The sequence below is a fragment of the Zingiber officinale genome, chromosome 9B (genome assembly GCF_018446385.1).
Source record: "Zingiber officinale cultivar Zhangliang chromosome 9B, Zo_v1.1, whole genome shotgun sequence".
NCBI classification, from domain to species: domain Eukaryota; kingdom Viridiplantae; phylum Streptophyta; class Magnoliopsida; order Zingiberales; family Zingiberaceae; genus Zingiber; species Zingiber officinale.
In genome coordinates this window covers 87599189-87743367 of record NC_056003.1, presented here as the reverse complement: position 1 = coordinate 87743367, position 144179 = coordinate 87599189, and the positions used below count along the sequence as shown (strand labels likewise).

The 144179-nt window shown below is 39.4% G+C and overlaps 5 protein-coding genes and 1 long non-coding RNA gene across 14 annotated transcripts; 2 read left to right on the top strand and 4 right to left on the bottom strand.

The window, feature by feature from the left end:
• Positions 1 to 31021: 31021 nt before the first annotated feature.
• On the bottom strand, positions 31022 to 35644 carry LOC122024665 (adenylate kinase 4-like). The gene is made up of 6 exons (XM_042583333.1): positions 35413 to 35644; positions 34322 to 34467; positions 34113 to 34232; positions 33833 to 34000; positions 32309 to 32398; positions 31022 to 31423 (listed from the first exon to the last, which is right to left on the bottom strand). Exons 1-6 carry the CDS (start codon positions 35525 to 35527, stop codon positions 31325 to 31327), a joined length of 738 nt encoding a protein of 245 aa, XP_042439267.1. The 5' UTR covers positions 35528 to 35644; the 3' UTR covers positions 31022 to 31324.
• Positions 35645 to 61688: 26044 nt separating this feature from the next.
• Positions 61689 to 65320, bottom strand: LOC122023735 (ankyrin-3-like). Of its 2 annotated transcripts, none has more exons than XM_042582030.1 (3): positions 64807 to 65320; positions 63689 to 63964; positions 61689 to 63618 (listed from the first exon to the last, which is right to left on the bottom strand). In XM_042582030.1, the coding sequence occupies exons 1-3, from the start codon at positions 65170 to 65172 to the stop codon at positions 61903 to 61905; spliced, it is 2358 nt and encodes a 785-aa protein (XP_042437964.1). In that variant the 5' UTR covers positions 65173 to 65320; the 3' UTR covers positions 61689 to 61902. The 2 variants fall into 2 exon arrangements, with proteins under 2 accessions (XP_042437964.1, XP_042437965.1); XM_042582031.1 differs by lacking the exon at positions 64807 to 65320 and adding an exon at positions 64100 to 64122.
• A 3495-nt stretch (positions 65321 to 68815) lies between these two features.
• LOC122024025 (protoporphyrinogen oxidase 2-like) lies at positions 68816 to 78453 on the bottom strand. Of its 3 annotated transcripts, none has more exons than XM_042582523.1 (18): positions 78319 to 78453; positions 76956 to 77022; positions 76599 to 76734; positions 76303 to 76368; positions 74804 to 74854; positions 74642 to 74698; positions 74386 to 74480; positions 73868 to 73904; positions 73640 to 73705; positions 73453 to 73493; positions 72726 to 72846; positions 71467 to 71652; positions 71227 to 71301; positions 70634 to 70757; positions 70393 to 70501; positions 70166 to 70240; positions 69865 to 69971; positions 68816 to 69061 (listed from the first exon to the last, which is right to left on the bottom strand). In XM_042582523.1, the coding sequence occupies exons 2-18, from the start codon at positions 76985 to 76987 to the stop codon at positions 68955 to 68957; spliced, it is 1485 nt and encodes a 494-aa protein (XP_042438457.1). In that variant the 5' UTR covers positions 76988 to 77022; positions 78319 to 78453; the 3' UTR covers positions 68816 to 68954. The 3 variants fall into 3 exon arrangements, with proteins under 3 accessions (XP_042438457.1, XP_042438455.1, XP_042438456.1); XM_042582521.1 differs by having other exon boundaries at positions 76956 to 77007; positions 78319 to 78448; XM_042582522.1 differs by having other exon boundaries at positions 76956 to 76995; positions 78319 to 78448.
• Positions 78454 to 106069: 27616 nt separating this feature from the next.
• On the top strand, positions 106070 to 111539 carry LOC122023864 (adenylylsulfatase HINT3-like). 6 transcript variants are annotated; one of them, XM_042582265.1, is made up of 7 exons: positions 106070 to 106403; positions 106956 to 107011; positions 108044 to 108101; positions 109679 to 109745; positions 110785 to 110828; positions 110922 to 110975; positions 111402 to 111539. In XM_042582265.1, exons 1-7 carry the CDS (start codon positions 106194 to 106196, stop codon positions 111429 to 111431), a joined length of 519 nt encoding a protein of 172 aa, XP_042438199.1. In that variant the 5' UTR covers positions 106070 to 106193; the 3' UTR covers positions 111432 to 111539. The 6 variants fall into 6 exon arrangements, with proteins under 6 accessions (XP_042438199.1, XP_042438201.1, XP_042438197.1 ...); XM_042582267.1 differs by having other exon boundaries at positions 110906 to 110975; XM_042582263.1 differs by having other exon boundaries at positions 110785 to 110840.
• An 81-nt stretch (positions 111540 to 111620) lies between these two features.
• On the bottom strand, positions 111621 to 112348 carry LOC122023865. Its single transcript, XM_042582268.1, has 2 exons — positions 112163 to 112348; positions 111621 to 112050 (listed from the first exon to the last, which is right to left on the bottom strand). Exons 1-2 carry the CDS (start codon positions 112346 to 112348, stop codon positions 111718 to 111720), a joined length of 519 nt encoding a protein of 172 aa, XP_042438202.1. The 3' UTR covers positions 111621 to 111717.
• On the top strand, positions 111891 to 114315 carry LOC122023866. The gene is made up of 3 exons (XR_006123243.1): positions 111891 to 112032; positions 112193 to 112367; positions 113501 to 114315. It is a non-coding gene; the product is annotated as an uncharacterized LOC122023866 (long non-coding RNA).
• Positions 114316 to 144179: the final 29864 nt, after the last annotated feature.

The following is a 144179-nucleotide window of genomic DNA, read 5'->3' as shown; positions in this document are numbered from 1 at the left end:
TATCTGAAGACTAAAGGCCACCTACCAGCCGAGCTGTCCCTCCCCCCCCCGAAGATCTGGCGGTCATGATGGGCTCTATCCCCGACTCCCTTTTTAATTTTGATGATTGTGAATGAGGGGTTTGTAAAACTTCTTTTAAGTATCTGCTGTTTTTTGTATGCCCGCCGTTCGGGGCGAAAACTGTTGTTATCACTTTTGTCTGTTCACCGTTTGGCGTAAATGAGTTGCTTTTTTGTTATTTGTTTGTTCGACCAGCGTCCAATCTTTAACTTTTGTTTCGATCCAAATTTTCTCGCGCTAAGTACACTTTGTGAAGGAGCCGCTCGGCCGCACTATGTCTTTATTCTTGCCTTAACGGCAGGCCCGATCATGGGTCAGCCCCTACAACTGAGTGGGACCATGCAAAAAGCTATCCGTCCGACGGCCTTATAGACTTCGATTGCTCGCTTTTTAACGTCGATTTTTGACGTCGGAGCGCGACGGTCTTCCGCTCGGAGGATTTATAAACGCCGGCTCGTCTCTCGATTTTTAACGTCGGAGCTCGACGGTCTTCCGCTCGGAGGGTTTATAGACGCCGGCTCGTCTCTCGATTTTTAACGTCGGAGCTCGACGGCCGTTAAGGCTAACTTTAACACTGCCGTTCGGCGAAGTCATTTGCCATCCTTTAATACGGCCGTTCGGCAAATCTATTGGCCATCCTTTAATCATTTTTGCTTCCTGCATTACAAGCACATAGGCGACCCCAGTATATGTAAAATTACATTATCGCACCTCTTATCCGGCTCGATACGGCTGGAGATGCTTTGCGCTCCATGGTCGGTCCAGCTGCCACCCGTCTTCATCCTCCAAATAATAAGCACCTGAACGAAGCTTTTCGATGATTTTGAAGGGACCCGCCCATGGAGCTTCCAACTTGCCGACGTCGCCGACCGGCTTTACTTTCTTCTAGACAAGGTCGCCGACCTGGAATGATCTGGGGATTACGCGCCGGTTGTAGTTTTGCTTCATCCATTGCCGGTACGCCATCAGCCGGACGGATGCCTTGGCTCGCTCCTCGTCGACCAAATCAAGCTCCATGTTCCTCCGCTCAGCGTTATCATCATCATAATTCTGGATTCGGACGGACTCGACGCCGACTTCGACAGGAATGACCGCTTCGCCGCCATACACCAGATGGAACGGCGTGACGCCCGTTCCTTCCTTCGGGGTCGTTCGGATGGCCCATAGGACGCCCGACACTTCATCCACCCAGCTTCGTCCCAAATGGTCGAGCCGAGCGCGCAGAATGCGAAGAATTTCCCGATTGGCTACTTCGGCTTGACCATTGCTTTGGGGGTACGCCACGGACGTGAAGTGTTGCTCGATGCCATAGCTTTTGCACCAATCTTCGAGCAACTTTCCCGTGAGCTGCCGCCCATTATCGGAAACAAGTCGACGGGGGATGCCGAACCGGCAGATAATATGTTGCCAAATAAACTTCTTGACCATCTGCTCGGTGATCTTGGCTAGCGGCTCGGCCTCCACCCACTTGGAAAAATAATCGACCGCCACTAGTAGAAATTTCCGCTGCCCGGTCGCCATAGGAAACGGACCCACAATATCCATTCCCCATTGGTCGAACGGACAGGACACGGTAGCTGCTTTCATTTCCTTCGCCGGTCGGTGAGAGAAGTTATGATACTTTTAGCAAGACAGGCATGTCGCGACTGTCCGAGCGGCGTCTGCTTGCAGGGTTGGCCAAAAGTATCCAGCCAGCAGGATCTTCTTAGCCAGCGATCGTCCGCCCGGATGCCCTCCGCACGATCCTTGATGCACTTCTTGGAGGATGTACGCTGCGTCTTCCGAGCTCATGCATTTCAAAAGCGGGCGGGAGAAAGTCTTCTTGTAAAGTTGATCTCCGATGAGTGTGAACTGGCCGGCTCTCCTCCTTAGCAGCTGGACTTCATCCCGACCGGACGGTGTAGCGCCCGAGCGAAGAAACTCCATGATGGGTGTCCTCCAGTCGCTCGGAAACGTGAGGCCCTCCATCCGGTCGACGTGCGCCACCAAAGATACTTGCTCAATTGGCTGCTGGATGGAGACCGGCGTTATTGAACTTGCGAGTTTGGCTAACTCATCAGCCGCTTGGTTTTCCGCCCGGGGTATCTTCTGGACAATGACTTCTCTGAAATTGGCTTTAAGCTTCTCAAAAGCTTCTGCATAGAGTTTGAGCCGAGCGTTGTTAATCTCAAAAGTACCGGAGAGCTGCTGAGCGGCCAACTGAGAATCTGAATGCAGTGTCACCCGTCCGGCTCCCACATGTCGGGCGACTTGTAAGCTGGCTATAAGGGCCTCATACTCTGCTTCGTTATTTGTAGCTCTATAATCCAGCCGGACGGATAATTGCATCTTTTCTTCTTATGGAGAAAGCAATAGCACGCCAATCCCGCTACCGAGCCGGGTGGATGATCCGTATCTTCCACATGGCTTCGGGCTCTGGCCTTTGCACTTCGGTGATAAAATCTGCCAAGGATTGAGCCTTTATAGCCGAACGGGGTTGGTACTGGATGTCAAATTCACTCAACTCCGTTGTCCATTTGATGAGCCGTCCAGACGCTTCTGGGTTCAATAGCACTCTTCCCAATGGACTATTCGTCCGGACGATGATGGTATGAGCCAAGAAATAGGGGCGGAGGCGTCGAGCGGCGAGGACCAAAGCGAAAGTCAGCTTCTCGAGCCCGGTGTAGCGAGATTCAGCATCTTTTAAAATATGGCTCAGAAAATATACAGGCTCTTCTCCGCTCGCCCTCACTAGTGTCGAGCCGACTGCTTGCTCAGTTGAAGATAAATAAATACAAAGTGGCTCACCCGTAGTTGGCTTGGCTAGCACAGGCAGAGAGTTCAAGTATGCCTTCAGATCTTCGAACGCCCGATCGCATTCTTCGTCCCAGTGAAACTTAGTGGCTTTGCGCAAGATTTTGAAAAAAGGCAGGCTCCGGTCGGCGGTCTTGGAGATGAACCTAGACAGAGCAGTTATCCGACCGGTCAAACGCTGCACTTCCCTCAGATTTCTTGGGGGCGGCATATCTTGTAATGCTTTCACTTTGCTGGGATTTGCCTCGATGCCCCGCTCAGTCACTATGTATCCCAAGAAACGCCCTCCTTTTGCTCCGAACAGACACTTCTGGGGATTTAGTTTAACTCCATATCTCCTCAGCGTTTGGAAAGTCTCCTCCATATCTTTAAAGAGATCGGCCGCTCGGACGGACTTGATGAGAATGTCGTCCACGTATACTTCCAGATTTCGCCCGATCTGCTCTTTGAACACTTTGTTCATCAAGCGCTGATAAGTGGCTCCCGCGTTCTTCAATCCGAACGGCATCACATTATAGCAATAGGTGCCGTCGGCTGTAACGAAGCTGACTTTTTCTTAATCCTTGATAAGCGTCGAGCATGCATATCAACTCGCAGCCGGCCATGTAGTCCACCAGTTGATCGATCCGGGGCAGGGGATAAAAATCCTTTGGGCATGCCTAGTTAAGGTCTCAGAAATCGATGCACACTCTCCACTTGTTGCCCGGCTTGGAGACTAGCACCACGTTCACCAACCAGCTCGGGAACTGGACCTTGCGTATGTGGCCGGCCTCCAGGAGTTTCTCGACCTCCGCTCGGATGATGGCATTTTGTTCGGCGCTGAAGTCCCTCTTTCTCTGCTTCACCGGCCGAGCGTCCGGTCGGACATGGAGCTCATGCTGCGCTATACTCGGTGAAATTCAGGGCAACTCATGCGTCGACCAGACGAAGACATCATGGTTTCTCTGGAGGCATTGGATCACTTCCTCTTTCTGGCTCGCCTCCAGATCGGACGCAACGAATGTCGTGGCCTCCGATCGGGTCGGGTGAATATGCACTTACTCTTTTTCTTCATAAATCAAAGAGGGTGGCTTTTCAGTGATAGTGTTCACCTCGATCCGGGGTATTTTCCGAGCGGCATTGGCTTCTGCTCGGACCATCTCGACGTAGCATCGCCGAGCTGCAAGTTGATCTCCTCGTACTTCTCCCACTTTGTCTTCGACAGGGAACTTGATCTTCTGGTGGAAAGTGGAGACGGCCGCTCGGAATTCGCTGAGAGCTGGTCGCCCCAATATGACGATGTATGCCGACGGAGAATCCACCACCACGAAGTTTGCTGTCCGTGTCCTCCTGAGCGGCTTCTCTCCCAGCGAGATAGCCAGTCGGATTTGTCCGACCGGCTGAACTTCATTGCCCGTAAACCCGTAGAGGGGGGTTGTCATGGGCAGCAGCTCGGCTCGCTCAATTTGTAGTTGATCGAAGGCCTTTTTGAATATGATATTTACCGAGCTTCCTGTGTCAATAAAAACACGGTGAATAGTGTAGTTGGCTATTACCGCTTTGATGAGGAGAGCATCGTCATGCGGCACTTCGACTCCCTCCAAGTTCTTGGACCCGAAGCTGACTTCGGGTCCGCTCGCCCGTTCCTGGCTGCAGCCGACAGCATGGATCTGGAGCTGCCAGACGCTCTCCTTTCTTGCTCGGTTAGAATCGCCTCCGGTCGGCCCGCCTGCTATAATGTTGATTTCGCCTCGGGAAGTGTTACTTCTATTTTCTTCTTCCCGAGCGGACGGTCGGGGCCGTTCCCTAGACATCCGAGGATTCTCACGCCTCGGAGTGTGATGTCGCTCGGGAGTCTGTTGTTGTCGCCTGTCGGCTACTATCCGATCGGCTTCTTGAGGCCTCTGTCACCTGTCGGATGATGGCGATCGACGGCCGCCACTTTGGGGAACAGGATGAGCGATCAAGGGAAGACTCCGGCAATCTCTTGTGTTGTGCGTGTCCGTCCGGTGGAATGAGCAGAACATTGGGGTCCATACCTTCCTTTTTGGTCTGGGCCGCTCGGCGAATACTTCTTGGATGACATGGGATCTTGCTTGTTGTGGTGGACGAGCTGCTTCAGCTCACGGTCCTCTGGGCGGCTGATGAGCAGTATGAGGCTTCCGTTCGGCAGGGGGAGCCCGCTCAGTTGGAGTTTCCTTTCTTCGGGCCGCTTGGGCTTCCTCCACGTTGATGTACTCGTTGGCTCGGTGTAGCATATGGTCGTAGTCTCGGGGGCGGCTTCCGAATGAGCGAGCGGAAGAAATCCCCGTCCACGAGGCCTTGTGTGAAGGCATTCATCATAGTCTCCGAGGTGGCCGTAGGGATATCCATGGCCACTTTGTTGAATCGCTAGATATAGGCTCGGAGCGATTCGTAGGCTTCTTGTTTGATGGCAAACTGACTAACACTAGTCTTCTGATAGCGCCGACTGCTAGCAAAGTGGTGAAGGAAGGTCGTTCGGAAGTCCTTGAAACTTGAGATAGATCCGTCCGGCAACCTCCGAAACCACCGTTGAGTCGATCCCGAGAGGGTGGTAAGAAAAACTAGACACTTCACCTCGTCTGTGTATTGATGAAGGGTAGCGGTATTGTCGAACTTACCCAAATGATCATCCAGGTCGGTAGTTCCATTGTATTCGCCGATCGTCGGGGGCACATAGTGCTTCGGCAGAGGATCTTGTAGAATAGCCTCTGAGAATTGACGGTTGATCCGTTCGGGCGAGGAATCCGCTCGGAGGGCTTTGCCTTTTCTGCTATCTCGTCTTGGTACTTCATCCGAAGAAGATCCTCGATCACGATTAACTGCTACAGCTTCAGGAGTGTGGAATAGAGCCCGATGGAATGGAACTGTGGCCTGCGGTGCTTCCGCTCGGCCACCTGATGCTAATGTTGCTTGGTGTTCAATCCGCTCGGCTTGCGACTTTTGTCTTTGTTCCACCAGCTTAGCGGCTCTCGTCTCGATCAAAGCGTCGAGCTCCTCTGTGGAGAGCATCACCGAGTGCGGTCGTCCAGCCTCGTCCATTGCTTCCGATCGGATGCAGGAGCGTTCCCACAGACGGCGCCAAATTGATCCTATCCGAAAGCTGAATCAACGGACACTGGGCACACGACACTCTCTGAGTCGCTGACGTAGATCTTCGACTGGTCGCACGAACCTCCGGTGAACCTGCACAGAAGTCGGGCCGGGAAGGGGTTCCCGGCGACGACCCTCCGACGCTCAAGTCAGGTAAGCGGACAACGAAGAAGTGGCTCCAAGTATCTAAGAACGCATACCTCCGGTGAAGCGCAAGGCCCCTTATATAGAGCTAGGAAGGAGCTCATGCACACATGCCGAGGCAAATACGTGTCCCCAGCCCATACCTCGGTAAGGGCTTGTCAGAAGGCTTACCTGACATCATACTGCCACAGTCCAAGCATGTCTTCGATGGGACAGCAGAACCCCTTGTCGCCAGATTTGGAGTATGGCCTAGTCATAGGGCATGACAGCTGTCAGAAGATGTTCCTTGTCCTTCTCTCCTTACTCCATGCCGGGGCGTCCGGCCGGCCGGCACTCACCTCATGTCCGGCCGGCCGGCACTCACATCACGTCCGGCCATCCATATGTACTGGTATGCTTAGGAGATCCTCAGTAATGTGCTCTGTGGAGACTGTTCGCAGTATGCTACCTTATGTTTTCGACCGAGCGTGCCATCCACTCGGCCCTATGACCCTGTTCAGCGAGCGTCGGAACCCCGACTCCTGCCGGGGCACCTTTTGCCATCAGTTGGACACCGGTCGGGGGGGGGGGGGGGGGCGGCCCACCATTCTTCGGTCGGTTCCCGTATCCCACCTTTTCAAGGTTGTCCGGTCGGTCCATCCTTGTCCGGTCGGCCACCTAGCCCTTTGACTTCCACGTGGCATCGACTTTACCCTCATGAGGGTCCCCCGGCCTTACCACCGGATCACCTAGATTATCCAAAAAAAATTGAATATATAGATCAAGTCAAATAGATACACAATATATAGCAGTGCACTAAATACAATCAGGTCTGCTCATCATCAGTAGGTGGAGGTGGGGGTTGCTCAGGCACTCATAAAACTTGAAGGATCGACTGCATCTGTATGTCTAGTTGCCAAAATCTGATAGTCATCTTTCCCCAGGAGAGGTGAAACCCTCTGAGACTGATTGTCGGATTTGCACAGAAGACTCCTCAAGTCAAGCAAGTCAATCCTCAATAGATAGCGAAGTCGAGAGTTGGGTTGAGGTCGAGGGTTGGGTCAAAAGAGGTCCAAAGAGCTCCTCAACCGTATATGATGGCAACTCCTCTCCCTCGACCGGAATGATAGGTGGAAAATCCTCCTCGGCCTCGCTTGGAGCGTCTGGCTGCGATCCCACTTTCCAAGCCAGTCCCCCCTGAACAGTGACATCTATATGCACTAATACATGTTGACGCTGACCAATCTCATCATACGCACTAAGGAAAGTGGGTGTACCCTAGGTCATATCTACCCCTATGTTCAAAAATATGTATGTCAAAATGTGACAATAGGGCATATGAACCTGTTGATGGGACCTTTGTTGGTGCAATATCCCTCAGGTCAAGGGTGACCTGGTTAACCAAGCTGAGTCTTGGTTAGGGTTTAGATGTTTGACAATAAGATATTGATCGAAGAAGAGTCAAGTAGGTCAAGGTTGACCGGATACTTGACTGGGAAGTCCTAACTGGCATGTTAGGCAGAAGGAAGTCCTAGTGAGTGAAGCTAGGCAGAAGGAAATCCTGGTGAGTGAAGCCAGGTGAAAGTCCTGGTGAGTGAAGCTAGGCAGAAGGAAATCCTGAGCTAGGCAGAAGGAAATCCTGGTGAGTGAAGCCAGGTGAAAGTCCTAGTGAGTGAAGCTAGGCAGAAGGAAATCCTGGTGAGTGAAGCCAGGTGAAAGTCCTAGTGAGTGAAGCTAGGCAGAAGGAAATCCTGGTGAGTGAAGCCAGGTGAAAGTCCTAGTGAGTGAAGCTAGGCAGAATGAAAACCCTAGTGAGTGAAGCTAGGTGAAAGTCCTAGTGAGTGAAGCCAGGCAAGGAAGGAAATCCAGATGGATCAAGGATGATCGGACATCTGGTGTTGGGAAGTCCAAGTAGGTCAAAGGGATTGACTGGATACTTGGCAAGGAAGGAAGTCCAGATGGGTCAAGGTTGACCAGACATCTGGTGGAAGTCCAAGTAGGTCAATGGAGTGACCGGATACTTGGCACGACGAGTAAAAGTCCAAGTAGGTCAAAGGGATTGACTGGATACTTGGCAAGGAAGGAAGTCCAGATGGGTCAAGGTTGACCAGACATCTGGTGGAAGTCCAAGTAGGTCAATGGAGTGACCGGATACTTGGCACGACGAGTAAAAGTCCAAGTAGGTCAATGGAGTGACCGGATACTTGGCACGACGAGTAAAAGTCCAAGTGGGTCAAAGGGATTGACCGGACACTTGGTGGGGAGTCCTGGCAGGTCAAGGGAGTGACCAGATGCGAGGCATGATGTACCAACAGTCAAGGTTGACCGGATGTTGGTTAGGAGGTTTGGGACTTGGTTTTGGGCAAAATTGGCCGGATCGATCCGTGGATCGATCCAGCCGTCGATCGAGAGGATCGATCCGCTTTTTGGAAAAGCTTGGATCGATCCGTGGATCGATCGAGGTCCGATCGATCGACCGATCGATCGGGCGATCTTTTCGCGCGATAGCGCCGGATCGATCCGTGGATCGATCCAGCGCTTCTCGAGCGACTGGTCGGATCGATCCGTGGATCGATCCAGCCTCCCGATCGATTCGAACATTCGAATCGATCGGGATCCGACCGTCGGGTTTAAAGCCACAGGCGAGCGTGGTCTTCGGCATCTCTTTACGAGCTCTTCTCGATTCATTCCAGCTCCTCCACAGCTCTCTACAAGCACGTGATCGCCAGCTCTTGAAGGTTCTTGGAGGCTTTCCAAGTCAAGAGGCGGATCTATTGCAAGAGGAAGAAGTTAGGGTTAGGGTTTTTATTGCACATCTTGTAAGCTTTTGCTTAACTTGTATTTCCTTTCTTCTTCTTGTATTGAGAGTGTTGTAGGGCTTCTCCGCCTTTGGTAGTTACCATAAAGGAGTGTTATTCATAGTGGAGGGTGTGTGCGTTGGTGTGGATCCTTGGATTAGTCACCTCTTGTGAGGTGGATACCAAGTAAAATCCTAGTGTTAGCGTGCTTGTGTTTGTTTCTGTATTTTCCGCTGCACATCCAAGAAGAAACAAGCAACGCCAAGCAACGAAGCGCACCGAGCGAACGCGACGAGCTATTCACCCCCTCTAGCTACTTTTGGTCCTAACAAGTGGTATCAGAGCAAGGCCGCTCTTCACCGGAATCATCGCTGGAAGGGTCAAGCATATCAAGAAAAGCTAGAGGGTGAAGAAGTTGGAGCAAATTCTTCAAGTTCAAGATTTTATCAAGCTCAACTTCAAGATGCAATTCCAAGATGGACTTGGATTTGACACAAGGGTGGCTCCACCATACACTTCCACAAGTTTTGATTCTTGGAGATCAAGAATCGAAAACTTTCTTATGATGGAGATAGAGCAATGGTTTTCTCTAATGGAAGGCTTCAAAGCTCCAACGAACCCCAAGGGCAAGCTTCTAAAGAAAAGCAGATGGAGCTCGGAGCAAATTCAAAGGGGCGAGGCAAATGACAAAGTGACCAAGCTTTTGGTCAACTTATTGCCTAGCCACATCTTGGCTCAAGTTGGAGAATTCGAAGATGCCAAGGAGCTTTGGAGCAAATTGGCCAAGCTTCATGAAGAGATCCCCTCCACTGTACGAGATCAAGAAGAATCCAGAGAGGGAGACTCTGTGGAGAAAGACCAAGAGGAGGATTCCGAGGTTGAGAGATGCTCAACCTCCGAAGAAGAGGAAATCCAAGAAGCTTCATCCTCAAGGGAATGCAACGAAGGGAACAAGGAGGGAGCATACTCCTTGTTTCATATTCAAGATGATGAAGCCTCCACCTCTAGGATTGAGGGGGAGCAATCCTTGGTGACACCGGATCAAGAAGAAGAAGAAGCTTCTACATCCGGGTCAAGAGAAGAAGAGGAGGAAGAAGCTTCTACCTCCACAAGTCAAGAAAAATCAAATGGAGGAGAATCAAGGTCCGATCAAGAGGAAGCTTCTACCTCCGGATCCAAAGAAAGATGCCACCCTACAAGCAAAGGTATAAATATTTCAATTAATAATAAAAATCATATTATATGCTTTGAATGTAGGGAACATGGGCACTACAAGAGCAAGTGCTCTAAATTAGCCAAGAAGAAGGGCCAAGTGGCACAAAAGGGCAAGGTGAAGCCCAAGGAGGCCATCCCCAACACAAAGAAGAGCAAGGAGCATATTATATGCTTCTCTTGCAATCAAAAGGGGCATTATCGTAGTCAATGCCCCAAGGGGAAGAAGAAGGTCAAGGCTCAAGGAGGCACTAGTCAAGGGGGAGCCTCCAAGGTAAAAAGGAAGGTAACTTTCATTGAGCCTATTCCTTTGCAAAATGGTAAAAAGCATGATAGTTCTAATTTTTATCATTTTAATGCAATTTACCATGAGAATAGAAAGCATGAGGGCTTTAAGGAAAAGCATGTGGCCCTACATGCTAAGACTATCACTCCTAGGGTTAGGAATGTAGGTAAAAGTCTAGGCAATAACTCTAAGGATTTTAGATACAAGTCTAAAAACCAACATGCTCATGGACTTAATGAAAAACCAAATTCTAAGGATTTAATGATAGAAAATCAAGTCTTGAGATCAAGACTTGATAAAATAGAGAAGACCCTAAAAAGGATGGAAAATATCCTAAAAGGGCAAAATGAGCAAAACCTAGGGCTAGGAAAGTCAAAGCCATCAAATAGCCATAGAGGTTTGGGATACAAACCAAAGGCTAAGAAGGATGTGCCCAGTTATCATAGGGTTCCATATAGTTATGGAACAAACCCTAGGTTTAGTGGTCAAGTCAAGAATACTAGGGAAGTCATCCCTAAGAGTATTTTTACAACAAATGTGACTAAGACTTCTAAGAAGTCAAAGAAGGTCACAAAGAAGGTCACAAGGGAAGAAATCCCTAGGGTTGACCTAGAAAATGTGACCAAGGCTTCTAAGAAGCCCAACAAGGTCACTAGGAAGGTATCTAGGGAAGTTATCCCTAGTGAGTACCTAGAGCATCCAAGGAGCACAAATAGGTGTTGGGTTCCTAGGAGCATCTTCTCTATCCCATAAATGGGTTAGAGAGTGTCAACTCCAATTAGAAGGGTAGTTAACCCAACTTTGAGGAAATTGACACTCAAGGAGCATTTTCAAGGTTTTTGCTAACCTTTGAAAATGAAATGGAACTATTAATTACTCCTTGAAAGAGTAAAATGTGCCTAGTGGTGAAAATTTGATTTTAATCTTAAAAGGCACATATTGGGAAATTCATAAGAGCTACCAAGTTGGGATTTTGGTATGTTCTTAGGAAATTTAAGGCAATCCGGGCCTTAACTTTAAAGTGCTACTCTTGTGGAAAAATGAAATATGCCAACATTTGAGGAATATGCTTAATTTCAATTGGCATAAATTAATCAAGGGAATTAGAAATGCCAATTTAGGTTTTGGCGTTTTCTTGACGCACTTAAGGGCAATCTAGGTTTAAGTTGTAAGTTTAGCTAAGGTTTTAAGGATACTTAGATAGCTAATCTAGGTATATTTTATTTATGCTAAATCTTGCCATGATTGTTTGCCCATCATATGCCATGACATCATGTCTACTTTTGCATTCATGACTTATCATGAAAAATACAAAAATACCATGTCATGACATTCATACATCATGTAGTTATAGGATATTTTCTTTTGAAAATTATTTCCTTTTGATGTATGTCATAACTATCATGCATTTAGTTTAATTCCTTGTAATTAAGGACAAAAGGCATTTAACAACAATTATTAACAAGTGACATCCTTGGTGGATGTCTAGTATATATCTAAAATGCCTAGATAGTATGCATGATCCCTAGATTAGGGCAAAACCAATCTCTACATCTCACAAAGACCTATAAGATGACTTGTATGTGTTTTAGTGCACATTAGATACAAGTGAGATGTTAGGATGATGAACAAAACTCAAGATGTTGATTTAGTGCATTCTTTTGAGTTTTAGTTTCATCAAAACACATAGATATGTGTTTTCCCATCATTGGGAAAGCTAATGTACAAGTCATGTGCATTATGCCCAAGGAACATGATGGGATATTGGTTTTGAAAATGTTTTAAAAATGTTTTTGGAAAGCCTTGGTGAAGGCTATCTTTTGATAGTAATCACCATTGAATAGTTAGACACAAACTTGAAGAAAACACTAAAGTTTTTGCAAGTTTTCAAGTTTGTGTCGATCTTTGAAAAGATGATGTATTTTCATAGAAAACTATTTTTCCTTGATAATATATGCCCTAAACAATGTCTACACGAAATTTCATAATTTTGGATTTTGTAGAATTTTCTAGGGTTTCTGGACTGAAATGCAATTTCAGCAACTATCGATCTCCGATCGATCCATGGATCGATTGAGTGCCGAATCGATCCATGGATCGATCGAAGCATTTCCAGAAGCTCGCTGGATCGATCAGCCGATCGATCAGGTGTCCGAATCGATCGGTGGATCGATTCGAGGAGTTCAATCGATTGGAACCCAACTCCAATCGATCCAAGTTGCTGATTTTGGCTGGGAAAGCCTGATTTCAGCACTTTGAACCTATTTTAGTCTAGGTAACCATTCCAAACCCTTTAAAATACATTTGTATACATAAAAAAGGGTGTTTTCGTGTTGAAAACAAAGATGGAATGGTAAAGGAAGACTTCATTGAAGTTTAGGTTGAGGTTTGTTTCAAATTTTGAACATTTGAACCTCAAAACTTCTAAATCTGGGTTTCCTAAAGGTTTAGGGATTCCAAGTCATTGTTGGTGCAATGACAGAAGTTACCACCATGTCTTTAGGGGGAGGGACTCTTTAAAGACATGAAAATTATTTTTCATGAACCTTGGAAGGTGGTTAACCTTCTGTTGTGAACTTGCTCAAGGTTGAGCATTTAAACTTGAAATGGGGATAAATGGGGAGTGGATATCCTCATCATTTCAAGTGGCAACTCAAGTGGTTGAAAATGCTCAAGGTTGGGTATTTGTCAACACTGAGGGAGAAGTTAAGGATAATGAAGGGTATGAGACCTTCAATATTGAGTTGATCACAATGAGTAAAATTGTGATCACGATGAGCAACTCTTCAGGGGGAGAGTCTTCAACAAATGGAGTTGTTGAAGTGTGCCCAAAATTGGAGCATAGGTTGATGTGTGTCCAAAGACGGGTTGATGTTTTTTGTAGGGGGTTGATGTGTGCCAATAGGGGGAGAATGAAAGGAAGTAAGTTAGGTTTTCATTACCTAGAGGGAGTTTGCCCTCTTAGGGGGAGAATGGAAAGCTTAATTTATGGGTTCATTACCTAGTGGCATGAAGAAGGAGGCTATAGGATTAGCCTAACTTACATGTGTGATTGTAAGTGTTATTGTGGTATTGTCAAACATCAAAAAGGGGAGATTGTTGGTGCAATATCCTCAGTCAAGGTGACCTGGTTAACCAAGCTGAGTCTTGGTTAGGTTTAGATGTTTGACAATAAGATATTGAAAGAAGAGTCAAGTAGGTCAAGGTTGACCGGATACTGATGGGAAGTCCTAACGGCATGTTAGGCGGAGGAAGTCCTAGTGAGTGAAGCTAGGCAGAAGGAAATCCTGGTGAGTGAAGCCAGGTGAAAGTCCTGGTGAGTGAAGCTAGGCAGAAGGAAATCCTGGTGAGTGAAGCCAGGTGAAAGTCCTAGTGAGTGAAGCTAGGCAGAATGAAAACCCTGGTGAGTGAAGCCAGGTGAAAGTCCTGGTGAGTGAAGCTAGGCAGAAAGAAAGTCCTGGTGAGTGAAGCTAGGCAGAAGGAAATCCTGGTGAGTGAAGCCAGGTGAAAGTCCTAGTGAGTGAAGCTAGGCAGAATGAAAACCCTAGTGAGTGAAGCTAGGTGAAAGTCCTAGTGAGTGAAGCCAGGCAAGGAAGGAAATCCAGATGGATCAAGGATGATCGGACATCTGGTGTTGGGAAGTCCAAGTAGGTCAAAGGGATTGACTGGATACTTGGCAAGGAAGGAAGTCCAGATGGGTCAAGGTTGACCAGACATCTGGTGGAAGTCCAAGTAGGTCAATGGAGTGACCGGATACTTGGCACGACGAGTAAAAGTCCAAGTAGGTCAAAGGGATTGACTGGATACTTGGCAAGGAAGGAAGTCCAGATGGGTCAAGGTTGACCAGACATCTGGTGGAAGTCCAAGTAGGTCAATGGAGTGACCGGATACTTGGCACGACGAGTAAAAGTCCAAGTAGGTCAATGGAGTGACCGGATACTTGGCACGACGAGTAAAAGTCCAAGTGGGTCAAAGGGATTGACCGGACACTTGGTGGGGAGTCCTGGCAGGTCAAGGGAGTGACCAGATGCGAGGCATGATGTACCAACAGGTCAAGGTTGACCGGATGTTGGTTAGGGAGGTTTGGGACTTGGTTTTGGGCAAAAACCAAGTGCTGGATCGATCCGTGGATCGATCAGCAGCTAGATGGGAAGTCGATCGAGTTCCTCTCAGACGGAGGAGCTCGGATCGATCCGTGATCGATCCAGAGGTCCCGATCGATCGAGACGATGCCCGCGCGATAGCGCCGGATCGATCCGTGGATCGATCCAGCGCTTCTCGAAGCAGAGGCGCTCTGGATCGATCCGTGGATCGATCCAGCCTCCCGATCGATTCGGAACATTCGAATCGATCGGGATCCGACCGTTGGGTTTAAAGCCGCAGGCGAGCGTGGTCTTCGGCATCTCTTTACGAGCTCTTCTCAGATTCATTCCAGCTCCTCCACAGCTCTCTACAAGCACGTGATCGCCAGTTCTTGAAGGTTCTTGGAGTCTTTCCAAGTCAAGAGGCGGATCTATTGCAAGAGGAAGAAGTTAGGGTTAGGGTTTTTACTGCACATCTTGTAAGCTTTTGCTTAACTTGTATTTCCCTTTCTTCTTCTTGTATTGAGAGTGTTGTAGGGCTTCTCCGCCTTTGGTAGTTACCATAAAGGAGTGTTATTCATAGTGGAGGGTGTGTGCGTTGGTGTGGATCCTTGGATTAGTCACCTCTTGTGAGGTGGATACCAAGTAAAATCCTAGTGTTAGCGTGCTTGTGTTTGTTTCTGTATTTTCCGCTGCACATCCAAGAAGAAACAAGCAACGCCAAGCAACGAAGCGCACCGAGCGAACGCGACGAGCTATTCACCCCCCCCCCCCCCCTCTAGCTACTTTTGGTCCTAACAACCTTGACGTCCGCTAGAGGGGGGGTGAATAGCGACTCACCCAACGTTTGCTTCCTACAATGGTTAGTATGCACAGCGGAATACAAAAACAAATACTAACAAGAGAAAACAAACCTAACACGTTGATTTAACGTGGTTCGGAGATAAAGCTCCTACTCCACGGCTGTCCGTAAGGTGGGCAATCCTGATCCATCGGTGGATGACTCTCCGGAAAACCTCCGGCTAGCTCGAGTAGCTCCTTGTGGTGGAGAAACTTCGCCACAAACTCGCACAAGCTCTTGATCACTTAAGAAGACCTTGGAGACTCTAATAGGGGTTAACCATCTCTATTTTCGCCAACCTTGGCCAAGCACTCCGAGCTCTATTAAATAGAGCTCGGGAATAAACACCTAGTTGTGTTTCTCACCACAATCGACTGGTACAACCACCAGTCGATTGGTCATAAGTGAAATTCGATCGTTACAAGCCAACGGTCGGCTATCAGTCGACTGATGAAAACACCAGTCGAGTACTACAGTAACGCTATAGTACTACTACGGTAGCGCTGCAGTACTACTATAGTACACAATGAAATTTTACCCTGAGTACAATCTCTCACACACTCGTCCTTGCCCGCACAACCTGACATAGCCTTCTAGCCTCCTCCATCAGCCTTGCGCCCCTCGGATGCCTCCCCATCCTTCATGCCTTACCTTCTGGAGCTTCTATTAGCCTTGTCATCATTGTCGGGTCTTCACTGCCAAGAGCCACGCTCCGGGACTTCATCCTTTGTCAAGTCATACTTGGACTTACATTGCCAAGACTACATACTTGGACTTATACCGCTAAGACTCACCCTTGGACTTTCCTTTGCCAAGATCACTCTTGAACTTTCCTTGTTGTACCTGTACCCTGCACCCTGCACACTCACAATGCATATCAAATACAACAATAAACCTAACTTAAACCTTTGCCCACATATCAAAACCTAGGGTACGTACCCAGATTGCTCTAACACTTGTCACCTAGTGATGAGACTGGATGCATGAATGACATTCTAAAATATGTGTAATGCAATGTCGATATCTAGGCGCTGCCATAGTGCATACAGGAAGAAAGAGTTGAAGAGTCACATTATCGCAATATCACGAGATGTGATCGGCAAAATACAGGTGGTCAGGACTCGATACAGGACATAGTTCTGAACCCTAAGAGAGAAAGACCTGAAGTCAATCATAGTACGTAGTCTCTCTTCCCCAAAAAAATATATAGGATAATATCCAATGCAATATGGGAGTGGAGTTTGCCAAATGGTAAATCCCTACTAGAGTAACACAAAAAACGACAGACTGGCCTCTTAAGTTCTAAGCTATCATACAATAGAGTGAGGAAGAACCTAAAGTTCTTCCCACCAAGTCTCGTGGAATATGTCAAGTCATCAATCTTAACCAGATTGTTATAAAACTGGGCACATAAGTCTTAGCGTACTAGGTGACTACAGTAGACTAGTCTATCTAACTGATAATAGTCTAGGACCTCTATAATAGGGGCATAGTATTGAGTGAAGAATGACCTAGTCAAAAACCTAGATTTTAGAATGTTGTAGGAAATCTAGCCTAAGTTGCTCAATGGGAAATCTATCATCGGCAGAGGGGATACTTCTCGAACTAGGCTAGGACAGAATAATATTTCGTCGTTTCCTAAAGTAGTTGTATACATGCAAACATTCAAGGAAAAAGCATACAAATAAACAAAATAACTGTATAGATCTAGTTAGAGGGTACCTAGGAGGCATTGTTGGTGTTTGGAAGAAGAAAAATGGAGAAAGAGGTGGAAATCGCAGCTTGAAGGTGTCTTACAGGGAAAATTTTCGCGAACAGAGAAAGCCTTTGTTCACTATAAAATTCAGGATTGAATGCGTCTTCAGCCCAATGGAAGGCATTTTTCATGTGTTATGGAGGGCGCTTTCAACAGACTAAAGACGCCTTCAGTCGATTGGAGTAGGAATTTTCTCACCCTTCCGAGTGCGCCTCCGATTGTATCGGAGGCGCCTTTGGTTGTGGTTCCTTTTTTTAAGTTTAATTTTAAATGTGATTTTAAATTTTAATTTCAAGTTAGGTTTAGATTTTATTTTATTTTAATTAATTTTAATTTAATTAATTTTAATTTAATGAATTTAATGTTAATTTAATTTGAATTTAATTAATTTGAATTTGAATTTGAATTTAATTAATTTAATTTGAATTTAATTTAATACTTATTAATCTTACCCGATTTGTATTTTCAATCAGGGAATCTTATAATTTTATTAAATAAGTTAAGTTGAATTTCAGGGTTTGGTTTAACTTGTGTTAAATTCAAGTTTATTTTTGGGTTCAACAAATAATCATTTTTTGGATAAACTTCTAAGCTGTGGTAAGTCACTTGGACATCATTAGAGTAACACATCTTCGAAAATAACTTAATACAAAACTTTGGTCTAACTAGTCAGGATTATAAGGAGCAGCTTTAGTTAGTTCCACTAAATTAAATGTATCAGATCGAAGTCATATCTTCCTAGACATGTATAGATAGAGCTTCCCAAACCTACTATCATTCAAAACTTCTCCAGTACAGTTTATCAAGTTAAACTTTTATCCCTACTTAAACTTAATCCTAATTACCCAGTCGGGAAAATTATTATTTTTAGAGGTGCCAACTAATTTGGAGTATCTCCCTGAATTATTGAACTTTGAGTTTAGGTTTTAGGTTTGTGTCGATTTGTTTTATAGTTATAATTTACTTGGTTATAATTTGAGTTTAAATTAATTTTATTTTTATTTAATTTAGGTTTGGTTTTTATTTATTTTATTTAATTTTATTCTTTAGATTTGAATTTAGCTTTGAAGATTTAATTTTCAAAATTAAGAGTGAATTATTTGATTTGTTTTTATTTAGGTAGTGTATTTTATTTTTTAGTGCATAGTATTGATTGAGTGCTACTTGCGTGGTTAGATATGCTTTCGGAACTTAAGCTTTAGTTAGCTTTTTATTTTGAGTTAGAGTTAGGAATGATTTAAAGGTTGAGTTAGACTTGTATCCAAGTTTGGATTTATTGTACACAGCTCTTTGGGATCCAAGAATCATATTTAAATACTTAGATCCTGAGATAAACTTTTTCAACTGTTCTTTTAACTCTTTAACTTGACTTTTCAAGACAGAATTTTCTTCCTCAAGATTTTCATCTTGAATTAAATTTCTATTTTAAACTTGGTCAGTTAAGGAGGTCAAGCTCAGTTGTTCCTTAAGAATGTTATTTTCCTTAAGGAGGAGTTTAGCGTGCTCCTCAGTTTTTGTTAATTCCTTATTTAATAAAAAAATAATTTTTAAAAAAATTATAGTGTAATTAAATGTTACTCCAGTTGGTTCGTCTAAACCAGATGTGGATCCGTTGCTTAACTCGTATTCTGATCCTTCTGCTTGATTTGATTCACCTCCGATTGCCATCAGTGTGAGATAACTCGCTTGCTTTGGTTCGTCTGCTCCTGATCCGTCCAAGGAAGACTCGTCCCAAGTCACCTTTAGTGCTTTCTTTTGCTTTGACTCCTTGATCTTGTCTTCATTCGAGCATTCATGTTTAAAGTGTCCCTTCTTGTTGCAACTGTAGCATGCGATGTTCCCCTTCGAGTTGGTGATTGCAGACTTGGACATCTTCTTCATGTCGCGTTTGGTGAAGTTTTTCTTGCGTCTAGTGAACATCTTCCTTACCATGTTCACTAACTTCTCTTCTTCATCTGATTTTGATTCAGACTCAGTTTTCGCTTCGAGTTTAGCTCCCTTAGAAGTACCTACAAGAAATACAATTCTTTTCTCGACTTTTGTGGTGTTAGTTTATTCGTGCAACTCTAATTCACAAAATAATTCATCTAATTTTAATTTTGGAAGGTTCCTTGAAACCTTATAGGCATTTACAATCAATGCCCATAGTGAGGTTCGAGGGAACGAGTCAGAGCATACCTGATAACGTCAGGGTTCTCGAGTTAATATCCGATTATGTGCAGGCCATTGAGAATATTCTTGATTCTTACATGCAGCTGGCTTGCAGTTTCTCTGTTCTGTATTTTAATGTTAAATAAAGAATTTAGAAGTAGGCCTCGTTTGGTTACCTTGGCATCATTAGTTCCTTCGTGTAATTTAGTGAGCTTATCCCATAGCTCCTTTGTGTTCTCGTGCGGGCCGACTCGGTTGAGTTCTTCTTTCATGAGTCTACACTGGATCGTGTTCAAGGCTTTTGAGTCGATCTGGGCTTTCTTCTTCTCTTCTGGACTCCATCTTTCTAGATCGAGTGGTACTTTTGTTGCTTCGTCTACAAGCACGCGGTACCCTCATCGGATGGTGAACCACTACTCGATGTCCCTCTTCAAATATACCTCCATTCTCTTCTTCCAATACAGAAAATCATTTCTATTGAAAATAGGAGGATGAGCGATACTGTATTCCTCAAGTTGGGTCATTTAAGAATATCTTGCAAAAAATGAAAATAAAATATCCCAAGACTAGGTATTGGATTAGCAGAGTTTAAGGAAAAAATAAAAATCGAGGACTTAAGTGGTATTGCACCAACTTCGAGTTAAAAACGAATGAAAAAGATTTATTTGAAAAGGTAAATGTTACCGATTCAAATACAATACGAAAAACTGAAATCCAAAATAATTCCCTTGGCTTGATTGGTGGTTGGACCAAATTCAGAGCTAATAAGGCTCTGATACCACTTATTGAATTGAGACACATGTGAGAGAAGGGGGGAGGGAGTAACTCACGTGGTTTTGAAAAACTTTTCTTTTATTCTTTTAAAAATAAAATATGCGCGGCGGAAAAGAAAAGAAATAGGAAAGCAAACAGAAAACACAAGTACGTGATCGGTTTTATTTGGTCCAAGACTCAGGTCCCGCGGACCTATCGATTGGTAATTCACTAAATACCTCTTTCAAAACTCCCGGAAGAGGGGATTGAGTATAAAGAAAAGTTAGGACAAGTGTAACACGTTACACTTTACTTTTATGTAGAATTTAAGTACAGTATGGAATGTTCGTTACCTAACACCTTTGAAGATGATCAGATTGCTCGGTGTTGGATGCCTCCTCAACAGTAGTAGGGTGCAACAACGTCATAGCAGAGTAGCGGCAGGAAGCCGGAGCAGTCCGAATATCAATTGGATGCGTAGAAGCTTGTATTAGAGATGATATCAAACCTTTAGGCAAGCACTTCTTTGATAGAGTATGGAAGGAGCCTTCCATAGCCCTAAAGGCACTTTCCATAGGCAAAACTCTATCCCGAAGTCGTTGCTCTTTATCACTGACAAAGTCAAATTTTATCTATTGGAAGGCGCCTTCCATAGCACCCAAGATGCCTTCGATGAACAGTGTTGAAGGCGTTTTTCATCGCATGGAAGACGTCTCAGGTATTGTTCATCAAAGGTAATTTTTGCTCCTTTTACCCTGCAAAACGTGTTAGTCCAACACAACAAATAATAACATGTAAAACAAAGTTAGCACAATAATAATATGATTAATTTATGACTTAGTCCCTTCCCTCCAGACTAGGATTTAATCAGGGTCTCAATTTCAATTTTTGAAATAGACCTAAATTGGACCGACGCCTACTATCCCCTCAACCAGGACGCGTCCTCCCTTAGTCACTCTCCTCGAGTGACTTACCTTTACTTACCAAGTGTCGAGTTACCGTCTCTATATCCAATCTTACCCACCAGGTCTTCTTGTCGGAATCGCACATCCAAACTTTCTCCCGTAGGGAATCGAACACCCCAACCTCCTGCCAGAATCCCACATCTGGACTTCGCCAATCGGGAATCGCACATCCTGACTGGACTTCCTGCCTAGTGGCAGGTCCTCTTGACCCGTCAGATTAGTCAACTTTGCACACTCAGTAAATATATTAAATCACAATAATACCTAACTTAATTTATTTTTCATTCATCAAAATATAAATTAGACCATTAGTGCAAATATATATATATATATATATAATCTTGATCTCCTGCGCGTCGCGCAGGAGATCAAGCTTTGTTTTTTTAATTTTTTTATTTTTTAATATTTTAAACTAAAAAAAAATCAATTAAAAAAATTAACATTTCCTTATATAAATTTCTAATACATTAATATATCCCCTTAACATATTACAATACTTAATAAATACTTAAATTAATTTTATTTTAATTTTTTTTAAAACCAAACACTATAATCTAATTGGAAAATCTGAACCCCAGAGGTAAAATCTAAAAAACAAAATTGCTTTGATACTATAACCCAAAGCCTGAACCCTAGAGGTAAAATCTAAAAAAAATGACTTTGATATTATTACCCAAAGCCTGAACCCTAAATAGCTTTGATACTATAACCCAAAGCCTGAACCCTAGAGGTAAAATAAAAAAAAAATAACTTCGATACTATAACCCTATAACCCAAAGTCTGAACCCTAAAAATTAAATTTTTAAAAAATATTTTAATTATTTTTTTAATTCAAAAATTAAAAAAAATTAAACCACAATTACATCAATGTCATAATATATATATATATATATATACAGTTTTGTTCCGCTGCGGAACAAAACTTGCGGAACTGTGCGGACCGCCCTCGTGGCAAAGTCCGCGTCACGAGCTGAGAAAACGCAAAAACGCTGCCACTATTCCACTTAAGCCCTAACGCGCATTCCTCCTCGACTTTCTTCTCTTCCCGCTGCCGCCGTGCTCAATTCCTCTCCCTCTGCGTCGTTGGTTTTGCCCTCGCCTTTCTTCTCGTCGTGGCCTTTGCCGCCACATGCCGCCGCTCGACGCGGCGTCGCTGCTGCAGGCTCGGGAGTTCCTCCGCCGCATCGAGGCTCTCTCCCGCCGCCTCGCCGCCGCCCTCGATCTCCTCGCCGCCGCCGGCCTCGACCTCTCCGCCCCACTTGCCGCAGCCATCCTCGTCCAGCAGCTGTCGGCCTATCTAGGGTTTTCGTCTCTCAACGCAACCAATTTCTTTGCAGGTACAACCAGCAGCTGTCTCAAATCACAGATTCTGCAATTATGTTATCGTTTCTCATTTAAATTATTGTAGCAGTGTCCGCACCAGATTGATACTCCACTTTAATTGAACTTGAAGTTTTGTTCCTCTAAGCTGAATCTGTGATTTGTTATGTTATATTTTGCAATATACAGTTTTTCTGTTGAATTTAACAGGCATAGGAATTATCAAATGGGAAGAATTTATAAGATCAATTAACAATATCAGTGTGCATGATCAATGTTTTTATAAGTTTTGATGGTTTCTGTTTTGATGTAACATTTCTGTTCTTAGTCACATTGGTCAAATAACTCAACAGGCATAGGAATTATAACTAGGCATTCTCCTATAATGTCTACTAAATTAGTTAGCTTCACACTACCCTTATGCGTGATATTATAAAGAAGTCTGCACCTAATTGTTTATTTATGGTTTCTGTAGTGCTTTAAGTTGCAATCAAAACTTTAGAATGCTCCGTATATTGTCACTTGAATACCATATATATTTTCCATTACTTATGTAAATAATAATGAGGTTTTAATTATGGTTTTTATCTAATTATATTTTGTCAATTATAATGTGATGGCGCCTAGAAATGGAAGAAATTAGAGTTGATGATCAGGAATACATTCCCCAAGTTTCAGAAGATCGAAAGCCACAAATTGGAATGGAATTCTCATCACTAGAGGATGCATATTCATTCTACAACCAATACGCAAGAGAAGCCGGATTTAGTTCAAGGATGCACACGAGCAAGAAAAATAAAATAACAAATGAAGTAACATGGAAACAAATTGTATGCTTTAAAGAAGGGCATACAGATCTAATGCGGTGGAATAAACATGCAAAAGTTGATCAACTGACAAGGGAAAGAGCACGTGGGTCAGTTAGAACGGGATGTAAGTCAAATATTGCATTTGTCAAGAAACAAACTGGACCTAATTGGGTTGTCAGTAATTTTGTAGAAACCCATAATCATCCACTTGCAACTCCATCAAAGGTGCATTTGCTACGCTCACATCGTAATGTTTCTGCTGCAAAGAAAGCTTTAACTCAACAATTTTCAGAGGCAAATGTGCCAACTTGTCAACAAATGAGATTATTAGAGATAGAGTATGGAGGACCTGAGGGTGTAGGTTGCACAGAAAGAGATATTAGAAACTTTGAAAGAAATCTAAGGGATGAACAAAAGGGTATTGATGCTGAAACACTCATCGAGTTTTTTACATCTGAGCAAGAGAAGAATTCGGCTTTTTTCTTTGATTACGAGACTGATTCAGATAACAGATTTAGTAGGTGCTTTTGGGCTGATCATGTATCAAGAAGAGCATACAGTGTATTTGGTGATGTAGTGGTATTTGATACAACATATAACACCAACAGATATGGCTTGATTTTGGCACCATTTGTAGGAGTTAATCATCATCATCAAACAATTCTTTTTGGCTGTGGGTTTCTTAGTGATGAGAAAACTGATTCATTTGCTTGGTTGCTTACAAAGTTCTTAGAAGCTATGCCAAAGGGTGCACCAAACATTATCATCACTGATCAGGATCCTGCTATGACAAAAGCTATTGCACAGATTTTTCCCTCAAACAGTACATTGATATTGTTTGTGGCATATATTGAATAAATTCCCAGATAAATTGGACCCTTTGACTTTCCGAAACCACTATCAAAACATAAAGAATGTCATTGCAAATTCTACAACACCTGATGATTTTGAAAAGTCATGGGAAGAAGCTATCAAGTGTGCTAACTTAGGGAATAATGATTGGTTGTCTTTGATGTATGAACTGCGACACAGATGGGTGCCAATATATTTTAGCCATATATTTTGTGCTGGAATGTCAAGTAGTCAAAGATCCGAAGGCTCACATGCATTTTTCAAGAGATATGTCTCAAATAAGAACTCATTGATGGATTTTATCACCCGTTTTAATAGAGCACTAAGACACCAAAGACATAATGAGTTGGTTGCAGACCATATTGATATGAATGAGCATCCTAAGATTAATACAAACTGGCCAATGGAAACTCAAATGGTTAAGGTGTACACAAAAAAGAAATGGCTTGAATTTCAAAGTGAGATGACCGAGAGTCATGGTTATTACGTGCAACATGCATTTACAGGTGTTGATTCAGTGGTTTACCATGTGATGAAATTTCAAAGTTTTTCTTCCTCCAAATCAAGGGTGCTCACGCATGATAAACAAAGAGATTACATATCGTGTAGTTGCACAAAATTCGAGTTCGAGGGCATTCCATGCAGGCATATGTTAGCTTTTTTTCGTATCAACCAAGTGTTTCATTTGCCCGATACATATATACTTAAGCGATGGACAAGAGATGCAAAAGTTGGAGCAGTATATGGTTTGGGTGAGCAAAATGTCATCGATGATCCAGATCCAGAAAGGTTTTTGATGTCGAGACATTCAAGGTTATCCTATAAAGCTTCAGTATTAATTGATGATGCATCTTTGACTAACGAGGGGACAACCTTTTTGGATGAACAATTTGATTGTATCTATAATAAAATTCAAGAGTTGAACATTAGTAGAGCATGTAGTGATAGAAGTCAAAGGAATAAATCCATGGATGAGGGTATTGGTATTATTGATCCTTCTTTAGTTAGAACAAAGGGATGTGGGAAGAGATTGAAATCAGCGAAGGAGAAATCAACCTCAAATTACAGGCTATGTCATGGATGTGGGCATCGAGGAGTGTCACATGACAAGCGTAATTGTCCAAATTTACAGCAAGGGTAAGTGTCGATTAATTCTGCAATTATATTATAATTTTACTTGCAAGAACAGATTAATTTTATTATATTTTATAAATATGACAATGTGTTAATTATCAGGTCAACTCAAGATAATTGTCACAACAGCGTTGACGATATATATGAACCAGATTTGGCATCTATATCTGGTATGACAAAAAATTTTCTGTTGAATTATAGTGTTTTATTGAGAAAATGGAATTAATAATTACTTTTATTGTTACAGGTTCTAATAACATGCATTAGGATGCTAACTATGGTTGGTATTCATCTATTTGCTTTGTTGGTATGTTTGATTGGTTTATTGTGTTTATTATATGTTTAGTGTTATGATATTAGTATACATTGCTCTGCACTTTATTGAAACGTAGTGTGTATAACTTTTGTTAATCCTTCACCTCTTAAATAAGATTGCATTCATGCACATTATTCCTATTTATTAGTAATTTTCATTTACTTGACATTTTTCTTAGCCACTGGATTTACATGCGAAGTCTGGTGATAGAATATAAAGTTGCTTGGACACCTTGATGTGCTGGAAACCGACTTTGATATTGGTATAGACTGCTCTGCATTTTATTGAAAAGTACTCTGTGTAGAGAATGTTTATCATCCTTTGAGAATTAAAGAAAATACAAATAGGTATTTTAGTGTGGGTTTAAAATTTTGAGATTTGATACTTGCTAGTTTTTTACTTGTTGTGCGCATAAACCAGATTTCATAGCTTTGAGTGATTATGTGATTGTAGCATAGTGCACAAAATGTACACAAACAATTAGAAGAGTAGTGAATGATATATTTTGTTATATTTTACAATCCTAAACATCATATTATTGCATAAAATAACCTCACAAAGATCAACTTCTTAATTTTATAGATCAAACAAATTTAGCTACATGAATGTCATATTATTTATTTCTTATATTGTTAATCTGATTCACATACTGCTTTAATTTTTATTTTATGTCGTGGTATCATATTTTTTATCATTCATATACTGTTTATATTGTTTATCCAATTAGGCTGATATTTTGCTGCGTGGATATCTTGGTTGGAAACTATTCGCTTACTCTTTTCAGCGTGGTGTTCAAGTGCTTGAAAAAGTTTGTAAGAGGCACAGAAGATGACAGTTTGGTAATTGAGTAGGAACTGTATTCCTAATGGATGTATTATCTGACATCAAAAACTATGTACTTTGGTAATTGAGTAGGAGTTGTATTCCTAATTTATGTATTATCTGACATCCAAAACTATTTACTTGTGGATGCTGGATGCAGTTCATGGAAATGAAAATCCTGACAACTCTTATGGCATTGTGTTTGATGTGTCTTTGATGCTACATATTTTTTCTTTAATTCTGCCTATATCTCTCATTGATTTCTTGTATGTGCCTTGCACATAAGATGACACTGAGATATATCTGTACACTATTAGTCATTTCTATTCTTTTTTTTTTAGATGTAGCACAGGCTGAAACTAGTAATAGTTTCATCAATAAGCTTCAATCTAGCAGAGAGGGCTCGGTAGCTACTCATGTATTTATGCTACTCAGTTTTATATTTGCTTGCTCTTTATTATGCTTCATTTTCTATCGGCTATTAATATGCTGTTCACTTGCATGTCTTGTTTGTCCTTTATTTCTTTATTACTGTCTTATAATACACTTAGAGGGCATTCTAAGTGCTTTACGGAACAGACAGTAAGGGTTGAGGGGGAGCTCTTTAAGTTATCTTACGTTATTCGCACCTTATCGGTGTTTGACAAAGGGGGAGACGATAACTAAGTTTAGATGAATGCAAATTTGATTTTGACGATCCTGACATAGTGTTGTATCCGTCTTCGGGGGAGGATCTTGATTCCCCTAAAATTATGAAAATATGAGCAGTCTGATCGAAACTTAATCGTGTGTCAAACAACGAAAGGGATCAGGAGATGATGTCGCGAGAAGGAAAAATGCAGGGGATCGGTCTGTGGACCGATCCATATGCACTCTGATCGGTCTGTAGGACCGATCAGGCCATATCCTGATCGGTCTTGGGACCGATCAGGTGGGAGTGCGAGGAACCGCACTCATTAAGCCCTGATCGGTCTGCAGACCGATCAGGCCATACCCTGATCGGTCTTCACGACCGATCAGACATCAATTATATAATTTATCATGTTTTGAGAAATAAAAACAACTCATTAAGCCCTGATCGGTCTGCAGACCGATCAAGCCATACCCTGATCGGTCTTCACGACCGATCAGACATCAATTATATAATTTATCATGTTTTGAGAAATAAAAACAACTCATTAAGCCCTGATCGGTCTGCACACCGATCAGGCCATACCCTGATCGGTCTGCACACCGATCAGGCCATACCCTGATCGGTCTTCACGACTGATCAGACATCAATTATATAATTTATAGAAATAAAAACAACTGCGAATCAGAAGCAGAAGTATTTCCCATCCATGTAAAAGGAAAAGACCAAAAGTTTAGATAATTGCTGCAACCAGCTGCAGCATAATGTTCTGCTCATTTTAAGAACAGAGACCAATCCAAATCGACAACCCATTTAGAGCTAAAATTGTATAGAGCAATTCATAACTAAATATGTAGCATCAAAGACAGAATACAACAATTCAAAAAAGTTAAGATAATTGCTGCAACCAACTGCAGCATATGTTCTGCTCATTTTAAGAACAGAGACCAGACAACCCATTTAGAGCTAAAATTGTATAGAGCAATTCATAACTAAATATATAGCATCAAAGACAGAATACAACAATTCAAAAAAGTTTAGATAATTGCTACAACCAACTGCAGCATAATGTTCTACTCATTTTAAGAACAGAGACCAATCCAATTTGGCAACCCATTTAGAGCTAAAATTATATAGAGCAATTCATAACTAAATATGTAGCATCAAAGACGGAGTACAACAATTCAAAAAAGTAAATATGTATAGAACTACTCAAAACAATTGATTCATTACAACTTACAAAATCCATCCAAAAATTAAAAAAAAAATATTCAAATGTCATCATCCATCATTACATTTCTTTATCACATTACAACACTAGCACTACTTAACTAGACCAACCAACAAACAAAACAAGTATATAGCCAAAAGAAATAAATTGACTATGACTAATATCCAAACCATAAGTGGTACATTCCAATTTCTCATATTATGTCCAGGATAAACAATGTGTTCACTTCCAAATCTTGACTCCGCTCTTGGCAACATCTTATAATGTATATCATTGGTGTCTACATTTAGTCCAGTATCGGACCTCACCCACTTTAACCATCCATGCTGCCTACATCCATAATATAGTCTTCCTGGGTTCTTGATCGATCTAGAGACTAGCACAAATGCTATTAATCCGCAATCCCTGCAACGTACAGTTTCATATTGCGTTTGGTTGATGGTACTGTTACTTGATGATGTCATTCAATAACAACCTAAAATTAAAATTTCACAAAATTAAGTTAAACAATAGCAGTTTGCATAAGTAATGAAAAATATAGATGGTATTCAAGTGACAATATCTGGAGCATTCCAAAGAATTGATTGCAACTTAAAGCGCTACAAGAATATAACTATAGAAAGACTTGTATTGTATCTCAAAGATTAGTGAAAACTCTGTCAGCTAAACAACTTGTCAACTGATGTCGAACTTAAACAAATTGAGACTGTATATATATACACCTCTGCTCTCTTGTAGAAACAAAGAGTAAATTAAATTCAAATAAAATATAAAGATATTCAATCCACTTGAAATAGAGAGGCAACCATTTAAGTTGACCTTCAGTGCTTGAAATGACATGATCATTAGTAATGCTACTGCTACTTATCGTACTTCCTCAGCTTCTCAGGCAGCAATCAATCAATCTATCGTGATGTGTAGTAGGCCATAGAAAATAAATCACTTTGCTAGCTAGCGCTGATTGCATGAGCCTCTGAATGATTGAAGAAATCTAAGGTTCGAGTTGGACGATGATGAGCATCTGTCGATGGATTATTGTGTTCAACTTAAATTTGCTTTAACTCAACTTTACAAAGCATGAAGACTTGGCCACAGTTCAACAGAAAAACTGTATATTGCAAAATATAACATAACAAATCACAGATTCAGCTTAGAGGAACAAAACTTCAAGTTCAATTAAAGTGGAGTATCAATCTGGTGCGGACACTGCTACAATAATTTAAATGAGAAACGATAACATAATTGCAGAATTTGTGATTTGAGACAGCTGCTGGTTGTACCTGCAAAGAAATTGGTTGCGTTGAGAGACGGAAACCCTAGATAGGCCGACAGCTGCTGGACGAGGATGGCTGCGGCAAGTGGGGCGTCGAAGTCTTCTCGACGCAAGGCCGAGAGCAGCAGCCGCGAGGGAGGATCAGTAGAGGGCGGCGGCCGAGAGCAGCACCCGCGAGGGAGGATCAGTAGAGGGCGGCGGCTCGACGAGAAGGAAACCTCACAGAACTTGGCGCGTTAGGGCAAAACCCGCGACGCGAGGGAGAGAAGCTGAGGGCGGCGGCGAGAAGAAAGGCCACGACGAGAAGAAAGGCGAGGGCAAAACCAACGACGCAGAGGGAGAGGAATTGAGCGCGGCGGCAGCGGGAAGAGAAGAAAGTCGAGGAGGAATGCGCGTTAGGGCTTAAGTGGAATAGTGGCAGCGTTTTCGCGTTTTCTCAGCTCGTGACGCGGACTTTGCCACGAGGGCGGTCCGCACAGTTCCGCAAGTTTTGTTCCGCAACGGAACAAAACTGTATATATATATATATATATATATATATATATATATATATATATATATATATATATATATATATATATATACTAGTTTAATAAATTTTAAAATCATTTATAAAATATATTTTTTAAATTAAAATTCATTGTATGTGAAAAATAGTTTTCTTTTATTTTTTGAATTTTTATATTTTTCAGTCTCAGTTTTTAATCCAGTTTTTGCATGTTTAAAGTACTTATTAAAATGAAAAGTTTCGTTGGACTCGACTAGCTTTTTCTCACTTTATTATATATTATTTAAAAATTAATGAAAAATCATAACTTCGACTAACTAAATTTCATTTATATTTTGTTCAAAAAAAGTTGGGGTTGTAATTTTGACTGAGCTCCCCCGTTGACTAGTAACTTCCAACACTACTAGATCGGCTCAAAGTCAAAATTCCACTCAGATTTTTAAAACCTTACGACACGACCTAGTCAAACTCATCAACATTAGCTTTGACTTTGAGTAGCAAATATTTTTGCTAGACAAAAAAAAATACAAGAACAAAAGGATCAAGGCCTTCTATGATATTCTTATAAACATTTCTAATGTGTTTAACTATGGACAACCCTAGCAAGCCCTTGCTTCGAGTGAATAGAGTTACAAATGATTAAAGTGGTATCATTCACTCTAAACGATTTAATATCATCATTTTATAATAAAATATAGATAAATAAATTATAAAAAATATTTTATCTTAATATAATAACTCTTTATATATAAGAGATCAAACATCCAACCTAACTATGTTATCCGGTGAAAATGAATAGAATGATAAACTAATGTCGATTATTTTACCTAAATCCAAATTAATTATGTACTTGTAAATATTAGATAGTATAAAATGTTTCAAAAAAACATCTCAACAAATGACGTATTTTATAAAAATACCTTGGTGAATAGTTAGTTTTATAGATCAAATAAATCATAATTTTTTTTTATTCATGTAGCTAGCTAATCCTTCAATCTGATTAATTCCAAAAGTGATGCACCTGACTCACAAAGATTTTTCACCAATTATCAAGATATCCAAAAATTCTAACTGACAGTCTAACATCACAAGTGGTTCAAACACTGTGAACGAGGTGCCCTACATGAGCTTCAAACCCTCGTTATATGAAAATCCACCCTACTTACCATGGTGCCGTGCCCCAGGGGCTAAAACAAATAACAACTTATGAACTTCAGAAAGCTGGCAAGTTGCAGAATTTGAAGTTTATTCCCTCAAAAAACTGAGGTTAACTCTACAGTTCACTGTTTCCTGTGAATCATACAACCACAAAACTCTTTGTTTCATCAGAAAATACCGATTAATTATTTCAAATCAAAAGCTGATGCAATTGTAAAAGTTTCCCTGAGCATGGAAAAGCATTCAGGCAGCTTGAACGAAGCTCTCTGATTTCATGCATGAAAGGGAAAATTTTTGTATAACTTAAAGAGACGTCAAAATGTAATGCCGAACCGCGGGAGGTTTCGTTTCTCCTCTTCACGAAAGAGCTTTCTGCACCTGAATGATGACATCGTTGGGGGGCTTCTCCGCATGAAGTTGAGCGACAACACCCTTTTTGGCATAATAGTCGATAACCTGGGACGCATAACAAAATCACAAATGCACAGATAATGTGCTAGAGGAAACCAAAAAGCAAACGAGAGACAATCACATTGTAATTCATGAATATGAGAAAAGGTTGCCGACCCAATGAGTTGCATAACTGATCGACTCAAATACAACTTGTTAAGACTCCCTCAAAATTTTCATAAAGTATCACTTATAAGAAAATGAATTATAACTTGAGTCTTTTATTTTCAATTACAAGAAAAATTTCTAACCATTTCCGTTACAACTATCTTTCAAAAGTAGAAGTAGAAAATTTACAGCAACAAATGCTAATGTTAAATTTAAAAACAAGGCATACTTTCTACATGAATAATTTGCTGTGATATTAAAACGATGCAAATATGAAATGTTCATAAGAATACTAGATATTGAATGCTATACAACTTGACGATGTTTTTATTATTCATAGGTAGGATCTTGATTGAGAACTGCACTGGCACTAGAATGATACCTTTAGCCAGCTATCAATTGTCTATAGCTGATACAGCTAAAGTTTTATTTGGTTGTTCAGACATCCAAGATCTAAAATCTTCCAAAACAATAGTGCGAGGAAGTCTAGAAATAACTAATTGGAGGCTCCATCAAGCTGTTGCTCTGAAGCCTCCTTAGAGTATGTTACTTGATTCACTATAACATGAATATGCAATAGCAGTGCTCGTAATTGACTGGAAGGATTTGATATAGACTGAACTAATTCTGTCATATTTTGATTGGAAGGATTGCTACCAATCTGCCAATTCAGCTTAGTGGAGTTGGGCCAATTCTGGCTGATCCAAAATATCCACTTTTTTTTTACAGGTTTAAGGTAATCTCTATTTGTTTATTTAATATAAGATGGAGAAGAAACCATACTGGTTCAGTTTGTCGATGGAAAGATTCAAGCCTTGACTTTAGGACTTCAGCTGTGTCATCTTTCCTCTGAATCAAGGGTTCTCCTGATACCTTCAAAGAAACAAATAAATAAATAAATATATATATATATATATATATATATATATATATATATATATATATATATATATATATATTAGACAAACCAAAATGGGATAAGTTATCATGTCATATTCAACAAAAATGTTAGAGGAGAAGTACACATCAAATATACCAGGAGTAAATGCATTTACATACAAAAGGAAGAAAGAATTCATAAAGAGAATGGATTGTGCAATACAGGTAACAAAGAATAAACTCTTTAGTAGTTCAGAATCCTGCAAAGATATAATATTAAGTTTTGAGTCTCTATGATCAGAAGTGTTTCTCAAACATAAAATGACAAGTGTGATGAATAACAAAATATAAAATCATTAAGTTGTCAAATAGATTTCATATATGACGACATAGCAACCCTTTGAGTATATATGATTTGGGCAATGAACATGACATCAATGAGCAAACTGCCCCTACAGATAAAATAACGATGACAGACAGACAACAAAATCAAGTGACCGTCCAATTTGTTGATTCAGAAAGTTAACCTTTTGAAGTACTGTAGGTCAAGCAGTTCAGGAACCAGCTATGGTTGCCATGAACAAGTTTGCATGGCCAGAAGTGATATTTCTACTCAACAGATCAATTGGTTGGCGAAGGTCAAGCAAGCAAAGAAATAAGACCAAACAAAAAACCTTTCCAGATTTATCTCAGTTATTCAGCATTGCTGATCACACAATCCAAATTGGGCCACACAACAAGGATTAACTTCTCAATGTTGTGACACGTTAACTATAGAAGTGCTAACGGTCATCAGATGCACAAATGCTTTCAACTCAAATAAAAGATTATTCTTAATCTCTAGCAAATGGCAGCACAGCAATGATAGTAAAAGTTTCCAAGATCTGTGAGAATTGATTAGGCAATGGCGTTGGGAAGGATAGTTGGATTTGCTAGATAAGATAGTCAAATGATTGGAGAGGAAGAGTAAAACAAATAACAACAACATGCAATACCAATAGCAAACAAAGTATACCATACACATTATTAAAAATAATGTTAAATGCTACAATATATAATGTCAAAATAAGTAATACCTATTTTAAGAAGAGGACTGAGGACTAAACAGTGGTGTCATCGTATTCTATTACTTCAACCAAAAACGATCGATGAAAGTTTTTGGACTCGCCCTTCTCTCTGCCAAAATTTATTTGAACTCTATGGAATTGACTATGAGAGCTAATAATGACCAGTTTCATACTTACCTACTGACATAACAAGTGAAATTCTTCCAATGTTTGCAATGGTTTTATTACAATAATGTCCAAACCAAGAAGCATACATGAAAGTAGGAAAATAGGAAAACGACCTTCTTGCAGTATCTTCAAAAGTAAGAAAGTACAATGTGCACAAAATATGAATATATTCACCATAACACCAACTACTTACATCATCGATGCCAGGAACTTTTGGAGGAGCAAACTTTGTATGATAAGTTCTTCCGCTAGGTGGATGAATCCAACGGCCTGTAATTCTCTCCTCCAATATGGCATCATCAATAGCAAAGTTCAGCACCTTGTCAATCTTGGTACCTTGCTTTGCCAGCATCTCATCAAGCTGCATGAAGAAGATTTAGAGAGGGAAACAGACTGAGTACACATTCTTAAACAAGGTGAAAACCTATCTCCAGAAAATAAATCCGGCACTACAAAAAGAATGCAACGGTTACCTTTTCTGCTTGAATGGCTGTCCTTGGAAACCCATCAAGAATGAAACCCTTCTGGCATGATGGTCTTTTTATAGCCTCATCAATAATGCCAACAACCAAATCATCAGAAACAAGATCCCCCTAGAATATAAAAAAATCAAAAGAATCACCGAGTAACAAGAATCACTGTTTCTTTAAATTCCAATTTTGCTAATCAATATAGGAAATACCTTATCCATTGCCTCTTTAGCTTTAATTCCAAGTGGTGTCTTAGCAGCCACAGCAGCTCTCAACATATCACCCGTTGCCAAATGGCATAAGCAATATTCATCTTTAATCATAGGAGATTGGGTACCCTTTCCAGAACCTGGCGGACCTGCCATGCCACGATGGCTTATCAGAAGCTAAACCCTGCCTTGATTTTAACGCTAAAAGGAGAAATTTCCACAATCATGAGCTATGACCACAGATGCAAATAGAAAACCTGCCTAGTAAAAAGACAGTTGTAAAACAAAAAAAAAAATCCTAACATATAACAATCTAGTAAATCTGAAAGTTTAGAAGATAATATTCGACAATAGATGGTAAAACAAAAGTACAGAAAGTGATTATCATTACAACATTAAATGAAACTATGGACACAGACGACATCTACCTACAACTTTAGTAGCTGCATCAGAAAAAAGAAACTGCAAGGGTAGATGGTGGAGGTGCATAATTCTTACTAGAAAAAAAAAAAAAAAAACTGGGACCGTAGTTGTTCTATCCTAAGACATATGAATGATATAATTCAAAAGGAAGCATTGGACATTAATTACTTTCAAAATTTACAGGAGATTCTTACCAGACAGAAAGAAAAATGGTCTAGCCTACACTCCAAATAATGGTAAGAAGCATTGAGATTCATAAGCCAATCCAAAGTAATATAAACAAGCACTGTAGATCTAAAATTGACCCGTTGACAAGGCTGCTTCAACAACACCAACACCTTACAGCATCATCAATGAGATATCTACTTTCATCCAACGACAGTTTTATTTAAGAATCAACTCTCACGTATAGCATAGACAAAATAAGCATCTGGTAACGACAGAACAATCACAAGATCTAGACACACACACCCGAAAAAAAAAATTACAAAAACTTTATTTTACGGATCGTAATTGCAAAATTGATGTAAAGAAACACACGCTTAAATATCCTGGAAAAAAAAAAGACGCTGGCAGATAACCCACAGATCGCAATTCTGAAGAGCAACAGATAGGGAGCGAGATGGCCGAACCCAGCCCAAAAGAGTGGTTTTGGAGGAAGGAGATGATACCGATGAGAATGAGACGCTTATCGGGCTTGGATGCGCACTTCATGCGCTGGAGGAGCTCCGTCATCAGATCCAGCGACGGAATGTCATCGAGAACCACTTTCGCGCCGCTCGCCATCCCTGCAAACTCCTCCTTCCTCCTCCCTACGAGCGATCCAGTCTCTGCGGCAGCCACCCAACGGAGATACCGATCCAAGCCGTAAAAGATTTATTTCCCGAGGGTTTTGGTGTCCAACCGACGCTGCCTTGCCGGTTCAACGTAGAACAGTATGTCTCTTTGCATCAGTGCCGTCCATTCAAACGAAGAGATACATAGATCTTCCGATTTGCATTGTTAGATCCGGCGAGGGCACACTGTATCGGGGGTTGGTAAGGTGGGTCCCTGACCAAAAGAAGGTTAGATAGATTCACCTTCCACACCCACCACCACCACACCTAACTTCTAAAAAAAAAATTCTTGAATTAAATGTAAATATAGAAGAAAGAGATACGAATTTAAAGATCAGGGCTCAGCCTCCATACTAATTTTCCTATCTAAAATATATAATTTAGAGTAAAAAAGATATTTTATTAAATTTAAATATTTAATTTTTAAAACATCATATATCAACTTCCCTATTTCTTCTCTCTCCTCTATAATATTTAAGGAATAGAATCTATTCCTTAAATTTAGAGAAGTATTGTTCATAAATGTATAATTTAATAAATAGATAGGTAGCTGATGCAAAGATTTTTTAATTATCCTATCTAAAATTTAAGGTAAAATTTTTAAATAGGGTATCTGATATAGATACTCTAAGCTAATGGAGCCGAACTAGTCGAACAGTAAAAAGTTTAAATTCATACTTAATTTGTTATCCTTAAACTTGAGTTCTGTTCAAGTTGGAATTGAACTTTAGTTCTTAGTCTCGAACTTGGTTTGTAATAAAATTAAATAATTTGAGTTTGGCTCAAACTCAGTTCGAAAAAAGCTCGTTTAAAAATTAAACAAGCTTAGTTCAAATTTGTTTAAGATAATTAATTATAATAATTAAGCTAAAGGAGCCTTTTAACGAATATATTCGTGAGTCTCTTAATAAACACATTCACAAGTACAAATATGTTCATGAGCTCACGAATCAAATACTTGTTAAGTTCAAGCTCAGCTCGATAATATTTTCGAGTTTGAAATTAGGCTCAAACTTAACTCGTTAATTTAATCGAATAAATTTCAAATCAAAACTTGAATAACTCACGAATGACCTGACCCATTTACACTTTTAATCATCGACATCGTAAGTATACGTGAGAAAGTAAATTGAAAAGCACATTTGGTCATTACAAGAAGTATATTTTTTTAAATTTTATCAATATTCAAATCTTTACCTATTATAGTAATATTTATTTTGTAATAGTCATCTCAACCATGAGAGACAAAAGACAAGAAGGGTATATATTTATATGATATGTTGTCAGTAACTTATGTGTTCATACGCTCTTTGATTTTAATTACCCTTTGTTGGTAGGATTCAACAATTGTTTTTTCGGATGGGTCTAATAATTAGCACATAAAATGTTGATATAATAAGATTTGGGGTTCGAATCTCGATAAAATCGAAGTAAATATCTCCCTTATGTGTTAGTCACTATTCCAAAAGCTAGTAACCGTCCGTGATTTACCTCCTCCGTGTTGACCTTGAGACGAATTGGTAGGGATGTTGAAAGGCGAACGTATTCACCTTTGCTACAATTGTAGGGTTCAACAATTGATTCAAAATTGAATCAACTAAATCAATCTTATTAAAATCTAACCAATTACATTTTTTTTAAGTTAGACTAAATTCTCAAAAAAAAAATCCCGAACAAACTCAACTAATAAAATATTGATTAATCTAATTTTCAATTAATTAACCAAACTTTTTAAAAATAATATATTTCTATCCTATTTTAATTTTTAAATCGGCCACTATAAAGAAGGTGTGCTTGTTTATCATTAACAATGGTAACTATGAGAATATGATATTATTAGAAATAATGTAAAATCATAAATTAATATTATCTCTCATCTAAATCCTTAACAATGATAGTTAAAACGGAAGGAAATAAATAATTTGGAGTTTTAAAATTTGGACAGAATTAATCAAAATAATCAATATTTTTGTAAAATAAAAAAAGAATTTCCTAAATAATCAACTTTTAAATTGAACGATTTAAACAGTTAATTTGGTTTAAGCTAACTTTTATTGACTCTAACTTTGCTTCATCTGTTTTTCTTGTCAATGTCAATGCTAATCCTAAACTTGAAATTTCCCACTTCTAAATTCTAGCCCCGCTCTTATTTATCCCCCTCTCTTCATCTCTTTCAGCATCAGTCTCTCCCTCTCTTTGTAAGATCCAATAAGACGTTGACTTCCATGTTGTTCTATCGCTCTCTCAGACTCCGTCGTCGCCTCCATCCACGCCCGTCTCATTGGAATCTCTATCTACTCCTATTCTTACTGTATTAGAATCTCTATTTATTCCTATTCCCAGGTCCGTTGATTCTAAAGATAATTTTGAGATCCTCATGGTGGTAAAAGGTGAATACGTTCATCCTCAGTGTCCCCATCAATCCGATTCAGGACTAATACGGAGGAGGTAAATCACGGACGACTACTAATCTTTGGAATAATGACTAACACATAAGAAAGATATTTATCTCGATTTTACTGAAATTTGAATCCTAAACCTTATAATAATAATATTTCAAGAGTTAACTACTAGACCATCTTCAAAAGACAGTTTCAAATCATCGTGGACGAATTGAAGCTGGAGAAGCATAATCTTGAACAAAGTATTGAGCATACGAGGGTAAAAGCCAATAGTCACAGACAACTTATTACTTATCCAGAAGATGTGACATGATGGAAAATGTGAATATTCAAATCATGAAATTAGGCGAATAAATTAATCAACTCAAATATGAAAAATAGGTAGTCATTAGTTGAAAAAGCAAGTTGATCTCAAGATTAATGAGCTAAAAAAAGAAAAGATGAAATAGAATTAGAGTAACTTTTGACGGAAAAAAAATTCTCAATGCTGGCATTTATTTCACTCTAGTAGCCGCTAGGGTTTTACGAAGAAATTTTATTTATTTTTTTCCTTTTTAAGTATAATAAATACAATGCCGGTTAGGGGTAAAAAATAAATTTGGTTAACTAAATATAAAAGTCCGATATGATTATTTTAAAATTTTATTTTTTAAACAAATATTGATAATCTAGAAATTGATGTTAAAAAAAATATCCGTTCAAAATAAAAATAAAAATATAAAATCTTATATAATTAATTATCAGAAAATTTAAATCTTAAATTGAAAAGATAAAAAATTAAATTATCCTCAAAACTATAAATAAATAATTTTAATTTCAGTCTTCATTTATAACTCACAATTTAGTTAAACTAAATAAATCAATTTATTTCATTCACCTTTTTATAACCATGACAATTATTAAGAATTTAGTTTAACGAGAATATATGATACGGTGATAAAAAAGGGTCCACTAAGTGCGGGTCAGAAGACGAGATCATAGTTAACGTGGAGGTCAAAGTCAAGGAGATCAATGCCAGAGAACCAACGAGCTCACCAAATGGGGTCGGGCAGAGCTCTCCTGCAATGGTTGATTGGTAATGAACTACCCGACTAGCAAAGGGCTGGTCCGAATAGAACACTCATACATCTAAGATCATTAGGTACTCATCACGGAGCAGAGGAACGTTGGACGACAGGGTCGTTAGTTCGATCGGGCAGAAATAATCTACCAAGTCGATTCATTACAGGGAAGAGCAGCCGAGTCCGACCGAACGGAAGAGTTCCCAACCGAACGACTATCCTACTCAGACGAGCAGAGAGATCATTGATGTATCTCTTAATATCCTTCTGGGAGATAACTCCGCTGACACAAAGTATGGTTAACAGGTGGATCGTATAAGAGAAGTTTCTACTGTCTTGTCAAGGATATACATGCTCTGTTAAGGTATGGTGTTAGAGACACTTTCCTGACAGGTTATTTCATAGGATAAATTGGAGAATGTGTCATGTCTCGAAGAGCGTGCACGTCACCCATTGGGGCGCTATATAAAGGGAGGATCCATACACCGATAGAGGTACGTATTATTTACTATTCATAGAAATAGATACATTTGTATATAAACTGATTTGAGAGATAAAGACTCTCAAATCGAATGTCGAAACATACATGATGGTTAGGAGTCCATCCTCTGTAACTGAGGTAGACTCCTTTATCATCACTCAATTCATTTACATCATCATACACTCAACTTCCCTCTCACCATTATATTTCACGTGAGACAATCCACAAGCAAACATAAAGCCAAACCAATATCCAATCACACACACCATCACACTAACACCATTACATCCAATACATGCATTACAAAATGATGTGGGGCAATCAAACACGGACAGCAAGCTTGAATACCCAGCCATGAAGAGGAAGGACAGCAAATGGAGCATCAAAAGCCTGGACAACAAACAGAGCATCAAAGCACGGACTGGATCACCAAGATTGTCATCCCACCATAGGTCATCACCCCACTTTTAGCAAATGGTTAGCTATCAACGGATTTACCCTGTCTTTACCGCGAGTCATTTGCTGCGGACTAGATAGATCCTTATGGTGGATCTATGAACCCTCTTGGGCTTTTTGGCAAAGCCCCAGCCATCAACGGATTTGGCGTTGTCCTTACCACGAGTCGTTTGCTGCGGACTAGATAGATCATTATGGTGGATCTATTCACCCTCTTGGGCTTTTTGGCAAAGCCCTAGCCATCAACGGATTTGGTACTGTCTTTACCGCGAGCCGTTTGCTGCGGACTAGATAGATCAATTATGGTGGATCTATTTACCACCATCCTCTCCCATGCCTCACATGCAAAATCAAAAGAAAAATACAAAGACATGCAAATATCAAACCAATCTTCATGTGCCACCTATGTAAAATCTGGTCAATCCTCCCTTGTGCCACCGATTTAAACTTTGCTCCATCAATATCATAACTTGCATGTACACACAAGCTATGAAGCTTCAAAACCACGTATAGTATATGAGGCTTCTTCAAAAACACAGATATCAAATGAAGCTCCGAAACCACGGACATCAGATTGCACAACCCTCTTTTTTCGCCGATGAAATTGACTCTCCGATGAAGTTCAACAGTGAGCTCCCAACTTCGGACAACAAGCACAATGAGCTCCAAAATTAGCAACATCAACATTGTTACCTTCATTCCTTCATGTATAGTCAACATTACACCTTCTACACCAACCAACAGCGGCATTCAACCTACCAATGATGAGCACTAATAGGAGGTTTCAAGTCCACAAATCGGTGGGTATGTATTTGGACTTTCCGAAATAGCCAATGCACATCCGATGCAATACCTTGGTACTGACACCTATTTTTGGCTTCCCACATATAATAGATTGAGCTAGAGATGGCTAGATGTCGGACCTTCATCTTTCTACCACCACCCTTGCAATATCTCCCAAAAATTTGATGCAACTCCTTAAAGGATTTGAAGTTGTGCTTGATCTCCAGCCATTGCTTCACCTTGCACCAAAGTTCACAAACCACCAGATATTCAAAGAAGACATGTTGATTTGATTCTTCTTGTTGTTGGCACATGATACAATCCTTGTTTGTCTCATACTCCATTCTATCCTTGGTCCTCAACCTCCCATGAGCTAGCATCCATAATGTGAAGCAGTGCTTTGGCATGATTTTCGGTTTCCACATCATTGATTTTCATGCTATTTCTAGCCCCTTTGGCATGAAGAAATTGTATGTATTTTTAACTCCAACACCATTTGAGGTTCTCAAGATCTTGTTCCGAATTTCTATGAGCCTCTTGATCAAAGGAGAGTCCGAAGCTTTGCTTTCCCATGTCCAAAATTTTGCACCTTTTATATAATGATGGTATATCCAATTTATTCATAAAGAATCTGTTTTGGATTTGATATCCCATAAGATTTTGCTCAACAAAGCCTCATTCCATGCAAGTAGGTCTCTGAGGCCATATCCCCCATCTTACTTTGGTAGACAAATTTTTTCCCAAGATATAGGAAGGCATTTGGAGGACCAAACAAACATACGGCAAAGTGCTTTAATCTTGTCTACAACTCCGAAGCATTGAAAGCCAAAAGCATTCCACTCCTTGTAGAATCGTACCTATCAATTCCAATCTTCTAGCATATGACAAAGTGTGTTTGTGTTGGTTAGTCCTAGGAAAACGTAACGGTTCTACTGTATAAAAAAAAATTTTGTACAAGTGTCGAACCTTTCTTTAAATAACCTATTGTGTTCTTTAGAAGTTAAATTAGGAATCGCAGACGGAACTTAACATCATTGATTCCAAATTTAACTTATCTGTTCTTAATGGTTTAGATTTGAATCGCAAGCGGAACTTAACACTATTGATTCAAATCTACCTAAGTTATTAATTCCATAAATATTAATTTCGAAAATTAGCTTCCAGGACTGCATGGAGGCACATGACCTTCTTGGATATGGGAACAACCATCACTGCCTAGGCAAAGCCTTTTAAGGAAAGCTAATATTTATTTTCTTAAATAACTCTAGGTTAACCAAAAGGAACAATCGAATCACAAATTCGAAAAAGAAGAAAACACAAATTCGAAAAAATTATTTTGAAAACTCTAGAATCATATGCCTCTTGTGTTTGGTATTTCCATAAATAACTATACAAAGAAAACTAGTACGATGCGGAAAACAATTACTAGTTATACCTTTCTTTGTAAGCAAAAATAACCTCTTGATCTTCTACCGTATTCCTCTTCTTATCTTGGACATTGTGTGGGCAACGATCTTCCGAGACGAGAACCACCAAGCACCTTCTTCTTCCTTCTAGGTTTCGGCCACCACAATTCTCCAAGAGAAGTAGAGGTCCGGCCACCACCACCAAGCTCCAAAGGATGCAAGAAACAAAACCTCCTTTCTCTCCTTCTTCTCCTAGCTAGAACCGACCACCATCAAGAGCTCCAAGAGGGTTGCCGCCGGCCACAAGAAGAAGAGAATAGGGAGAAGCTAGGGTCGACCATCAAGGAGGAAAAGAGAGAAGAAGAATAATAGAGTCGTTCTTCATGAATGCACCTTTACCCCCTCTTTTATAATCCTTGGTATTGGCAAATAAGGAAATTTTAATAAAAATTTCCTTAATTCTTTTGCCATGAAAAGGAAATATTATTTTAATTAAAAAACAATTTTCTTCTCATTAAAATAATGGTCGGCCACTAATCTGCAAAACAAGAAAAGTTTTAATTAACACAAGAATTAAAACTTCCTAATTTGTCTCCGGAAATTTATAAAAATTTCTCCAATAATTTTTCCCTTCATGGTGGATTATATAAAAAAAAATTATAAATTAAAATCTTTCTTTTAAACATGTGGATGATTTCCAAAAAGGAAAGTTATCTCTAAAAATTAAAATCTATTTTCAATATACAAATAAGGAAAAAATATCAAATCTTTTCTTAATCTTTTGTAGAAACTTATAAAAGAGAATATATAATTTTTAAACTCTCTTTTAAATTATGAACATGGTTAAAAAGGAAAGTTTTCTCAAAATTAAAATCTACCTATCAATCTACAAATAAGAAAAGATTTCAAATCTTTTCTTAATCTTTTGTAGAAAGCTATAAAAGGAAAGATTTAAATTTCAAACTCTCTTTTAAAACCATGATATCCACATAAGAAATAATTTTAATAAAAAAACTCTTTTTAATATGATGTGGCCGGCCACCTTAAGGCTCAACCTTTAGGCTTGGCCGGCCCTAAGCTTGAGCTTCAAGCTTAGCTTGGCCGGCCCCTATTGGTTGGGTAAGAAGGTGGGTATATGGTGGGTATAAATCTCTATATACAAGAGGCTACGATAGGGACCGAGAGGAGGAATTGGTTTTGGTCTCCCGATGAAATTAAGCTTCCCGTATTCGCCCCGAACACACAACTTAATTCCATCAATAATAATCTATTCCACTAAAGAACTATTATTGAACTACCGCACCAATCCCAAATTACATTTTTGGGCTCCTTCTTATTATGAGTGTATTAGTCTCCCTGTGTTTAAGATGTCGAACGCCCACTAATTAAGTGAGTTACTGACAACTCATTTAATTAATATCTTAGTCCAAGAGTAGTATCACTCAACCTTTTCATCATATCGGACTAAGTCCACCTGCAAGGTTTAACATGACAATCCTTATGAGCTTCTCTTGGGGACATTATCAACCTAGATCACTAGGACACAGTTTCTTTCTATAATCAACAACACACACTATAAGTGATATCATTTCCCAACTTATCGGGCTTATTGATTTATCGAACTAAATCTCACCCATTGATAAATTAAAGAAATAAATATCAAATATATGTGCTTGTTAATATTAGGATTAAGAGCACACACTTCCATAATAATTGAGGTCTTTGTTCCTTTATAAAGTCAGTATAAAAGAAACGACCCCTAAATGGTCCTGCTCAATACACTCTAAGTGTACTAGTGTAATTATATAGTTAAGATAAACTAATACCTAATTACACTACGACCTTCCAATGGTTTGTTCCTTTCCATCTTGGTCGTGAGCTACTGTTTTTAATTTATAAAGAACCGATAACACGATCTTCTGTGTGTGACACCACATACTATGTTATCTATAATATAAATTAATTGAACATCTACATTTGGTATATATAAATGTAGACACTTGACCAATGTGATTCTTATAAATGTTTATACAAAAGCTAGGCTTTTAGTATACACTCCAACAGTTTGGACCAAGCATTTATCTTTTTTGTAATAGCCTCTAGGAGCGGTTCATAATTAGCAATCCTTAATTTTTTCGCCGCCAATGGAATGCTCAAATATCGGAAGGGGAAAGAACCTTCTTGAAAATCCAAAAGATCAAGAATTTGGGCCTTCACTCTTGCTTCTACACCGGCTATGAAAATTTGTATTTTTTAAGGATTTGCCTTTAGTCCCGAAGCCTTTCCGAAGAAATCCAAGCAATCTGCTAAGTGTTGTGTAGAAGATGTATCCGCTCGGCAAAACAACATAAGATCATCCGTATAAACAAGGTGGGTGATGCCCACCTCCTTGCACATTGGATGGAAGTGAAATGATGGCAATCTAGAGATGACTTTGAGTTTTCTTGATAACACCTCAATACATAATCCAAACAATAGGGGAGAGAGGGGATCCCCTTACCTAAGTCCTCTTTGTCTATTGAAAAATCATAAACTCCACCATTTAGAGAGATTGAGTAAGAGATCGTTGTGACATATTCCTTGATTCAATTGCAATATCATTAGAGAAAATCAAAACCAACGAGTGTCGACAAAAGGAAATTCAATCCACCATGTCAAAAGCTTTTTTCAAATTAACTTTGATCATGCATCTAGGAGAAACCCTTTTCCTTGCATATTTTCGGAGCAATTATTGAGTCAAATATATGTTGTTACCTATAGAACGCTCCTTTATAAACACTACTTGAGTCGGATCTAATAAGAAATTCATAACTTCCGATAACCGGGCAACAAGTATCTTTGAAATAACTTTGTAGAATACATTACAGCATGAAATTGGTCTATAGTCCGCTACCCCCACCACATCATCTCTTTTCAGCACAAGTGAGATCAAGGAGTGGTTCTGTTGCTTTAGTAGTTTGCCACTTTGGAAAAATTCCTGCACAGTTGCAATAAAATCGTTACCAATAATATCCCAAGATGAGGTGAAGAATTTCGAACCGTAGCCATCCGGACCTGTGGCTTTTTCACACCCAATATTATGTAAGGCGGCTTTTATTTCTTCTAGCATTACCGGCTTGATTAGATTCTCAATTTGCCCCAAGGTGAGCTTTCTTCCAGCGATCTCATTGCTGTCCAAAAATGTGCACACCTATTTTTTACCAAGTAAGTCATGAAAGTAGTTAACAAACTCTTCCACAACTTCACTTATACTTATGGTTTAGTCCTCATTGTGTTTCTTGAGTGTGATAATTGCATTCCTCTTGTTGTTCCTCTTTATCACATCATGGAAAAATTTTGTACATTTATCCACACTCTTCAAGCATATATTCTTGACCCTTCGTTGGTAGAATTGTATTTTTGCTTCGGCCAAAAGATTTACTTTCTTCCTTATGTGAGTATACTCTATAGAAGTTGGGCCACCATCTAGAATGTTTCTTTGGGCCTCCTCTAATTCTTCTTTTGCTCTCTTTGCTTTCTCCGAGATGTGACCAAATTTATTCTTGTTTAGCTCCCTCAAGCACCTTTTCAAGTGGAACATTTTTGCCTTGAGAACATATTGAGTGTTTCCCTGTATAGGAGCTGCCCATGAGTCCTTCACAATCTTCTCAAAGTCTTCATGCAATGCCCACATGTTGATAAATTTAAAAGCTCTATTCGGAGGTCGGTCTTTGGACAAAGTGTGCACAATAGTACATGAATGGTTCGAGAGACATCCCGGTGCCATAAACTCTGCATATGCATCAAAATTTACCATCAACCAAAAAGAATTAATCAAAGCTCTATCTAGCTTGCAAGAAACATTACCATTAGACCATGCAAAATGGCATTGAATGGAACTGAGATCCACCAATCCACAAGCTTGTGTAAAAATCTGCATATCTCTCATCTCATGATTTGTGACTAAAGAACCACCTTTGTTTTCATCAATAGACAAGAATGAGTTGAAATCATCCATAACCATCCAAGCATCAGTAATATTATTTCCCAAATCTGTAAGTGCCTCCCATAAAAGTCTTCTTGTGACAATTGAATGAAGGCCATAGACAAAAGTTACAAAGAAGCTCCTGTTAGAGATATGACATCGAATATGACAATGTATATATTGATTTGTAGTCATAACAATATCCAAATCAACCTTATGCAAATCCCAAAGAAGTAGTATGCGGTCATGTTTAGATAAGTTGAAATTATGTGTATGCCCCATGCCTGAGAATCTCCTTTGTAATATAGGACTTAGTGAATCTTCATTGAATTTTGTTTCCATTAATGTCATAACTTGAATGTCTTTTTGCAGAAAGAGATGTTGCACCCCTCCATGCTTTAGGGGCTTGTGAAAGCTTATAATATTCCAAGATGCAACCTTCATTTATGACCATTGCGGGCTGCTCGCACCCGTTGTCTTGTATCAATCATAGGGGCAGGTGTACTACTAGCCGTATCCTTACTCGTAGATGATGTAACAGTGGCCAACGAGGAAGATGTTTATGTCTTTGATACCGTATGAATAATCTCACTTGCTGCCCTATCTTCTTGTGATGCCATGGAGGAAGAAGTAGAGGAGGAGGATGAGCTCCCTTCAGTGAAATTGTCGGCTGTTGGACAACTTTTGGTGGTTGTACTTGCTCGATTTCTCTAGGCACCTCGTCGTTTGTTTCCACCTATTGAGGGGGATGTTGTTGTGGCATTTGATCCTTTCTTTGGTGGGCTTCATATTCACAATTGGGAAGAATTATATCCATCGGTATAAGGTTGTTCACAACGACAATTGCTAGCTTTTGTTGATCAACCGACACCTCAACATTTGGTCCTTAACTGAGAGCTCTTTCATGGTGGCAAAAGGTGAATACGCTCACCCCCAGCGCCCCCGCCAACCCGTCCTAAGGCCAACACAGAGGAGGTAAATCACGGATAACTACTAGCCTTTGGAATAATGACTAACACATAAGGGAGATAACTGAGAGTTCTTTCATGGAAAATTGGTAAATTATAATATGTTCAAGCTTTTACAACCTTGAACACACAATCCAAAAGCATACATCATGAATTATAATCTCACACCCCATCATGAGGTGTCACTCAATAAGAGAGTCATGACATCTCTTGTGCGTACAATCCATAAGACAAGTATTACATGAACATGCAATGCACCTCCATGAAACCAATCAGATGTTGCCATCACTCTTCCACAATTTGTCATCACAATGCCACCAACATGAAATCAGCCACAAAATGAACTACAATCGAAAAGCATCATTCGTCGATGAAATCAAAAATGCGAACTGCTCCAATCACCGATAAAAATGCGGACTGATCCATTCGCCAATGAAATCAATGTCAACTTGGATAGCAAGAGGTTGACCTCTTTAATTCCTGCATAAGTCCACAAATCGATAAACATGGATTTGAATTTTCCGCAACATCCTATCGATATCAAGAGTCATTCCTTCAAAGCGACATTTGTTGCAAGCTTCCCACAGAACATATATCATACTAGAAACTCCAAGATACCGAGCTTTCATTTTCCGACTTGCACCTTTGTAGTGCTGATCGAGAATGTGAAATAGCTCCACCACTGAGTTAACATCATGATTTATCTCTAGCCAACCTCGTACCTTGTTCCAAAGAGCACATGTGATAGGACACTCAAAGAACAAGTGGCCATTTGACTCGTCTTGACCTTGGCAAAGCACACATGTCTTGTTTTCCTCATATGATAATCTATCGGTTGTTTGTAGCCTCCCATGGGCAAGTAACCAAAGAATGAAGCGATGCTTCGGCATAATCTCCAGCCTCCAAACCAATGATGCCCATGTCACTTCAGGTCCTCTTGGCATAAAGAAATCATATGCATTTGCAGTTCCATTTTGCCTTGCTGCAAACCACTCAACCATCAATTTGTTCACCTCCCCACTTCCACTTGTAGCCCCTTGGATTTTGTTACGAGTGCCTACAAGTCGTTTGATAAGCGGAGAGTCCGAGGCTTTGACCTCCTATTGCCAAAAATCAACCCCTGTGAGATAATGATGGTGCACCCATCTTACCCATAGCGAATCCACATTAGTTTGGCTCTCCCATAGTGTTTTGCTAAGAAGAGCCTCATTCCATGCATGAAGGTCGCGAAGTCCATAACCACCATCATGTTTCGAAAGACATAAAGTGGGCCAAGAAATAGAAGGATGTTTTGAAGACCACACAAATGCATGACATATTATTTTGATCTTTTCAATGACACCACTGGGAACCGGGAGCATAGAAAGCCAATAGCACTCCACTCCTTGAAGCACCGCCATCACCAATTCCAAGTGTCCCGCATAAGATAAAGTATGTTTAGGCCAAGAATTAATCTTCTTTGTAATAGTATCAAGTAATGGTCCATAATTTGCAATCCATAACTTTTCCGCCGCTAGTGGAATCCCCAAGTATCGGAATGGAAATGTCCCTTCTTGGAACCCAATAATTTGGGACAGATGGTCTTTTGTTCGATCATCAATCCCCGCCATATACATATGAGACTTCAGAGAATTAGCCCGAAGTCTTGCTTCATTGCCAAAAACCTCCAAACAATCCGCCAATATTTTAATTAAGGGCTCATCCGCCCGTGCAAACAACATCAAATCATTGGCATACACAAGATGTGTGATGCCGACCTCTTTACACATAGGATGGAAGTGAAAAGAGGATATCAAGGAAGCGACTTACAACCTGCGTGATAATACTTCTATACACAAACAAAAAAGTAGAGGATATAGGGGGTCACCTTGCCTTAGATCGCGACGCTCACTAAAAAATCCATAGATTCCACCATTTAGAGAAATAGAGTAAGAGGTCGTAGTTACACACTCCCTAATTCATCCACAATATTATTGAAGAAAACCAAAACCAACGAGAGCCTCCATAAGAAAATCCCAATCTACTGTATCAAATGCCTTCTTAGATCAACCTTGATCATACATCTCGGGGATATTCTTTTGCGCGCATACTTCCGTAGCAACTCCTAAGTGAGATTAATATTGTCACCAATAGAACGTCCTTTCACAAAAGCAGCTTACGCTGGATCCAACAAGTCCCCCAAAACTCCTGCTAACCAACTTAGAACTCTTTCACGGAAATAGGTACATATGTATAAAAACATATTTAAGAGGGAAAGACTCTCAAACCGAATGTCAAACACATACATCATAGCTAGGAGTTTATTCTCTACAATCGAGGTAAACCCCTTGATCACCACTTAATTCACTTACATGGTAATACACTCAAAGGAACTCACACCATCACAACTAAAGTGTCAAAACAACAACCAATCACTCACTCACAGCATATCACACAACACCATGACCATAAAACAAAGTCAAACTAACCACTAATCACTTACTCACACAACATCATGACATGCAATTCAAATGGCAATCAAACAACATGAGCAAGCATAACCAAAGTGTGGAGCAAGTGATGTTCGGCCATGGGAAATCACGGACAGGAGTGATTGTACAAACAGTGGCTTCAAAACATGGACAGCAAACATAAAGCATCCCTTCATAGAACATCGTCCCATTTTTTAGCAAGTGGTCAGCTATGAACAAATTTATCGTGTCTTTACTACGAGCCGTTTACTGCGGACTAGATAGATCTTTATGGTGGATCTATGAACCCTCTTGGACTTTTTGGCAAAGCCCCAGCCATCAACGAATTTGGTGTTATCTTTACCACGAACCGTTTGCTGCGGGCTAGATAGATCATTATGATGGATCTATTCTCTCTTGGGCTTTTTGACAAAGCCCCAGCCATCAACGGATTTGGTACTATCTTTACCGCGAATCGTTTGTTGCGGACTAAATAGATCAATTATGATGGATCTATTCACCATCTCTCCCATGCCCCCAACACACATCCTCTCACAAGTCAACATTTTGACTCTCACCACCAATCACATGACATGAATAAATCAATATTTGAACTAGCTTGCATATACTCAAGTCTTCAACATACCTTGCATGCACACACACAAACCGTGAGTCTTCAAATCCACGAACAGTAGAGGTAGCTTCAAAAGCAAGGACAGCAACACAAGCTACAAAACTATGAACATCTTGAGTCTTCAAATCCATGAACAGTATAGGTAGCTTCAAAAACTTGAATACTAACAGAAGCTTCAAAACCATGAACATCCAAAACCAGGGGACAACAAACTCCTCACGAGCAACAACTACTTCAACTTCTGCATAAGTCAATAAAATGATAAACATGAATTTGAATCTTTTGCAACATCCTATCAATATCAGGAGTCATTGTCTCATAGCGACATCTGTTACGAGATTCCCACAAAACATATATCATACAAGAAATTCCAAAATACCGAACTTTCATTTTCCAACTTACACCTTTGTAGTGCTGACCGAGAATGTGAAATAGCTCCACTACTGAGTTAACATCATAATTTATCTCTAGCCAACTTCTCACCTTGTTCCAAAGAGCACATGTGACAGGGCACTCAAAGAACAAGTGACCATTTGACTCGTCTTGGTCGTGGCAAAGCACACATGCCTTGTTTTCCTCATATGACAATTTATCGGTTGTTTGTAGCCTCCCATGGGCAAGTAACCAAAGAATGAATCGATGCTTCGGCATAATCTCCAGCCTCCAAACCAATGATGCCCACGACACTTCAAGACTTCTCCGCATAAAGACGTCATATGCATTTGCTGTCTCATTTTTCTCCATCGCAAACCACTCAACCATCAATCTGTTCGCCTCCACTTCCACTTGTAGCCCCTTGGATTTTATTCCGAATGCCCACAAGTCTTTTGATAAGCAGAGAGTCTGAGGCTTTGATCTCCCATTGCCAAAAATTAACCCCTTTAAGATAATGATGGTGCACCCATCTTACCCATAGCGAATTCACATTTATTTGAATCTCTCCCATAGTGTTTTGCTAAGAAGAGCCTCATTCCATGCATGAAGGTCGTGAAGTCCATAACCACCATCTTGTTTCGAAAGACATAAAATGGCCCAAGAAATAGGAAGATGCTTTGAAGACCACACAAATGCACGACATATAGTTTTGATCTTGTCAATGATACCACCGGGAATGGGGAGCATAGAAAGCCAATAACACTCTACTCCTTGAAGCACCGTCTTCACCAACTCCAAGCACCCCGCATAAGATAAGGTATGCTTTGGCTAAGAATTAATCTTCTTTGTAATAGTTTCAAGTAATGACCCATAATTTGCAATATGCGACTTCTCTGCCGCTAGTGGAATCCCCAAGTACCGGAATGGAAATGTACCCTCTTATAACCCAATAAGTTGGAGCAATCGGTCCTTCATTTTATCATCAATCCCTGTCATATACATATGAGACTTCAATGAATTAGCCCAAAGTCCTACTTCATTGCCAAAAACCTCCAAATAATCCGCCAATACTTTTATTGAGGACTCATCCGCCCATGCAAATGACATCAAATCATTGGCATAAGCAAGATGTGTGATGCCGACTTCTTTACACATAGGATGAAAGTGAAAAGAAGACATCAAGGAAGCGACCTGCAACCTGTGAGATAATACCTCTATGCACAAATCGAAATGTAGAGGAGATAGGGGGTCACCTTGCCTTAAACCTTGACACCCACTAAAAAATCCATAGATACCGCCATTTAGGGAAATAGAGTAAGAGGTCGTAGTTATACACTTCCTAATTTATCCATAATATCGTTGGGGAAAACCAAAATCAACGAGAGCCTCCGTAAGAAAATTTCAATCTACTGTATCAAAGGCCTTCTGTAAATCAACCTTGATCATACATCTCGGGGATATTCTTTTGCGCGCATACTTCCGTAGCAACTCTTAAGTGAGATTAATGTTATTACTAATAGAACGCCCCTTAACAAAAGCAGCATGCGCCGAATCCAACAAGTCCCCCAAAACTCCTGCTAATCGGCCAGCCAATACCTTTGCAATGATTTTGTAGAACACATTGCAACAGGAGATAGGTCGATAATCCGTAACCTTCGGGGCATGGTCTACCTTTGGCACCAAGGATATCAATGAGTGATTCCACTGTTTGAGGAGCTCACCACTCAAAAAAATTTCTTGAACAGCTGCGATAAAATCTGGCCCAACAATATCCCAAGATGAAGTGAAAAACTTCGCTCCATATCCATCCGGGCCCGGTGCCTTGTCGCTCCCGATGTCATATAAAACGCCTTTAATTTCCTCCACCTCCACCGGCCTGATTAAGTCCGCAGATTGGCCTTGAGTGAGCTTTCTTCCAGGAAGTCCACCGCTATCCATAAGGTTACATGCCACCTTTTACCCAAGTATATTATGAAAGAAACCCACAAATTCATCTGCCACTTCACCCAGGCTGGTTGTTTGCTCCCCATTATGCTTTGTGAGTGTAATAATTGTATTTCTCTTGTTATTGTGCTTCACCACATCATGGAAGAATTTAGTACACTTATCAGAACTTCTTAAGTAAACATTCTTCGCACACTACTGGTAAAACTGTTTCTCCGCTTCCGCAAGTAGAGTTGCCTTCCTCCGTATATGATCATAGTCAATGGGAATTGTTCCTCCTGCTAGGACCCCTTTCTGTATCTCTTCTAAATCTGTAGTTGCTCTTCTCGCCTTCTCTGAAATGTGCCCAAAATAATTTTTATTCAACTCCCGCAACTTGCTCTTCAAACAGGTCAACTTTGCCTTAAGAATATATTGAGCATTCCCAAAAATAGGCGTAGACCAAGAGTCCAACACAAGCTTGGTGAAACCTTCTTTGAGTGACAACATATTAAGGAACTTGAAAGGTCGATTTGGGGGTCGATATTTCGCTAGAGTATGCACGATGGTACAAGAGTGGTATGAAAGACACCCGGGCGCTGTAAACTCCGCCTAAGCATGAAAATCTGCTAATAGACAAAAAGAATTCACCAAAGCTCTATCCAATTTACAAGAAACCGTACCATTGGTCCAAGTGAGCCGACAACTAATGGAGCGAAGATCCACCAAACTGCATACTTAAGTGAAAATTTGAAAATCTCGCATTTCATAATTAATGACTACAAAGCCCCCTTATCTATCCAATGTTGATATAATAGAATTAAAATAACTAAGAATCAACCATGGCTCAGATATAGATCCTCCAAGGTCCGTAAGAGCCTCTCATAACTAGAGCCGTCAATTTAGGTTGGGCCCGTCGGATTGACCCGCCCCGCCAAACATTTTAAGTGAGTTGGGTTAGAATTTTATCAACCCAAGCCCGCCCGGGCCGACCCGCCTAGGCCCGCGAACTGCGCGGGTCGGCCCACAATGGGCTTGGGTTGGCCCGCGGGTTGAGAAACACATGTAAACTAAGTTTTATGTTAATTTATTATCTTTCTTTATTATAATTTTGAAAAAATAGTATTTTTCATCCAACATAAGTACTCTTTGTATCCATTTATATTTAAAATACATGTTTATAGATACATTTGATTGATGAAACTTTTTCAAAGTAAAATGTTAAAAATATAAAATATTTTTTAAAAAAATTTAATGGGCTCGCGGGTTGGCCTGTCAAACCCGCAACCCGCCTTGGATTAGGTTGGGTTAGAAATTTCCCAACCCGCCAAGTTGACGGGTCGGCCTGCCCCGCCCCGCCAAATGGTTGGCTCGCCACGGGCCGACCCACCCTATCATGGGTTGGCCTGTTTGACAGCTCTACCCATAACGCCCTCCGAGCAACAATAGAATGAAACCCATAAACAAATGTCACTAAGAAATCCCTCCTGGAGACTCAACACCGAACCCGATAATGAATGAATTGTTCGGTTATCGAGAGAATATCCATATCAACTCTGTGTAAGTTTCAAAGAAGCAGCATGTGACCATGATTAGACATATCAAAATTATGTACATGCCCCATACCTGAAAATCGCTGATGCATAATAGGAACAAGAGATGCCCCATCCAGCTTCGTCTCCAATAACGTCATCACTTGAATATCTTTCTGCTTGAGGAGGTGATGCACCCCTCCATATTTTAGAGACTTGTGAAAGCCCCTAATGTTCCAAGCAGCTATCTTCATTTGACACCTTCTGCTCAGGCTGCTCGGACCCGTAGTTGTCATCCACTTTGTAGGAGCGCTGTACTTCCAGTCACTTCCTTGCTCTTCCCTTTATGTCTCACTGAATCAACCTGAGAGGATGCTGAAGAAGTTGATCCCAGTGTCACGGATGCAGCCGAGGATGATGGTACCGAAGATGATGGTGCCGAAGATGATGGTGCTGAGGATCGAGTTGTACCACTACTATCTGTTTGGGACCGATGATCCTATGAAGAGGAAGAGGCCTCCTTGCTACTTGAAACCTCCGGTATAGTAGACAACTCCTCTGCATTCGCCGCATCTTCATGATGTACATACTGTGCATCCACCTCATCATGATCTAAGGGATATACAACTGTCATAGGCTTAGGACTATGCACCACTACAATTGCTAAATCATTCTGTGCCACTGGATCCTCCATATTTTGTGGTTGTTGTCTTGGTCGTCATGCCCGACTTCTAGATCTCGATTTTGATCTCCTTCTCCCCCCAGTAACCTGCTAATTTAGATCTTGCCCTCCTTGCGCGAGGCGGACCACCACACCACAGTCTTCTTTCCGGTGATCAATCTTCTTACAAGTTTCATAATATTCGGGCACCATTTCATAAACAATTCTGAGATCAAGCTGTACTCCGGTAGGTAATGTGATTGGAATCTCATAAATTCTATCCCCAATGACCAGAACCTCCACTAAAAGATGAGCATACTCTAGCCGCTCCCTTGAGCGTGTCAAGCTATCCGTGTATTAAGGCTTGCCTACATCCGAACCAATCATACTCAAGACCTTCTGTGACCAACAATCCGGTGGTAAACCATGGATTTGTATCCAAGCTGGAACAAGCCAACCATCTTCATGGAAGGAAAAACACCTTGGCATAATCTTCAGGAAAATGGGAACTCCAAAAGCAAAGTAAGGTCCTCCCTGTAAAACCCTATCGCGATCCTTTTTTGTATCAAAATGGTAGACCACCCATCCGCTTTTATGCATAAAGAATTTTTAGTGAACCTTCCACTGGTTGGCTATCACATAGACTCCATTTCTTCTTGGATGTTACCCCATGAAACAACCAACGAGACAAAAGTCCAAGGCATCCTCAATGTCATCAATATCATCAAAATCGATAGATAGTCTCTCGCCTTTAGCTTCATATTGCTCCAGAGACACGTCAGATGTTGGCTTTCGATTGTTTCTGAATAAACTTGCCCAAGTTTTCTTCTTTTGCACCTCCTGCGCCGGTTGGGTAGGTGGAACAACCTCCGGCAACCCATCCTTCTGATTATCACTATCTCTAGCCACCAGTATTGGATCCGACATCACTCCCTCCGCTGATGTAGCCTCCTTCACGTTGGTGGTCTTACCAGCAACCTCCTTCACCTTGCTTCCTTGTTCGTCCACCTCAGCACCGCTTTTGGTATTAGAAGCATGATCAGCAAAAGCATCCTTCACAGATTGGAACACCTCACCAATTGGAGAGTCCATTTCATACTCCTTGTCCACTTCATGAAAATCATTGGTTGCCAAGTTGACTGCTTCAATGTGGCTGAAACGTTGCTCTTCATATGAGGCAAATTGCAATTCACGTGCTTGACTCAAGGGAGAATATTTGAGCCTCTTTTTCTTTTTTCCCATTGTGAAAAGTGGACACTAAGCACACTTCAATGAAATTTGCTTTCAAACAAAAGCCACCGAATAAGGATTTGTCGTCCAAGATTTGCCAATCAATGGGAAGAAATTTGGCAAATAATTAATGCAATGAAATGTCGTCCAAGATTTGCCAATCAATGGGAAGATATTTGGCAAGTAATTAATGCAATGAATGCAAATAATGAAAATATGTGGCATTGAAGACTTTCCTTCCTTGGCAAAACTTGGCCGGAGATGAAAACTTTCCTTCTTTGGCAAAGCTTGGTCGGAGATGACCGAATATGAAAATATTTGGCGATGAAAACTTTCCTTCTTTGGCAAAACTTGGCCAGAGATGGCCGCCACCTGAGTTCGCCACCAGGAGAACTTGCTCCTCCAGAAACCACCAACCACTTTGAAACAGGTCACCGGAGAGTGATTCCGGTGTTTCACCAACCTCCAATCAACTTCTCTCTAGAAATCCTAGAGAGAAGGGAGAGCTTCTCTCTCTAGGACTGACTAAGACTGACTGGATTGACTGAGAGCTCTTTCACATTGAGAGCTCCTTCACGGAAATAGGTACACATGTATAAAAACTGATTTGAGAGGTAAAAACTCTCAAAACCGCAATCAAACTATACAAACATCATGAGTTTAAACCTCTATAGTTGAGGTTAACTACACAATCACACCCTTTCTACCTTTCACAAGCACTACACCACATGGGTCCATGACACCCAATGAGGTGGATACACATCACTCTTCCGTGCAATCAAACTACTAGCCACACTTGGCATTACACGTACTTAAGCCCACCCTTGGACTTTGCATTCACACTCAACTCAAACAAAACACATGCAACATATAAAACATCACCATACAAAACAAAGCAATGCATGCACAGATCTAGAAGCCAAGTCAAGCTATGGACGGATAAAGAACCACCAAGTCAACCACCATGTATTTGTCAAGCCAAGACATACACGGGTGCACTTCAAGCCAAAAGCAAATTTGGATAGGGAGCCAAAACCCAGCTGCAATATTCGGACAGTAAGCACCTTGAGTTCGGACAACACACACAACAAGCATAGTGAGCTCAGAAATTCAGCCATCAAGCATAGTGATCTTCAAAAACAGCAACTTCAACTTATAACTTCCATTTCCTTCAAGTTCAGCCAGCATTATACCTTTAAACGCCCTCCAACAATAGCCTACCACTTGCAAATGAAGAGCACTAAGGAGGTTTCAAGTCTACAAATCGATAGGTATGTATTTGGACCTTCCGAAAAAGTCAATCCACATCCGGTGCAATGTCTTGATACCGACATCTATTTCTAGCTTCCCACATATAATAGATTGAGCTAGAGACGGCTAGATGTTGGGCCTTCATCTTTCTACCACCGCCCTTGTAATGTCTTCTAAAAATTTGATACAACTCCTCAAAAGATTTAAAGTTATGCTTGATCTCCAACCATCTCTTTACCTTGCACCAAAGCTCACAAACCACCGGACATTCAAAGAAGAGATGTTGATTTGATTCTTCTTGTTGTTGGCACATGACACAATTCTTGTTTGGCTCATACTCCATTCTATCCTTGGTTCTCAACCTCCCATAAGCTAGCATCTATAGTGTGAAGCGATGCTTTGACATGATTTCCGGTTTCCACATCATAGAATTCCATGCTACTTCCGGCCCCCTTGGCATGAAGAAATTATATGCATTTTTAACTCAATTTCCTATCCTAACAAACCAATACATCATCCTCATATTTGCACTTCCAATGCCACTTGAGGTTCTCAAGATCTTGTTCCGAATTTCTATAAGCCTCTTGATCGAAGGGGAGTCTGAAGCCTTGCTTTCTCATGCCCAAAAATCTGCACCTTTTATATAATGATGGTGTACTCAATTTATCCATAAAAAAATCTGTTTTAGACTTGATATTCTATAAGTTTTACTCAACAAAGCCTCATTCCATGCAAGTAGGTCTCTATGGTCATATCCCCCATCTTGCCTTAGTAGGCAAATTGTTTTCCAAGATATCGGAGGGCATTTGGAGGACCAAATAAACATACGACAAAGTGTTTTAATTTTGTCTACAACTCCACTAGGAATTAGAAGAATTGAAAGCCAAAAGCATTTCATTCCTTGTAGAACCGTACCTATCAATTCCAATCTTTCGACATATGATAAAGTATGTTTGGACCAAACATTTATCTTTCTTGTGATAGCCTCTAGAAGCGGTCCATAATTAGCAATCCTCAATTTTTTTCACCACTAATGGAATGCCCAAATATCGGAAAGGGAAAGAACCTTCTTGAAAATCCAAAAGATCGAGAATTTGGGCCTTCACTCTTGCTTCTACACCGGCCATGAAAATCTACATTTTTTACGGATTTACCTTTAGTCCCGAAGTCTTTCCAAAGAAATCCAAGCAATCCGCTAAGTGTTGTGTAGAAGATGTGTCCGCTCGGCAAAATAGTATAAGATCATCTGCATAGACAAGGTGAGTGACGCCCACCTCCTTGCACATTGGATGGAAGTGAAAAGATGGCAATCTAGCGATAACTTTGAGTTTCCTTGATAATACCTCAATACATAATCCAAACAATAAGGGAGAAAGGGGATCCCCTTGCCTAAGTCCTCTTTGTCCACTGAAAAAGTTATAAACTCCACCATTAAGAGAGAGTGAGTAAGAGACCGTTGTGACACATTCCTTGATCCAATTGCAATATCGTTGGGGAAAACTAAAACTAACGAGTGTCAACATAAGAAAATCCCAATCCACCATGTCGAAAGTTTTTTTCAAATCCACTTTGATCATGCATGTAGGAGAAATCCTTTTCCTTGCATATTTCCGAAACAATTCTTGAGTCAAGTATATGTTGTCACCTATGGAACGCCCCTTTATAAATGTCACTTGAGTCGAATTTAATAAGAAATCATAACTTCCGATAACGGGGCAGTGAGTATCTTTGAGATAACTTTGTAAAAGACATTGCAACATGAAATTGGTCTATAATCCGCTACCCCCACTGCATGGTCCCCTTTCTGCACAAGTGATATTAAGGAGTGATTCCATTGCTTTAGGAGTTTGTCACTTTGGAAAAATTCCTGCACAGCTGCAATAAAATCATTACCAATAATATCCCAAAAAGAGGTAAAGAATTTCGAACCGTAGCCATCCGGACCCGGGGATTTTCCACACCCAATATCATGCAAGGCGGCTTTTATTTCTTCTAGCATGACCGACTTGATTAAATTCTCAGTTTGCCCCAAGGTGAGCTTCCTTCCGGCGATGTCATTGCTGTCAAAAAATGTGCATGCCTCTTTTTTGCCAAGTAAGTCATGAAAGTAGTCAACAAACTCTTCCGTAACTTCACCAATACTTGTGGTTTGGTCCCCATTCCGTTTCTTGAGTGTGATGATTGCATTTCTCTTGTTGTTCCTCTTCATCACATCATGGAAAAACTAAGAAGTTTCTACTGTCTTGTCAGGGATATGCATTCCCTGTTAAGATATGATATCAGAGTCATTTCCTGACAGGTCCTTTCATAGGATAAATTGAAGAATGTATCCATGCCTTGATGAACGTGCATGTCGTCCGCTGTTGTGCTATATAAAGAGAGGGTCCATATACTAGTAAAGGTACGTATTATTCACTATTCACACCTGTGTTTTCTATTGCTCCATTTTCTATTCCTCTTTTTGATGACTGACTTGAGCGTCGAAGGACCAATGTCAAGAATCTCTTGCTTGATTCAGCACTGATGTTTCTTATATTACAGAACAGAACACGATCTACATCCAATCAACGTAGAAACTATATCCTCCACTTACTATCTTTCCAATTTTCGAACACGATCACTATCTAATTTATAATTTTACATAATTTTCAAGGATACCACATTTTTAAAATTGCTACTAGCAATGATAAACAGGTACACATTCTCAAAATCGATGACTTAAAAATTAAAATTGGATAAAAATATTTGATTAATTCAATTTTCTTATCAGTTTGAGTTTTTATTAGAAAATTTAATTTATTCGAGATTTTAAAATTTTAAATCGATTGTTTAGGCCCTGTTGTTTGGTCAATTATGTTTATGCATTTTAAACAAGGAGTTAATTAGTGAGAATTTAGCACGGAGAATCGATAGAACTTGAGAGAAAAGTTAAAAAAAAAAATATAAATCAAGCTCAATATTTGAATGCTTGGAACAAATTACCTCGGTAACTTAACAAGTGTAAACTTGATATTGTCAATCTTGTTTCCCCAAATTAAGTTATCATTTTGATTAATCTTAAAAGCACGCACAGCAATTTGGATGTGATTAATCATCAGGTTACTTTAATACTGATAGCCACGTATTCCTCATTGATTACTAATGTTGTTTTATATTTCTTTATATTTATTTTTTGAATTGACATTAGATATGATGTTTATATACTGACTAATCCTAGGAACGCATCAATCCAACCTCATAAAAATTTTTCACCGATCAACTTAGGATTATTTTCTCATAAAAATTTTTCACTAATCAATCAATCCAATATTTGTAGATCAATCACCTATTAAAAATAATTAATCCATTAATTCATAAAAATTAGAATTAGGACTAGGGTTATAAACAAGCCAAGTCGAATTTTAATGTATTCAAACTAAATTGAGCTTAAAATAAACCAAGTTTTTGAAATAAGTGTTCAAGCTTGATTTAATTTATTTTTTATGAGCTTGTTTGAAGTTTGGCTTGAACTTGATTCGTTTAGATGTTATCTATCAATTCAAGCTTGACTTGAGTTTGGTTCAAACTTGACTTAAGTTTGATTCAAGCTTGGTTCATTTAGATGTTATCAAGTTTTCAATTCAAACTTGTTTGATTGTTTAAAACTTTTAATTGTGTGATTGATTATTGAGCTTGATAATTTAAATTTATTTATTTTATTATTTATTTATCATATTGAAAAGAATTTTATTAATAAATATGATTCATGAACATTGTTCGTGAACATTATTCACGAATATTATTCAAAAACGTTGTTCACGAACATTAACGAGTTGAACACATATGTATTCAAACTTATTTATTTAGTTTAACGAACTATTCAAACTTATTTATTTAATTAATCTTATATATATTGAATAAACATAAACAAACAATCAAATACCAAATTTATTCACGAATACTTCGTTTACCGCTCTAATTATGACTATCCTGACCTGCATGAAAAATTGAAAAAACCGCTGCAGTGTTACTGCAATTATCAATGTTACTTGCATGGAACTGGTACAATGATCTTTTGTAGAGTTTGGATCAAATTTGCTGATCTGGACCGGATCGGCTGATTTTTTTCCCACCAATTTTACCTTTTATTGTTATTGTACCCTCATCCATAGTCCAATTGCTTAATCATATAATTTGTTTTCTGTCATTAATGACTCTACAGACCTCTGCAAACTGACCTGGAGACCTCGGGCGTTGGAAGACCATTTTTACTAATCAATATTTAATGGCTTGATCAGATTCCTGTTTGCTTCGCAGGCATCCGATGCTGCTATAAAGAAAGTAGCAGGAGTTCAAAAGATTAATAAAGAGGCTCGAGAAAGAGGTAACTGAACACACAAAAAATGTTCTATTGATGCAACCAACAATGGCAAAGATAAAAGTGCAAGTAACACACCAGTGGATGTTTCAGTTCATGTTCTATTCGATTGGATGGCTTCCATGCATGAGGTCTAGTGTTTCCTGTCTTAACCAGAGAGATTGAAAAAACCAGAGAGGAGAAAAGCAGAAAGCTTGAAAAAGGGGCATCATCAACCAGAGAGAACAAGACACACCTCTCATGGAAACATCAGACATTGGACAGCAAGCAATCGACACTACGAACAGCAGACATGGCACAATACTTGAGCTCCCATATGAACAACATAAGCATTAACATCGACTTCAAGGTGAAGTCAGTCCAACTGCACACCACTCCGGAGGTATCACTCTCACTTGACCGCGCTGCTTGGAAGCTTCCCCAAGGCGGCCGTCGTCATAAGCCTTATCCCTCTCACCCACAGCTCGGCTTCCTCTTCTCCTCCTTCCTCGCAGACGAAGTGCACCTCCCTTTTCTTCTTCCCTGTCGCCGCCGTCACCACCCTGAATAGCCCTGGCTCGTCGACGGCGACTCCCTTCGCCTTCCGGTTTCTTCGGAAGACTGCGCTTCCGCCCACCGCCGCCTCCCCGCACATGATATTTCTCCGTCTCCCGCTGCCCCATCGGAGCACCCCTGCCGCCGCCACCATCCTCAGCTCCTTCCCATGCGGCGCCCCTTTCCCCCCCTTGGTGTGCTTCTTCACGCGGCCGCCGCCCGTCACCGTCGCCCGCGCCAACTCGTCCAATATCACCACCTCCGCATCCTTCCCCAGCTTTGCGTTCAACCTCGCCAGCGACAGCGCCGTCTCGCCCCGCCGCGTAGCAAGGCGGCACTCCGCGCCGGCGAGGATCAGCGCCTCACACGTCCCTCCGTGGCCTTCCCTCGCGGCCAGCATCAGCGGCGTGTAGCCCTCTCCGTCGAGGGCGTTCACGTCGCACCCCCGCCGCTTGGTCAGGAGCCGCACTGCCGCCATGTCGCCCCGACGAGCGACGAAGTGCAGGGCGTGGAAGTGTCCGGTTTCGCCACGTTCCAGTGTGAACTCGAGCAACGCCTGCTCGAATAGTTCGCGATTCTCCTTCGACCGCAGGAGGTCTATCGCGGTCTCACCGTCTTTATTCCGGAGGTTCATGTCGGCGCCGGCGAAGACCAAGCGGCGAAAAGCTTCGACATGTCCTTCTTTGACCGTTATCATAACAGGGGAGTCGGCGATGCCGTCTTGTTCGTCAATGTTGATCTCCGGCCTTCTCAATAGCACCTCCAAGGATGCGACGTCCCCGTGATGGGCGGCGAACGTGATCGACGAGAAGACCGCAGGATTACTCGACCAAAGAACGGCGCCGGTCCGGATCACCCCGAGGATGACGTCTCGGAAACCGATGCTCCAATTGCTCGAAGCAGCAGCGGAGGTGGCAGAATCGTCGGAGAAGCTCCGCAATCCAAGATCGGCGCCGGCCGATAGGAGGATCCGGAGGCAGTCGTCGCGTTGGTGGCGCGCGCAGAGCATCAGCGCCGTCTCCCCCGTTCCGGTTCTCGAGTTCAGATCGCATCCGGCCTTGTCAACCAGAACACGCAGAACGGCAGCGACGCCGAACCGGGCAGCGAGGTGGATCGGCTGGAACTCGACGTCGCGGCCAGCCTTGACTGGAAGCTCGCGGTCGGCGCCGAGAGTCAACAGGGCGTCGACGGCCCCAGGATTGGCGCATAGGATGGCGTGGTGGAGGAGGGTGCGGCCGTGGTGGGCACCGTTGACGGGGAAGTGGTGCTGCAGGAGCATGCGAAGGATGGAGCCGGTGACCTCGAAATACTCGACGGCGCACCACGCGGCATCGTAAGGTTCCGAGAGCCCTGCGCCGACGCGGACCTCTTCGCCGGTGGCAGCGTCCCAGGACCATGCGCCAAGCCTAACCTTCGCCTCCTTGCGTACTCCGGCCTGAAGCAGACGCCGGACAACAGCTACCTGACGGCTGACGACGGCGGCGAAGAGCGCGGAGCAGTCGACATTGGTGTGCAAAGATGGCTTCAGCGAACGGAGGAGCACACGGGAGGTTGCGTTGACGTCTACTCCGCACTGCGCGCGCACATTCAATTAGAATTCCGATGCCCTAAAAATCACTTTGTTTTCATGGATTTGTAGACACCTTGAGGAGGCTGTCGACGACGTCGGCGTATCCCCGGGAAGCTGCGGAGACGAGCGCGTGGACGGCAACCTGCGGACGCACGAGATCGGAGCGCATAAGAAGCTCAACCAACCGCGCCCTCCCATGGAGACTCGCCTCCACCACCGCCTCCTCGCAGGCTGGCTGCGACGCCCCTGCTTTGAGCAGCACCTCCACCACTTCCGCTCGCCCCTCCCTCGTCGCCGCCGTAATTGCGTGCCCGCCGAACAATTTCTGGTTCACGTCCGCGCCTTTCTCCTTCACCCAGACATCAAAATCAGTAACACTCCAGATCAAGCAGGCAAAGCACAAAAACAGAAAGAAAGGTCGGCATAAAGAAGCTTGTCAAATCCTGAACAGAGTATCAACGGGACCGAGAAACAACCAACCAACCATGAGCCACAACGCCCCAACTCCAAATCTTTTGGTGGTTACTCACTCGATCCGGATAAAAAGTTGTGGGGACGAAGCAGGTCGAAACACAAGCCCTGTAGCGCCTGCGCGCACCGACGCTCGGCGACAAGCACCGCTCACTTCAGGTGTCTCCAGATCGAACAGCTGGCGTGCAGCGCGAAAGTAGAGTGCCGCAGGCGTACGTGGCCGTACGGCACGCCGCAACTCCGCTTCCCCCTCTTGTCCCCAGCGCAATTTGTCGATAAGCCTCCTCCAAATCCATACCTACCGATTAAGAAAGCTACAGGAATGGAACTCTTCCCTAGTTTCTAGGGTGATGTAAGTTACAGAAACCCTAATTAATTATACTAATCTACTACTATTCGCCATTAGAGAGCACAGGGATGCCAGCTATGTGGGGTCACCAGATCTCGCATCACGAGGAGGAGGAAGACGATCAGGATTGAGGAAGGGGATTTTGCCAGCGAAACGAACTAGGGTTTACGGCATGGGCTGGTGACGCGATTAACGGCGTCAGTAGGGGAAACGGGTAAGGAGTGACGGGTGCGCCCGAAATGGAAACAATTACACGCGGGCGGCTTTATGGTCCTCCACTAAACGGGCGCGTACGGGCGTGATTTGGCGATCCGAACCCGATCGAGGAAGAAAACGGAACGGAGTAGGGTTGAGGGAGGAGGAGATCGAACCAGGAGACGGCGGACGAGGGGTAGATCGCCGGCGTGCGCGGCGACGAAGAGGGCGGAGGCGTCGGTGCGGAGTTCCTCGTACTCCACCCGGACCTCGTGGGCGGCCTCCTCCCGGAGCGCCACGGCGACGCGGCGCGTCCGCAGGCACACCGCGCCGGCGTGGTTCACGTCGACCGCGGAGTCGGCCAGGCACTCCTCGGCGGCCCGCGAGTCGCCGCGACGTACCGCCTCCACCAGCCTCTGCGACACCGCCGCGCCGTAGTCCGCCTCCGGGATTCCCTGCTGCCGCGCGGCCGCGAGTCTCATCGCCGACGCCAGCGATCGCGATCCGCAGCCGGCAAGTGAGCGGGGGGCGAGAGCTGTCATCCGGGGGACGATCGGTGTTTCCGGTGGGTTGCGTGCTCGGCCGGTTTCACCAGGAGACGGCGGTTTCCGGCATCAATCTCCGCCCTTCCCCGTTGCTTCTTTTCGGTTCTGGGGAAACTTGAAAGCAGAGCGCGGCAGGGTAAGAGGGAACTCATTTATAATTATAGTGCGGAGAGGCGAGGGCCCGTTAATTAAGACGTGGCGGTTAGTTAAATAAGGTAAAAAGGGTAAAGCAAAATAAAAGCCACGGGTTCTTACAATTTTATTATTATTTTTTTATAAAATAAAAAAAAACTACAAAAATTTTAAAATTACACACTTGAATATCTTTGACTAAATGGCTTTGTTTACCGCCTGTTTACTTTGTTTTGATTGCCAGAGGGATCAATCATCAGAGCAGATTGTTGCGTGCCAACTGCCTCGTACATTTGAGGTCTCTCCCTGACTCACTGTTCATAGTCTTCATTACTTGATAGATTTATATCAATAAATAAATATTTGAGTTGGTGATTATGATAAATAATCTTTTGATTGTCGTTTTGATTTAACTTCCTTAAGTTCATCGTGGGGACGACGGCCAAAGATTTTACATCACCAAGGACTCTGACTCGGGGAATAATCATTTAGGGAATAAAATACTTCACACATAGAGAAGTAACTTGGTCATCATGATTTATTACATTTATCTCACTGTGAAACTAATAGTGATGAGTGCTTGAGTGAGCAAGTCACCAAGGATTCACTTGTTCTATAAAATAGTTGAGTTGGTATTCGGATGATGAATTTGTATCATAAGAATAATATTTGAATCCCATCAAATTTATTTTTTTAATGAATAAGTTTCTTCCACATAAGAGGTTGGTATCATAATTACCTCACTTCCTTAAGGCGGACAAGGAGGCTGAGGTGAGGATTGCAAATTCACTAAAGAAGAACTTGCATCTTTTAATTTAGATTAATGTATTTGACGGTAAAATCACTCCGTGGAGAACGATTTGTGTCCTTCATTGAGTTTTTAGAATTGTAGATCTTCTCTTTAATTCCATTCAGTGTAAAGAGCTACCACATCATGTGCATTGTATTGTTTAAGGGGATAAATTGGTAATTGTAAAATTCCCATAGGCATTTTTAAAAGGAAGAAAAATGCACGGAGTGAAATGAGATTTTTTTTGAAACATTTTTATTCGTGGCAAACTGTTTGGCCGTAACCGCTTTAGCCGGACCTTGTCCTCACATACCGTGTCATTTTGCAAAGCTCATGGTTGTAAATGCCAAATGTGCACACCGGAATTATTCTCCAGGTGAGATAATGCTCTAGTTGACTTGTTATTATGCTACTTAATTTGGTAGCTATGGTTTACGCATTATTTTTTTAAATACTAGTACTACTAATAATAATCTTTTGGAATTTTTAATTTGGTAGCTATAACTTGGTTACACAATTTGGAGAAAAATTAGATGGTTACTAGAACGTGAAGCATTTGATCTCAATTACTCCAATAACACTGACCTCGTCATGCTCCTTGCTTTAACTATACATATTCATGAGTATTAACTATAAATCATTAATTATCCTAAAGCCTAATGACTCATCAATCATTGTTTGGTTGGTAAAAAAAAAATAGGACAAGTTCACTAATTCTATATATATATATATATATATATATATATATATACCATGAATACTTACTGTACACATCATTATTATCCTAAACCACACTCAATGGGTCACCCTTAAAATCAAATTCTAATGTCATGTGGACCAAGATGCATGTATATATATACCATGAATACTTACTGTACACATCATTATTATCCTAAACCACACTCAATGGGTCACCCTTAAAATCAAATTCTAATGTCATGTGGACCAAGTTAAGCATGCATCTATTAGTTGTTCTATTATTCAAGTGGCTAATATCCAGATAATGGAACCAAATCTAGAGGTATATTGTCAACTAACTAACTACTAGGTCAAAATATTTTAGTGTATTGGTTGGAGAAGGAAACTCTAGTAAAATGGTCATGTCAATGGTGCTCTTCCGATGCAAGACCTATTTGCAGAATAGATAAATGCACCTTGGGCTTGCATTGCCAAAGTTCTTCCTGTTCTTCTGCAGGCTTCTTTGGGGTTCTCATGAAAGCTGTGTGCCACTGAACAGCCAAGCCTTTGCTAGGGCCTAGACCATGTGCATGAACAGTTGGGGAGTGAGCTTACAACTTGCAAGATGATGATAACATGAAGACTTGGGAATAAAGATTGAATAAAACCCTGTCATTTTTGTTGGTCAGTTGCTAGCCTACAATAGCTTATGTGATGTTTTACCACATAAGCTAATTTATAAAATTAGCTTGTGTCATAAAAACAAAAGACAGAGAGAATATGTTGCAATGTGCTCTATAAATCAACTTCAAAAATAGTATCTTTGGCCACTGGAAATATAAGATAACTTCTACAGTGCAAGTAATGAAAGTTTCCCTAAGTCGTCTTTATTTGGAATTGCAGGTTTGAAGTAGCAGGAGTAAGAATTTTCTACCGGATTAGGAATCCACAATCTTCTGTGTTAATGGAGATGCTGTATGAATCTATCCCCTTGGTATGTTTGAGGCTGTCGCCAGGTCCAGTAAGAACTGGGACAAGATCATGACAGACCTAAAGGCTAAAGGTTCTTTTAATGGGGTCCATCTCATCTCATGGTTTTCATGTCGCATGTAATAGCAGAGGTTCACTAGGAATGTAGCAGTGCACAAATGCAGTTAAAAGATCTCCACTCATGTTTGCTTGTGTCCTAAAGCTCCGAAGCCCAAGCAAGTATTGAGTGGTAACACCTCAGGTCACCGTTGGGAGATTATTCCCACTAGTATTTTTCCTTTTACCTCTAAATGGTCCTGTTCTACCCTTTATTGCTTCCCTATGTAACTTTACCTAATGTAATTAAGACACTCGGAGAAGAAATATCATTAGTGTTCGAGTCAATTTTCAACTACAATAGTACAAATCCAATATAACCCTATAGAAAGTCCCTCAATTGTAATGTATACATAGATTGATAGATATAAGTGAGAATATTACTTCTTACATGCCTACCATTAAGCAATACTCATTGAAATTGATTAATCCTAAGTGAATTTTGTACCGTAAAAATCAAATTGGCACAACCAACAATAACATTTACTTGTCATAACATGGGATCGATATTATTAAATGACTAGAATAATACATTTTGATCGTGCCATCGATCAGACCTTAGCAGTGGAAAGATAATCCAATGAAGAGGGTAGATAAGATGAATGACACCCATAATATGGCAATATAGCGCTAGATATGTTACGGAGTAGATTTCATTCAATGCTAGACGTTGAGAAGGAAACAAAAGTTTTCATAGGCCTGATATGGTAGTGTAAACTTTGAACTATTGCGTTGATTTATACTTTCCAATTCAACCTCCACTCTGGTAACACAAAAAAGTCACTACTTACTAAAACTTCCTTAGGAAATAACCTATAGAGGAAGGTAACTATACCAGGTTGTCATGTCACTGTAAGCTTCCAATGTCTTGTTTCCACCAATCCGCCTTCAAGAGTTGAAACTGCATTAATGATTCTTGGCTACAAGAGTAGGATTTCTCGATGCAGTTATCAGTTTGGAAGGCACCAAAAGAATGAATATCATTTCCTATTTTTAATTCCATAATCAAAACTCAAGACACGATGAAGAGATGAAACAGAATATATTTTTTTACAGTATCTGAACAGTTTGAAGTCTGCCATAATATGTAACATCAGGCATCCTGCTTACTACCAATATTGAGATAAGAAACGACACGATCAGCTGCTTTGACCCCAGAAGTTATTGCTTTTCCAACGGACAGTCCATCTCTGTGGTTGCCTGAGAACCATATTGTTCACAAAAGTGCATTGCATAAGAAGCTCTATAAGATAAATTGTAAAAATATAAAGTTGATTCAAATGAGAAAAAGCTCATGGCACGTGCTCCGAGTACTTAGACAAGTGTGAGTGTGCTTAGTTTGATTCTAAAACCACTTGTATTGCCCAATGATGAATATTGTTTCTTTAAGAATCCTTTGAGATTGCACCAACAATGACATTTTAGTTTAAGGTGCAGCCTTCAGTATCCATCAATAACTTAAGTGAAACTAACACTCACTCTCACTCTCACCCTCAGAGCTCAATGAAAAGCTAACGAGAGCAAGAAATAAAAAGGAGTCAATTAGTATGAATATTCATGCACCTACATCAGTTTATTGCAAAGATCTAGAAAGAAATTTGAAGGTAAGAAGGATGCCTATGGAAATAAAACGTTAAGGCATGTCTAAGTAAAGGAGGTGACCAATGAAGGGAATGCAGAAAAAAACATCATGAAGCAAGACCGTGTACCAACCGTCTTCTAGTTTCATTGAGAGCAGGAGATACTAAGGGTGTGTCATCATTATAAAATAAATTTTATAAATCAAGATTGAGTTATTTCATACTAATGAACAACTATGTGAAATATTTCATCCATATAGGTATTTTAATTGATATCTGAAAACTGAACAAAGATAACACATGGAGTTTAGAAATGATAAATCTACTTCAGAAAAGGGCATAACCAGAGTAGCATAGTAACCTGTGTTTTTAACACATTAATACCCTACAATCATAGACAATTAGACATGGACATCAACTTGCCTGCATAGAATAAACCAGGAAGATTAGCCTCCATCTTTTCTATAGCTTTGATGACTAAGTCGTAGTCAAGGTCATATAATGGAAAAGCATTTCTCCAGTAGATATGCCTGCAATTTAGTGCACAGGAAGATCCTCAAAGCATCAAATGTATGGTTGTCTTGAAAATTCAAATGAGTAACATAAGAAATATTAAAGCAGCCAATGAGGCACTAGTTCAGAAGAATGAAACATGCCCCTCCCTCCCCCACCAAATAATAATAATAATAATAATAATAATAATAATAAGGACAAGTGCACTTACTTTACAAAGGTTGGTTGCCCATCTGTACCCAACAATTTCCTCAGATCCGAGGCCACAATTTCTTTCAGCTCATCACTACACAAGTTTATGGGAAAATGAGAGGTTTTAAGTTGAACCACACACACACACACACACACACACACACCTTGTTATTTAGAAATTTCACTCATTTTTTTTATTTCAGAATGTAAATCCAGAATAAAAAAAGAAGGTAAACTAATACATACACTGATGCTCCTGCTAGGTCTTTATTACGACTTCCCCCAACAAAAGTTGTATAGAGATATTGATCAGAGGGAGCTCGGTCAGGAAACATCATGGAAGAGAAGAGTGTACCTACATCTTAACTATTTAGAAATAATAATAATAAATGGTTGCTCGGTACAACCAGATTTTATGTTAAAATGCTAAAATACAAAAGTAAGATAAAAACAGTATGTCAGAATGAAAAATCTTACAAAATCTTACCAAGAGTCTTCAAGCCATTTTTTTGTTCCTTAGAAGGGACAAGAACTCCAAAACCTTCCAACGGCTTTTTAACTGTGTCCTTTTTAAAAGAAGTAATCAGGACGGATAATGGCAAATAATTTATCTGCATAGAAAAACTTTGATTATTAGCTCTAATAGGCTATGCATAGAAAAGCTTAGGATAAAGGATCATAGAAAAACTCCAATATATAGTTTAAACATGAGATGCTACATAAAATTTTGATTATTCGCCAAAGCTACAACACCACAATTTTTTAGCCTAGAAAACAATTTTCATTTTAACTGGTGAGGTGCCAAAAATCATTTCAGAGCATCAAAAATCAAATTTCCTTGTGGAATATACAAAATGGCTCATGTGGAATATTACATGTTGGGACTTAGTTGGGACTAATATAGCTTTTCTTGTTGATGATGATGTTGGGAAAATAAAAAAAAAAGGTGTTTTCTCGATAATTATTACAAAACTAGAAACTTGTCCCCACTAGGCAAGAGCATAATAATCAACTATAATACAGTATATAAATCCAAAGGCATGGATAATGTACTAACAAATCCAATCGCAGAAAACAAACCTTAGGAAGAAAGTCCAGCATAAATTTGTTTTTTCCTTTCATGAATTTCATCTCCTGAACATTGCGAAGTGGAGCCTGAGAAAGAATAGGAATTCAGTTAGACACTTAAGCAATCTGCTAGTCAGAGAAGGGCAATCAAGAAATTTAACAAATATTACCTAACAAGTTCCTGAAAACAACAAATTTTCCATTTATCAGGGAAGTTACTAATGTTGCTGAATGTTACAGAAAACTCATTACCGTCATTATGACTGCATCAAAAGGCTGATCCTTTTTCACAGCATTTTTTCCATCATTTGCTCCATAAGAGATTGACCAATTAGTCAACGGAGAGCTACCACTATAGCTACAACATAATGACAAAACCTTTGAGTTCAGTTGCACGTTTCCAACACCAACTTCCTCACAAAGCTTGTCAGTCAGAGTCTGCGAAGAAGTAATATGTTAAGTAAGGGTGGTGAAGGGATCATCACACTTAAGTCATTGATGATGTCATGCACTGATATCTCTCATATAATCAAAAAATACAAAAACCACCATTACTATTCGTAGAAAAATAGTGATACATTATAATAATAATTAAAAACCAGATTAAAAAAACTAACTGCAATATCTTTGAAGAACTGTTATTGGTGATTGCTCTTCGAATTAATGACTCCAGCCAAATTGCTAGATCTAAAACAAGATGGTGCTAAGGAAGATAAATTCACTCAAATTGTAGACAAAAAACTTACAAATTATGAAAATATATCTTGCAGAACCATGAAAATATATCTTGCAGAACCAAGTTAATGGAGGATGTAACCATTACAATTAATTATTTTACCAAGAAAAGAAAAGGATTAGAAGTTACCTAGGGGTGTAAATGAGTCAAGCCGCTCGTGAGCTATTCGAAGCTCGATTCGATAAAAGCTCATTTGAGCTTGTTTAATAAGGCTCGTTAAGATAAACAAACCAAGCTCAAGCTTCACAATATTCGGCTCGTTAGCTCGTGAACATGTTCGTTAAGCTCACAAATCAACTTTTAAATAAAAACAATAATAGTTTTGATAGTGAATTTATAGATTTTACACTTTACTTATGAAAAATATAGACAAATATATTAAATTTATTTATTAGAATAAAATTATAAATTTTAACAAGAATATTATAATTTTTTAAAAACATATAATTTAGTTTTTATTGAATATTTAAATTTATAATTTATATTTATTAAGCTCGTTTAGGCTCGATAAAAGCTCGAATAAGTTCGTGAGCCATGAATATATTCGTTAAATAAAGCTCGAGCTCGGCTCGATTATAAACGAGCCAAACTCAAACATCCAAGAGTTCGGCTCGGCTCGATTACACCCCTAAAGTTACCTTGACTTTATTTAAAAATAACACTGATTAGGTCAGAAAACACCAACATGGAGTATTTGAATATGTTATTTGCTTATAAATGAAGAAAGAAGTGTCAAACAAGCAACAAAATGGTTATATGAAAGCTTCAAATTTACCTGCATTCCACCACAGAATGAAAATGAACCATGTTGCCTTTTCTTTCCATATTTGGCCTCATTATCTTTGGGTTTGCTGCTTTTCTTGGACCGGATGGCTCCAATTAAGAGTGAACCAAATCTGATAAAACCAAATAACAAAGGTAAGGAAGTAGAGATTTCTCCCACAAGCAGCATAAATAGAAGTATCAGAAGAATATCTTGTGTCATGATGTTATCTGACATGCCTATCGCTAACTAGTATAACTGTGGAAAACAAGTGGAAACTTGTGACAAGAATACCAGCTAGGCACCCAAGAGTGAATAGACAGATCGAAAAGTGAATTGAAGCAAAAGGCAAAAAAACAGATAAAAGAAATACATAGAATGACAGACCAGTAATTAATTATATTCACCATTTACCAACATGTAATTATGGAAGAAGTTGGGATTAAAAGAACCAAATATGTATATCACTGCTTTTCTTTTTTTCTTTTCTTCACTTTTTCATTTTTTTAATGGATACAAGAAAGGCAAACTGCCTATTGATCAAGTCATGATTATCCGACCATTGAAGAAAATTCTCAAACACCAAAATATATGAATTGAGTAGAATATGAAGTTTGCTTAAGGAAATCAATTACGACAAATAGATTGTCAAGATAACAAATTGGAAAAGCACATTGGTACCACCTACATATGTTCCAAGATCAGCTAAAAAATGTGAACTATTGGATAATTAACTTACTTCTTTTCAATATTCCATAATTCTGGAAATGCATGGCGTACCTGTATGGAACAGAAATGCATTGAATAATTAACTATAAAATGAGAAAAATACAAATCAAATTTAACACGAGGAAACTATATAAATTTTATCAGTGATAGTATCCATGTCATGGTATCATATAACTGTGATAATATTGAATACTGACAGACAGTGTCTCTGGATCTCCAGCGTTAGTGCCAGCCACAAAAGGATCAATTAGATAATCAACAACCTACAAAGTATATAGTAATTGTTAAAGCTTCTGAAAGTACATCCAGAAAAATGTAGTTTTGATTCTTGGGTAAATTAGTTTTGTATACGGCACAAGTGAAAAAACCAATATATGAAATGTTAAATCTCTAAGCATAAAATAAATAAATTAAAAAATTTCCACCTCTTCTCCAAAATGACGTTGAAAGAAATGCCCCACACTGCAGAAACCAAATTGTGATGCTTAAAATACTTGCTCTTTGAGTTATAGACAAATATTTTTAATAAGAAACTGAGAGAAAATCAGTTAGATTCAAATTTAGGCATATATCAGGATACATAAATAAATAAACATAGATCTTTAGCAATCAGTTCAATATTACCAATTAATATCTGCATGAATATATGCATGGAGGTGAATATGAGAAAGAGACATTAAAGACAAGAAGAACTATATTGTTGCAATAAGTTTCCAGTCTTTAAAGTGAAATGAGTTAAATTGTCAATTTCAATAGCATTAGCTTGTAATAAAATAATGAGTTACCGAAAGCAGAATAGTGATGATATATCAGGCAACCTACTAATACTTCACACTGGTGAAAGTGACTATATGATTTGAAGATTTAAAAGTCAAATATTTTCATTTAAGGTTGCTACAAGAAGCAAAACTAAAATTAATTGCAATTATAAATAAATAATCACCTTTCTTGCAAATTTTGTTCAGTCACTTGACTCATTTCTGATGGTTGCTTTCTGACAGAGTTCTTCCATAAAAGTGGCTCTAGCAGTATTTTGACCTGCAAGTTAACAAAATATCTGCAAATTTACCAAGATAGTAAAAAATGAAAGCCACCATGTAACATCAATAGACTAACATAAGAATAATGGACCACAAACAAGATGCTGTGCCCAAAATGAAATATGAACCATTTACAGAATAATTTAAAGGTGAACAAACCTTTGATTGTGCAGAAAGGAAATTACTGGTGAGCAGTGCTACTGGATTCGTTGGAATCTAATGCAGAAGCAAGAAGCACGTAAAAAGTGGCAAATTAGTACAACATGTAAGCAGATAAAGCGTAAGATATAGATTGACTCAGACACATTAAAGAAAAAATACCAACTGTGGTGTTCCATTCCTCACAATATACCTCTTGCTTTGAGCTTTAGGCTGCAACATAAGATAAGTACATATTAAGCTGAAAAATAAAATAAATATGTATTGAGCACTAAGGAACTAGAAGCAGTAGCAGTTAGGTAATGACTAGGAACTGAGACAGGAACTTTGAATTTGTTACAAAACTATTATGGCCTAAAGAGGACCACTAAGTGCCAATATGTTTAAAGTTCCATTTGTAATAAATTAAACCCATCAGATCTGAACACCCTGAATTAGGATTAAATAATGAACAATATATACAATGATAATAAGACTCCAACCAAACATTGGAACAAAGCAGCAGATATTTTGTCCCTTCTATGCTTGGACCCTTCATTTTCTCCCTTTGTACTTGTAGTAAAGACTGCCACTTTAATATTGGCATTCCTACTTAAGCTAAATTATTCTATGTCTCCAGATTACATTATGTTTTATTTCTCATTATGTAACAAGTAGAAAAGGTACATAAAATGGCAAAAAAAGGAACGCAAGATTTATGGTTCAATTCTACCAAGTTTGTAAAATTGAAGGTAGATTGATTTTACAAAACAAGGATATGAATAAGACACTCTTCTCAATTGACTTTTTCCTTCCCATTGAAAATAAAACTTCATATGATTTAGCTTAAGGACACAGAGAAGGACCCAAGGCCCAGGGAAGCATGCAGTGGTCCAGTTCCTCCTCAATTTTTGTGTTAACTAAAACTCAATAAGAATGCACTAATTATTTTTAGAAATTATTACTTTATCAATAATATTTGCCCTATCAAAATCCCAGGCCTTCCATTGTGTCAATCCAACAATCTCTAAATTATTTTTGCATGTTAACAATGCAACTCTATGAATTCAACCTTATATAACCATATAGTGAAGCAATACATGCCCATAATCGATCCTCCAGTCTGATTTCAGAATCACTATTTGTCAGTCATCACTTCTTTCTATAATACCCTCTCCCTGCTCTAAAACTATACCCAATGAAATATTTAGAAATCCTGCAATTCGATAAACAAAACCTTATACAACTGAATGATTAAAGTAATGATGAGAATACTATCATTTTTAACAAATTCTACTAGTTAAAATTTAAATCGCATTTCCATGAATTAAACACTTTTATCCTTGAAAGATTTATTCATCATTATTACATCTAAACAAAGAAAGAGCAATTACTCACACAAGAAAAAGATGGGTTCTAAAACATCCTTGGAAACATAAGTTTGGGAAATTTTGTATAGGAAATAGAAGGAAATTGTAAATTAGATAGTCTGAAAGAGACAAAAATGCAACTATATCTTCTTGAGAGTGACATTGCCTGTGGAAATCATGCATAATTTCTAAAAAAGAATATATGCCAAAAATAATTTAAGAAACATTACAAAGTTTTCTTACTGATGAATGTTTTTCTCTGGATTAGTAAGACCAGATAAAAAAAACAGATATTAAATTAAAAACACTTACTATTTGCAGCTTTTCTCTTAGACCAAGGGTATCAATCAATCTACCAACCTCCCATTCACTTTCTGTCTGCACATTAAGACAATATCTCTGGTCAAGAAGATATCAAGCGTATAGTGTGAGTATAGACTGCAGCGTAATGATTGTCATGAAATAAAAATATAGTAAAATTACTGTAAGTAATTATCTAGTGTTGGCAATTGAATTGAATTGAATTGCTTTCTTGACTGAGGCTTATCAATCCAGATGGACCTATTTCCTCACATACATTAGAACACACGCATAGTTAGTAAACTCACCATAGTATTTGCCCCTTCATCCCAAATAAGACCATTCTCAGAACCGCTTCTTATTTTCCCACCTGCTCTTTTTTCAGCTTCAAATAGGGTCACGTTTAGACCACTTGACTTTAGCTTGTATGCAGCAGCAAGCCCACTTAGGACATTTAAGAGTTTTGTTTAAAAAAATGTTAAGTGTCAAATAGTGGAATTTTTACCATAACAAAAAGGAAATTGTAGCCTCTTTATACATTATACTAGAGAGAGAGAGAGAGAGTGGATAAAAGTTAAGTGGATTACAAGAATACATAACATAACCTCATAGAAACCAGAAGGTGCCAAAGCACTTATTAAAACTAATAAGAACTAGAATATTACCTGATTCCACCACCAATAACTGCCACTGACATTGTGGAACCTGAATGGTTTGCTGCCCATTAAGTTTCTAAATAAGCCATTTAGTAGTTATGAATCTTATGATGGCTAAGAATATCATGTCTTAATTCAAAAAATACAATTTAAAGTAATAAAAAAACAACATGATAAATACAAAAGAAGAAAATAAAGAAAACATAATTATGATCATACCCTTCTCTCCCCTCCAATTCCCCCTAGGCATTCATGATGATAGATGAAATAAAACAAATAGTAAAAGTCATGTGAATGAAACTAGATTTTTCTGAAGTTTGGATCACAGAGACCCGGAGCTAGTGACAAAACATAAAAGCAAATGCAGGAATCCATGTGGAAGTTAAAGTAATAACCCATACTAGCAAGAGACTTAAGCAATAACCTCTTTCAACAATTTCAACTATAAAAAGTTTCGGCACAGCTACATCAAAAGTTTTCAACTAGTTGACAGGAATGGGTAATTTTTTATGCTGGTCTCATTAATTCAACTATAAAGAAACCTGTAACATGAAATATAGGAAGTATCGTATCAACATGCAAACTTGTTTAGAAGAAACTTATGCGCTAAGCACTGATTCCCATGTCCCATGTATTTATATGCAGTATTGATTATGTATTTCTTTGACCTATACAACTCTTCAACTCTCAGATCCATGATTCATAAACATTGTTAAAATATTCATTCGGTACTTCAAATATCACATTCAAATTCTGAACATAGAACAGACTCTGTTAAAAAAAAATTGTCACAAAAGCCTTATTCCAATGAGAGTAGAACTAACTAATTTTCGCACAATTTATATGTAGTATATGTAAGTGTCTCAGTACCAGTCATTGCTAGAGTGACAAAAAAAAACATCAAATCACAAAAACAATCTTGGTACGGGTGAGAAATTTCAGTAACATTCACCCCAGTACAGAAATTCTAGCAATGAGACGTTTGAAACTTGAGCTTGAGCTCCAATCATATTAGTCATCCAATATTTCATCAATTAAATTTGACCTAATAATATCCATAGCTCCCAATTACAACGAATTAATCAATTACATACAACAGTCCAACTTCCATCTCTCTCTAAATTGCATCTACCGCATCCTATATTGGAGGTTTTGGCTGTTGTAAACTAAATCCTCGCTAGCTAAGATCAAGAGAAAATTCCAGAAAAAATCAACTAGCCACGCCCATCTAGTGCAGGAGAAAGCACAAAAACTTCAACAAGTAAAAAAAAAAGTCATTCATATTTTTGTGCTGCTTCCTCTCGGAACAACAACAAGAGCGACCGAGAAAATATGAGGATCGACGAAGCAAAGAACAGAAAGCGAGGATTACTGCGTCCGGAGCCGTCTGCTTCGGCAGAGACCATGACGGGTGCTTCCAACTTTGGAGCAGGCGCGGAGACTGGAGAGTGGAGAACGGGAAAGGAGATGGGTAACGAGGATCAGCTTGCGGCCCACGGAATTGACTGGATCTGTCAACAAGCAGGTTCCCTTTTATAGGCACGTAAATGTCCCATTGGTAATTGGTATCGACGCCGGTTACTCTGGCCCATGAAGCCTAGTTTTAAAAACGCTCCATCATTTTACCAAAACTACTCATTTTATCTTTTGAGTGCAAATTCAAAAATGTTCTGATTGAAATCATGAAAATGATGTCCTTTTTTATTATTATTATTATTATGGATGATTTTTCCATTAGTTCGTCCATCCGATAAATTTTGAAGCTATTTTTGCCCCAATTAAGTTTTGAACCGTGATACTACATAAATCCTCAAACATCTTATAGCTGCACCGTGCAGGGGGGCAATGATGTCCTTTTCGTTAATCTTCAAAACAAAGTTTACCTCACTTTTATTATTCAACTTATCCTTGCTTATTTTATCCGTGTGAATATAGACATATTATATGGTGAGAGGAGAGGATGCACTCTTTCTATGTATTGATGGGGGATACATGGTCCCCATCTATTTTATAAGTGGGGATCATACATCCCCATCAATACATGAAAAGGGAGCATCCTCTATATCGCAAAAGTGGTCCAGAGGATCCCGCTTGTTATATGGTGGCCTTGGTATATGAGTATGAGAATAGATAATTAGATTTATTTCTAGACTTTTTATTTGTTGATGGGAATGGAATTAAGATTTTTAAATAAATTTAAAAAATTGGGTATTAATGAAACTCATCTCCTCCCCTAGATTTTGATGGGAATAGAAATGAGAATTAAATTTAAGACGAAAATACTCTTAATATATTTTCTCAATTTTTCTTTCATATTACTTTCTCTCTCATTATTCTCTCTCATCATATTTTCTCTCTCCTCATTCTCTCAATATATTTCCTCTCTCCTTATTCTCCCATCGTACTTTCTCTCTCATCGTACTTTCTCTTTCATCACATTTTCTTTCCATTACACACTCTCTCTCATCATTTTCTTTTATCACACTTTTTCTTTATTTATTTTCTTTCATCACACACTCTCTCTCATCACACACTCTCTCCCTATCATCTCTCATCGTACTTTTAATCTCATCACATACTCTTTCCTTAGAGCATCCACAATAGGGGATATTTGATGGAAATCACCGGGCACTGTATCACCGGGCACTCATTAGTGCCCGGTGATTTCCCCTTGGGGGGCCCACAAAAAGTGGGCTGCCACTATTTTTTTTTTTTATTTTTTAATTGTTGGTGGACCCCACTTAAATGTGGATCCATGACTTTATTTTTTAAAATTTAATTAAATTCAGACGATTAAAACATTAAAAACGAATCGTACGTCGGAAAAATTAAACGTTCGAGGAATCAACGTTCGGAAAATTAAACGTTGGGTAACGTTCGAAAAATTAAACGTTGGGTAACGTTCGAAAAATTAAACGTTAGGTAACGTTCAATTTCTCCCTATATATACATCCTTTCTTTCATCTATTTTCATCATTTCTATACCCATTGTCTACAAAAAATTTAGAGAGATGGATAAAAATTATGGTCATTATTTTAGGGATTTGTTAACTCTCCAAATATCGACCAAAATTCTAGTAAGGAAAGTTCTCGAGTCCGTCCTAATTTCTTCAATCCTCAATTTCCATTTCCCACTCAACATCCACCAAATTTTCAACCTTTTTCATACCCACCACCATATTACCATAATTTCCAAAGTTATCCAAATTCTTTGAGTGGCGACCCTTGAGCTCCATTTTGTACATATCCTCCAGAATATTGGCAGAATAGTCAGTATTTCATGCAAGCCCCATCTCATGGAAATAATCAGCTTCAATCACCAGAGATTCAATCAAATGAATCAAGAAGAGCTACTGTTGATGCAGCTGACAGTGATAAAGGTACACCTTATGCAGTTCCCGATTCACAATTTCCTCCATTCTCATCTGAAATAGGGTCCGACGATATTATTCTAAATTAAGCACCGGAGATGGGCAACGAATCAGATGAAGATCATAGCAAGCGAACAGTATGGACAGTAGCAGATGATAAGCTCCTTGCAGCGGCCTACACAATTATGAGTGAAGATTCAGTAGTTGGTAATGCCCAGAAGAGTGAGTCATTTTAGAAACGAGTTGTGACATACTTCAATACCAATCGAGCTAAAGGAGCTAAAAAGAGAACTGCAGAGAAAGCAAAATCACTTGGGCTTCATTGAAAAAGATCGTAAATAGATACAATGGAATCTACAATAAATGGTATAATGATCGACCAAGCGGATGGAGTGACGAGGATTTGATGGTGCGAGCTCATGAAGAATACAAGAGTACTTTTAAAACTACTTTCCAATATGAGCATGTGTGGAGAATCGTGAAAGATAGTCCTATATATGCTCCTCAATCCTCAGATCGACGGGCTACAAAAAAAAGCAAGAACATCCGAATCATCAGGTGCACATACTGACTCTTCTAATCCTAACACAACTGCTGATATAGATGATAAAGAAATCTGATCTCGTCCAATGGGACAGAAGGCAGCAAAGAGGAAAGGCAAAGAAAGAGTAGGCCTACTTGATGAATTGAATCAAGCTATACAACAATCAATGACACATTTGGAAGAGTATAATAACAATAAGAAAGTTGATCAACTCATCCAAGCACATCAACTCCTCGTAATGGACACACGAGGCATGACTGATGAACAACTTCAAAATCATCTAGCGATATGTGAACAACTGAAGAAAAAATTGAACATGTAGTGAATTTCTATGATTTATTTTATTTGCTTAATGTTTAGTTTATTAATTGTAGTTTATCGTTATGTATTTTATTAATTAAATAGGGTGTGTATCTCTGTATTTTAATTTTAAATTTATAAAATGTTTGTATTTGTATGAACTTAAATTTATATTTTTATTAAAATTAAATGTAAGTTAATTAAATGGTCATGGGCCCTATAAATATTTGGTTGATGGTGAGATATTTAATTGTAGAATTGAGGATATTTGAGAGTGAATATTTGATGAGCGAGACCCATAAATATTTGGATGATGGGATATTTTATTGTGAAAGTTGAGATATTTGAATAGTAGGATATTTGAAAGTTGATGTGGAAGTGGGGTCCACAAATACTTGGAGAAATATCCTAAGCTATTGTGGATGCTCTTAGTTCTTTTTTTATCATACTTTTCATCTCATCATTCTCTCTCATATTACTTTCTTTCTTCTCAACCTTTCCCATCACACACTCTTTTCATATTTTCTCTCATCGCACTTTCCTTCTCTCATTATACTTTTTCTCTCATCGATCTCTTTCATCACACACTCTCTCCTTATTTTCTTAAATCACACTTTTTCTCTCTTTATTTTTTTCCATCATACTTTTCTCCCTCATCACACTTTCACTTTCATTTGACTCTCTCATCTTATTTTTCTCACATTCAACTTTTCTCTCACATCTAATTTATTCTCTTATTTTCCTTTAAGGGTAAAAAAGAAAGTTTAGGTTCATTCCAATAGAAAATATTCAACTAATCGAACATTATTTTTAAGAGTGATATCTATGCTCGTACTCATTCATATTCACAATACTATGCACGCCTTGTAATGCCTAGGAAAAAACTAAATGCCACCTAAATCACAAATGCACGCCTTGTAATAATAGTAATTTGTAGCTAATATATCATTCATTATAACCATTATAATTCGAAGTTTGATGCCCCTACGGGTTAATGTAGTTAGTATCTATATATATGATTACTTTAATAGGTGTTCAAGTCAATTCTCAATGGATATCTAACTTCCCTTATATAAAGAGTCGTTGTATTAGGGCAAATGCTCCATGTGATTTACCCCCTTCCATAGAGTATGAGACTGCTAACGTGATGACTTTATTTTTTTACTCTAATAATTTGTAGCTACTATAATATGCTAACATGTAATACATATTATAAATGTTATAATATAATATTACACAAAAGTCAAAAAGGGCCTCCGTTTTTTACTAAATTGTCAAAGGGTCTTATGTTGATTTTTTTTAATCAAAAGGACATTTCACCCCATTTTAAATGACACAACTATCCTCTAATATTATTCTTATTATTATCATGTCTCCCACCTAAATCGAGTATGTTGCAATATTTACGAAACTATAGTTATTACATAATTGTAACATTTATGATTTCGTAATTGTTATAACTGAGTTGTTGTAGTAGTTATGGTTTCGTAGTTGTTACAACATGCAAATAATTTTTTTTAAGACAAATTATTCAAAGTCTCCAAAAAAATTTAAACAATAATTTTTAAGCCTAAAATTAGGTTGTTTACGAGTTCCACCTCACAACTAGTTATAGATCTTTGAATGAGTTTCGATTTGATATATTATATATTCTGTAATTTAACTTGAATTAAAAGTTATAATCTTTTAAAGTTTAGAATTTAACATTTATATTGTAGCATTGCGAACCGTAACAATACAACTATGTAGGAGCTATGATTTCATAGCTATTACAACTAAATTGTCATGTAGTTGTAGCAACTATAGTTTCATAGTTACTATGTAGTTATAACATCTTAGATATGAATGTTAAATCTCAAATTTTGAGAAATTATAAATTTTGACTCGAGTTGAATCATGCAACGCATATATATATAATTGAAGTTTGTTTAGAGATCTAAATTGATAATTGGGTGGAACCTAAATGACTCATTCAGGCTTAAAAAATTCAATATTTAAAGCCTTTTCAAAGATTCCGAATAATTTATCTTAAAAAAATTCATATTGTAGCAACTATGATTTTGTAGTTGCTATAATGTACTTGATTTATGTGAGAAATATAAGTAGGATAATAATGAAAATAGTACTAAAGAATAATTATATGTCATTTTATAGGAGGTAGGGTGTTCTTTCAATAAAAAAAATCAACATATGACATCTTTTTAACTATTTGATAAAAAAAAAGGGCATCCTATTAACTTTTACCTTATAAATTGGCTAGTTTCCATGAGTGTGGTGTAATAGTAAATCACTTAGGGGAACAAATAAAAAAAAATCAAAATTTAAATTCCAATAGGCACGAATATGTTAGAAGTCAGCTTCTTAAGTATATATAAGTTGTGCAAGGGAAATCGAGAAAGGGTACATGAAGATCCATTATAATAACCAACATATGTAGATCTTGTGTTTATTAAGGAGAAAAATTCTCAATAATACGTGACAATTGAGGATTTAATCATGATACCTTATCTTGAAGATGACATATGTTATAGTAAAAAAATAATTAATCAAGTTGGATAATATTGAGTTGGGATGATCGACCTCACCAACACTTGTTAAAGTAGTTATCATTAAGTGTTGTTGTATGTTGTTGATGGATATTGGTTTGAGTGAGTAGGATTTCACTTCTATATATATATATAGGTTTGATATTGTGCGCGACGCGCACAGTGCGCGACTGTGCACGTCGCGCACAATATCAGCGTTTTTGTTTTTTTTTTTTAATTTTTTGAATTTAAAAAATTCGACATTTCCTTATTTAAAATTTAATATATAAATATATCCCCTAAACACATTATAATACTCAATAAATACTTAAATTAATTTTATTTTAATTTTTTTTTTAAACCAAACACTATAACCTAATTGGAAAGCCTAAACTCTATAGGTAAAATCTAAAAAAAAAAAATAGCTTTAACACTATACCCAAAGCCTGAACCCTATAAATAAAATCGTAAAGAAATTTTTTAATTATTTTTTAATTTACAAATTAAAAAAAAAATTAAAAAAACAAACAAACGTTGATATTGTGCGTGACGCGCACAGTCGCGCACTGTGCACGTCGCGCACAATATCAAACCTGTATATATATATATATATATATATATATATATATATTATAATTATAAACAGTAATTTCTATAAATTATAATAATTATGATTCATAATTTTTATATGGCGCAGTAATTACAATTCATAATTGTTAGAATAATCGAAATCGCTAAAGTGAGAATGAGTAATTCGAGAAAGAACGAACAATTCAAGTAGTAAAAAATGGGTGTGTGAATGATAACAAAATATTAAAATCATTTAATTTTGTTTTTTTTTTTTATAAAAAGTTGCTAACATGAGTGCATATTCCAATGGTAAACAAATTTAAATCCCACACAAAAAAACTACAAAAGAAAATAATAAATATTTATTTTGTAAACGCAAATGGCTTTAGCTTCTATGTTCAAATGGAGAGAAAATTCGTCAAAAACACAAATGGTATATATATACATAATAATATTTATTATAGGAATTAGAGAATTTTTAATTTTTAATTTTTAAAATAAAAATTATTTATTTAGTTTAATGTGTTATATTAGGGGTTCAATCAAAGTTTCATATTAAAAAGATTTGAAAAATATCATGAGTTTAAAAATGATATAAGTCAATTGTCGTGAGGTCTTTTGGGTAGAGCCTAAGAGCAAAGTCATAAAGACTTAGGCTCAAAATAGATAAATCATGTCATTGTAGAAATATGTGAACATCTTTCGGTCATAACAAATTGTATTAGAGCCATGTTCCAGACCAGATGTCATGTGGGGTGATCTTGACGAAGTTGTTGTTGATACAGTCTGACCTGGCTGTTGCTTTGATGTTGACACTGATTTAAGTTTGTATCAGATATTGATTAAACTAAGAATGACTACTTATCGAGGTTGATCAGTTGGGAGGGAAAGTCCTGGTGAGTAAAGTCAGGCAAGGGAAATCCAGATGGGTCAAGACATCTGGTGAAAAGTCCAAGCAGGGAGCTTGGCACGGGGAAAAGTCCAAGTATGGTGACTTGGCACGGAATGGTCAGAGAGGGCTCGGTAGCTCGTTCTCTGGACCGGACGAAGTCAAAGAGGGCTCGATAGCTCGTTCTCTGGACCGGACGAAGTCGGAGAGGGCTCGGTAGCTCGTTCTCCGGACTAGGTCAGAGAGGGCTCGGTAGCTCGTTCTCCGGACTAGGTCAGAGAGGGCTCGGTAGCTCGTTCTCTGGACCGGACGAAGTCAGAGAGGGCTCGGTAGCTCATTCTCCGGATTAGGTCAGAGAGGGACCTAAGTGGACATTCCATGGCACATTGGATCGGTCGACCGATCCATGACTCATGAATCGCTGGATCGGTCGGCACCGATCCAGAAATCGAATTCCATGGATCGGTCTAATGACCGACGATGACACTCGAGCACATCGAGTGAAATCTGATCGGTGCACCGATCGAAACACCAACAGCACATCGAGGCAACTGATCGGCCGTGAGACCGATCGTGAGAAGAGCCGCAGAGAAAGGGGTGGATCGGTGCGCGGACCGATCCACTCAACTGATCGGTCACTACGATCGATCGAATGGCTGCCGATCAGGTGCTGCCGATCGGTCCAGCTGTGATCGAGTCCGTGACCGATCCACACACTCGATTTGTTCGTATCGCGATTCCTTCAATGCTTTTGATATACCTCATTCATTTATGTGATATAATCCTCTGTGCTGTTAGCTTTTGAGTTTGCAGGTTAACAGGTATCATTCCAAGCCTAATTTCAAATTAAGTTCATAAGAGGAATGCGACAAATGGTCTTTCTGCTGGTTTCAGCGGCGCATGGGGCATTTCAGGCATCAACGGATACTGCTGTGATCTGGCTGCGATTTGTTTGACTCCTGGGGATTGGTTCGAGCTCAGAAGACGCCAGTGATGACTGTGATATCATTGGTGTGAGTTCAAAGCACCAGGTAAGGAGGAAGAGGGATTGGCTGCAGCGCTGATTTGCGCAGTTTTGGACCAGATCGGTGACAGCAGAGATCAGGTTTGAGAAGCAGTAAAAACAGCGAGAGGAGAGAATAGAACAAAAACAAGAAAGCTTGAAAAAAAAGTCTGTGCTGTTGTGCGAAGTTCTTGAGCTCTCGGGTGAACTGCGATCTCCGTTCTGCTACTGATCCTCGCGTGGTTGTAAGCATTTTTATTCTCCTGTGCCACCGAGTTTCTGTAAGTCTCGTGCTTTAACTTAGATATTTCTTGAGACGCTGTGGGGAGGTTACTCCACCGAGAAGGAGGATTTGTAGCCGGAAGTTATCCGGGGTGCGATCTATCGAAGATCAAGGAGTCGTCCACCTTACGGACACGCCGAGGAGTAGGGGCAAGTTATCCCCGAACCTCGTAAATCCTAGTGTTAGTATGCTTGTGTTTTTCTTTCCTTTAGTTGTCTAATTCCGCTGTGCTAACAATTATCTGTGTAGAAGTTTTGTTTAAGTTTTTAAAGGGGCTATTCACCCCCCTCTAGCCATCTAAGATCCCAACAAGTGGTATCAGAGCAAGGGGCTCTTTGATTCGGATTAACACCCAAAAGAGCAAACAAGGATGGCTATGAAGGAAGGCTTTAGCACAAATCGACCACCCTACTTCGAAGGAGCAGATTTTCAATATTGGAAGGGCCGCATGGAGTATTACCTCAAGACCGACATTGCCATGTGGTTCTCAGTCAAGGAAGGTTTCACACCACCAAAGGATGAAGAAGGTAAGGAACTCGATTCGTCAAGATGGTCTACCGAACAACTCCGCAAAGCACAAGCCGATGCCAAAGCTATGGTCACCTTGCAATGTGGAATCGCCAAGGACCAACTCGTCAAGGTAGGTCCGTTCTCGAGCGCAAGAGACCTATGGAACAAACTCATCGAGCTCCAAGAGGGAACTCGAGATTCTCGGATTGCCAAGAGGGACCTATTCTTGAATCAACTCCAAAATCTAACCATGAAGGACAATGAAACGGTAAGTGAGCTTCATGGGAGATTCAAGGAGATCATCAACGGTCTACACTCTGTGGACGAACGAGTGGAGAATCGCGATCTAGTAAGGTACGCTCTTAAATCTTTTCCTAGGAATGCCTTGTGGTCATCTATGGTAGATGCCTACAAGGTATCCAAGGATCTTTCTGTTAGGACCAAAAGTAGCTAGAGGGGGGGTGAATAGCTCGTCGCTCGGCGTGGCTTGTTTCTTCAAGGATATGCAGCGGAAAATAACAGAAACAAACACACAACGCTAACAAGGTTGGTTTACTTGGTATCCACCTCACAAGAGGTGACTAATCCAAGGATCCACACCAACGCACACACCCTCCACTATGAATAACACTCCTTTATGGTAACTACCAAAGGCGGAGAAGCCCTACAACACTCTCAATACAAGAAGAAGAAAGGGAAATACAAGTTAAGCAAAAGCTTACAAGATGTGCAGTAAAAACCCTAACCCTAACTTCTTCCTCTTGCAATAGATCCGCCTCTTGACTTGGAAAGCCTTCAAGAACCTTCAAGAACTGGCGATCACGTGCTTGTAGAGAGCTGTGGAGGAGCTGGAATGAATCTGAGAAGAGCTCGTTAAGAGATACCGAAGACCACGCTCGCCTGCGGCTTTAAACCCGACGCCATCGGTCGGATCCCGATCGATTCGAATGTTCCGAATCGATCGGAGGCTGGATCGATCCACGGATCGATCCGACCATGCTCGAAAGCGCTGGATCGATCCACGGATCGATCCGGCGCTTATCCAGCAGCATCGTCCCGATCGATCGGCTAATCGATCGGACCTCCTCGATCGATCCACGGATCGATCCGAGCTTTTGACCAGAAACTGGATCGATCCACCGATCGATCCACAGCCTGGATCGATCCACGGATCGATCCAGCACTTGGTTTTTGCCCAAAACCAAGTCCCAAGCCTCCCTAACCAACATCCGGTAAACCTTGACCTGTTGGTACATCATGCCTCGCATCTGGTCACTCCCTTGACCTGCCAGGACTCCCCACCAAGTGTCCGGTCAATCCCTTTGACCCACTTGGACTTTTACTCGTCATGCCAAGTATCCGGTCACTCCATTGACCTACTTGGACTTCCACCAGATGTCCGGTCAATCCCTTTGACCCACTTGGACTTTTACTCGTCGTGCCAAGTATCCGGTCACTCCATTGACCTACTTGGACTTCCCAACACCAGATGTCCGATCATCCTTGATCCATCTGGATTTCCTTCCTTGCCTGGCTTCACTCACCAGGACTTTCACCTAGCTTCACTCACTAGGGTTTTCCATCTGCCTAGCTTCACTCACTAGGACTTTCACCTGGCTTCACTCACCAGGATTTCCTTCTCACTAGGACTTTCACCTGGCTTCACTCACCAGGATTTCCTTCTGCCTAGCTTCACTCACTAGGACTTTCCTTCTGCCTGACATTCCAGTTAGGACTTCCCAGTCAAGTATCCAGTCAACCTTGACCTACTTGACTCTTCTTCAATCAATATCTTATTGTCAAACATCTAAACCCTAACCAAGACTCAGCTTGGTTAACCAGGTCACCCTTGACCTGAGGGATATTGCACCAACAATCTCCCCCTTTTTGATGTTTGACAATACCACAATAACACTTACAATCCCACATGTAAGTTAGGCTAATCCTATAGCCTCCTTCTTCATGCCACTAGGTAATGAACCCATAAATTAAACTTTTCATTCTCCCCCTAAGAGGGCAAACTCCCTCTAGGTAATGAAAACCTAACTTACTTCCTTTCATTCTCCCCCTATTGGCACACATCAACCCTCTACTAATAAAACACATCAACCCGTCTTTGGACACACATCAACCTATGCTCCAATTTTGGGCACACTTCAACAACTCCATTTGTTGAAGACTCTCCCCCTGAAGAGTTGCTCATCGTGATCACAATTTCACTCATTGTGATCAACTCAATATTGAAGGTCACATACCCTTCATTATCCTTAACTTCTCCCTCAATGTTGACAAATACCCAACCTTGAGCATTTTCAACCACTTGAGTTCCCACTTGAAATAATGAGGATATCCACTCCCCATTTCAAGTTCAAAAGCTCGTCCATGAGCATTTTCTTTAAAGAAGGTTAACCACCTTCCAAGGTTCATGAAAAATAATTTTCATGCCGTTAAAGAGTCCCTCCCCCTAAAGACATGGTGGTAACTTCTGTCATTGCACCAACAATGACTTGGAATCCCTAAACCTTTAGGAAACCCAAATTTAGAAGTTTTGAGGTTCAAATACTCAAAATTTGAAACAAACCTCAACCTAAAACTTCAATGAAGTCTTCCTTAACCAATCCATCCTTGTTTTCACATGAAAACACCCTTTGTATGTATACAAATGTATTTTATGGGTTTGGAATGGTTACCTAGACTAAAATCGGTTCAAAGATGCTGAAATCAGGCCTTCCCAGCCAAAATCAGCAACTTGGATCGATTGGAGTTGGGTTCCAATCGATTGAACCTCTCTGAATCGATCCACGGATCGATCCAGACACCCTGGATCGATCGGCTGATCGATCCAGCGAGCTTCTGCTCGCGGGAAATGCCTTCTGAATTGATCCACGGATCGATTCAGGCACTCCAATCGATCCATGGATCGATCGGAGCTCTGATAGTTGCTGAAATTCCATTTCAGTCAACTTCAGAAACCCCTAGAATATTCTACAAAAATCCAAAAATCATGAAATTTTGTGTAGACTTTGTTTAGGGTATATACTATCAAGGAAAAATAGTTTTCTATGAAAATACATCATATTTTCAAAGATTGACACAAACTTGAAAACTTGCAAAAACTGTATTGTTTTCTTCAAGTTTGTGTCTAACTATTCAATGGTGATTACTATCAAAAGATAGCCTTCACCAATGTTTTCCAAAATCATTTTGAAAACATTTTCAAAACCAATATCCCACCATGTTCCTTGGGCTTAATGCACATGACTTGTACATTAGCTTTCCCAATGATGGGAAAACACATAACTATGTGTTTTGATGAACCTAAAACTCAAAAGAATGCACTAAATCAACATCTTGAGTTTTGTTCATCTTCCTAACATCTCACTTGTATCTAATGTGCACTAAAACACATACAAGTCATCTTATAGTCCTTGTGAGATGTAAGATTTTGGTTTTGCCCTATTCTAGGGATCATGCATATCTATCTAGGCATTTTAGATATATACTAGACATCCACCAAGGATGTCACTTGTTAATAATTGTTGTTAAATGTCTTTTGTCCTTAATTACAAGGAATTAAACTAATGCATGATAATGTTATGGCATACATCAAAATAAAATAACTTTCAAAAGAAATATTCCTATAACTACATGATGTATGCATGACATGACATGGTATTTTTGTATTTTTCATAATAAAATATGAATGCAAAAATAGTTATGATGTCATGGCATATGATGGGCAAACAATCATGACAAGATTTAGCATAAATAAAATATACCTAGATTAACTATCTAAGCATCCTTAAAATCTTAGCTAAACTTACAACTTACACCTAGATTGCCCTAAAGTGCTTCAAGAAAATACCAAAGCCTAAATTGGCATTTCTAATTCCCTTGATTAATGTATGCCAATTGAAATTAAGCGTATTCCTCAAATATTGGCAAATTTCATTTTTTTTTCACAAAAGCAGCACTTTTAAATTTAAGGCCCGGATTGCCTTAAATTTCCTAAGAACATACCAAAATCCCAACTTGGTAGTTCTCAAGATTTTCCTAATTTGTGCCATTTTAAGATAAAATCAATTTTCCACCATTAGGCACATGTTACTCTTTCAAGGAGTAAATAATAATTCCATTTCATTTTCAAAGGTTAACAAAAACCTTGAAAATACTCCTTGAGTGTCAATTTCCTCAAAGTTGGGTTACCTACCCTTCTAATCGGAGTTGACACTCTCTAACCCATCTATGGGGTAGAGAAGATGATCCTAGGAACCCAACACCTATTGGTGCTCCTTGGATGCTCTAGGTATTCACTAGGGATAACTTCCCTAGATACCTTCCTAGTGACCTTGTTTGGCTTCTTATAAGCCTTGGTCACTTTTTCTAGGTCAACTCTAGGGATAGCCTCCCTTGTGACCTTGTTGGTGACTTTCTTAGACTTCTTAGAAGCCTTAGTCACTTTTATTGCAAAAACACTCTTAGGGATGACCTCCCTAGTATTTTTGACTTGACCACTAGACCTATGGTTTGTTCCATAACTGTATGGAACTCTATGATAAGAGGGAGCATCCTTCTTAACCTTTGGTTTGTATCCCAAACCTCTATGGTCATTGGATGACCTTTGTGCTCCTAGCCCTAGGTATTGCTCATTTTGCCCTTTTAGGATATTTTCCATCCTTTTTAGGGTCTTTTCCATTTTATCAAGTCTTGACCTCAAGACTTGATTTTCTATCATTAAATCCTTAGGTTTTGGTCCATGAGCATTTTTGATCTTGGGCATGTATCTATTTTCCTTAGTGTTCCCGCCCAAGTGTCTATCTACCTTCCTAACCTTAGGTTGGGTAGTTTTGGCATGTAGGGCCACATGCTTTTCCTTAAAGCCCTCATGCTTTCTATTTTTATGGTAAATAGCATTAAAATGATAAAAATTAGAACTATCATGCTTTTTACCATGATGTAAAGAGGTGGGCTCAATAAATGTTACCTTTCTTTTTACCTTGGAGGCTCCCCCTTGAGATGAGCTTCCTCCTTGAGCCTTGACCGTCTTCTTCCCCTTAGGGCATTGACTCCGGTAATGCCCCTTTTGATTGCAAGAGAAGCATATTATATGCTCCTTGCTCTTCTTCGTTCCGGGGACGGTCTCCTTGGGCTTCACCTTGCCCTTTTGTGCCACTTGGCCCTTCTTCTTGGCCAATTTAGGGCACTTGCTCTTGTAGTGCCCGCTTTCCCTACACTCAAAACATATTATATGATTTTTATTTTTAATTGAAATATTATTACCTTCGCTTGTAGGGGTGGCATCTTTTCCTTTGGATCCGGAGGTAGAGACTTCCTCTTGATCGGACCTTGATTCTCCTCCATTTGATTTTTCTTGACTTGTGGAGGTAGAATCTTCTTCCTCCTCTTCGTCTCTTGACCCGGATGTAGAAGCTTCTCCTTCTTCTTGATCCGGCGTCACCAAGGATTGCTCCCCCTCAATCCTAGAGGTGGAGGCTTCATCATCTTGAATATGAAACAAGGAGTATGCTCTCTCCTTGTTCCCTTCGTTGCATTCCCTTGAGGATGAAGCTTCTTGGATTTCCTCTTCTTCGGAGGTTGAGTATTTTTCAACCTCGGAATCCTCCTCTTGGTCTTGCTCCAAAGAGTCACCCTCTCTGGATTCTTCTTGATCTTGTACAGTGGAGGGGATCTCTTCATGAAGCTTGGCCAATTTGCTCCAAAGCTCCTTGGCATCTTCGAATTCTCCAACTTGAGCCAAGATGTGGCTAGGCAATAAGTTGACCAAAAGCTTGGTCACTTTGTCATTTGCCTCGCCCCTTTAAATTTGCTCCGAGCTCCATCTGCTTTTCTTTAGAAGCTTGCCCTTGGAGTTCGTTGGAGCTTTGAAGCCTTCCATTAGAGCAAACCATTGCTCTATCTCCATCATAAGAAAATTTTCGATTCTTGATCTCCAAGAATCGAAGCATGACGATGTGTATGGTGGAGCTACCCTTGTGTCAAATCCAAGTCCATCTTGGAATTGCATCTTGAAGTTGAGCTTGATAAAATCTTGAACTTGAAGAAATTGCTTCAACTTCTTCACCCTCTAGCTTTTCTTGTTACGCTTGACCCTTCCGGCGATGATTCCGGTGAAGAGCGGCCTTGCTCTGATACCACTTGTTAGGACCAAAAGTAGCTAGAGGGGGGGTGAATAGCTCGTCGCTCGGCGTGGCTTGTTTCTTCAAGGATATGCAGCGGAAAATAACAGAAACAAACACACAACGCTAACAAGGTTGGTTTACTTGGTATCCACCTCACAAGAGGTGACTAATCCAAGGATCCACACCAACGCACACACCCTCCACTATGAATAACACTCCTTTATGGTAACTACCAAAGGCGGAGAAGCCCTACAACACTCTCAATACAAGAAGAAGAAAGGGAAATACAAGTTAAGCAAAAGCTTACAAGATGTGCAGTAAAAACCCTAACCCTAACTTCTTCCTCTTGCAATAGATCCGCCTCTTGACTTGGAAAGCCTTCAAGAACCTTCAAGAACTGGCGATCACGTGCTTGTAGAGAGCTGTGGAGGAGCTGGAATGAATCTGAGAAGAGCTCGTTAAGAGATACCGAAGACCACGCTCGCCTGCGGCTTTAAACCCGACGCAACGGTCGGATCCCGATCGATTCGAATGTTCCGAATCGATCGGAGGCTTTGGATCGATCACGGATCGATCCAGAGCGCCTGCTCGAGAAGCGCTGGATCGATCCACGGATCGATCCGGCGCTTATCGCGCGAAATCGCTCCGATCGATCGGCTAATCGATCGGCCTCGGATCGATCCACGGATCGATCCGAGCATTTTTGGAAGAATCGGATCGATCCACCGATCGATCACGGATCGATCCACGGATCGATCCGACTTGGTTTTGCCCAAAACCAAGTCCCAAGCCTCCCTAACCAACATCCGGTCAACCGTGACCTGTTGGTACATTATTCCTCGCATCTGGTCACTCCCTGGACCTTGTTAGACTCCCCACCAAGGGTCCGGTCAATCCCTTTGACCCACTTGGACTTTTACTCGTCGTGCCAAGTATCCGGTCACTCCATTGACTTACTTGGACTTCCACCAGATGTCTGGTCAACCTTGACCCATCTGGACTTCCTTCCTTGCCAAGTATCCAGTCAATCCTTTGACCTACTTGGACTTCCCAACACCAGATGTCCGATCATCCTTGATCCATCTGGATTTCCTTCCTTGCCTGGCTTCACTCACCAGGACTTTCACCTAGCTTCACTCACTAGGGTTTTCCATCTGCCTAGCTTCACTCACTAGGACTTTCACCTGGCTTCACTCACCAGGATTTCCTTCTGCCTAGCTTCACTCACTAGGACTTTCACCTGGCTTCACTCACCAGGATTTCCTTCTGCCTAGCTTCACTCACTAGGACTTTCCTTCTGCCTGACAATCCAGTTAGGACTTCCCAGTCAAGTATCCAGTCAACCTTGACCTACTTGACTCTTCTTCAATCAATATCTTATTGTCAAACATCTAAACCCTAACCAAGACTCAGCTTGGTTAACTAGGTCACCCTTGACCTGAGGGATATTGCACCAACACTTTCCATTGTTAAACTAGATGAATTTTTCTGTGAGATGGAACTTCATGAGCTTGCTAACAAAGGTCAAAAAGAGAAGGGTATTGCTTTATTTGCAGGACCAAAGAGCAAGGAGGGAAGAAGGAAGAAGGAAAAGAAGAAGGAAAAGGAGATTTCCTCATCCACCTCTTCCTCCGAATCCGATGATGAAAGTGGATCATCATCAAGTGAGATGGCGAACTTCGTAAGAAGGATTATGAGAAGAAGCCGAAGATACAAAGGAAAAGGTAAAACTAATGATCAAAATTTTGATAAATCTAATGTTATATGTTATGAGTGTAGCAAGAAAGGACACATTCGGAGCGAGTGTCCGAAGTTAAAGAGGAAGGAGGAACGAGCCAAAAAGAAGGAGGAAAGAGGCAAGAAGAAGAAGGCTCTCAAGGCCACTTGGGATGAGTCCTCATCAAGCTCATCGGAGGAAGAAGAGAAGATGGAAAAGAGCACACGACAATTAGCACTCATGGCAAGGGAGGTTTCGGACTCCGAAAGTGAGGGAGATTCGAGTGACGCTTCAACCGCGGCTTCATCATCGTCGGATGATGAAGAGGTAACCTCTTCTCATATAGAAAAGTGTTATAAGACTATCACTCACTTATCTACATTGCTTAAAAAGTCAAAAACAGAAAATAAAGTGTTAAAAGAAGAAGTAAAAACCTTAAGGACCCTTAGGGAAGATGAGGTCGATGACCTACATCTAGAAGTCCTTGAGGATGAGAACAAGGCGTTAAAGGGTGAGGTTGAGAAACTCAAGAAAATGCTTGAGAAATTCTCAACTAGCTCTAAGACTCTAGACATGATTTTAAATGCCCAAAGGGCAGTCTACAACAAGGCCGGGCTAAGGTATCAACCCAAGGAGTCGAGTTTCATTTCTCTAATGTCTAGAACTCAAAATAGTAGATCACATGTTTCTAGGGCTCATGGAACTAGGAAAGGTATGACCAAGGCATGGGTTCCTAGGTCTTTCGTTGTAGAAGCATTAGGTCCCAAGATTTGGGTACCTAAAACCTCTATCTTCCGTGTCTTGTAGGCATTGGTGAGGGGAGCATCTATCAACTTGGTTTGTTGATAGTGGATGCTCCAAGCACATGACCGGGGACAAATCACTATTTTCAAAACAAAAGTAGAGGTAATGTGTCTTTTGGTAATAATGGTAGCCTTAAGGTTGTAGGAGTTGGAGACATTCATATATCCGAATGTCTCCATATCAAGAATGTCCTTCTAGTCAAGGGGATGACTTTTAATCTCCTAAGTGTCAGTCAATTGTGTGATACGGGTTACACAATTGAATTTCATTCAAGTCAATGTTTGGTTAAACACATTGACACACTTGACACGGTACTAGTAGGCACAAGGGTTGATAATATTTATCAAGTATCGTTTAAAAGTGCTACTAATGCTTTGATTAAGTGTTTCATGTCAAAAGAAGAAGAGTCTTGGCTATGGCATAGAAGGTTGGCACATGTAAACATGAAGAACATCCGGAAGTTGGCCAACCAAGGATTAGTGCGAGACTTACCCAGCATCAAGTACCACAAGACCAAACTATGTGATGCATGTCAAAAGGGAAAGCAAACAAAAGGTGTTCATAAAGGTAAAAGCACTGTAAGTACATCTACTGCTTTAGATTTATTGCACATGGACCTATTTGATTGCAGTAGTGTAATATCATTGAATGGAAGTAGATATTGTTTAGTAATTCTTGATGATTTTACTAGATATACATGGACTTTCTTTTTGAAAACTAAGGATCAAACCATAGATATTTTTATTTCCTTTTGTAGAAGAACTGAAAATGAAAAATCGACAACAATTAAAACCATTAGAAGTGATCATGGTGGTGAATTTCAAAATCATAGGTTTTTAGAATTTTGTCAAGCAAAAGGGTATAGACATGAGTTCTCAACTCCAAGGACCCCACAGCAAAATGGGGTTGTGGAGAGAAAGAACCGAGTCTTACAAGAGGCTGCACGAAGCATGCTCAATGAGTACTCACTATCGAGCTACTTATGGGCTGAAGCTGTGAATACAGCTTGCTATGTGCAAAATCGAGTTTTAATACATAGGTTTTTAGGAAAGACTCCCCATGAACTTTGGTTTGGGAAACCACCTACAATTAAACATCTTAGGGTGTTTGGCTGTAAGGTGTTTATTTTGAACACCAAGGACCATCTTGGGAAGTTCACGGCTAAGGCTGATCAAGGGATACTGGTCGGGTACTCTCTTACCAGCAAAGCCAACGAGTCTACAATAATAGGACTAAATTGATTGAAGAGTCCTCTGATGTAACCTTTGAAGAAATCCCTAACTTAAATGATCAACCAAGGGATGTAGGAGAAATTCAATTTGAACTTAGAAATCTAAGTTTGAATGATCAAAATGAAGAACGAGTCGAAGTTGACTCTGATGTTGATGAGCAAAGGCAACAAAGAACTCAATCTGATCCTTTGCCTGATATTGAGTCCTTGCCTGTGCCGAGTGAGACCATTCATGAGGCACCACCAACACCAAGACAATCTAGGATAGCCACTAGTCATCCCCAAGACCAAATTGTGGGAGACATCCACCAAGGGGTTAGGACTAGGTCATTCTTTAGAAATGAGTCTAATGAAGTCGCATTGATTTCAGAGATTGAACCAAAATTAGTTGATGAGGCATTGCGCGATCCTGATTGGATCATAGCTATGCAAGATGAGTTAGGTCAATTTGAAAGGAGCCAAGTGTGGGACTTAATTCCTAGACCTAAGAAGACCACCATTATTGGAACTAAATGGGTCTTCAAAAATAAGTTAAATCAAAAGGGAGAAGTTGTAAGAAACAAGGCAAGACTTGTAGCCAAGGGCTATAGTCAAGTCGAAGGTCTCGATTATGATGAGACTTATGCTCCCGTGGCCCGATTAGAGTCCATTCGTTTGATGCTAGCTTTTGCTACACATAGAGGTTTCAAGCTCTATCAAATGGATGTTAAATCTGCCTTCTTAAATGGTTTCATTAAAGAAGAAGTCTATGTTGAGCAACCACCGGGGTTTGTGAGTACCGAAGCTCCAAACCACGTATACAAGCTCAAGAAAGCTCTTTATGGGCTTAAACAAGCACCTCGAGCATGGTACGAGAGGTTGTCAACTTACCTATTAGAAAAGGGCTTTGTAAGAGGCCAAATAGACCCAACACTATTTCTACGTAGAGATGGTGAAAATATTTTTGTAGCCCAAGTATATGTCGATGACATAATTTGTGGCTCAAATAACAAGGGCTATTTGAATGAATTCATTTCTCACATGGAAAGTGAGTTTGAGATGAGTCTAGTAGGAGAGTTGACATTCTTCCTCGGACTTGAAATCAAACAAACTCGAGATGGAATTTATGTCCATCAGACAAAATACACTCAAGAGATGCTTAGAAAATTCAATATGAGTGACTCTAAGGAAGTGTCCACTCCAATGGCGACAAACACTCGCCTTGACAATGATGAGAGTGGAAAACCAATTGATCTAATGCAATATAGAAGCATGATTGGTAGTTTTCTATATCTCACAGCTAGTTGACCGGACATACTCTTTGCTGTGGGCATGTGCGCTAGGTATCAAATATGTGCCAAGGAATCTCACTTAATTGCAGTTAAGAGAATTCTGAGATATCTCAAAGGCACAATGAGAGTAGGACTGTGGTACCCTCGTACGAAGTCTTTTGATTTGATAGGCTATACCGATTCCGATTATGCTGGATGCAAATTAGATCGGAAAAGTACTAGTGGGGGTTGCCAATTTTTAGGTTCATCTTTAGTTAGTTGGTCGAGTCGGAAGCAACATTGTGTTGCTCTCTCCACGACCGAGGCCGAATATATTACCATGGGAGAGAGTGTATCACAGTTGTTGTGGATGATACACACCCTAGAGGATTATGGACTTTCTTATAAGGGTGTACAAGTGCTATGTGACAACATTAGCACGATCAACCTAACTAAAAATCCAGTCCATCATTCGAGGACCAAACACATTGAAGTGCGTCATCACTTCATAAGAGATCATGTAGCTAGGGGAGACATTGCACTCACATATGTTGAGTCAAAGTCAAACCTAGCTGATATTTTCACCAAACCCCTTCCGGAGAATGAATTTAGTCATTTAAGGAGGGAGTTGGGAATCCGTTTGGCTCCTTAGGTCCTTAGGACTTCATCATGATCAATAAGGACAAATTAAAATGACAAGAGAAATTGGGAATGATTTTGGGCAACTTGGGAACATCTCACACAAACTATAAGGTTTAACAAAATATTTTTGTTTGCTAGAAATGTGGTGAGATGCTAGGATCAACCAAATTATTCAAAATGTATCATGCATCCCTTGAATAATTAGGTTGAAGAGATATAGATTGAGTATGGGGAAGACCTTTACACAATTCATGTGTAATTGATTCCTAGATCTTACTCATATATTCCAACCAAGGAATCTTGGTTGGACCTATGTCTAGAAATTCTCTAACCTTGTTGTGTTGATTGATACCATTGTTTGATACCTTCCTGTTTGAATTTAGGACAAGTTGGTAAAATAAAAAAAAAAATATTTTGACAAACTTGGAACTACTCATAACAAGGAGATATTTTGAACCGATAGCCTGAGTACTTGTTTCACTATAAATCATAGTTTCAACAAACAAGCAAACAAAGTAAACTTATTCAGCACATCTGTTATGATGTGTCTGAAAAAGTTTCGAGCCCTAAATAATTCCAAACCATTAGAGCTCATCATTAGAAAATATTCATTGGTATCACTGAATATATTCTGTGGGCCCTCCGGATCCTAGGTTCTGAACTTGGAAGCTGTTAAACCAAAATTTCAGAGCTTTTGATAAGAATTTTAGAGGCTGAAATCACTGACAATCAGACACTGATCGGTCCAGGGACCGATCAGGATGATATATGATCGGTCTCTACGATCGATCAGGGGCGTATGCTCAGTTACTGATCGTCCTCTGATCGGTCCAGGGACCGATCAGGAGGCTCCCTAATCGGTCTCCACGACCGATCAGGAGGATATGGCACGCGAGGCTCCCTGATCGGTCTCAACGACCGATCCGGGAATTCCCTGACCGATCAGGACGTTCCCTGATCGGTCAGGATTTCTCCTGATCGGACAGCCGTCCGATCTTCTGATCTTCTGACCCTCCTTTAACTTCTCCTTATCCCTTGCTCTCACATTTCACGCCGAAACCCTAGCCGAACCTCTCCTCAGTCCCGACTCTTCTCTTCATCCTCTCCGAAAACCTCAAATGGCGCCCAGGTAACTCTCCTTCTTCCCGAGATTTGTTCATTCTTAGCATTTTAGCTTCTTTTCACAGTTTCTCTATGTGTGTTGTCTCGGTTCTCTCTGTGTGGCTCCCGTGGACTCCCATTTGCCCCGATCGTGTCTAAATCTTTATCTATTTAGGAAGAAAGCAGCCGGTGAGGGTTCTTCTAAGTCCCCAGCTGAGAAATCCAAATCCAAAGCTCCTGCTCCCTCTCGACCCCAACCAGCTAGTTCCAGTAGATTCCCAAACCGCCAGTTTGAGCTAGCATTTCAACAGAGGACATTCAAGCTGCTTCCATGTCGATCTGTGGATCGAAAGTGGATGGATGAATTTTGTCCCTCTGTATCTGAAACCCTAGCCTATTATAAACTTGATTCGGTAGTCTACCTAGAAAGGGACATCAATTTTGATCTAGTCTCTGAATTCTATAACAATCTTCATCAGAACCATGATGGTGTTTATAATACCCGAGTCGCTAAAAGAACTATCGATTTCTCCATCAGAGAATTCTTTGGGTATCTAGGTTGCCGTATGTGTTCAGGAGATCCTTTTCCCATCTATCCTGATTTACCAGAGTCATTACCTCCTCCACTTGATGTCTCACCTGATTCCATCTATGAGTATTTCTTTGGACACCCTAGACCGGATGGACTAGATGAGCTAGATGTTGACTTCCCTACTTTTGCAGCCTTGAGATTATCTCCTCAAGACTACATTCTTTTTAAGATTGTCACGAACTGCCTTCTACCTATCACATCTAAACCATTATCTGAGATCCGTTCATATCATTGTCTTATGCTTTATGGTTTGCGTCGGCGTCTCGATTTTGAAATCATGTCGAGCATCTACTCCTCGATCATATCATATTCTAAGCCTAGCGGCTCCACTATTTATATGCCTTATGGGCATATAATTATTGATTGACCCTTCAGTTGATGTCTCTAAGGGTAGAATAGTCAAAATGGTCAGGCAGGATTGCCGACTTGGGAAACGGGCATTTTTCAAGTCTGGCATCATAGGGCAAAATGGGGATGTTCGGTGGAAGGATGGGAGAGCACTGGGTGAGTTACCACGGGGACCTCCACGACAGGTTGCTCCTGTTGCTGCTCCTCCTGCTTGACTATGGAGAGGCCGATCTCGATCTGCTACCGGAGATCGCCGAGATGGAGAGCCGCTTTGATCAGACGATGAGATGATATCTGCTGGTTGGATGGCTGCGTATTCGGATAGACCAACGCTACGATGACCTGCGCGGACAGATTGTCAGCAGGTGGTGACATAGCAGTTGCTACTCGGATGGATGGCACGCTACCCGCCTCCGCAGTCTTATCCAGGCTATCCATCCTCCAGCGTGCCGCCTCAGGATTTCACCCCTCCTGCCGATGATGGTGATGTTCCTCAGTGTGAGGATATTGATTGATACAGTTTGTTTGTTGACTGTCTGTATTTTGGATGTTATTTGTTAGTCTTTATGTCTGACCTAGATGTTTGCACTTCTGATGCTACTCATGTATTTATGCTACTCATGTATTTATGCTACTCAGTTTTATATTTGCTTGCTCTTTATTATGCTTCATTTTCTATCGGTTATTAATATGCTGTTCACTTGCATGTCTTGTTTGTCCTTTCTTTCCTTATTACTGTCTTATAATACACTTAGAGGGAATTCTCAGTGCTTTAAGAAACAGACAGTAAGGGTTAAGGGGGAGTTCTTTAAGTTATCTTACCTTATTCGCACCTTTTCGGTGTTTGACAAAGGGGGAGAAGATAACTAAGCAACTAAGTTTAGATGAATGCAAATTTTGATTTTAGAAGACCCTCACATAGTGTTGTATCCGTCTTAGGGGGAGGATCTTGATTCCCCTAAAATTATGAAAATTTGAACAATTCTGATCTAAACTTAAATCGTGTTGTCAAACAACAAAAAGGGGGAGATTGTTGATACAGTCTGACCTGGCTGTTGTTTTGATGTTGACACTGATTTAAGTTTGTATCAGATATTGATTAAACTAAGAATGACTACTGATCGAGGCTGATCAGTTGGGAGGGAAAGTCCTGGTGAGTAAAGCCAGGCAAGGGAAATCCAGATGGGTCAAGACATCTGGTGAAAAGTCCAAGCAGGGAGCTTGGCACGGGGAAAAGTCCAAGTATGGTGACTTGGCACGGAATGGTCAGAGAGGGCTCGGTAGCTCGTTCTCTGGACCGGATGAAGTCGGAGAGGGCTCGGTAGCTCGTTCTCCGGACTAGGTCAGAGAGGGCTCGGTAGCTCGTTCTCTAGACCGGACGAAGTCGAAGAGGGCTCGGTAGCTCGTTCTCCGGACCAGGTCAGAGAGGGCTCGTGAGCTCGCTCGGACCGGACGGTCGAGAGAGGCTCGTAGCTCGTTCTCGGATTAGGTCGAGAGGGACCTAAGTGGACATTCCATGACACATTGGATCGGTCGGTAGACCGATCCGTCATCATGAATCGCATGGATCGGTCGGCGGACCGATCCAAGAGCTTTCCATGGATCGGTCGATGACCGATCAAATGACACTCAGCACTGAGTGAAATCTGATCGGTATGCGGACGATCGAAAACACTTCGAGCACATCGAGTAACCGATCTGGAGACCGATCGGGAGAAGAGCCGCAGAAGAGAAAGGGGGTGGATCGGTCATGGACCGATCCACACTAACTGACGGTCACCACGACCGATAGAATGGCCTCGATCGGCTGTTGCGATCGTTCAACACCGTGATCGGTCCGTGACCGATCCACACCTCGATTTGTTATTTGTATCGATTCCTTCACTGCTTTTGATATACCTCATTCATTTATGTGATATAATCCTCTGTGCTGTTAGCTTTTGAGTTTGCAGGTTAACAGGTATCATTCCAAGCCTAATTTTAAATTAAGTTCATAAGAGGAATGCGACAAATGGTCTTTCTGCTGGTTTCAGCGGCGCATGGGGCATTTCAGGCATCAACGGATACTGCTGTGATCTGGCTGCGATTTGCTTGACTCCTGGGAATTGGTTCGAGCTCAGAAGACGCCAGTGATGACTGTGATATCATTGGTGTGAGTTCAGAGAACCAGGTAAGGAGGAAGAGGGATTGGCTGCAGCGCTGATTTGCGCAGTTTTGGACCAGATCGGTGACAGCAGAGATCAGGTTTGAGAAGCAATAAAAACAGCGAGAGGAGAGAACAGAACAACAACAAGAAAGCTTGAAAGAAAAGTCTGTGCTGTTGTGCGAAGTTCTTGAGCTCTCGGGTGAACTGCGATCTCCGTTCTGCTACTGATCCTCGCGTGGTTGTAAGCATTTTTATTCTCCTGTGCCACCGAGTTTCTGTAAGTCTCGTGCTTTAACTTAGATATTTCTTGAGACGCTGTGGGGAGGTTACTCCACCGAGAAGGAGGATTTGTAGCCGGAAGTTATCCGGGGTGCGATCTACCGAAGATCAAGGAGTCGTCCACCTTACGGACACGCCGAGGAGTAGGGGCAAGTTATCCCCGAACCTCGTAAATCCTAGTGTTAGTGTGCTTGTGTTTTTCTTTCCTTTAGTTGTCTAATTCCGCTGTGCTAACAATTATCTGTGTAGAAGTTTTGTTTAAGTTTTTAAAGGGGCTATTCACCCTCCCTCTAGCCATCTAAGATCCCAACAGTTGTGAGAGACCTGGATGCTTGCGAGGAGGCTCGGAGTGGGTCGGGGTGATCGTAACTCGCGGGGAGGCCTAGAGCGGATCAGGATGATTAAATGTTTGCAGGGAGGACTGTAGCAAGTCAGGGTACCAGGATATGGATGCTTGCGGGGAAGTCCGAAGTAGGTCAAGAGTGACCGCAGGCCAAGACCTTTAATGTAAATTGTGAGACAAGTGCCTCGGGCCCACAAATTTTAGGGGCACCAAAATTTTAAAAATAATATATATATATATATATATATATATATATATATATATATATATATATATATATATATATATATATATATATATATATATATATATATATATATATATATATATATATATATATATATATATGAGAGTTGTGATATGTTGCGCGACGCTACTGCGCGTCGCACAGCATATCAACTTTCTCTTTTTTTTTAAAAAAATTATTTTATTTTAAAGATTTTGATTTCTTTATATAAAATCTTAATACATAGATATATCCTCTAAACATATTATAATACTCCATAAATACTTAAATTTATTTTATTTTTAATTTTTTTTACTAAATACTATAATCTAATTAGGAAGCCTGAATCCTATAGGTAAAATTTTAAAAAAGAAAATTAGTTTAAAAATTCTAACCCAATTGGGAAGTCTGAACCCTAGAAAATATAACTTAAAAAATATTTTAATTATTTTTTAATTCAAAATAAAAAAAAAATAAAAAAACAAAGAAATTTTGAATTAAAAAAATCAATATTTCGTTATATAAATCCTTAATACATTAATATATCCCCTTAACATATTACAATACTCCGTAAATACTTAAATTTATTTCATTTTTAATTTTTCTTTTAACTAAATATTATAATCCAATTGGGAAACATGAACCTTAGAGGTAAATTTTTTTTTTTAAAAAAATTAACTTAAAAATTATCACCCAATTAGGAAGCTTGAACTCTACAAATAAAATTTTAAAAAATATATTTTAATTATTTTTTAATTCAAAATAAAAAAAACATTGAAATCTGATTTACTGCCTAATGCACACAGTTCGCAACTGTGCGTGTCGCGCAGTAGATTATATATATATATATATATATAATTTTATTTATTTATTTATTTATTTATTTATTTATTACCCTAAACGCTCTCGCTTCTCCTCTCCGTATACCACATCTTGTTCGTCTCTCTGCAACGGCAGAAGTGCTGCAAGCCGCCTTCGTCGTTTCACCATCAGCTCTACCTCTACGACTCTGCGTCACTGCTATTGCTCCCATCGACGACTCAAAGACTGTTGATTCACTTTCTTCTGCTCACCTTGACGACTTGGCCTCCCTCTCCCCCTCCCCCATTTAATCAATACTTTCGCTTCTAAAACTGCGAGACGAGCAATATTTAAGTGACATACATTGGTTTTGAAGATGAATTTTATATTTTGTTTGGATCATTTTGACTTTATTAATATTTGCTTATGACATATTGTTTTGGATGATATATTTTTTTTATCTTTTATTTGTAGAATTAAAAATGTTATATTTACATTGATTGATGAAAAATATATGAATGTGAAACTTTGATGACACCATTTTTTGTGTTCGCCTCAGGCCCCAAAATCACAGGTCCGACACTGAGTGACCGGACGCTCAAGAGGAGATCCGGACCATGAGAGTAATTATAGTCCTTCATTTGAGGGGAAGTTGTTGGGGATTGAAGTCTCATATTGGAAAGATTTAGAAAAGATCATAAGTTTAAAAACGATGTAAGATATCTCTATTGGCATGAGATCTTTTGGATAGTTAAAGAATAAAATCATTAGGCATAAAATGGACAATATTATGTCATTGTAAAGATATATGAACATCCTTTGGTCACAAAATTTTTTTATTTTTACTCTCTAACCAAACATAATAGACACAAGTTACCTAATTGTCCTTCATATTTTTTAGATAAAAAAGTCCAAAATAAAGTATAATTACTCCTAAATTCAGCACATTAAACTAGACTCTAATATATTTTCTATCAAATTGAGCAGAACTCTATTCATGCTCAATTGGATGAAAAATATATTAGATTATCTTTAAATATTGTTCAATTGGAAGGAAAATATATTAGATTTCCTTTAAACGATGTTAAATTTAGGTAGAATTATATTAAGTGAGAAAAAAATTATATTCAATTTAAATTTAAATATACTAAATTTAAAAGAAATTATATTTTTTTAGATTTTTTATTAAAAAATAATTAAGGATAATCATTTTTACATGGGATATTGAGATAACTAAAACTTTGTACGAAAGATGTGAAAATAAAGGTTTTTTTTATACGTGGACTACATATAAAATTTAAGTTATGATGAGAGATTTTAAGATTATTTATCGTTATTTAAATTTTATTTACGAAAGGAAATTGTTATTAGAGAATTTTGTATGAAGGTTTGATTTGTTTGAAATGAAACTTTGGGTTGGGTGTAGAAAAAAATACATAAAAAAGAGGTGCGTGCTGGAAAATTCTAGAGGTTTTGTAGTTTGACATTTTTAGTAGCCACTTGGGAGTAGATAACGCATTAACTCCCAGTGGCTGCCGCAGGAGAGAGGAGAGAGGAGAGAGGAGAGAGGAGAGAGATTTGATGCCGACATCATTCTGCCTGAGCCTGCCATCCGCCGCCGATCTCTGCTAGATGGCCCATCGCCGCATCGCCGTCTTCTCCTCTCATCTCAGTCCGGCCGGCCCTACCCCTTCCGGGGTCGCTCAACGCTCTCCTGAGCCCGACGAACCGCCGTGTGTCGCCACTTCCAGCTGCAGCGCAGGCGACGCCGAATCTCAACGGGATGGGGAGGCAGGATGCATCTTTTGCCGGATCATCCGTGGCGAATCCCCCGCGTTCAAGGTAGCCTGCTCATCCTATGATCCGCCTAGGCTTTCCGATTCTAGTGTTCCTTCAAAACCGATGAATCTTTTTGTGATCGTTCTCCACATTGATTTCGTTTTTCGCTTACTTATTTCAGAAATGCTTTTTTTTTTCTTATTTACTCTGTTCTCAATTGTCAATTGGGATGAATCTTTGTGTTATTCTCTTCTAATCTGGAGAATCATTATCCCTTCCATCAACGTAAAATCTTTTTGTCAATTGCTGATGCTTACAAAGATTTTCCTAATTTTATTGTGGATGGATGGAGTTTGTATTGCATGATTGAAGTCATCAACATAGTTTAATGGACGAAGCAAGATGGATAGCTTGTGCTGATACTGTCTAATAATGTTATACAGTTCCAGTAATGCACAAGTGGAACTCCGAACCAATATGGGAATCATATTTTAGGTTTATCTAGAGGGACTAGTAGATTAAATGGATAATCAACATGCTGCTTCTAACTTTCAAGCACTTTATGTTATTCATTTTTACTTGATTTTAATTACTAATTTTGCCTTTCGTTTGCAGCTTTATGAAGATGATGTATGCATTTGTATTTTGGACTCTAATCCATTGACTTCTGGGTAAAGCATTTATGCTTTTTTATTATTATGCTCTAAGGTGCTATATGGTTATGAGTTTCAATATCCATTCTCTAAAGTATTTCAAGGATAAAAAAGAGGATAATGCAATTTAACTAAACTTGGATTTTGTTAAAGGAATGAAATTATTTGATAATCTTCTATTGATATTGAGTATTTTTGTTTCAATCCTCTTTGATTATACTCTATTTGCTTTTGGAATTTTCTTTATATATTTTTGTTTGTCATATTACTGCACATGTATTTTCTTCTATATTTCTATCTTACGTCATGGTATTTATAAAATAGGGTGTTGTGTATGATCACCAAAAAAACATATTGAATGAAGAGTTATACATTGATTATCTTATTTTACATGTAATAGAGCTTTCTCCGGCCCTTGTCTAATTCTCTTATATGTTATCCTTCATCCTTGTTATTCACTCTTCATCATGTTTCTATTGCCATTCTCCAGATTTTCATTGTTGGTCACTGCTAAGTCAAGGTCGAGCTCCTTGTGAACTAGATACTCATTAATGCCAAGAGCTCACTTCTTAATAAGCTCTTGGCAACATGTTGTCTGTTGAAATGAGCTTAAACATGGTATTGCATCGTGTTTGCTCTCTAAAGTTGAAGCGTCAGTCGTCTTCTGATTTTGATCAGAATACGTAGCTTATGTATGCGCCACAAAGGCTATCCGATCCAGAATTATATTATATTTAAAGTTTGTTGGCTCATTGCATGTTAACGTAACACCAGTTTTATAGGTGTTAAAGGAAAGAAATTAACTGATACACTCCTGTCCATTTGCACTGATTTTGTTTGGATTTATCTCTGGTTATTTCTCGATCCTCCTGGTATTCTTTTGGTTTATAATGGAAAATTTTTGTTATCATATCATCAATATGTAATTCTTTCTATGATGTTGATTGTTGAGTGAAGCATTATTCCCCAATCATCTTATTTTACAAAATTATTGATTATTTAGTTATTTATTTCATTCTGAATTTTTTTATTCATCTTCTTGGCTTGCAGGCACTCCCTCATCATTCCAAAATCGCATTCACCTTCATTGGAATCAACTTCACCTTCTGTGAGTTTCTAGTGTCCTTAATCTGAAGGCTCTTTATTTCTGACCCTTAGAGTAGCATTAGTCAGTAACTTGGAGAAACACCACCTGTTTGTTATGCTTGTTGTGGTTTCATCTTGATGAATCTGGTCTTGGGGCATTGCGTCATGGTTTTCTTATTTTATTCACAGTAACAAATACCTGTAGATATTTGCATTTTTAGCTTTGATTTTTTGTTTCTCACTGTCATAAGGAATTGACAACGACTGCTTTGCAGTTCCTGGATCTTTCTTTTTCTTGACTCTTAGCATTTCATGTTAATGAGATTCAGAGATCTTTAGAATTATCCTCTTGACAAGAGTTGTATCTGAAATTATACAGATTATGGGCTCATGAATATGGAATGCAGATCTTGATATTGTTTGTTATTCTTTGTTTATGCATTAAGTATTTTGCTTCTTCCCTCATTTGTTCTTAGGATCTAAAAATAGGCATCCTTATTTGAGAATCAATAAGTTTTACCATGCCAATGAACGAAATACTAAATCTAAAATACTTGTCTAATTTCTACAGTTTATTGATGGGCATGCATACTTCAATGGCTAGTGCAGATTGAATACCTACCACTGTTTGTTCATTGGAGATTAATATTCATATAAACCACAGAGGAACAATATATATATAACAACTGGAATCAAGAAACCATATCTTTTTTGTCTAGATGAAACAAGCTAAATAGTTCGCGGAATGAAATACTAAAATATTTGTTTATGCATTAAGTATTTTGCTTCTTCCCTCATTTGTTCTTAGGATCTAAAAATAGGCATCCTTATTTGAGAATCAATAAGTTTTACCATGCCAATGAACGAAATACTAAATCTAAAATACTTGTCTAATTTCTACAGTTTATTGATGGGCATGCATACTTCAATGGCTAGTGCAGATTGAATACCTACCACTGTTTGTTTATTGGAGATTAATATTCATATAAACCACAGAGGAACAATATATATATAACAACTGGAATCAAGAAACCGTATCTTTTTTGTCTAGATGAAACAAGCTAAATAGTTCGCGGAATGACATTTATGTCAATGTTTCTCATAGCATTCAAATTATTCTTTCTCTTTCAACTAGTTTTGAGATACTACAATGAGATTGGTATGGTGGGGACAGCCATGATTCATCATGCTTTCTCTTGAAGTTCAATTGCCCTTCTGTTTATTTTTTGTCTCAAAGTTTCTGTAATTTGAATATACCAATACTTGTAGATAAAATTTCTAAAAAAATCTAAGTTTTGGCTAGGATTTCAATATTTAATTTTTTTTCTTTCTGAATTCGATACCTTAGGATGAGCATATTAACACCTCTTGATAACTCATACATTAGGTACTGCTTTTTCAGGTTAATCTATTGTGAGAATTGTATCCTGCTAAATTGCTTGATTATGTGATATTCAATTATTATAAAATCATCCCCTGTTCTGGTAACTAATTGTATATATTTTCATGATATAGACTACCCTCCAGATGGTTAATTGAAAGATATGGGAAAGGATGTATTTCATCGACTGTTTTCATATTTTTATGTGTTTGATGCAGGTGATAGCATCCATGTGTTCAAAGATACCCTTTCTTAGCAATTGTATAATGCAAGCGACCCAATGTGGTAGGTCGAATGGACTAAAGAGATCTCTGCTTTGATGATTTTGTATATCTTCTTTATGCTTGAACTTAAGGTATATTGTAAACTGTGTACACTAGGCTGCTCTTTAAAGAGGTAAGTAAGCCTTGAACTTGGCTGCTTGTTAGTTGACTTTTGAGAACTTGTGAACATTTTTTGATTAATGGATTAAAAATCTCAAGCCGTGTTGACCAACACGGTCGAGATTTTCCATTCCGCTCTTGCACTGAGACGTGGAATGACATAAATACCTAAACTGCATTGTGTAAAACTATAATTTATGCTAAGTAAAACTAATCATCTTATCATTAATAATTCAATTAATTATTGTGTGGCATGATATAGTACCAAAATCATATTGTTCTAGGAAAGATTGAAATTCTGACACAATTCTAGACCTTGTATTGAGGGAAAAACTTGTGCATCTTAGATATTCTGTTTTTTCCCCTTTCTTTTGATTATTTAACTACTATCGTTCACAGATTTGTGTAAAATTAACAATTTGCACCATTGGTTTTTACAAGTTTGGTGAGCTTGGTTTCCCGAAGGGAATGAGAATCCCCCTAAGTATATTGGTTTCTTATATTCTGTTATCTTAAAAGAAAAAGCTTGTAACAGCACCTTTTTTTTTAGCTCGGCATCATTTGATAATATTTTGCTTTCTCTTCCCTTTCAAATGAATCTTTCCGTCACATTTCTTTTTTTGCAAAAAAAAAAAAATTTAAAAAATCCTTGACATTGTTTGAGGAACTTTAATATAACCATGCTTCTGTTATTCTTTATATTTCGTTCCTTCGAATGTTTATTTACATTAAATGTCGTAGAAAGTTACTAGTCATCTCAATAAAGCAATCCTCCTGTTCACCTTGGAACCATTTGGCCTAATCTGTTCATATTTGTGATATAAACGCCATTCCACCTCTAGCTGTGTACTTTTTCAAAAACCATCAGTTGGATTGCCCCATGTTAAAACACCTTTCCTTATCATTTTGCGGAAGAGTTACTTGTAATTTGAAAATTGCAGATTCATTCAACTTGTTGGTCAACAATGGATCAGCAGCAGGCCAAGTAATATTTCATGTTAGTAGTGAATTAAGTTCAATAGATGGTTTCAAATACCAGTGTCTGTTTGCTACCTTATTTAGCCTATGCCCGCTGCAGACTCATCTTCACATAATTCCTAGGAAGGCTGGGGACCAGCTATGGCCCTCTGAGGTAAAATCTGTAAACTTTCAGATCACTTGACTGCATAATCAATGACTTGTTACTCTTATTACATGCAGAGTTTTCAAAGACAACCCATTGAATCAAACCAGGAAATTGTTGATTTGGTGAACTCTGTTAGGGATCTAGTTTCTTCTAGGTCTTAGAATGATTTGTTGATAAATATCAACTACAATTTTCATGAATAGTTATATCAGTACTATTACAGAACATTGTACACATGAATTTGTTATCTGTATTCAAATTTAATTTTGGGACCGAGTACTTTTCAAGTTTGAAACATGGTGATTGAAAGAAGGATACATAGTTGTCCAATTTCCCTTGTGGGGTGTTTAAAAGAACATCACATGAAAAAGTTATTTTCAAGTTGGAAGTTTTTTGGTGGGTGAATCTTATCACCTAGTTGAATGGAAGCAGATTGCATTCGGAAGGTGCATAAACTTATAAAGTTTTTGTGCGGAAGCAAGGGAAAAGGGTGTGTCCGTCCACTAAAACAGAACAACATTTATGTCACTTTATGATGCAGGTACAGTCAGAGTTTTTCATATCCCGAGGTACGTCTCTTCATTTAATGAAAAGATGGCCCATGAAGCGTTTGAACATGGAGCTGATTTCATTCGATCGTATTGACAGTTCTTCTCTTTCCCTTACATTTTTCACCTGACCTTATTATCAGGGCTCCAAACAACTATTATATATTTTTTTCTACTATCCTACGTGCTCATGTCCACAGTTAACGGAGGAGGCTCAGAGTTTCCAAGGGTTTCACAGCTTCCAGATTACGGTGAGACACATCTTGTGACTGCAGCAAGTGCAGATACTTGCAATTTGGACACAGTGGTGAAGATTTGAACATCATGACTAGAAGATGGCAATTGACACAGACTAATGCCACCATGTTGCCACCCGAACTGCACCCCTGCTTCATTTCCTGATCTGGGTATGTTTCCTTCCCTTCAGAAAATGGAAGTGCTGAGATGTTAAGGTCCAACTCCATGCTCGCCTCCTTTGGCCTCATCCAGCTCGTCTTCATCTTCTTCCTGTTTAGGTAATACATGTTTCCTGACTGCCACAGATCGATTTAAACAAAGCTTAAATTTTGATCATCCTGTCATATTATATATATATATATATATATATATATATATATATATGCTAGAAAGAGGTTTAGTACTCACTTCTAAGTCTAAGCACTGTTCCCAATCTAGTGGCAGGGGATCATTGAGCTGGAGGTCAATGCTGCTGCGTTGGCTCACTGGATTACAACATATCAATTGTTGCTTCCTCTTCATCGTGGAAATCACATCTGATTCCGCACTCAAGATTGACCGAGGCGGGCCGAGAGAAAGCTCTGTGTGCTCCATAGCTGCTTGTTTGAACCAGGTTACCCCCTCCTTGTCACCTCGTTAAGATTTATGAATCAACTTTTATATCTTCATATCTGTAGTATGCAATATATAGAGCGAGAGGAATGGTAAACTCGGAGAGATACATATTGCTAAGATTGATGGGATCATGCAAGGGCGCGCGTGGTGAGTAAATAGGGTTCTTAAAGTGAATTCATCCAACCCCATTAAGTGGAGGGCAGCCCTCTGCATTTAAAGCGGACAGTAGACTGGAGAGTGACCTTAAATTGCCTCAAATCCCTCCATTTAACACCTTCATGTACGAACCACTAATTAGGGATCCTCTCCAATTATTGCACCTGCAGTTAGTGCTTGGACTTGCAATAATCATTCATAGACAAAAGCGATTTCACTAACTTGTGTATGGGATTCAAACGAGGGGGTTGGATTATTCCAGTTACAGCCACAGTTGCAGGGGAACCTATCCTGCATGCTCATTCCATGCATGACCTACCAAAATCTAACTCCTTCCTCATTCTTAATGCTCTCTCCTTTTGATATAATTATGGAGATCTAGTCTTCATATGAACCTCTTGGAGTCTTGGTGCTCTATTTTAATTCTATGATTAATCTAGTAACTCTTCAATTAATTCCCATCCGTAGCTTGTCACACAAATACTAGTTTTCTTAATAGAGTTAGTAGAAATAATATTTTCTAGAGCAATTACATGTAGAAAATTTTAGAAAGAAAACAAGTTGAGATGGTATAAACAAAAGGGTATTGCTAAATGGCCAGAATCTGGCCAGCTAGAATATATGCATGCATGCATATGCATGGGTATTTTAGTAATTTCATATGGCCACATTAATTATATGCATGCCCATGCATGCATTTTAATTGGGAGATAGAGATTTCTAGCTGGCCAGATTCTGGCCAGCAAGATTTACTCAGTTTTGTATAGATTTATTTAGTCAATCATAAATGCTTTTGACAAATTATGGTTTGATGACAATGAGTTTAGTTAAATAGCCACTGCTCTCATGAGCTCCACGTGAGCTTCATTCTTGTGAAACTAAACAACATCAACTGTCCCATGCAGTAATGAACTGCTTCTAGTTGGTGAGCATTCATGAGCTTCCTCTAAAATTAATTGAATTCCTCATTTACAGGGGAGAAAATAAATAAAAAGTGGAAAGGAAAAAAACAACACACCACCACCTCCATGAAACATATATTGGGCAAGGCATAATGAATTAATGTGGTGGGTTGAGACTTCTACACATCCATCAGTGCCAGCAACCCCAATTAATAAATGGAGCTGTGCCTCATTCTTTGGTCATGAAGGATCAAAGGCATTCAATGTTTCATGTCATAACTCCTCTCCTTGTGAGTTTAATGTTCCAACAGCCCATTTGTATTTGTGAGGTCGCCTTTAATCTCCAGAGGCCACCTCGGACTTCTTATATCAACATAGCATTAGGACATTAATGAGGGGGTCGTCTTGTCATTAACAGATATCAATTACTCATTTAGTGGCAATAAAGTGACGGAGCTGATTCCATATTTGCTGCACTGTTCCATCATAATGACAATTGAATGTTATCGGTATTATCTATGTTTATTTTGAGCCAATTTTGATATTACATGTTGTTTATCCGATTGTTTCAATTTCATTTCTAGACTGTTTGCAATCATGTTAAAGTGCGCTAAGTATTATTTAGGTCTCTTTTGATTCAATTTTTGATATAAATTAGCTTATGAAGTTGTTTGGTGAAATAACCTGATGACCAAGGGATGATATTTTGGTTAAGAGAACTTGCTCCTTGTCATCTTAGGCAGACCCTATCGACAAACCAAATTGACCCAATATTTACATACTAGAAAGTTTTTACTCTTCATAAAGGAACCTATAGTCTATAGAAAATCAAAGCCTATTCAATGTGGTATCTTGACCCACCATAAGTAGCATTTGATGATTTTGGGATTAGTGATGTAAATGAACCAAGCGTTCGTGAACAAGCTTGGTGTTAAGCTTGGTAAGAGTTTGTTTATGTTCGTTTAATATACATAAGATTAATTAAACAAACAAGGTTGAACAACTCGTTAAGCTAAACAAACAAGCTTGAACACATATGTGTTTAGCTTGTTAACGTTCGTGAACAATGTTCGTGAACAATGTTCACGAATCATATTTATTAATAAAATTCTTTTCAATATGCTAAATAAATAATAAAATAAAATAAAAATAAAATAAATAAATTTAAATTATCAATCTTAATAACCAATCAAATAATTAAAAGTTTCAAACAATCAAACAAGCTTGAATTGAGAGCTTGATAACATCTAAACGAACCAAGCTCAAGCCAAATTCGAACCAAGCTCAAGCCAAGCTCGAACTAAGCTCAAGCCAAGCTTGAATTGAGAGCTTGATAACATCTAAACGAACCAAGCTCAAGCCAAGCTTCAAACAAGCCCAAGCTCATAAAAAATAAACTAAGTCAAGCTTGAACACTCATTTCAAAAGCTTAATTCATTTTAAGCTTGGCTCGGCTTGGCTCGGTTATCTTATCAAACAAGCTTGAACACCCCAAAGTTCGGCTCGGCTCGACTCGTTTATAACCCTATTTGGGATGTCATTCACCAACCTTCAAGGACACTTGCGATGAGAGGCCATTAGATCCTAATGTTCCTCATTGCGTTTTCAAAGTGACCACCCTACTAGTTAAATATTTTCACAAGTTATAACTGATTGGATTTGATTCAAAATGTAATATTATCTACTGATTATTTATTTTTCTTAACTAACCAAACTAAATGATTAAATTTAAAAAAGAAAACAAATTTGAATATATTTTGTTGTCTTTTGGCCTATTGTTGCTCGAGGAAAAAAAACAAGACTGGTAATTCTATTTTTAATATATTTGCTTTAGTTAAAATTCTACTCATGTTTTATGATTTATGGTCTAGATGATGTTCAATATCTTTATCCTTTAATGCACCATCACAATCACTTTTAATCTTCATCCTTATCTGCTTAAATGTAGAAAGAAGAAAAGAAAAAGCATGGCACCAAGAATAAAATAAAAAATGTTATGATAAATTTGTCCATTTATTTGAGCAGAAAGGAAGGTAGAAAAGGAATAATAACGTTACAATGGAGATTTAAATCTTGATTTTTATCTATTTTATGATTCCAATATATTCATGGAATAGATTGACGATGGAGAATATTTTTGTTTTATTTTTTAAAAAATAGAAAACATATGTGATATTATGGTAAAATCAATATAGATTAAAATACCTAGATGAGGTTCTGTTGATTGTTACACACATGAATGATAATTAGTGGCTTTTTATTTGATATCAGAGTATGTTTATATTTACTTTTATCAGCATGTATTACCTTTGCAGTTATTTCATCATGTTGAACAGGTGGGCTGAGATCAGGTCTCTGCTACATATGCTTTTGCTTTGAGGACTTACAACCAAATAATACGCGTTGAAAGTTTTCAAAATGGCTCAAGTCACCATTGTAAGATTCAACTAAAAAAAGATAAATATGAGGCGGGAAATGCAAGGATTTGGGAATGGAATGATAGTTATAGTCTGTCAGAGATTAAAAACACTACAGCATCCTACTTATGAACAAGTTTTTGGTAGGATACAAGATCTAAGGAACAACAATCATGGAAGAAAAGCCTATTCCTCACCAGCAAGGTAGTTAATCTTCTCTCAGAGATCATTTAGTTTCTTTGAAACCTGAAAACATCGATAGAGGAAATGTTTTGGTGGGCGAAATTGTGTTAAAAATATGCTCCAAAGGACAATATATCCAAGGAAGCACCTCTGGAAGGGAGCACCCTCCGTCTCCAATTCCATCATTTCAGTGCCATTGACCTCAGCCATCTCCTTCACAAAAGCACATGAACAAACAGTAAGTTGTCCAACAATACCAGATAGCATCTTAAGAGGTGATATTCAATCTCAGTCTTATAACAAAGAGAGGATCAAGAACTAATGAACAAATTCCAAAATAATATCATAGAACCCTACGAGGCTTACTCATTAGCTAACCAATTGGGATTTACGAATACTACATTGCTGTAGATTTAGTCGACAAGTATTCTGAAAGTACTTAATAATCCTAAGTACACATGTCAAACCCCAATATCCAAACAAAAACCTGCAATTATCATCCGTTATCTAAACTAAATTGGCAATGTTAAACTAATTGGCCCAATAGTCTGCAAGAAGCTTAATCAAGTAGTTGCTTGATAACACACTCAAGCCACATACCTTCACCGGCAAACCAAGATCAGAGGAATCAATTAACCATTCATTCTAAGGCAGCCATAACCTTGTGAACTTTCTTTTAACACCTAATGAAAGTTTGCGGGGAACATACTTGCCAATTATTGGAATTATTCTTTGAAGATTATGTCTGAAAATTAAAGAGATGATGCACTGGGTAGGTGATGATGTGGTTGACTGGTAGAAGACTTCGCGGAGGAGAGAAAGATGATGAATTGGAATAGGAAAAGAACTTCGAGTGTCTTTCTCTTCTCTACACACACTCAAGAGAGTAAACAGAATGTCAATGTCCAAAAATTAGGGAAGGGGTCTCTGGTGAAGTCAGTATGATGCCCGAGTGGGCAAATGGAGAGAAGAATAGTAGAATGCGTGTGTAAAAAAGATCGCTATAAAAGCATGTGCACTTTGTCCACGGAGAAGACCTCCTTCATATACCACCTCTTACAACTTCCACAATCATGAGGTGATATAAAATGTCAAAGGTTGTTGAGTAAGGGAAGATATACAACCTAGGCGATGTATAATAACTATCCGAGGAATCTTCCGTTACTCATATATGTATCTCTTTTGTCTTTTGTAACTTGCACCATTATGAGACGATTGAAGGAATACGCTATCGTAAGTTATTGGTTGATGGGAAATGTAATCACCTTTGAAGAAGGTTCTTGTGAATGCTCATATTATAATAGAGTAATATTCTTTGACAAATAGTTGTTATTTTGACAGGTTGTTGTGACTCTCTGATCATGTTGTTTGCTAAGTGTATTTCGACTGGGTATTTAAACCAGTCGACTGTATAGCCATCCTTCCTTTAAGTCATTTGGTTATGCATTAGGTGTTACTTGAGATCTGCTCTAGAAGTAATATGAAGCTAAGTCTCCTAGGTTCAGTAGGTTTTATGATCGACTGTCCATATGTCGAGATATTTACCTCTTGAGAAATGGGGAACTGAGTTGCCGGAGATTCAATCAGTTGTTTAAGCTGATCGTTCATATAAGAGAAAGCTTGTGAAATGCCCCATAGGTTATCTTAAATAAGTCATGTTTTTTTTTCCCGAACATAGAAGCACTTAGAATCCATACATTGGTTACCAGGTTTCATAGTTTATACTTCCTAAAAAAACATCAAAATAATGTGGAACATAAGCTGGAAGGTCTTTGGGTTGTACTACCTCTGTCCTCAGCCTGCTCATTGGTCGAAGCCTTCTATCTCATGCGTCTCATCACCTACAAGCGCTATTAGTTTAAAGACTCAGCATGTTCAAACCATAATATGCATTAATTAATTCTTATAACCATGTGTTCTAACGGGGAAATCTACACTAACTAATTTTAACCACCCTTAGTTACTTACGTTACATGAACATAACTAGAGCATGAACGTAAATATACTTTTTTGCCAAGTATAATTATGAACATATTTTTCGCATAATATAATTAATTACACAATTAAAACATAAACATGAGCATACTAGTGTATAATTATAAGTATAATTAAAGCATAATTTTTAAACCTAACTAGAGCATACATGTAAGCATAACCAAAGTACAAACATGTACATAACTAAAGCATAATCGTGAGCATAATGCATGCAAAGCATGACCATGAACATACTACTTGTGGAACATAAACATGAATATAGTTATCCTAGGGATTAATTTCATGTTATTGCCACCTAACGAAGTTGATAGGGATCTGAATCTTAGGGCGAAAACCTCTATCCATACATACTATAACTAATATCTTTGGTAAGCTTACCGAGCGTAGGTTCTTGGGACATGTCTTATTCATAATGTAAGCTCCCCAGATGTGAGTCCCCGGATCGAGGCTTGTAAGCTCCTCGAGTAAGGGTATCCAGATCGCGGCTTGGTAAGCTCCTCAAGCGTAGGTCCCCGGATCGTAACTTGATAAGTTCCTCGGGCTTGCTCGGATCATAACTTGATAAGCTCCTCGAGCGTAGGTCCCCAGATTATAACTTGATAAGCTTCTCGAGCTTGCCTGGATCATAACTTAATAAACTCTCTGGGCTTGCCTGGGTCATAATTTGATAAGCTCCCCGGACGCAGGTTCTCGTATCATAACTTGATAAGCTCCCCGGACATAGGTCCCTGGATCATAACTTGGTTAAGGTCATAATATTCTAAACCTAAACTCTGAAATTAACATATAACATATACGGTTATCAAACATGGTTGAGTGTTTAGCATCCTAATCTTAAATCTGAAACTAACATGCATTATAAAGTAATCAAGAAATGATTGAGTGCATAGCATCCTAACCTTAAATCCGAAGCTATCATGCATTATAATGTTATCAAGAAATGATTGAAAGCATAGCACGTTAAATCCTAAAATCCGAAGCTATCATATATTATTAAGTTATCAAAAGTATGATTAATGTCATAGCATATTAAATCCTAAAATCTGAAATATACAAAGTTATAAGAAGTAAGAAGAAACATAACTAAACCAAAATCTTAGATCTATATATATTATAAGGTTATCAAAATATAATTAAGATTCCTTAATCTCCTAAACCTAGAATCCAAAATTAACCTCTACCATATTAAGTTATCATCATAAGAAGTAAGAAGAAATATGAACATAAACCTAAATTTAGAATCCGAAATTCACACATGTATCTTATAAAGATACGATGATAAGTAAGAAGAAATATAAACCTAAACCTAAACTTAGAATCCGAAGCTTATCTAATGTACAATGGATTCAAACATTCCAAGCTTATAGAATATGAAGATCCCCTATGAGTCTAAACCGGAACCTTTATTAAAGAACATGGTATTTATTTTCTAAGTGCATAAATGGATGTATCACATATATTACATAAAAAATCCGAAGGTCCCCTATCAGTCCTAACTGAAACCTTTATTAAAGTACATGGTAGTTATTTTCTAAATGCATTTAAGGTCATAAATGGATGTATCACATATGTTACACTAATAATCCGAAACTCACATGTATTATATAAAGTTATCATGATAAGAAGTAAGAAAAAACATAGTATAACTAAACTTAAATCCGAAATTAAATTTATAAAATTATCATGATAAGAAATAAGAAGAGACATAGCACAACTAAACTTAAATATGAAATTAAACCTATAAAATTATCATGATAATAAATAAGAAGAAACATAGCACAACTAAATTTAAATCCGAAACTAAACCTATAATATTTTTATGATAAGAAATAAGAAGAAATATATTATAACTAAACTTAAATACGAAACTAAACCTATGAAATTATCATGATAAAAAATAAGAAGAAACATAGCACCACTAAACTTAAATATGAAATTAAACCTATAATATTATCATGATAAGAAATAAGAAGAAACATAACATAACCAAAATTAATCCAAACTTATCTAATCTACTATGGTACCTAAACATCTATAACTTATATGAACTAATTAATACATGATATGAGATACCGAACATGTTGTTGATTTCCTTGCTACCAACCCCCTCCTTCTCCTCCTCTTAGAGCTTGAGCTGGCAGGAAAAATCGATGATGGGGAAGAACCTTAGGGTTGGCTAGGGTTTCAAGGTGGAGATTAGAGTTTGCGAGGTGGTGAAAATTCAAGGTATATATTATATATGTTTTGCCATGTCTAACCCATACTTGAATATTTCATAATTAATTACTAAATTTTTATATATATGCTAAGTTATATAAATTTTTATACATGCTATGTCATATATTATCATAGAAATTTTTATACATGCTAAGTTATATAAATTTTTATACATGCTAAATCATATAAATTTTTATACATAATTTGGATTTCCTGTATCTTTAGTACATTTTATATCTAACAATTTACTTAATAAAATTCATAAATCCGAATTCCATAAATGTTAGATAAATTAATTAAATCTAACTAAATCTATTTATTTAAATTAATCAATTTTTAATTAAATCTTAATTAGTCATATAAATTTTTTAATTAAAACAATTAGTTTCGGACTACAATTTGTCTTTGAAGTAAGAACATGAGATTTGTCATCTTGTATATATTCACAATTTCATAAATATCTCCTTTGCAAGATGAAATTTAAATTAGCATCTCCTTATAGGCGATTATGATAATTAAACTGAGCTAAATAATAGGCTAGATGAGATAATGACGTCGAGCAGAATAATCAGACCGGAAGAAATAATGAGACTTTTGTATAAGATGAAATCTGAATGAACATTTCCTCATAAATAATTATCATAATTAAAATGAGCTAAATAAAAGGTTAGTTGGGATAATGATGCTAAGCAGAATAATCAGGCCGAAAGGAATAATGGGACCCTTGTACAAGATGAAATCCGAATGAATATTTCCTTATAAATTATTATCATAATTATATCTGGCTGAATAATAGGTTGGGTGAGATAAACAAGTCAGATTGACTTGGGGGAGTTAATAATTAAAGATTTTGCTTTTAAAGAGTATTTGTTAACTTTTTCAAAATAGCTAAGTTATGAAAAATAGATAATTTTTACAATCATAAATTTGTAAAAACTAATTTTCAGGTTAAAGCTAACTTCAAAAGAGTCCAATTTTCAAACATAAATGTATAAGTCCCAATTTAATTTTCAAAATAAATTTGAACTTGAAACATTTTTAACCATAAATTTTATAAAAGTAATTTTATAAGAGTAAGATTTTAAAAAGACAGGTCAGATTCAAAATCTAGTTCTTCATAGTTAAGTTTGTGAAATCTAATATGCAAAACGAAGTTTTTATTTTCTTAAATTAATTTTCAATATTTAATTTTGAACAATCATAGTTTTAAAACTAAGTTTGTAAAATTTGATTTTCAAAACCAGTTTTCAAACCAAGTTTATAACATACAAATTTTAAAAAAAATTAATATAAAACTTGGTTTTACAACGGTTAGGTTTCTAAAACGTTTTTAGAAGAATATTTTCCAAAACTTAATTTCAAAAATATTTTTAATAAAAGATTGATGTGAAAATAATTTTTGCTCCCCCTGAACCTGACATTATTAAAATAAAACTTTTGAAAATATTTGCTAAGAATATTTAATATAAGATTTTCAAAGTAATTTTTTTTTTGAAAAAAATAAATTGAGGTAGAATTTTCTAAAGAGATTTTAAAGAGAAAATAAAAAAAAATAACACTTAAGGAGATAAAAAATAAACCTCCCCCTGAATTTGATACTTTAATTTATTACTCTCCCTTAATCTAATGCTAAGGTTTGGGTGTGTTGACTTTCAAAGCCCTAACACATTTTTCTACTTAAGTGTTCTAGGGGATTTAGTAACACTTATATTATTTACATAATTAACACTGTATCCTTGGTATAATTATTTATTTGAGTTTGATTCATCAATAATTAATTTTAGATTCAGATGCTTAAGCTTCAGTTTAAGGTTAAATAAGATAAGATTTTATTAATTCAATAATAGTAAACCATTATCAATAATTTATTGATTAATTTTTACTTGATTTAATAATTTAATACTTAGTAAAATAATTTAAATTTCGTATTAATTGATTGAGTTGTTCAATGAAAGTGTTAGTTATAATTTTTTTTTTTTACTTTCTTTTAAGTCTTAAATGAATTTAAAAGATTTTTTTTAAAGAGATTTCTAATAGGATTTCTAAAACGGTGTTTGAAAGGATTTTAAAATGATTTTTATAATATGTTTAATGACAATTAACATACGTTTAATTCAGTTATGATTTTAGATTTAAATTAATATTAGTGGTTAATTTAAGTTTAAGTTAAATTTTTAAATTTTAATTGTAATTTCAATATAAAGTTTTAATTTTTAGTTAAGTTAAATTAAGTTTAAAAATAATTTAAAGGTTAAAAAAATATTTAAGGTTAAAAATAAGTTTAAAGTCTAAATAAAAATTTTTAAAGTTAAAATAATTTATTTATTTATTTATTTTTTTAGGTTAACAGAATTTTATTAAGGGTAATTTTGCATGCAGTCCCTATTGGCAAACAAATCTTTGCATGTAGTCTCCATCCATAAAAATCTTTGTTTTCACTCCCCAGTCCAACATATTTACCTAATTGTTCATGATATTTTTAGGTACAAAAAGTCTAAAAATCAGTATAAATCCTCTTAAATTCAGTATATTAAATTAGAATCTAGTATATTTTCTATCAAATTAAGTACGATTCTTTTTTCACCTCAAAATATACTCAATTTTAGTTTAATGTACTGAATTTAATAGGAATTATACTCATTTTTAGACTATTTGTACCAAAAAATATGAGGGTTAATTTCGATAGAAATTATACTCGATCCTAGTATAGAGTGCTCGATTCTAGTGTAAAGTGCTGAATTTAACAGGAATTATACTTGTTTTTAGACTTTTTATACCTAAAAAATAAGAGAGACAATTTTGATAGAAAATATACTCGATTTTAATATAAAGTGCTGACTTTAAGAAGAATTATACTAGTTTTTTGGACTTTTTTTATTCAATTTTGAACTTTTTATATCTAAAAAATTTCAGGGGCAATTTAGGTAACAATATTTGCATGAGGGAGTTGAAACAAGTAATACTTTGCATGCAGGGAGTGGAAATAAAGTTTTTTGGACATGGGGATTGCATGCAAAGTTAACATTGTGATTAGAGATTTTTCTCTAATTTACCGTTTTATTAAAGTGAAAAAATAATAATTAAAAGAATTTTTTTTTGAAAAAAATGATTTATAAAAGAGAAATTTTTAAAAAATAATTTTTAAAAGAATTTTTAAATGATTTTTAAAAGATTTTTCAAATGATTTCTTTTTAAAATACTTTTTAAAGGATTTTTAAAATGATTTTTTTAAAAATATTTTAAAAGATTTTCACAATGATTTTTTAAATAATTTTTTTGAAAGATTTTTAAAATGATTTTTTAAATAATTTTAAAAAGATTTTTAAATGATTTTTTAAAAAATAATTTTATGAAAGATTTTTAAAATGATTTTTTAAATAATTTTTAAAATATTTTTTTAAAATAATTTTATGAAAGATTTTTAAAATAATTTTTAAAAGATTTTTAAAATAATTTTTGAAAGATTTTTAAAATGAATTTTTAAATAATTTTTGAAAGATTTTTTAAAATGATTTTAAAATAATTTTTAAAAGATTTTTAAAATGATTTTTAAATAATTTTAAAAGAGTTTTAAAATAATTTTTAAAAGATTTTTTTTAAAAAAATAATTTTTAAAATGATTTTTTTAAAAGATTTTTTAAAATGATTTTTATGATGATTTTTTAAATAATTTTTAAAATGATTTTAAAAATGATTTATAAATAATTTTTAAAATATTTTTAAAAAAATTTTAAAAGAATTTTTAATATGATTTTTAAAATAATTTTTAAAAGATTTTTAAAATGATTTTTTAAATAATTTTTTAAAGTTTTTTAAAATTATTTTTTAAAAGATTTTTAAAAGAATTTTTAATATAATTTTTAAAATATTTTTACAATGATTTTTAAATAATTTTAAAAATATTTTTAAGATGATTTTTAAAAGATTTTTTTAATGATTTTTAAAATAATTTTTAAAAGATTTTTTAAATAATTTTTAAAAGAAGTTTTAAAATATTTTTAAAATGATTTTTTAAAATAATTTTTAATGGAAGTTTTAAAAGATTTTTAAAATGATTTTTAAATAAATTTTTAAAATGATTTATTTATAATAATTTTTAAAAGAAGTTTTAAAATGATTTTTTTTAAATAATTTTTTAAAGAAGTTTTAAAAGATTTTTAAAATGTTTTTTTTAGTTAACTTAATTTTAATTTATTATTTTAATTTAATTCCTTAGTCATCTCACCTAATCTAAATTATCAATCAGGGAATACTATAGTTTTATGAGATGAATTAGATTCCATTTTAAGGTTTGGTTTAACTTTGTGTTAGATTCAGGTTTAGTTTTTGGCTCAACCAATAGACATTATTTGGATAAACTTCTGGGCTATGGTGAGTCACTTGGATATCATTAGAATTACCATGCCTTTGAGGTTTTCAAAATAGTTCTATCCACTGGACTTAGTACAAAACCTTGGTCTAACTGGTTAGGATCCATAAGGGGTAGCTTCGATCAGTTCCACTTAGCCAAATGCACCAGGTCGAAGCTATATCTTCCTAGACATGTGATCCTGTCCGAATCGTTGAACCAAAGGACGCTGGGCACGTGGCACGCTCCTAGTCGATGGAGTGAATCTCCGGCTGGTCGAACGAAGCTCCGGCAATCCTGCACAAGAGTCTAGCCGGGAAGGGGTTCCCGGCGACGACCCTCCGACGCTCAAGTCAGGTAAGTGGTGGAAAAAGTAGCTGCCAAGCTTGTATCATACGTACCTTTGGCGAAGCAATAGCCTCTTTATATAGGACGGAGAAGGAACTAATGCACGCCCACCGAGGTGCATGCGTGTCAGCAACCCATACCCCGGTATGCACTTGTCAGAGAGCTTACCTGACACCATACTGCTACAGTCCGAGCATGTTCTTCGATGGGACAGCAGGACCCCCCGTTGTCGTCCCCGTCTTTTACCCACCGTCTGACCGGGACGCCCGGCCTGCCGGGCGGGCGAAGAACGTCGTCCGGACGGCCTTAATTCTTTGCGCCGGCCGGGCGGCACATCCTTCTGCTCGGTCATTATGCACTTCTTCATTTGAGCGTCGGAACCCTGGTCCCTACCAGGGTGCCTTTTACTATCAGATTTCCCTTTCTTCCGAGTCCGGTTGGCTCGTCCTTTTCCGGCGAGCCACTGGACCCTTTGACCTCCCCTCAGCGTTGACTCCTTCTTATGGGGTTCCGAATTTTTACCGCCGGATCACTTGCCTTCCTCTCGAGTCTAGTCGAAGGAGGCAAAGTCCGACTGACTGGACTGCCGATCTGCCCGAACAATGATCATTGCATTAGGCCGCTCAGCCAGACATAAGGATGCTTATCCGTGCGGCGATATCTGTCCGTTCGGCGACACTTTGTCCCTGCCTTGTATTTTCTTGGAATCGACGTCCGTTGTTCTCCCACACTACCCGTCACGTGCTCTGCGCACAGTAAGGGGAGCTCATTAAAGGTGGCTAGTAACCGGCTGACACGTGGCGATCGTGTATTTGTCAGAGTATGGCGGCTGCGTCACTTCCGATGGGATAGCCGCCGTTTGAAACGGACGATCAGATGACCACCTCGATAGCGACGACCTGGATTGGACGGTGGAGATCGCTTCCGGGCGGCGATATAAGGCCCTTGACTCCGTTTCCGCCGCATTTCGTCTTCTTCGTTTCCAGACTCCTGTCGTTCCTCCTTTCGCCGGCGACCTTGTGCTCAGGCTTTCCGACGATCACACGGCTTCTTCCGATCATCTCCCTCGCTTGTAAGACCCTTTTTCTCGCTCCAGACACATTCTTCTCTCTGTTAATCATCCTTTTCAGTCGGGTTTCCTCCATTGCTTGAACCCTCCTCTTCTATCCCGCATTCTGGCCTTTCGATCATGACCAGTACCTCGCAATCAACCGGCGATACTCCGGGTCTTTGGTACTCGAACATGGAAAGTCGGTTCGACGAGGAAGACGCCTTACGCCTCACTCGGGCATATGACCTACCGATCGACCACCAAATAGTGTTAGCCTTCCGATCGGCCTCACGATCCTCCGCCTGGCACTGTTGTTTTCTTCCGGGACCAATTCCTGGCCGGACTACGTTTTCCACCTCACAAGTTTTTCTTAGAAGTTTGCAACTATTTCCGCATTCCGTTCGGCCAGGTAGTTCCCAACTCTATTAGATTGCTGAGCGGAGTGGTAGTTTTGTTCAAACTGAACGACATTCCCTTAACCCCAAAAATCTTCCACTACTTCTACTATCCCAAGCAAGCCGAGTGGGACACCTTTGTTTTCCAGTCTAGGATAGGCTTCGTCCTTTTCGATAATATGCCGAGCTCCAACAAACATTGGAAGGAGCATTTTTTCTATATACGCTTTCCCGAGCGGCCCACTTTCCGCACCAAGTGGCAGACGGCTATGCCTGCGCAACCGGAGCTCGGCAAGTTTAGAGGCGACGCGGACTATCTCCATGCAGCCGAACAGCTAGTCGGTCAGCGCTATCATATTGACAAGATGCTCCTCCCGGGAGTAATGCATATATTCGGCTTGTTTTCTACTCCAGCCGATCTGCCCTGTAGCATGAGTAAGCTCCCGTATCTTCCCCTTTATTTTGTTCTAACTGATTTATTTTCTGCTTCTGCAGCTAAGGTCATGTGGCGTGCCAGAGCTACCGAGAAAGTCAAATTGAAGGCCGCTCGGATTGAGGCGGTGACGAGCAAGGAGGCAGCCGAACGGGGCCTTGCTTCGGCTGATCCGGCCGGCGAAGAAGGTGAGGGGACGCCAATGGTCCCTGAAGCCTCGGACGCCCCTGCACCTCATGATGAGGCCGCGGGCAATATAGAACCTACGACCGAAGCTGAAGTGGAGGGCCGTTCGGCCGATGATGTGCCGCTACGCACTAGGAAACGGAGGCGACCGGAATCCGCACCTGCCTCTACAATTGATGAGCCTCAACCTGAGCGGGGTGCAGATGCGCCGGTGCTGTCCGGAACAGTTTCCCTCGAGAGTACCCCGACCTCTCAGGATTCTCCGAGGGCCAGCTTGGAGGTGCCGCCGTCCAGCCCTTCAAGGACTCGACGACGTATCAGACGTTTAGGCGAGCTACCCTCCTCTTCTGCTGGTGGGCCGTCTCAGAGCGGGCCGAGCGGCCATAATTTACTTAAAACCGTTTTGCGCCTCCCTTCGGAGGCGTACATGGCTGCTGCTGATCGGCCGGTGTTTCCTGAGCAGATGATCACCCTGACGGGCCCTCTCGCACAAGCTTGGATAGATGCTCGGAGTCGGATAGCCAAGTTGACTACCGGGCAGCTCGGCGACATTCTCTTCCCCGATGGACCTCCCCTCTTCTTCTCTCTGTTTTTTCTTGCGTACGCTAGCGAACTGGTAGAGCAGATCGCCATTAGCGATCGGTTGGCGGCGGAGGAGGAAGCAACAAAAGCGCTGGGACACCGGTCAACGGCGCTCTAGAGAAAGCCAAAAAATCGTTGGAAGCCGAACGGAAACGAGCTAATGATTTGGCGAGCAAGGTCGTTCGACTTGAAACGATGATTAAACAACGAGACAAGGAGATCAAGACGGCGACCACTCGGAAGCAACAGGCCATCAACGATATGGACCACATGAAGGTGGAGATCCGGGGGTTGGAGCAACGCATCAAGGACCTGGATGCTCTGCTGGCCACCGAGAAGGAGAGCCGCTCGGCTGATCTCCAAAGATTCGATGGAGACTTGAAGGATCTCCAAGCTGCTAGCGACTCTGCCCATGCCGCGCTCAAAGAATATCAAGAGGGGGAGTCGGCCCGCTCGGACGAAGTGAGGAAGGCGTTTCTCCGCTCGGAAGACTTCGGAGAGAAGTTTACCGACAAGATATCCCTCACGTTCGAGGAGGCAATCAAGGCGGCGGTGGGCTATCTGAAGACCAAAGGTCATCTGCCTGCCGATCTGTCCATCCCCCCCGAGGATCTAGCGGGTGTGATGGACACCATCCCCGACGCTCTTTTTGATTTTGACATGTGAGGAGAGCTTTTATAAACTTCTTTGTATTCCCACCGTTCGGCCCTACTTATCGCTGTAGTGACCTTTTTTGGCTTGCATAATAGATAATTTTCTGTTTCTCTCATCTTTTATGTTGGCCAGACATTTTTTCCCCCATCGCGACTAAGTGTTCTTTAAAACTCTCCCACTCGGTACCTTGCTATACCAGGCAAGCGAATTGTCTTCAATGTATTTCATAATGCAACTGAGTAGTCGTTCGGCGCACGGTCATCGCTCGTTCAGTTGCTCGCATTTTTAATTCCGATTAACCATCTTTTGCTTCGCGCCTCACCTCAAGCGTTTTTGCTGGATTTTCGCAAGGCCTTCCGCTCAGGCATTTATAGACGCCGGCTCGTCTCTCGATATTTAACGTCGGAGCTCGACGGCGCGGATATTTATAGCCGGTCGGCGCGGCTCTCGATCTTTAACGACGGGGCTCGTCGATTCGTCCGCTCGGATTATTTATAGACGCCGGCTCGTCTCTCGATATTTAACGTCGGAGCTCGACGGCGCGGATATTTATAGCCGGTCGGCGCGACTCTCGATCTTTAACGATGGGGCTCGTCGATTCGTCCGCTCGGATTATTTATAGACGCCGGCTCGTCTCTCGATATTTATTGTCGGAGCTCGACGGCGCGGATATTTATAGCCGGTCGGTGCGGCTCTCGATCTTTAACGACGGGGCTCGTCGATTCGTCCTTCGGATTTATAGACGCCGGCTCGTCTCGATATTTAACGTCGGAGCTCGACGGCGCGGATATTTATAGCGGTCGGCGCGACTCTCGATCTTCGACGGGCTCGTCGATTCGTCCTTCGGATTATTTATAGGCGCGGCTCGTCTCGATATTTAACGTCGGAGCTCGACGGCGCGGATATTTATAGCCGGTCGGCGCGGCTCTCGATCTTTAACGACGGGGCTCGTCGATTCGTCCGCTCGGATTATTTATAGACGCCGGCTCGTCTCTCGATATTTAACGTCGGAGCTCGACGGCGCGGATATTTATAGCCGGTCGGCGCGGCTCTCGATCTTTAACGACGGGGCTCGTCGATTCGTCCGCTCGGATTATTTATAGACGCCGGCTCGTCTCTCGATATTTAACGTCGGAGCTCGACGGCGCGGATATTTATAGCCGGTCGGCGCGGCTCTACGGTTTAACGTCTGGGCTAGACGGGCTTCCAGGCTAACTCCTTACCAGGTCGAGCGACCTTGGCCTTCACAACTTATCTCGTGCTTGAACAGGTTTTATGCCCGGCTGAACGGCACGGGTCATTTTGCTTGCGCATCTAAATGCATGCCCCTCCTGGCCGATCGGTTCAAGGGGCCTTCGCTATTCGGGCGCACGGCTCGGATAATCCATATGCCCCTTTCACCCAGCGTGGAGAACGTACTCCTGGCCGAACGGCTCAGGGTCTGCTTCGTCGAGCATTTTGGCTCGGATAATTTACCTCCGTCCGAACGGGACGGGGCCTTCGATTCTTGTTGACAATGCCTTATATCTGTTCTCTTGATTCTTCATTTCCGCATTTCCAGTATTCAGTCGAAAAAAAAGTACACAGGGTGATTTACAGTGATACACCTTTCACCCCGCCCGGTAAGGCTGGAGATGGTTCGCGCTCCACGGTCTATCTAGCTGCCGACCGTCCTCGTCTTCCAAATAATCTGGCGGCGAGCTTTCGATGATTTTGAAGGACACCTGCCCACGAGCTTCAAGCTTGCGTCGCCGACCGACTTTCTTCGCACAAGATCGCCGACCGGAATGATCCGGGAAGACGTTGATCGACATTATCTTGGTCATACGGTAATCACCGAGTGGATTCTTCGCCGACTTCAACGGGGACAACTGCACTGCCATAGATTAAGTAGAAAGAAGTCAATCTTGTGTTCTCTCGGGGAGTCATGCAGTAAGTCCATAGGATGCTTGAGAGCTCCTTGGCCTAGATATCTCCCACATGATCAAGTTTAATTTTGAGCCCCTTGATAATCTCTCTGTTTGTAACTTTGGTATGGCCATTACTTTAAGGATGTGCTACAAAAATGAAGGCTTGGTTAATATAAAACCTTTGGCACCATTTCTGAATTTGGCACCCCTAGAATTACTGATCGTTGTTTGAGACTAGCTTATGAGGGATTCTGAGTCGACACAAGATATTAGTCCTCAAGAATTTGATCATGACCCACTCAGTGATTTTTGCCAGGGCCTTGGCCTCCACCACTTGGAGAAATAGTCTTCGCCACTAGTAAGTGTTAGTCGGAAATGGACCGACAATATCCATTCCCCATTGATCGAACGGACATGAGACGATTGATGCCTTCATCTCCTCTGCCGGTCGATGGGAGAAGTTGTGATACTTCTGGCACGAAAGGCAGGTAGCTATTGTCCGAGCGGCATCTGTTTGTAAAGTTGGCCAAAAGTATCCGGCCAAGAGGATCTTCTTGGCCAACGAGCGCCCGCCCGGATGACCCCCGCATGATCCTTGATGTACTTCCTGGAGGATGTAAGCTGAGTCCTCCGAGCTTACAACAGGCGCGAGAAAGCTTTCTTGTAAAGCTGATCTCCAATGAGTGTAAACAGACCGGCTCTTCTTCTGAGGAGCCGGGCTGCATATTCATCGGATGGTGTGGTGCCCGAACGGAGGAATTCTATAATAGGCGTCCTCCAGTCACTTGGAAACGTGAGGCCTTGCATCCGGTCGACATGCGCCACCAGTAGTATTTTTTCAATTGGTTGCTGAATGACGACCGGCGTTATTGAGCTTGCGAGTTTGGCTAACTCATCGGCAGCCTGGTTCTCCGTTCGGGGAATCTTCTGAATAAGCACCTCTCGGAAAGTAGCTTTGAGTTTTTCAAAGGCCTCAGCGTAGAGTTTAAGCCGAACGCAGTTGATTTCAAAGGTGCCGGAAAGTTGCTGAGCGGCCAATTATGAATCCGAATAAAGTGTCACCCGACCGGCTCCCACATGCCGTGCTGCCTGCAATCCGGCTATAAGGGCCTCATACTCTGCTTCATTGTTAGTAGCTTTGTAATCTAGCCGGACGGATAGGTGCATCTTTTCTTCCTGAGGTGAGAGTAGTAATATTCCGATCACACTTCCGAGCCGAGTGGAGGATCCATCCACATATATTCTCCACATAGCTTCCGGCTCTGGCCTTTGCACTTCGGTCACAAAATCAGCCAAAGATTGGGCTTTGATCGCCGAGCGGGGCTGATATTGGATGTCAAATTCACTTAATTCTGTCGTCCACTTGATAAGCCGTCCGGACGCTTCTGGATTCAACAGTACTCTTCCGAGTGGACTGTTCGTCCGGACAATGATGGTGTGAGCCAAGAAATACGGTCGAAGGCGCCGAGCGGCAAAGCCAATTTCGAGCCCGGTGTAACGAGATTCAGCATCTTTTAAAATGTGGCTTAGAAAATACACCGCTCTTCACGCTTGCCCTCACAAGTCTTGAGCCTCACGATGCTCGATTGTGACAAATAAATATAAAGGACTACTTCGATCGGCAGCTAGGCGAGAATTAAGATATGTCTTCAATTCTCCGAACGCTCGGTCACATTCTTCGTCCCACTGGAACTTGGTAGCCTTGCGAGATCTTGAAGAATGGAAGGCTCCGGTTTTGGAGATGAATCTGACAAAGCAGTTATCCGGTCAACCTCTGCACTTCTCTTGTATTTCTTGGGGCGACATGTCTTGCAGAGCTTTCACCTTGCTAGGATTTGCTTGATTCCCGTTCGTCACTATGTACCCCAAGCGCCTCCTTTTGCTCGAACAGGCACTTCGGGATTTAGCTTGACTCCATATTTGCGCTTCGGAAAGTTTCTTCCATGTCCTTGAAAAGATCGGCCGCTCGGACGGATTTGATAAGAATGTCGTCCACATAGACTTCCAGATTACGCCCAATCGCTCCTTGAACACTTTGTTCATCAAGCGTTGATAGGTGGCCCCGACATTCTTCAATCCGAACGACATCACATTATAGCAATATGTGCCATCGGCCGTTACGAAGCTTACTTTTTCTTGATCTTCCTGATACATATTAACTCGCAGCAGGCCGTAGAGTCCACCAACCGATCTATCCGCAGGGGATAAAAATCTTTGGGGCATGCTTTGTTTAAGTCCCGAAAGTCGATGCAGACTCTCCACTTGCCGCCCGGCTTGGAGACCAATACTACGTTGGCCAGCCAGCTTGGGAACTGCACCTCGCGTATGTGGCCGACCTCCAGAAGTTTCTCTACTTCCGCCCGGATGATGGCATTCTGCTCGGCACTGAAATCCCTTTTTCTCTGCTTCACTGGCCGAGCATCCGGCCAGGCTCGGCGAAATTCCGGGCAACTCATGTGTCGACCAGATGAAGACATCATGATTTCGTTGGAGGCATTGGATCAGTTCCTCCTTCTGCTCCTTCTCCAGATCAGAGGCGATAAAAGTCGTGGCCTCCGATCGGGTTGGATGGATCTGAACCTCCTCCTTTTCATCATAAATTAAAGCAGGAGGTTTCTCGGTTATGGCGTGTACCTCGATCCGGGGCGCCTTCCGAGCGGAACAGGCTTCTGCTCGGATCATCTCTATATAGCACCGCCGAGCTGCTAGCTGATCTCCCCGTACTTCTCCCACTTTGTCCTCCACGGGGAACTTGATCTTCTGATGGAAGGTTGAGACGAGAATTCGTTGAGCGCCGGTCGTCCCAAAATGACGTTGTAGGACGAAGGAGAGTCGACCACCACGAAGTTTATTGTCCTAGTCCTCTGGCTCTTCTCCCAGGTAGCCATCGGATCTGTCCGTGGCGCACTACCAGTAAACCCGTAGAGCGGGCGTTGTCATGGGCGGCTCGGCTCGATCAATTGTGGTGATCGAACGCCTTCTTGAATATAATGTTGACCGAGCTCCTGTCAACAAATATGCGATGAATAGTGTAATTTGCTATTACCGCTTTAATGAGCAGCGCGTCGTCGTGGCACTTCAACGCCTTCTAAGTCCCGGGTCCAAGTGATTTCGGTCCACTCGCCCGCTCCTGGCCGCAACCGACCACGTGGATCTGGAGCCCGCCCTTCTGGCTCGGTTGGAGTCTCCTCGGTCGGCCCAGCAATAACGTTGATCTCGCCCCGGGAAGTATTGCTCCTGTTTTCCTCCTCCCGAGTGGACGGTCGGGACCGTTCTCTAGACGCCCGGCGATTCTCCTGTCTTGGGGATCGGTGCCGATCGGGCGTCTGGTGATGTTGCCTCTCGGTGCGGGTCCGGTCAGCTTCATGGGTCCTTTGTCTCCTGTCGATGGGAGGAGACCGCCGTTCGGCTTTCCTGGGAACAGGATTAGCCACGAAGGGAAGACTTCGACAATCCCTCGTGTTGTGCGTATCCGTCTGGTGGAATGAGCAGAACATAGGGGTCCACCTCTTCTTTGGTTTGGGCCGAGCGGCAGCCACTTCTTGTACGTGCGATCTGGCGTGGAGGGATCGAATTGCTTCGGCCCTCGGTCCTTTGGGCGGCTGCTGAGCGGCGTGCTGTTTCCGCTCGGCATGAATAAGTGCCCGCTCGGTAGGAGTTTCCTTTTTCCGGGCGGCTTGCGCTTCTTCCACGTTTATGTATTCGTTGGCCCGATGTAACATATGATCATAATCTCGGGGCGGCTTTCGGATGAGCGACCGGAAGAAGTCCCCATCCACAAGGCCCTGCGTGAAGGCATTCATCATCGTCTCCGATGTGGCCGTTGGGATATCCATCGCCACTTGGTTGAATCGCTGGATGTAAGCTCGAAGCGATTCTCTCGACTCTTGCTTGATGGCAAATAAGCTGACACTTGTCTTCTGATAACGCCGACTGCTAGCGAAGTGGTGGAGGAAGGCCGTTCGGAAGTCCTTAAAGCTAGCGATGGATCCGTCCGGCAGCCTCCGAAACCACCGTTGAGCCGATCCCGAGAGAGTTGTAAGGAAGACGCGGCACTTTACTCCATCTGTATATTGATGGAGTGTAGCTGTGTTATCAAACTTACCCAGATGATCATCCGGGTCCGTTGTTCCGTTGTACTCGCCGATCGTCGGAGGCACGTAGTGCTTGGGTAGAGGGTCTCGTAGAATAGCCTCCGAGAATTGGCGATTGATCCGCTCGGGAGATGAGTCCGCCGGGAGCTTTCCCCTTCCTGTCATCCCGCCTTGACATTTCGTCTCAAGAAGAGCCTCTATCTCTCCGGGCTGGTGCGGCTTCAGGGGTGCGAAATAAGGCCCGGTGGAAAGCGACGGTGGTGGAGGTGCTTCCGCTCGGCCGCCGACGCAGATGTTGCTTGTTGCTCCTGCCGCTCGGCTGCTTTTTGTTTTGTTCCACAAGTTTGGCGCCCTTATCTCGACTAGAGCTTCGAGTTCTTCCGTCGAAAGCGCCATCGTTCTTGTTCGGATGCAGGTGTGTTCCCACAGACGGCGCCAATTTGATCCTGTCCGAATCGTTGAACCAAAGGACGCTGGGCACGTGGCACGCTCCTAGTCGATGGAGTGAATCTCCGGCTGGTCGAACGAAGCTCCGGCGATCCTGCACAAGAGTCTAGCCGGGAAGGGGTTCCCGGCGACGACCCTCCGACGCTCAAGTCAGGTAAGTGGTGGAAAAAGTAGCTGCCAAGCTTGTATCATACGTACCTTTGGCGAAGCAATAGCCTCTTTATATAGGACGGAGAAGGAACTAATGCACGCCCACCGAGGTGCATGCGTGTCAGCAACCCATACCCCGGTATGCACTTGTCAGAGAGCTTACCTGACACCATACTGCTACAGTCCGAGCATGTTCTTCGATGGGACAGCAGGTGTTAGAGTGTATACTAAAAGCCTAGCTTTTGGTATAAACATTTATCTAGAAATAAGAATCACATTGGTCAAATATCTACATTTATGATAAATGGAGTTGTTCAATTAATTTATATTGTAGATAACATGGTGTGTGGTGTCACACACAGAAGATCATGTTATCAGTACCTTATAAATTATAAACAGTAGCTCACGACCATAATGGAAAGGAACAAACCATTGGAAGGTCGTAGTGTAATTAGGTATTAGTTTATCTTAACTATATAATTACACTAGTACACTTAGAGTGTATTGAGTAGGACCATTAGAGGTCGTTTCTTTTATACTGACTTTATAAAGAAACAAAGACCTCAGTTATTATGGAAGTGTGTGCTCTTAATCCTAATATAATAACAAGCACATATATTTGATATTTATTTCTTTAATTTATCAATGGGTGAGATTTAGTTCGATGAATCAATAATCCCGATAAGTTGGGAAATGATATCACTTATAGTGTGTATTGTTGATTATAGAAGGAAACTGTGTCCTAGTGATCTAGGTTGAGAATGCCCTCAAGAGGAGCTCATAAGGATTGTCATGTTAAACCCTGCAGGTGGACTTAGTCCGACATGACGATGAAGTTGAGTGGTACTACTCTTGGAGATAGATATTAATTAAGTGAGTTGTCAGTAACTTACTTAATTAGTGGACATTTGTTATCTTAAACACGGGGAGACTAACACACTCATAATAAGAAGGAGCCCAAAATGTAATTTGGGATTGGTGCGGTAGTTCAATAATAGTTCTTTAGTGGAATGAATTATTATTGATGAAATTAAGTTGTGTGTTCGGGGCGAACACGGGATGCTTAATTTCATCGGGAGACCAAAACCAATTCCTCCTCTCGGTCCCTATCGTAGCCTCTAGTATATAGAGATTTATACCCACCGCATACCCACCTTCTTACCCATCCAATGGGGCCGGCCAAGCTAGCTTGGAACCCAAGCTAGGGCCGGCCAAGTCCAAGTGGATGAGCCATGTAGGTGGCCGGCCAAAGCTTGGGTCCCAAGCTTAGGTGGCCGGCCACTAGAATATTAAAAAGGATTTTTATTAAAATTATTTCTTATGTGGATATTATGATTTTAAAAGAGAGTTAAAAATTTCCTTTTATAACTTTCTACAAAAGATTAAGAAAAGAGATTAATCTCTTTCCTTATTTGTAGATTAAAAGGATGGTTTTAATTTTTGGTAAAAACTTTCCTTATTTGTAAATCATCTACATGTTTAAAAGAGAGTTTAAAATTTGAAATCTTTCCTTATTTGTTGATTAAAGGAGGATTTTAAATTTTAAGAAAACTTTCAATTTTAATCGTGTTCATGATTTAAAAGAGAGTTTAAAATTAAATATTCTCTTTTATAAGTTTCTACAAAAGATTAAGAAAAGATTTGATATCTTTCCTTATTTGTAGATTAAAAGATATTTTAATTTTTAGAGATAACTTTCTTTTTATCCACATGTTTAAAAGAAATATTTTAATTTATAAAAATTCCTTTTTATTAACCACCATGAAGGGAAAAATTATTTGAGAAATTTTTATAAATTTCCGAAAGCAAATTAGGAAGTTTTAATTCTTGTGTGAATTAAAATTTCCTTGATTTGTGGAATGGTGTGGCCGGCCATTGTATTTGTAAAAAGGAAATTATTTTTAATTAAATAAAATTTTCTTTTTCATGACAAAATAATTAAGGAAGTTTTTAATTAAATTTCCTTATTTGCCAAGACCAAGGATTATAAAAGAGGGGGTAGAGGTGCCTTCATGGGTGATCAACTCTATTATTCTTCTCCTCTCTTTTCCTCCTTGGTGGCCGGCCCTAGCTTCTTCCTCTTCTCTTCTTCTTATGGCCGGCGGCAACCTCTCTTGGAGCTCTTGATGGTGGCCGGTTCTAGCTAGGAGAAGAAGGAGAGAAAGGTGGTTTTGTTTCTTGCATCCCTTGGAGCTTGGTGGTGGTGGCCGGACCTCTACTTCTCTTGGAGAATTGTGGTGGCCGAAATTTGCAAGGAAGAAGAAGGTGCTTGGTGGTTCTCATCTCGGAAGATCGTTGCCCACACAACGTCCGAGGTTAGAAGAGGAATACGGTAGAAGATCAAGAGGTTTTTCTAAAAGGTATAACTAGTAATTTTTCTTTCCGCATCATACTAGTTATTTTTGGAAATAATACTAAATACAAGAGGCATACGATTCTAGAGTTTCGAATTTGTTTTCGATATAGTGTTCTTTTGTTTTCTTTTCCTTGTGATTTGATTGTTCTTTTCGGTTAACCTAAAGTTATTTTAGGAAATTAAATATTAGCTTTCTATAAAAGGTTTTGTCTAGTCGGTGGTGGTTGCTCCCATATCCAAGAAGGCCATGTGCCTCGCCACGTCAGTACTGGGAACCGATTATGGAAATTAATATTTAATGGAATTAATAACTTAAGGTGACTTGGGTCGAACGTGTTAAGTTCCGCAGGAGATCCAAGTCAAAACCTAAAAGAACAAATAGATTAAGTTTTGGATCAAACGTGTTAAGTTCCGCAGGCGATCCAAAATTTAATTTAAAAGAACACATGGTAGCTAGGAAAAGGTTCAGACCTTTGTACAAAATTTTTGTACAGTGGAACCTCTAGGTTTTCCGAGTAGCAACCAACAGCAGGACCCCCCGTTGTCAGACTAGAAGTATGGCATAGCCATACGACTTGACGGCTGTCAGAAGATGTCCCCGTCTTTTACCCACCGCATGACCGGGACGCCCGGCCTGCCGGGCAGGCGAAGAACGTCGTCCGGACGGCCTTAATTCTTTGCGCCGGCCGGGCGGCACATCCTTCCGCTCGGTCATTATGCACTTCTTCATTTGAGCGTCGGAACCCTGGTCCCTACCAGGGTGCCTTTTACTATCAGATTTCCCTTTCTTCCGAGTCCGGTCGGCTCGTCCTTTTCCGGCGAGCCACTGGACCCTTTGACCTCCCCTCAGCGTTGACTCCTTCTTATGGGGTTCCGGATTTTTACCGCCGGATCAACATGCATAGACTAAGCTTCCCTGACGTACTATCATCCAAAACTTCACCAGTACCATTTTTCAAGTTAAACTTGAATCCTTTTCTAATTAATCTTAGGTATTCTGTCGGGTAGATTAGTTTTGGAGGTGCTAGCTATTCTGGAGTCTCTCCCTAAATTATTGGTCTTTAATTTAATTTTTCTTTCTAGGTTTATGTCTATTTCTTTTATAGTTATAATTTACTTGATGATAGTCTGAGTTTTGGTGAGTTTTAAAATATTTATATTTTGAATTTTTTTGTCTAGGTTTGTATTCTGGTTTTTTATTTGATTTATTTGAATTTACGTAATATATTTTGTCTTTAGGTATGTAATATTGGTTAAGTCCTACTTGCATGGTTAAACACGCTTTCGGAACCCAAGCTTTATTTATTGGTTTGTGTTGGGTTATTAATGATTTAAATGTTTTATTTGAGCTTGACTTATAGCCAAGTTCGGTTTTATTGTAAATTGCTTTTTGGTTGTTCAAAATTAGATCTAAGTTTTTAGATCTTGTTGTTAATTTCTCTAACATATCTTTTAATTTGTTAATTTCTAATTTTAGTGTCAAATTTTCCTCCTCAAGTGTTAGATCTTGAGTTGGATTGTTATTCGTGAGTTGTTCCTTGAGATTTTGATTTTCTTCAAGGAGTAATTCATTTACTTTTTCTAATTTAACCAATTTATTATTCAAACACAAAATAATTTTAAAGAATTTTCGATTTAAGTTAAGATATACCTCTTCGGGACCTTCGGAAACGAGTACGGATTCGTGGCTCGATTCGGGTTCGGACTCGTCTTCTGATTCGCCTTCCGACTCAGCTTCGTAGGCCATTAGCGCAAGATGACTCTGGTGCTTCTGATCTTCGGCCTTCGATTCGTCCGAGGAGGTGTCGTCCCACGTCGCTTTGAGGGCATTCTTTTTGGTTGTCTTCGGTTTGTCGTTCTTCAATCTCAGGCACTCATTCTTGTAATGGCCCTTCTTGTTGCATCCGAAGCACGTCACATTCCTTGATTCTGTTGGAGAATTGATCTTCTGAAGGTCCTTCCTGCTGAAGCTCCTCTTCCTCCTGGTGAATATCTTCCTTACTAGGTTCACCAGGTGCTCTTCATCTTCAGAGTTCTTGTCAGAATCTTCTTCAGGTTCAGGCTTGTTCTTCTTTTTTTTGGAGGAACCTGCAAACAAGGCTATACCTTTCTCGGATCTAGCGTTAGTTTGTTCGTGTAGTTCTAATTCACAAAAAAGTTCGTCTAATTTTAATTTAGATAATTTTTTTTGAAATTTTGTAGGCATCTACGATAGATGCCCACAAACTATTACGCGGAAAAGCGTTTAACGCGTACCTTATCAAATCTCTGTTATCCATCTGGTGGCCTATCGCGTGGAGCCCATTGAGAATGTCCTTGATCCTCGCGTGAAGCTGACTCGCCGTTTCTCCTTCCTGTATTTTTATACTAAATATTCTATTTAATAGCAAATCTGGTTTCATTACCTTAGCGTCACTAGTCCCTTCGTGCAGCTCGATCAACTTGTCTCATAGCTCTTTAGCATTCTGGTGCGGTCCTACCCGATTCAGCTCTTCCCTTGTCAGTCCGCATTGTAACGTGTTGATCGCCTTGTTCTCCGTTGATGCCTTCTTCTTTATGTCTAACATCCATTGTTCAGGATCAAGTAGATTCCCGGAGTTGTCAACTGGTGCTCAGTAGGCTTTTATAACGCTCAACCATTGGTCGAAGTCCGTCTTCAAGTAGACTTCCATCCTTTTCTTCCAGTATGGAAAATTGTCCCCGTTGAATAGGGGAGGACGTACCGTACTGAAACATTCGATCTGAGACATGATGACCCTGCACACAATAAAGCAGCGACAAGCAAAATCCCAAGATTTGGTCTATGATTAGTAGTGCGAGAAGAATTAAGAATAAAAAGAACTAAATTGGTGTTGCACCAATTTAGATTTAATTGCAACGAAAAACTTTCCAAAAAGGTAATAATACCAGTTTGGAATTATGTGAAAAACTGAAAGCCGAAAACGAGTAACAAAGAAAGTTTCACCCCCATTGTTTGATTGGTGGTTGCACCAAACTAGAGCGGTACCTGTTCTGATACCACTTGTTGGATCGTGAAAGTCGATAGAGAGGGGTGAATATCGATTTAAAATTAACGAGAGTACGCAGTGGAAAAAGTAAAGTAAAGAGAGATGACACAAGTAATTTTTACTTGGTTCGGAGCCTGTGTCGACTCCTACTCCAAGGCCCGCACACAAGGGTGCTTTCGGTGGGCAATCACTAATAATTCGAAATGAGAATTACAACGAAAGTACAAGAATTATTAGTAAAAAAAATGCCGACAATTATGAAAACTAAGACAGAAAAAAAGAAACTTGTCGGTGAGCTTTTGGCAGCGTCGCAGGAGCACTAAAGATCTGATTGTCAGTTATTGTTGGAGCTTCAGCCTTGACCCTCATTGTGTAGGAGGTTCGGGCGCCTGGAACCTTCAGGGCATGGTGTGACGTAGCTGACCCAACCAGCAGGCTCTATGTGGTGATGACGCAAAAATGATAAAAGTTCACCTCCGGGCGCCTGGGTACCTCCCGGGCGCCCGGACCCTGTTTTCCAACAGTTTCCTTCCTGCAAAAAAAAACGTTAGTCTGAGGCACTCATATCTCCTACAAAACAAATTATTAGCACAGTTCATAATTCAAATAGAAAGAGTATGACTTAGATTCCGTCTTTCTGAGACTGGAATCTAGTCACGATCTCGACTTAGAGTTCCGAAATGGTTCTAAGTCGGATTGGCGCCTAAGTTCCCTTCCCGGGAACGCGTCCTCACAGTCACTCCCCTCCAGTGACTTACCTTTACTTACCTACTAGACGTTCGGTCAGCCCTTCGACCCGTCTGGACTTCGTTCCAGCTATTGGGTCAGCCCGTCGACCTAGCTGGACTTCGTGCCAAATGTCCGGTCAGCTCGTCGACCCGTTTAGACTTCGTGCCAACTATCCGGTCGACCCGTCGACCTAGTTGGACTTCGTGCCAGACATCCGGTCAGCCCGTCGACCTGTCTGGGCTTCTCCTGCACACTCGGTCAGAGTGTTAGATCAACAACAAAACTAACTTAATCTATTTTGTCATTCATCAAAACCTGGGTTAGACCATTAATGCTAACCGCACCAACAGAAACGGTCTTTATGGTAAGAAAATTCAAAAAGTTGATTAAAACTAATAAGTTTAATTAAGTGTAAGGCAAAAGAGGAAAAGAAAGGTAAGATGTTACCATTGCGATGAAGAAGGGCATGTTAAGGACAACTGCCCAAAATTTAAGAACAAGGACAAGAACAAAAAACTGATCCAGACAAAGCACAGAAACCTAAAGGCGATGTGGGGATGAAATGTCGTTAGAGTCAGAGATCGAAGCACACTCCGAAATTGCACTGATGGCAAGTCATCAAGGAGAAGAAGACGAAGCGAGCTCTTCCTAAATGAGCATTGAAAGCATCGATGAAGGGGGAGCAACGTCAGAGGAAAGCATCTTTTCAGGGGGAGTGTCAAAAATCGACAAAGTAAGTCAGGTACAATCTCTACCTTTTGACCAGTTGTTTAAATTTATAAAAAATATTGTCAAAAAGTTTTTACAAATTAGAAATAGAAAATAGAAAATTATTAAAAAAATAATGAGTTAAAAAGAACTTTAGCAACGTCTTGTCGATTAGAGGATTTCGATAATATAAAAATGGAAAAATAGAAAATAGAAATAAAAAATCTTGCATGTTCACATGTTCAACAAGCTCGAATTTATAATAGATTAAATTGACATTTTAAATATCATCAGGACTAAATTGGAAAATTTTCACTAAAGTATATTTCTAAATTTTTTTTTTAATTAATCTAGTTGGAAGTAATCTATTTTAGGTTCCAAAATCATGCATTAATTAATTTTTTTTCTATATCATACTTTTTATTTGTTTAGAATTATCAAATAATTTTTTTTTAGATAATTTCTGTTAGAAATTAATTAGAATTTAATTTTTTCGAGAAATAAAATTTCATTACTCATTTATAAAAAAAAATTAAATTTTTTGACCATTGTATTATTTTTCTATGAATTTTTTAACAAAATTTATATTTTTTAATTTAAAAATATTTTGCAGTTCTATTTTTTTGTAAAATTTATTTTTTTGTTAAACTTTATTATTTTTTTGTATATAAATTTTTTTTTAAAATTTTTTTTACTGTTGATGAATTTTCTATGAATTATTTATCTAAACAAAAAATTTTAATTTTAAAAATTCTTGAAAATTAAAATTTTGAAAGTTCATTTTTTTTGTAAATATACTTCCTATATTCCATTCTTGGAAAATTTCTTACGATTTTTTGAGCATAGAAACTATTTTTAAGAAAATTTTAGCGAAAATGAATCTTTATATAGAAAGGAATTTATTACTGCTTTAAAATTTCAACTTTGGATATTTGGCTTAACAATTAGAAAAATTCTATAAATTTTTGAATAATTAAAAATAATTTTCTTGGAATACCTCATTTTTAATGTGATCAAAGGGGGAGAACTAGAGATTAAGTCTAGAAGAATGACACATTAATTTTTACTTATTTTTTTCTTAAATGTAAAAATATGTACTTGTCATTTCTATTACTATTTATTTTTTATTTATCTTAACTTAACTTGGGGTTACTCACATCAAAAGGGAGAGATTGTTAGTATCCCGTTGTAGTTTTGATGTGATCAACCAAGTCAAGTTAGATCCTGTTATGTTTTGATGTTCTGTGTCAAGTGTGCAGGAACTTAGGAGCACAGGAAGTCGAGCGAAAGACGCAACTAGCAAGGACGGCACAGAAGAGAGTCGATGGGCTCGGTGCGTCTGACAGACGAGGTGTTGTGGAAGAGTATGATGGCAGACGAGAAGGAAACACACGACGGTTCCGAGGGACGAGAAGCTGGAGGGAAAGACTGCTTGTGAAGGCCAGAAAATGAGTTTGGGTGAGCCATATTCCGATGGCTGAAATCACCCAAGCGAGCGGAACCTGGACTGAAAAGTCAACAGGGAAATTGACTTCTATTCGGGCGCTTGGACCAAGTCCAGGCGCCCGAACAGTCCGGGTGCTCGGATCACCTGGGTGCCCCCGGGGTGCCTCGCCATACGGGGGCCATATTGACATTGTCCGGGCACTCGGAACCCTTCCAGGAGTCGGACCAGAAAGTTTATCAAAACTCAATGTGTCGCGATCCGTTGCAACCTGGATAAAATTTTATCTACGTCCAAGCACCTGGAACCCTTCTAGGCGCCCCGATCAAGGCTATAAATATAGCCTTGATCCCAGAAGCTAGATAGAACAATTGAAAATAATTCTATTTGAGTTTATTTTTATAATTGTGTGTTTTGACTGTTGTAAGAGGCTTCTTCGCCTGAAGGAGACTTTAGTGAACTTTTTCAATGTCTTAGATTAGCAATCTTCTGATTGCAAACTAAGTAAAATCTTTTTACCTCTTTCTTTTAATTTGCTTACTATTTTTGTACAATTTTTTATGTTGATAAATCTATAAGATGAAAAAGGTGCTTTGTTCTTATTTCAAGCTATGCACCCTCTCTAGCCGACCGCAAGGGACCAACATATATATCTTCTAGGTTTCTTCTAGCTTGGGTTTTGTATTTTTGTTATAAAATCTGCTAAGGCTTGAGGCTTGATGGATGCTCGGGGTTGATATTATATATCATACTCACTGAGCTTCTTGGTTCACTTGATCAACCTCTCTGAAGCGTCCCAGCTGACAAGCACTCAGCCTAAGGTGTTGTTGGTTAGTACGATGATTCTGTGAGATAAAAAATAAGGACATGACATCCGAGCGGCTAAGATCAGTTTGTATGCTAATTTCTCAAGTGTGGTGTAGCGACACTTAACCCCCTTTAATAAATAACTTAAGAAATATACAGGTTGTTATATTTTTTCCTCTTGCCTCACCAACACTGACTCGACAGCATACTCATTTGCAGACAGGTAAACCTACAAAGGTTCACCTACTATTATTGGCTTAGCAAGTATCGGCAGGGCGGACAAATAATTC

Coding starts and splice junctions, on each gene's coding strand:
- LOC122024665 (XM_042583333.1), bottom strand. CDS start 35,527: ATGGCGAGCGGCGCGAAAGTGGTTCTCGATGACATTCCGTCGCTGGAT. Junction 34,468..35,412: donor TAAGCGTCTCATTCTCATCG/GTATCATCTCCT, acceptor GTGGCATGGCAG/GTCCGCCAGGTTCTGGAAAG. Junction 31,424..32,308: donor TCCATCGACAAACTGAACCA/GTATGGTTTCTT, acceptor TATGCGTCCCAG/GTTATCGACTATTATGCCAA.
- LOC122023735 (XM_042582030.1), bottom strand. CDS start 65,172: ATGACAGCTCTCGCCCCCCGCTCACTTGCCGGCTGCGGATCGCGATCG. Junction 63,965..64,806: donor CCCTCGTCCGCCGTCTCCTG/GTTCGATCTCCT, acceptor GTCTGGGTGAAG/GAGAAAGGCGCGGACGTGAA. Junction 63,619..63,688: donor TCGTCGACAGCCTCCTCAAG/GTGTCTACAAAT, acceptor GTGCGCGCGCAG/TGCGGAGTAGACGTCAACGC.
- LOC122024025 (XM_042582521.1), bottom strand. CDS start 78,352: ATGGTCTCTGCCGAAGCAGACGGCTCCGGACGCA. Junction 74,481..74,641: donor TCCTTTCTGCACAATCAAAG/GTTTGTTCACCT, acceptor GTTAACTTGCAG/GTCAAAATACTGCTAGAGCC. Junction 73,706..73,867: donor AACGTCATTTTGGAGAAGAG/GTGGAAATTTTT, acceptor TATACTTTGTAG/GTTGTTGATTATCTAATTGA.
- LOC122023864 (XM_042582261.1), top strand. CDS start 106,194: ATGGCCCATCGCCGCATCGCCGTCTTCTCCTCTCATCTCAGTCCGGCC. Junction 109,746..110,784: donor AATGCAAGCGACCCAATGTG/GTAGGTCGAATG, acceptor TGAAAATTGCAG/ATTCATTCAACTTGTTGGTC. Junction 110,976..111,043: donor ACCAGCTATGGCCCTCTGAG/GTAAAATCTGTA, acceptor TATTACATGCAG/AGTTTTCAAAGACAACCCAT.
- LOC122023865 (XM_042582268.1), bottom strand. CDS start 112,348: ATGGAGCACACAGAGCTTTCTCTCGGCCCGCCTCGGTCAATCTTGAGT. Junction 112,051..112,162: donor AACAGTGCTTAGACTTAGAA/GTGAGTACTAAA, acceptor GATCTGTGGCAG/TCAGGAAACATGTATTACCT.